Raw genomic sequence first — 127,306 nt, 5'->3', positions numbered from 1 at the left:
AACTTTCGATAATGGTCATATCGACATACAGAGAGAAAATTCAGAACGAAAAATCAACAGAAACACATCGAGATAAGGAGGATATCGAGATATGGAGAGTGAAAATGTATGCAGACTGAAGGGACTTATGAAACCATCGACATAGGGAGAGATATCGAGATGTGGAGAGTCGACTGTATGTTTAAATAAATGTTTTAGGTGATTTTTTGATTTAGCTGATAAGGGGTAACATTGATCACTCATGTGAAAAACGATTGGAAATATTGAATATGTCGTTACTTACTCAAACCATGGACCCCGAGGCCAAACTCTTACAAGTCATTTACTTTTTGAGTTATTTCAAAAATAAAAACATTTTGAACCACGGAATACGCCTAAAGGTAGGCAATTTCCTAAGGAAATTCTACATTCTTAATTGTAGTTCGTGAATGTTGCATAATTGAATAAACTTATGAAATGTTTGACAAAAGAATCGTTTTTAGCGATGCCATTTTTAGAAGCAAACGCATTTTCCTTGCTTAGACCATTTTCAGAACATGTGAGACGTGAATCTTCGGTAGTGTCATCCATAATGATAAAAGTCATTGATTCAACTAGTTGAAAAATTTCCACATGAACGAAACGCAATTTTTGCAAAAAATTCAATTTTTATTAGCTTATGAATGTAAAAAAGAGTGGCACCTTACATAATTTGAAAATTTTCCATCAATAAATGATGATTCGAACTATTTACAAGAAGGGTCATACCGATCAATGTGACCCGGCTGATCAATGTTACCCCGGATTACGGTACCTATATATGGGATTTACTATGGGAAAACTTACTTTTACAAAGAAAATTGCCAGAGATGACCTATTGACCTCTATAGAAAAATCTTTGCACAGACTACAATAGGAATGTTTACAATAAAGAACATTTCCGAAGAACACGAAGCAATCCGATGCTAGTGAAAAAAAAAAATAAATAAATAAAGGTTAGCTATCTGTAAATTTACGCAATTTCATTGTTACAGTAGGGAAGACTAGCGACACTTGATCCCCTTTTCTTAATGCGACTGTAACTCTGCAGGGAAATCTTAATTTGATGCTATTACTGCACAGGCTCTCAAGTAGACATGTTTTGCAAGATCATAACCAAATGGTTCTGAATGTGCTCAGAATTTCATACTTCCAACGACTTGTCTAACTAAGCGTTAATCCCTTTTGAGAACAAGGGGTAACTGAAATCGGAAAAAGTCTAATAAAATTTTGTGTTTATACCATTTATACCATTGAGAAATGGTTAACATTATTTTACGTAATTTATGGATGGCCCTAAATATGCTTTTAGATTCATTTACAAGTCAAACTTCGGAACAATAAAACAATTGTTGCCAAATTCGAATGGTTCAGTTGTGAAAATCGTACGGCAAAGTTGCCTAAATCGAACCGTGCCTAAATTGAACTGGTACTGTAGTAACTATCGATATTGTACTATCTATAAGTTTCATTCAGTAGACATACGTAAAGAAAGTTTAATTATAAGATTTCTAATTCAACGTAGCTACTGACAAACGAGATTGAACTTTTCGCATAAGCTAGAATCCAGCATTCAAAGTCGGTTTTTTCCAGTGGGCGATAAAAAGCTCAAGTTCAAACCCAAACGGTACAAAAACACAAAGTAATGTAAACAACCGAGCCGTCAGCACTTAGTGACGATATTAAGGTTTTTATTAGCACTAATTGAGTACGATGAATCCCATCCCATTCGGTAAATTTACCGGAGAGACCGAGTTGACAAACAAACGAACGATGGTCAGAGCTGTCGCAGCCTCCACCTGTTTTGTTACCTTAGCAGCTCCTGTGAGGTGTTGTGGGTATATATTTGCTCAAAGTGCCTTGATTGATTGCTGAATGTTCTGCCGAGGGGAAATTTGAGCTCAGCATTCACTGAAAGCCACAGATGTATTAGCAGGTTCATGCTAGTTCACAGCAAACAAATGGCGGTGCATTTAGTGAATCACTAGGTTGGACAATTAGTAGGTGGTTGCCTTTCACGGGTTGGAAGCTTTGTAGTGATCTATAGGTCTTACGAAGGTTAGCAGATCGTTTGTTTTATTGCTGATGGATCTGTTCTGAGAAATTCAGATGGAAATCCCTGTAGATTTTGACTCGAGGTGTCAAATGAGGGTTGTTCTTACTATATTGTTGAAGATTACAGTCAATTTACCATAACTCGAAATAGACAGCTGGCTGTTTTTTTTTTTCAAATACGGTTGATAAATTGGATTGTTCAGGGGTATATGGGGTAGAGCCGTATCTAGTTACCTACATATTCTGTATCTACGTTAAAACGGAACCAGAATCCAAATTTTCAAAATGTTTGGTACCCTGGAACAATTTTTAAAACTCGTTTGAAATTAATATGAATTTCATTTCGGCAAATTTCGGCGGAATGAGCTGTCAATTTCCATTCAATTTCATAGGTTTTGTTCATTCTGTAGGATATATAATTGAAGTTGAATATCCATTAAACGTAGACTCTTTAATTCAATCCGTTTAATCATTTACATGTTTTCATTCTCGATTAAAGCAAGCTATCAGTGTATCGTACAATTGTCTTAAAATGTTTGTACTAATATCAAATAGGATCGTAACTTGGAAAATTGCAGTTTTTGAATCCTAGAAGCAGGGAAGCATTACAATAGAAAGAGTATGGAGCGGTAATCGAATGCATACTACGGCGATTCATATTTTTAAAAATCAATCTCCCATAAAAATCGTAGTTTACATTGATTTGTATTAATTTTATTTGTTTGTGATTTTGACTCATATCGCTGCACATTTATAGTAATATTTGTGAATTTAAATTTTCATCACGGAAAATATTCATTCTTTTTCTAATCCGATTTTTTTTTGTCAAAAACGAGGAATATCTGTTGTGGTTCTACCACGAACTTTTCAGAATTAATTATGTGCTTTGAAGCGGCCTTAGATGACATCAATGTATTGAAGGTTTGATGAAACTCCTCAAAATGTTGATGTCGTTTGAGTGTGACATCAATATATTGGTGCAAATATTGAGGTGAAATCAGGAAAGTTTTATCTGCGTTTCAATATCCCCCCTTATCACCCCTCTTAGTTTGAGCAACCCAATATGGCTGACCCGACATGACTGCGGTGAAAATTATTGAAAAAATCATGTCAATATCGTGGTCGTCTAGGGGCCGCTTAAGAGATTCCTCTGAGAACACACACGGGGATTTCTTCATTAATTATTTCAGTACTTTTTCAGTGCTTTTGCCAAAACTACTTTACCAGTTTTCACTGAACTCCTCCTGGGATTCCTACGGAAAATCATTCCCGGATTTAGTAATTATTAGTCAACATATTTACTGAAGTATTTTTTGGCTTTTTGATTTTATATTTAATTTGTTTATCAGCATATCGGTCTATTTTGCTCGAAGTAAGAGAAAGCATGGAGAAGCAAACAATGAATACTAGATGGATAGGTACCGTAAGGATACGGCGAGAGAAATTGGCTGTCTTGGTAGTATTATTTGAACAACACGCCAAGCCGTTAGCCACAAGGAAGGACGTTTCAAGTAATACTGTTTCATATGGTATGCCCTCTTCAACATCTAATTAAATTTCTCTCGCCGTTTCCTTACGGTACCTATCCATCTAGTAATCATTGCTTTCTACTCCATCTCCCTCTTACTTTGAGCAAAATAGACCGATATGCCGGTAAACAAATTAAATATAATTCTCACGGTTGATACCTTTGTATGTTTCTGATTTTACAAGAAGATTTCTCGAATAATCTCTGATGAATTGCTTAACAAAATCTCTTGAAGAATTCCGCCAGATTATGCTTTAGAAAATCTTAAAACTTTTCTCTAGGAAAGTCTTATATACATTCCAATAGTAAGCTTATAACATCATACAGTTGTTCATTCATGATTTGTTTAGAACTCTTTTGTGGAAAACCCTCAAAAATTATCGAATAATTTGCTCAGGTATTTCTCCTAAGAATTATATTTTTTCCCTGGAATGTCACCCTAGAATTCTTTCGAAAAATTCAGTAGATATTAATCAAAGTATTTTCCAAAGATTTGTTTTTTTTTTTTAACAGCTCTAGCGATTCTTCTGGAGATTAAAAAAACAACAGTTTTAATAAAAGACTTTGCAGTTCTCGCTCTATATTCTCAAACAAATTCTCAAGAAATTCCATCAATTATTCTTCAAGGTTCTAGAAATTACTCCATGTTTTATCGAATGTTAATTCCGGGATTTTTCATAAATAACATTCAGAAATCTACTGACTCTTCATTTTTGTTTCAAGAACTACTCATATCCAATTTATATAAGAATTCTAGATTAACATATATGAAAAAAATGTGGAACAACTTTTAAGGAAATTTGATCGATAATTTCAGCTCAAAGTGAATTTGGAAAAATATACTGCATTCCTATTGCAAAATTTAAGAATTTTGCCGTAGAATTTCATATACATTTTGACGAAATTTCTGACGATATACCGCATAGAGAGCATGAGCATAGGTGACCGTACATTTCGTAGTTGCTACTCCATGATTGATCAGAACAATCAACATTGCACAAGGAACCAAAAGACGGAGCTTGGGAGTAGCTTACCGTCTTCAATGTACAACTTCGAGAATTCCAAACATTCCAAAGTCAATACCGGCGCCGGCCACGTCCTTACGTTTATGTAAAATATGATAAAGAATATGTCGACACTTACAGTGAAAAACTTATCAATGCTATTGTTTAATAACTGCGTAATCGTAACATTAAACCATTGTCACAAAATATGTGTACTCAAATGTATGACTTGTCTAAAATAGAAGCATGAAACGAGCTCACCAATTGATTCTCCATCGTCGATAGGGCAGTTGCTAATCACCTTCATTTTCGTCACCAGCCACTATGGGCGGTTTCCATACAGACTGGCGGCCAAAAATATTTTTTCCATTTCATGTCGTATTTATGAGTGTTATGATACAAATTTGATGTTTTATTTTCAAAAACAAGTTTTCGAGACTAACTTTTGAATAGGGCCTATAGCGAAATATTAAACTTTGTTACTTATAATTCATATAAGCCATTTATGCGATTAACGTTGTGCAAACCATTATATATATTAAAACTTACATAGAAATGATGATATGAATGATTTAGCGAAATTCAGTTATTTTCTGAATTAGTTTTTAGCTGTTTTTAATAGAAAATGGTTAAAAATATTGGAAAAATTCAAGAAGCCTTAAATTAAAAAAGTGCAAATTTGTGCAGCTAAGTTCTTCACGATCCTTTAGTTTACATCTCAAAGTACCCTTGGAACTGGATTTAAGCCTGGGACAACTTGGGACAAAAAAGTACTCGATGTGTTAACTATAAGCTTATTCGATTTTTCGAACCGCTTCATAAAAAAACATCATAAAAGCCACTATTTTGAAGCTGTTTTTTATTTTTTTTATTGTTTCTAGGAAGCCGTTTTTGTAAGCTTTCAAATGGTGTAAAAATATTTTACGTAAGTATTATAGAAAAAAAGTTATATTCATTTGAGTAAACCATAGTTTTTGTTAATAAAAACAAGTTTTTCTTCATAGGCTCAACTTTGGCACCTCATATCTGAGTGTGCAATGCAAATCATGCGCTAATATTTTGGGGATTTCTTAGCAGACATGTTTACAATGAAATGGCGAACAAGAAATAAAATTTGAGGCACATCACTTTTTTGATTATTGGCCACCTGATAAGCCATAGTGCCAGCACTGCCCAGCAAAACGCGAAAACCGAAAAAAACACTCCGGCAGTGATAACAACGACACCGCTTGCTTGATCTTCCGAAGCACACTGCCATGCAAAACGCGAAAACCGAAAAAATCACTCCGGCGGTGAAACAAAGGAACTGCTTGCATGGGCTTCTGAAGCGCACTGCCCAGCAAAACGCGAAAACCAAAAATATCACTCTGGCGATGAAACAAACAAACTGCTTGCATGGGCTTCCGAAGGGCACTCTGACGATATACCGCACAGAAAAGCTTAGGTAGGATTTATGGGGTTGTACATTTTTCTTCGTCATTTATAATGGACAATGATTGACGTTAAAACGGATGAAATTTTTACTGAAGGTTATTCTATCTAAAATCTAAAAACCTGACTTAATCCACCGATGGTGAGACTGAATCCTTCTTACATTTCCATACAGGTATGAGATAATTATTATTCATCATTCATTTGGAACCTTGTACCAGTACAGTGGGGATTCGCTCGCTGGGCTTCCGCTACATGGAATGACTCGATGGTTGGATGTTCGCTGGTTGGAAAATATTCCAACTAAAAGCACTCAAATGTCAACAGAAAATGTCAAACTGACTTTGACGTCTGAGTATCGTCGCTTTGAAGTCTCCATATATAGAACAAATGCGTATGTATATGTGCGTTTTGGGGCGATTTGCTGTCCAGATGCGTTCGTGTGGAGCATTTTCACCAGCTGTCAGTCTTTCCTACTAACGGGTCGGATTCGCTAGATGGAAGGCAGTCGTGTTCCAACCAGCGAATCCCCAGTGTATAACTAAACTTTAGGATGTTGTGACTATGTTCTATCTGCCCTAATAGTTTAATGGTTTGCGAAAAAGTCCAGGAAACTGCACGTCAAAAGGCGGATATCGAACTTTATTAGTTTTCATACGCTTATTATCATAGTTTAAGAGGGTCTATAAACCCATGCTGCCATCCTGTAAAATAATATCGAGAAATAAAAAATTGATGTCCTAAAATGATTTTGCCAGCGATTTTTTTTAAGATATATGTGCAAGTTTAAATTAAAAAAAGGGGAATTTTAGAGATTTTTGAAAATAATGATTTTTATCTCTGTAATTTATAATTCGATTGCAATATGATTGTGAATGATATCCGAGCTTTCAATCGAAGAAAAAAAAGCTGAAATTGGATTAAAAATAGCTGAGAAATTGATCAAAATGTAAAAAAAATAATATTTCAGAGAAATTTTTTTTCCAGTACTTTAGAAAATTCTTCCAATGATATCTCTGAAACTAGTAATCCGATTTCAATGAAAATTTGAAGGCTTATGATTGAATGTCAGAGCTTTCATTAGCCGATAAAAGAACTTAAATCGGTTCAAAAATGGCTGAGATATCGATCAAAATGCAGACAGTTGAAAATATTAGAATATGCTTTTTCTAGTACTTCACGATACTGTTTGAATCATAACTCTGTAACGAAATGTCCGATCGCAATGAAATTCAATAGCGTTCTATGAGAATGTTGTAGCTTTCTTTAAGAGCTAAAAGTGTTTAAATCGGTTGACAAACGGCTGAGATAATTGAGTGACATTTTTTGTAACACACACACATACACACACACATACACACACACATACGCACACACATACACACACACATACACACATATGGCCAGGAAGGTGAAGAAAGAGCAATCATTACCGATGAGGAGCTCATAGAGGCGGCCAAGAAAATGAAGCCGAAGAAAGCGCCTGGCCCTGATGGTATCCCCAACGTAGCGTTGAAAGCTGCTATCACGGCCAACCCAGATATGTTCCGGACATCACTCCAGATCTGCTTAGATGAGGGACATTTCCCAGCACAGTGGAAAAGGCAAAAACTGGTTCTGCTACCGAAACCGGGTAAGCCCCCCGGTGAACCAGGCTCGTTTCGGCCGATATGTTTGCTTGACACACTCGGAAAGCTGTTGGAGAGGATCATCCTCAATAGACTGATGGCGTTCACTGAGGGAGAGCGTGGACTGTCGGAGTGGCAGTATGGATTCCGGAAAGGAAAGTCAACGGTAGATGCCATCAAAACAGTGATTGACACAGCCGACAAAGCAAGGACAAAAAAACGTAGAGGTAACCGTTACTGTGCTGTCGTGACGATAGATGTGAGAAACGCCTTTAACAGTGCAAGCTGGGAAGCCATTGCTGTGGCGTTACATAAAATGAAGGTTCCGGATTATCTGTGCAAGATACTAGGAAGCTACTTTGAAAACCGGGTCTTGAGCTACAGCACTAGCGAAGGACAGAAGACGAGGTCGGTAAATGCGGGAGTTCCACAGGGCTCTATCCTGGGTCCAACGTTGTGGAATGCTATGTACGACGGAGTGCTGACGCTTAGGCTGCCAACAGGCGTCAAAATCGTTGGGTTTGCAGACGACATCACGCTTGTGGTCATTGGTGACTCACTGGAAAGGGTGGAGGTTCTCGCTACAGAAGCAGTGGACGCAGTCGAAAACTGGATGTACGAGAAGAAACTGGTGATAGCCCACCAAAAAACGGAGCTGTTGCTTATCAGCAATCGAAAAGTGGTGCAGAAGGCTGAGATTACAGTGGGAGAACACACCATAGCCTCAAAGCGGGAGCTAAAACACCTCGGCGTAATGATCGACGATCGGCTGAACTTCAACTGCCATGTCGATTACGCGTGCGAGAAAGCAGCAAGGGCAGTCACAGCGCTGTCCAGGATCATGCCGAATAACTCGGCGATTTGCAGCAGTAAGCGGAGGCTATTGTCTAGCGTGGCTACGTCGATCCTGAGGTACGCTAGCCCGGCGTGGGGAACCGCAATGAAGACGAAGAGGAACCGAGTCAAGCTTAGCAGCACGTATAGGCTGATGGCCATGCGGGTAGCGAGTGCCTACCGAACCATATCTTCGGAGGCAGTATGCGTGATTGCCGGAATGGTCCCTATCGGCTACGTTTTGGAAGAGGATAAGGAGTGCTACGAAGCTAGTAGTACTAGAGGAGCCCGGAAGATTGCCCGAGCCGACACGATGGTGAAATGGCAACGCGAGTGGGATACCGCTGAGAAGGGAAGGTGGACTTATCGCCTTATTCCAAATCTGGCGAAATGGGTGAGCAGATCCCATGGAGAAGTCAACTTCCACTTGACGCAGTTCTTGTCAGGTCACGGCTGCTTCAAGAAATATCTGCACAGGTTCGGCCACGCAGAGTCGCCGCTCTGCGCTGAGTGCCCAGTCGTAGAGGAGTCGCCGGAACACGTCATTTTCGAGTGTCCACGTTTTGCTGCGGAACGTAGCGAGATGACAGCGGTCTGCGGTGCTGACGTAACCGTAGACAACGTAGTGGATAGAATGTGTAGCGATGAGGTGATGTGGAACGCGGTGAACATGGCGGTGACGAAAATAATGTCATTGCTTCAGCGGAAGTGGAGGGAGGAACAAGCCGGTGAACCGGAAGTCAGTCTCCAACCGGAATCGCCGAACCGACCTCGGCACCCAACCGGTAGGTAAGCTTGATCCACCGTCGGGGACAAGACCGAGTAGATCGTGGAAAAGCCCCGGAAATTGTAGGCTTCGTGGCCGTGCGGTTAGCGGCGTCAGTCGTTTAGGCATATTGTGCCATGAAGTGTGGGTTCGATTCCCACTCCAGTCGGTGGAAACTTTTCGTCAAACGAAAAATTCATCATTGGGCTACTGGGTGTTTCGTGTTGTCCGTTGCCTAATGTTTGTGATTGTTCAGTCTGTGCAGCCTTGAGCTGAAGACGGTGTAAATTGTCTTGCCAAATTGGTCGTCAGGGCACCTGTGAACCGGAAGTCATCCACCAACCGGAATCGCAGGATCGACCTTGGCACCTATCCGGGCAGCATCGGTACCGGATGAACTTCCACCTCCGGGGAAGTCTTCGTCGGGGTAGGGTAGATTCACCGCCGGGGACTATCCGAATAGTGCGCGAGAACCTGGAGTGCTAAATGGCATGCGTCCAGCACCGAGAGAACTTCCTTCGTCAGGGAGTTTCTGGCACCCATGGTATCGGGAGCCGAATGGCTGAATATGGCATGTTTAGATCACAAACAAGGAATACTAACAAATTATTAATGGGAGCCGAAGGGCTCAGCATGGCATGGATTAGGAACTAACAAATTAATGATGGAGCCGAAGGGCTTAATGAAGGGTGCGCGTAGCATGTGTCGCCTCTTCTTCGAAGTAATACCGCAAGGTGGTGCCGGAGAAGAATTCTTTACGGTGACGGTGTACCTAGAGATGCATGAAAAAAAAAAAAAAAAAACACACACATACACACACACGGACATGTGCTCAGTTCGTCGAGCTCTATCGATTGGTATATGAGACTTGGCCCTCCGGGCCTCGGATCAAAAGTCGGTTTTTCAAGCGATCTTTATACCCTTCTTATGGTTGTAAGAAGGGTAAAAAGGGGAATTTTAGAGATTTTTGAAAATAATGATTTTTATCTCTGTAATTTATAATTCGATTGCAATATGATTGTGAATGATATCCGAGCTTTCAATCGACGAAAAAAGAGCTGAAATTGGATTAAAAATAGCTGAGAAATTGATCAAAATGTAAAAAAAATAATATTTCAGAGAAATTTTTTTTCCAGTACTTTAGAAAATTCTTCCAATGATATCTCTGAAACTAGTAATCCGATTTCAATGAAAATTTGAAGGCTTATGATTGAATGTCAGAGCTTTCATTAGCCGATAAAAGAACTTAAATCGGTTCAAAAATGGCTGAGATATCGATCAAAATGCAGACAGTTGAAAATATTAGAATATGCTTTTTCTAGTACTTCACGATACTGTTTGAATCATAACTCTGTAACGAAATGTCCGATCGCAATGAAATTCAATAGCGTTCTATGGGAATGTTGTAGCTTTCTTTAAGAGCTAAAAGTGTTTAAATCGGTTGACAAACGGCTGAGATAATTGAGTGACATTTTTTTTTTTTTTTTTTTTTTTTTTTTTTTTTTTTTTTTTTTTTTTTTTTTTTTTTTTTTGTAACACACACACACACACATACACACACATACGCACACACATACACACACACATACACACACACACACATACACAGGGTTGCAAAATGGTGAGTCGACAACCAGGAAGGAGCGTCCAACATAGCTCTGGTCCTCACAAGCCCCTACCTCACGCTTCCACGGGTCTAACGATGACAAAGACCGCCAGCAAAGGGTTGCGTACTTAGCTGGTAGTGCAACCTGGGCACTGTTGTCCTTCTGACATCAGCTAGAGTGAGGAGGTGCCAGGTGGGAGCTTGGGATTTTTACCCTTCCCAAGCGAAACTTGTACATACAGCCGTATGGAATACCACCTTTAGTACTTCCTTCGGGAGGTAGCCGAGCGTCTGGTCCATCTGACCGGGGGCTCAAGCACGGTCTACCTAGGATGTGGCGGGGGTTCATCAGTGGGCTCTGGTGAATCTCTACAAAAAACCACATATCTGCAAGTAACCCTGAACAAGCGACCTGGTACCGCTTTCAAAGTGCCTTAGCCCAACCATTGGAGTGCCAACCGGCACATTAGGATCGATGCCAGTAAGATCCTAATTACGGCATACTGGCTGCAAGGACAAGGACAAGGTCAAGGACTGTATCAACACGACGCTATAGAGCTGACAATCGCTCTATTCCACTTCCTTAGTAAGAATGGGTGACACTATTCTGAAACGGCAGGTGGGCTAATGGAACGGTTGTCCCCGTCCCGTTAAAACCGTGGCAGGCCTCCTAGTACGTTCAAAGCTCGCCACCTTAGCTGGTGGAAGTAGGCTCAGATGGATATTCCTGACTAGCGTCGATCTGGCTCTGAACCCGGTACCCCATGAAGGACCGTGTCAGCCCTCGCGTGGACCTCACTGCAAGCAAAGATACCCACGGGATCACAAGGACGACTACTTACGACGGGTGGAGATAGCGGCTTGGAGGGGGGACCCTTAAGCATGGAAGTGAATAACATCAACGTAGGTGAAGCAGCGAATCCGTTCGCAAAAAGTGGCTTGCCGAGGTCGCCACCGAAGCAAGGCCAACAGCAGGAGCTGGAACAGCAGCAGCTGGAACACCAGCATGGCGAAGATGAGCTGCACGAGCAGCGAACACGTGAACAGGAGCGGCGGGATAAGTCGCAAAGTGAGCAGGAGCAGCGTGAGAGACAGCAGCAACATCAGCTGCAAAGTGCGTGGAAGTTACCCCCGAGCCAATCGAAGGTGGAAGCGGCGAAAACCGTCGTAGATGAGCTTCGGGAATTCGTCGATAAGAGGCACAACGTGCACAAAGACATCAAGGACCTCGTGGCAAGGATTCAAGGAACCCTCGGATCCGCCGTGAAGGACTGGAGGAAAGTGATGCAGAGGATTGATGCTGTTGAAACCGAGTTAGCGGCGACCAAAAAGGCCCTGGCAGCTGCGGTAGTGCAGCCGGCAAAAACCGGCATAGCCCCTCGGAAAGATAGCAAGGGGAAAGAAAGGTCAGCGGGAATAGGAACTACGCCAAGTTTCACCCCTAAAAGACATAGGTCGTCACCAGGAGACGAAAGACAGGCTGTACCCAAGAAGCCGAAAAATGCAAATCCAAAACCGGCGGATGAAGTGCTCAGTGGGGGACCCGGCGATATCCCATGGCAAGAGGTCCGGAACAAGAAGAAGAGAGGCAAACAGGAGAATGCCAGAAAGCAAAGGCCAATCAGGAAGAAGGCAAAATGCGAAGCTGTTGTCGTCAAAACTAGCGAGGACACTTATGCTGAAGTCTTGCGGGCCATGAGGACGGACCCTCAACTAAAGGAGTTTGGTGCCGACGTTCAGAAGATCAGACGCACCCAGACGGGAGACATGCTCATCGAGCTAAAAAAAGACTCGGTGAACAAAAGCTCAACATACAAAGAGCTAACCGAGAGAGTCATGGGCGAAAAGGTGCAGGTGAAAGCCATGTGCCCTGAAGTGACACTCCAATTGCGGGATCTGGATTGGATCACCACCGAAGAGGAAGTGAGGACCGCCATAAAGGAACAGTGCGATCTGGAAACGGTGCAGATGACAGTACGGCTAAGAAGAGCACCGCTTGGTACACAGGCGGCGTCGATAAAGCTCCCAGTAGACGCAGCCAACAAAGCGCTGGAAGTCGGGAAAATTCGGGTCGGTTGTTCAGTATGTCCACTGAAGATCTCCCAGAGACCGGAGGGATGCTACAGGTGCCTGGAATACGGCCACCTGGCACGAAACTGCGAAGGACCAGACAGAAGTAAGCTCTGTAGATGGTGTGGCGACGAAGGTCACAAGGCGCAGGATTGCAACAATAAGCAAAGGTGCCTGATTTGCAAGGACAAAAGTCGCAACAGACACGCGACGGGAGGCCCTAAGTGCCCGGTTGAAGGCCGCAAGCGAGAAATTCTAAACCGCAGTGGAGGTAACTCAGCTAAACCTCAACCACTGTGACACAGCGCAACAGCTGCTGTGGAAGTCCGTATCGGAATCGAAGTGCGACGTAGCTATCCTTGCCGAGCCGTATCGAGTACCAGCTGGAAACGGTAACTGGATCGCTGATAAGGCGAAGACAGCGGCAATCTGGACGATGGGGAGGTATCCTATCCAGGAAATAGTGTTCCAGGCGGACGAAGGCTTCGTTATTGCAAAGCTTAACGATGTGTACGTGTGTAGCTGCTACGCACCCCCCCGCTGGACATTGGACCAGTTCAACGAGATGCTGGACGAGCTAACCGATAAGCTAGCCGACCGGAGACCAGTCGTCATCGCTGGCGACTTCAATGCTTGGGCAGTTGAGTGGGGCAGCCGTCTCACCAACCCAAGAGGGCGTAGTCTACTAGAAGCGCTGGCAAGGCTGGACGTAGACTTGGGTAACGAAGGAACAACCAGCACCTACCGTAGAGATGGCCGGGAATCAATAATCGACATCACTTTCTGTAGTCCTGTGTTGACGGGAGGCCTGAACTGGAGAGTCTGCGATGGGTACACTCATAGCGATCATCAGGAGGTCCGGTATAGAATTGGTGGAAGAACACAATGCTCACAGAGAGCGAGTACACCTCATGAGCAGATGTGGAAAACGAAACGTTTTAACGAAGAGCTTTTCGTGGAAGCCCTCAGAAGAGAAGAGCAGGTTCTGAACTTGAGATCGGAGGAGTTAACGGCTGCGATGGTACGAGCATGCGACATTGCCATGCCACGGAAGGTCGAGCCGAAATACAGACGTCGTCCGGTATACTGGTGGAATGAGACACTTGGCAACCTCCGCAAAAGATGTCTCCAAGCCAGGAGACGGATGCAAAGAGCCAAAACCGATGGTGAGAGGGAAGAGCGAAGAGTAACATTGAGGGCGGCGAAAGCCGATCTGAAAAGAGAAATTTCGCTGAGCAAGAGAACGTGCTTCAAGGAGTTGTGTCGCGATGCCAATGCAAATCCGTGGGGAGATGCATACAGGGTGGCGATGGCCAAGATCAGTGGTCCAGCCGTACCCGCTGAAACATGCCCAGAGAAGTTGCAGATTATCGTCGACGGGTTGTTCCCACAACACGCGCCAACGGTCTGGCCACCGACACCGTATGGCCAGGAAGGTGAAGAAAGAGCAATCATTACCAATGAGGAGCTCATAGAGGCGGCCAAGAAAATGAAGCCGAAGAAAGCGCCTGGCCCAGATGGTATTCCCAACGTAGCGTTGAAAGCAGCTATCACGGCCAACCCAGATATGTTCCGGACATCACTCCAGATCTGCTTAGATGAGGGACATTTCCCAGCACAGTGGAAAAGGCAAAAACTGGTTCTGTTACCGAAACCGGGTAAGCCCCCCGGTGATCCAGGCTCGTTTCGGCCGATATGTTTGCTCGACACACTCGGAAAGCTGTTGGAGAGGATCATCCTCAATAGACTGATGGCGTTCACTGAGGGAGAGCGTGGACTGTCGGAGTGGCAGTTTGGATTCCGGAAAGGAAGGTCAACGGTAGATGCTATCAAAACAGTGATTGACACAGCCGACAAAGCAAGGACAAAAAAAAGAAGAGGTAACCGTTACTGTGCTGTCGTGACGATAGATGTGAGAAACGCCTTTAACAGTGCAAGCTGGGAAGCCATTGCTGTGGCGTTACATAAAATGAAGGTTCCGGATTATCTGTGCAAGATACTTGGAAGCTACTTCGAAAACCGGGTCTTGAGCTACAGCACTAGCGAAGGACAGAAGTCGAGGTCGGTAAATGCGGGAGTTCCACAGGGCTCTATCCTGGGTCCAACGTTGTGGAATGCTATGTACGACGGAGTGCTGACGCTTAGGCTGCCAACAGGCGTCAAAATCGTTGGATTTGCAGACGACATCACGCTTGTGGTCATTGGTGACTCACTGGAAAGGGTGGAGGTTCTCGCTACAGAAGCAGTGGACGCAGTCGAAAACTGGATGTACGAGAAGAAACTGGTGATAGCCCACCAAAAAACGGAGCTGTTGCTTATCAGCAACCGAAAAGTGGTGCAAAAGGCTGAGATTACAGTGGGAGAACACACCATAGCCTCAAAGCGGGAGCTAAAACACCTCGGCGTAATGATCGACGATCGGCTGAACTTCAACTGCCATGTCGATTACGCGTGCGAGAAAGCAGCAAGGGCAGTCACGGCGCTGTCCAGGATCATGCCGAATAACTCGGCGATTTGCAGCAGTAAGCGGAGGCTATTGTCTAGCGTGGCTACGTCAATCCTGAGGTACGCTAGCCCGGCGTGGGGAACCGCAATGAAGACGAAGAGGAACCGAGTCAAGCTTAGTAGCACGTATAGGCTGATGGCCATGCGGGTAGCGAGTGCCTACCGAACCATATCTTCGGAGGCAGTATGCGTGATTGCCGGAATGGTCCCTATCGGCTACGTTTTGGAAGAGGATAAGGAGTGCTACGAAGCTAGTAGTACTAGAGGAGCCCGGAAGATTGCCCGAGCCGACACGATGGTGAAATGGCAACGCGAGTGGGATACCGCTGAGAAGGGAAGGTGGACTTATCGCCTTATTCCAAATCTGGCGAAATGGGTGAGCAGATCCCATGGAGAAGTCAACTTCCACTTGACGCAGTTCTTGTCAGGTCACGGCTGCTTCAAGAAATATCTGCACAGGTTCGGCCACGCAGAGTCGCCGCTCTGCGCTGAGTGCCCAGTCGTAGAGGAGTCGCCGGAACACGTCATTTTCGAGTGTCCACGTTTTGCTGCGGAACGTAGCGAGATGACAGCGGTCTGCGGTGCTGACGTAACCGTAGACAACGTAGTGGATAGAATGTGTAGCGATGAGGTGATGTGGAACGCGGTGAACATGGCGGTGACGAAAATAATGTCATTGCTTCAGCGGAAGTGGAGGGAGGAACAAGCCGGTGAACCGGAAGTCAGTCTCCAACCGGAATCGCCGAACCGACCTCGGCACCCAACCGGTAGGTAAGCTTGATCCACCGTCGGGGACAAGACCGAGTAGATCGTGGAAAAGCCCCGGAAATTGTAGGCTTCGTGGCCGTGCGGTTAGCGGCGTCAGTCGTTTAGGCATATTGTGCCATGAAGTGTGGGTTCGATTCCCACTCCAGTCGGTGGAAACTTTTCGTCAAACGAAAAGTTCATCATTGGGCTACTGGGTGTTTCGTGTTGTCCGTTGCCTAATGTTTGTGATTGTTCAGTCTGTGCAGCCTTGAGCTGAAGACGGTGTAAATTGTCTTGCCAAATTGGTCGTCAGGGCACCTGTGAACCGGAAGTCATCCACCAACCGGAATCGCAGGATCGACCTTGGCACCTATCCGGGCAGCATCGGTACCGGAAGAACTTCCACCTCCGGGGAAGTCTTCGTCGGGGTAGGGTAGATTCACCGCCGGGGACTATCCGAATAGTGCGCGAGAACCTGGAGTGCTAAATGGCATGCGTCCAGCACCGAGAGAACTTCCTTCGTCAGGGAGTTTCTGGCACCCATGGTATCGTGAGCCGAATGGCTGAATATGGCATGTTTAGATCACAAACTAGGAATACTAACAAATTATTAATGGGAGCCGAAGGGCTCAGCATGGCATGGATTAGGAACTAACAAATTAATGATGGAGCCGAAGGGCTTAATGAAGGGTGCGCGTAGCATGTGTCGCCTCTTCTTCGAAGTAATACCGCAAGGTGGTGCCGGAGAAGAAATCTTTACGGTGACGGTGTACCTAGGAGACTGTTTTTTAGTGGGTAGGCGCCCCATTGCGAATCCCACACAGTGCCAAACCATACACTGTGGCATGAGCATGAACAAATACAGGCCAGTCTTGAGAAGATTTTTTAACTCCTAGAGATGCATGAAAAAAAAAAAAAAAAAAAACACACATACACACACACGGACATGTGCTCAGTTCGTCGAGCTCTATCGATTGGTATATGAGACTTGGCCCTCCGGGCCTCGGATCAAAAATCGGTTTTTCAAGCGATCTTTATACCCTTCTTATGGTTGTAAGAAGGGTAAAAAGGGGAATTTTAGAGATTTTTGAAAATAATGATTTTTATCTCTGTAATTTATAATTCGATTGCAATATGATTGTGAATGATATCCGAGCTTTCAATCGACGAAAAAAGAGCTGAAATTGGATTAAAAATAGCTGAGAAATTGATCAAAATGTAAAAAAAATAATATTTCAGAGAAATTTTTTTTCCAGTACTTTAGAAAATTCTTCCAATGATATCTCTGAAACTAGTAATCCGATTTCAATGAAAATTTGAAGGCTTATGATTGAATGTCAGAGCTTTCATTAGCCGATAAAAGAACTTAAATCGGTTCAAAAATGGCTGAGATATCGATCAAAATGCAGACAGTTGAAAATATTAGAATATGCTTTTTCTAGTACTTCACGATACTGTTTGAATCATAACTCTGTAACGAAATGTCCGATCGCAATGAAATTCAATAGCGTTCTATGGGAATGTTGTAGCTTTCTTTAAGAGCTAAAAGTGTTTAAATCGGTTGACAAACGGCTGAGATAATTGAGTGACATTTTTTGTAACACACACACACACATACACACACACATACACACACACATACGCACACACATACACACACACATACACACACGGACATATACGAACATATACGAAGCGGGATATACGAAGCGAGATGATGTCAGAAACCGCAAGCGTTCTAAATCCGGACAACATCGTGCAGAACATGTGCCAGCATGAAAGCACCTGGAATGCGGTGAACAGGGGAATAACGGCGATTATGTCGTTGCTGCAAAGGAGATGGCGTGAAGACCAGAGAGCTCCGGGTCGCGATCGGAGTAGGCTAGATCCTCCGTCGGGGACTAGACCGAGTAGAGCGGGCGTAGCGTAGTATCGGTTAATAGTCGTCGGGGCGCCTGCAAACCGGAAGCCATCCTCCAACCGGAATTGCAGAACCGACCCTGGCACTTGGCCGACCAACGTCGAGTCGGAGTATGCTGAGTCCACCGCCGGGGTCCAGCTGAGTAATTCGCGAAATAGCACCGGCAAATGGTCGTCGGGGCGCCTGTGAACCGGAAGTTTCCCTCCACCGGAATCGCAGGGCCGACCTCGGCATCTGCCCGGCCAGCTTCGGAGTAGGCTAAGTCCACCGCCGGGGACTAGTTGAGTAGATCGCGTTGTTGCACCGGCAAATGATCGTCGGGGCGCCTGTGAACCGGAAGCTTCCCTCCACCGGAATCGCAGGACCGACCTCGGCATCTGCCCGGATAGCATCGGTTCGGGAGATCTTCCGCCGCCGGGGAAATCTTCGTCGGAGTAGGATAGATCCACCGCCGGGGACTACTCTGAGTAGTACGTAGCGTATCACCGGCTTGAGTCGTCGGAGCGCCAGCGAACCGGAAGCCATCCTCCAACCGGAATCGCTGGACCGACTTCGGCACTCCACCGGCCTGTATCGAATCATGAAGAAGCGCGTAGCCGGAGTAGGCTAGCTCCACCGTCGGGGACTAAGCCGAGTAGCATCGATCGTCACAAACCAGTTTTGGGTCGTCTGGGCGCCAGTGAACCGGAAGTCATCCTCCAACCGGAATCGCTGGACCGACCTCGGCATCCAACTGGTCAACAAGGAGAGCTCGAACAGCAGCAGCGGAGAACAAGTCGTCGTAGAGCAACGAAGTGCACATGAGCGTCCAGTAGAAGATCAACAGAGCTCTGACGCGAGGCCAGCCCAAGGGAAGTATGCGTCGTCGCACAGAAAGCTGTCCAAAGTCCTGGCGAGATGTTCAACCGCCAATTGGGCAAAACGCTCCAACAGCGAACTAGCAGAACAGTTAGAGGCTGAGATTGAAGAAGTGCATGAGCACAGAAGTGCATGAGCACAGCCCTCCCCCGATGAAGTTGCCTGATGTAGTTCCGGGGGAGATCGAGGCACAGGAGCAGTAGGGAAAGTTTTTTAGTGGTTAAGCACGCCTAACGTGAGTCCCACACCGTGCCAACACACAACAGGCCAGGCTTTTGAAGCTTTTTTGAACCCTACTATAAAAAAAAAAAAAAAAAAAAAAAAAAAAAACACACGGACATGTGCTCAGTGCGTCGAGCTCTATCGATTGGTATATGAGACTTGGCCCTCCGGGCCTCGGATCAAAAGTCGGTTTTTCAAGCGATCTTTATACCCTTCTTATGGTTGTAAGAAGGGTAAAAAATGGAATGAACAGCCATGATACTACGCCTAACAGATTGATGTAGAATCCATTTTTTTCCAACTTGCAGAAATCCCGAACAAACTTTTTTGGAGGGGCTATTTTCAATTAATGTGTTATAACTGCAGAAGTTTAACGTAAAAATATTAGCTATATGTTATAAGAACATTGCAAAAGATGTCTAATGCTAAAATTCGTAATAAAAGATTTAACTGAATTTAAATGGTTGAGAAAATTTTGACTTTGCTTTGAATGCTTGCTGTCCTGATGGATTACAGGAAATAATAATTCTGCATGTTTTCAAAACTCCTTAAATTTACCGTTTTCTACAGAAAACGAAGTTCTTCAAGAAAACGTCATGTGCAGGAAGAAGAAACAACAAAATGTTGAAGTAGGTAGAAACAACAGATGGACAACGGAACAACGTAAGATAAGAGCAGGGGCCCAGATAGCCGTAGCGGTAAACGCGCAGCTGTTCAGCAAGACCAAGCTGAGGGTCGTGGGTTCGAATCCCACCGGTCGAGGATCTTTTCGGGTTGGAAATTTTCTCGACTTCCCAGGGCATATAGTATCTTCGTACTTGCCACACGATAAACACATGCAAAAATGGTCATTGGCATAGTAATGTTGATATGGAATTATAATGACAATTTCCTCCAGTGTATATTGGTCTGTGGGAGAATGAGCGGGAGAATAATAAAGAGAGAGAGAGTGTGAGATTAGCAATCTTAGCAATCGTTCTAACATACGCATCACTAACGCTACAGGTAGGCTAGAGACTAGGACGATCAAATCAAACCACACATTTTATCTGTATTTGTATATCAATCAAAACGTGAATACATAATAGTGAAGTAAATCCGGTATTATATTTCATAGTGTATAGTTCCTTGTATTTTGGTGAGGTGTACTAGGAATGAGTTTTCACTGTAGTCACATTCCCATTCGTTGTTTCGAGTTGGAAGGGTAAGTTGGTAGTGTCTGAGAGGGATTTCCTCTAGACTTTAAACTACACTCTGCTCAATAGGTTATAGGCCCAGATTCCGCTGAAGCATGGAGAATCGCACTCGTCGATCGCTGGCACCGCTGTTTAGCGGAGAAGAAAAATCGTTCCCGTTCTGGAAGGTGCGCATGGAGCAACATCTTAAGCAGGACGATTTGCTACATACACTGGTAAACACGGTTGAGGAGGAAACTTTCTTCCAGCCGGTTGCAAACGCTACTGCGGCGGACGAAACAGCACGCAAGAAGCAGCTCCAGAATCGAATCAAGCAAGAAAATTTTGCGCTTAACGAATTCTGGAACGCATTGAATGACGAGACGATGAGCCACGTGATTAACTGCAAATCGGTGAAGGAGGTAATGGAAAAGCTGCAGCAGATTTATCAGCCAAAAGGGGAAGTCGCTATGGTCGGACTACGGTCCAAATTATATCTACTCAGCAACCGTCGATTCCAAAATCTGAAGGACCTGTTTGCTGCTCACCATGACATTGTGCGGCAGCTCGAGACCATGGGAGAGGCGGTGGAGCACATGGAGCAAATCCATACACTCCTGGTCGCTATCCCAGAGCAGTTTAAACATCTGCTGAGCGCACTGTCAGTGGTTCGCAAACAGGAACTGCAGCTGATGACACTGGAACAAATCAAGCGCATATTCTTGGATGCTGATGAAGCTATGCCAAAGCAGGTTGCGCTACCGCGGCAGACAGCGTTTATTGGTCAGAAAACTCGGAAAAACCACACACACAGCCGCAACACTCAGCATCGCATAGCAACAGGAAACAGGTGGTGTGCTTTGAATGTGGCAAGACTGGCCACAAGCGTCGTAATTGTTTCCAGCTGAAAAGGAAGATACGTCAAGAGCAGCAGAATTCAACCGAAGATCTAGCGGCGGCCGTTTCGAATGTGGCTTTGTGGCTCAATGCTCCCGAGATCGTCGCACCCCCGGTGCAAGAAGACTGCTCCCTGCCTTCCCCGCCGGAAGGTGATGGTGTAGATGCAGAATTAGTCGAGGTCGATCGTCAGAACGGTTTCAAGGTGAGGATTCCCTTGGAACGAATCAACATGGTGCGCGTGAACAAAATCATTGAGGACGATAAGCAGCGTGACATCAAGGTTCGTGAGATGGCGCTGCACGAGATGCCCGTTACCTTGCCCATGTATGTGGACTCGGGTGCTAGTGCACATATGCTTCGTGAGATGCGGTATTTCAGCCACTTGTGGGACATGGTAGGTGATGAACAATCCATTTCTATGGCCAACGGTGATAAGCTGAAATGTAAGCGAATGGGTAATGCGGTATTGAGAAGCAATGTCAACAATAAACGTTTCCGTTTGAACCTTTACAACTCCTATTTCATTCCTGAACTACACTGTAACTTAATATCGGTATCAAAAATCGAGGAAACTGGTAAGAAGGTTATTTTCTGCAAAGGGAAAGTTGAAATCGAGGATGAATCGGGGCAAGTGATAGCAACAGGCAGGAAAGTCAATGGACTTTATGCCCTGGATGTGAGCCTTGATGACACTTCAAGTGGTAACTGTGATTATGCAAATTTGGGAAAGATTTCAAGTAATGTTAATATCTGGCATAAACGGTTTGCTCACCTAGGAGAAACAAATATGAAACGGTTGCTTCAGCATCATATGGTGGATGGACTCGATATTAAACTTGAAAGTGAGGAGCTTGACCCTATCGTATGCAAAGGTTGCATAATAGGTAAGCAATCACGTGAAGCGTTTAATAAGGGAGGAAAGATTCGCTCAAAGAGGCCACTAGAGTTGATTCACACCGATGTGTGCGGACAGATGACTGAAGAAACTTACGACGGGTACAGATATTATGTCTCCTTCATTGATGATTTCACTCATTTCGTGATTGTTTACCTGATCAGAAATAAGAGTGATGTTTTCCAAAAGTTTGTAGAGTATGAAGCGTTTGTTACTGCTCAATTCAATTTGCGAATTTCAAAGTTGAGGTCGGATAATGGTGGCGAGTATTACGGTAAAGAATTCATGGCCTTTTGCGCTGACAAAGGAATCCAGATGATACCTACCGCACCATATACCCCTCAACAGAATGGGGTGAGCGAGCGTATGAATCGCACCCTGATGGAAAAGGCAGTAACTATTCTACAAGAAGGTGGAATGCCTCATAAGTTGTGGGGAGAGGCGGTTTATGTCTCGGCTTATCTAACAAACAGAAGTCCGACTAGAGCATTACCCACATCAAAGACACCTTATGAAATGTGGTTTAACTGTAAACCAGAAGTGGGAAAACTAAAAGTGTTTGGTTGTGTTGCTTATGCACATATCAACAAGGGACATCGTAGCAAACTTGATGGCAAGAGCAGAATGCTGGCCATGGTAGGCTATGCTCCGAATGGTTTTCGTCTATGGGATAGTGACGAGAACAAAATCGTCATCTCGAGGGACGTCATTTTCGACGAAGGTAATTTCTACTTCAAAAACAAGGATAAACCCTCTAACGAAGACTTGAATAAAAGGCTTGACAAACAAGACGATATCTTTGAGATAGCCTTACTGAAGCATCAAATGTGTCCTGAGGTTACAGAAACAGAGTCTGTGGATTCAGAGAATGGAGAGGAGGATGAAGAGGACAATCTCTAGCATTCCCTTCCTTCAGAGAATGATTCTGAGCATGACACTGAAAACAACGATGTTGACTTACAAATACGTCAAAGCCAAAGGTGTCGTAAAGCACCTGGTTGGCTTCAGGACTACGAAACTAATTTCGACAGTAGTTTCTTTATGACGCCCAATCAAGGGGAAGTTCCACAAAGCATTAAGCATCTCATGCAACGAGATGACTGGCCAAAATGGAAGGATGCAATCAACGAAGAAATGACCTTTTTATTGGAAAACCAGACTTGGACTTTGGTGAGTGCCGTTCCGAAAGGAAGACGACCTATCAATTCAATGTGGGTTTTCTCGATAAAAGATGATGAGTCAAATCGATATAAAGCGAGGCTAGTGGCAAAAGGTTGCTCGCAGCGTCCAGGCTTGGATTATGGTGAGACTTTTGCTCCAGTGGCCAAGATGTGCACGATACGAACAATGCTATCCATAGCTGTTAAAAGAAATTTACTCATACAACAAATGGATGTTAAAACAGCTTTCTTGAATGGACTGTTACAAGAAGAAGTCTACATGAGATTGCCTGCAGATATGGACGGCAACATAAAGACCTGCAGATTAAATAAAAGCATCTATGGTCTTAAGCAGTCCAGCAGAGCATGGAATTTGAGATTCAATGAAATTATCACTGAAATGGGATTTAAGAAACTTGATTCTGATACGTGTCTGTATGTATCTGAAAGACGAGGACTGTACATCATTCTATATTTAGATGATGTTCTCATCTTTGGAAAAGATATTAAAGAAATTACGTGGGTCAAAGACAATCTTTCCAAACGATTCAAAATGAAGGATTTAGGGGAAGTTCGTAACTTTCTTGGCCTAGATATCCGACGTGATCTGGAATCGGGATGGATGATATTGTCCCAAGAACGGTATATTTCAAAGATCCTAGATAAATTCAGGATGCCAGATTGCAATCCTGTTTCCACGCCGATCGATGCTGGAACGAAATGGAAGAAATCAAGTGGACAACAGACTAGCGCGCCTTTTAAGGCCTTGCTGGGTTGTCTTCTATATTTAACATTAATGAGCAGACCGGACATTACGTTTGCGGTCAGTCTTTTTAGTCGTTTTCAGAGTAGCCCTGATGACACCCACTGGACCGGACTTAAGCGAATTCTAAGATATTTGAAAGGAACCCGCAACCTATGCCTGGTTTATCGAAGGATGGACACCGAGGCACCACTGGCGGGATAAGCGGACGCCGACTTCGCCAATGACGAGGAGGACAGACGATCGGTATCTGGAAATGCCTTTACCGTGTACGGCAACCTCGTGTCGTGGAGCACAAAGCGACAACAACTGGTCAGTTTATCATCAACCGAAGCAGAGCTGGTGTCACTGTGCGCAGCATCCAAGGAAAGAATTTGGTTGTCCAAAATGTTGTGTGAGGTTGGAATTCTAGCAACTCCATTCTCAATGTTTGAAGACAATATACCGTGTATCAAAATTGCAGAAGAGCCCCGCGATCATCAACGCACTAAACATATCGATGTGAAATACCTGTTTATTCGTGAACAAATTCAAAACAAGAAGATTAATTTGAAATATGTTCCTTCGGATAATCAGTTAGCAGATGTTTTTACTAAATCTTTGGTTCGAACGAAATTTTCGAAAATGATTCAATTGTTAAGAATGGAAATTGAGGGGAAGTGTTGATATGGAATTATAATGACAATTTCCTCCAGTGTATATTGGTCTGTGGGAGAATGAGCGGGAGAATAATAAAGAGAGAGAGAGAGAGTGTGAGATTAGCAATCTTAGCAATCGTTCTAACATACGCATCACTAACGCTACAGGTAGGCTAGAGACTAGGACGATCAAATCAAACCACACATTTTATCTGTATTTGTATATCAATCAAAACGTGAATACATAATAGTGAAGTAAATCCGGTATTATATTTCATAGTGTATAGTTCCTTGTATTTTGGTGAGGTGTACTAGGAGTGAGTTTTCACTGTAGTCACATTCCCATTCGTTGTTTCGAGTTGGAAGTAGACCTGTGCGCCGCCGCGCCACGCCGCCGCCGCCGACCCATTTTACGTCACGCCGACGCCGACTGATACATCGGCGGCGCGCCATACGCCGATCAACGTCTCGCCGCCGATTTTGCGTTTTCACGCCGATAAATACATTAACTCAAATAATTTATAACAATAAAAAAATAACCCAGGTTATTTAGAAATTTTTTTTTCATTAAAAATCATGTTTTTGATGCATAACTAAGTCAAAACCCTTTTTAAGAGAAATGTTTTGTGTGAACAGTTTGAAAACACTAAATTTGCTTCAAAAACATGTAAAGATATTTGGAATCGACTGAGTATTTATGAAGTTATTCAGTTCAAGTTATGAAGTTTTGGTCAAACAAAGATGAACTTTTAAGTAAATGGGGGAAAATTTGGAGAAAACTATTTTTTGCTAAGACTAGTATAGATTGCAGACAATTTTGATGCTCTACGAAGTTTTCATAAATTTGATTTTTAAGATAATGATGCTAAAAGTTTCACTAAAGGCCATTTTTAATAACTTGAAAATTCGCCTTCAAGACGCTTGCGCCACCTTTAAATCTTAATGTTTTTAGCTCAAATTTTGAGATTTCTCTTTTAATGTGATTTGAATTCATTAGACTACACGAATATTTGGCTTTGAGAACTTTTTAAAACTAAGCCGCACCGTAGTGTATAAGCGTTGTTATCAGAAAAAAATCTCCATCAAATCGGTACTCACCAGTCGTTTTCTATAGCTAAGCTGCATGTCTGATCAAAATTTAAAAAAAATCGTAGGGCCCGTTTTGGAGTTACGCCCTTTTGAATGTTTAGGTCCACTAATTGGAAGAAAATCTGAGATTTACCATCAAAATTTGGTTCAAAGTTGGTTTGTTTTGTTATTTGGAATCTCTTTGTAGAGTTTTGAATGAGAAAATAGACGAAATTTGGTGTTACGCCCTTTTTGAGGTGTAACCAGGTCCGTCACACTCGGGCTCAATTGGGTACCACTTCTAGTACTGCATTTGGTCCCTCGGTAGTGCAAAAGGTACCCAAGTTTGACAGATCGCAGTACACTTTGAACGGCATTCTAGATTACCTTGTGAGCCATAAAATTTTGGGCAACTGCAAGGACATGGGGGTCTTTAATTTGTCTTTGGTGTAACCATTGAAAACACTTTTTTTAAATAGATTACTCAGGCATTCTCATACCGTTTAGCATGTTCAAATGCTTCCAATGATATATTACGCTTACAAGTCACCAAAGTCTTTCAAAATCAACTGTTTTCTCATAGGCTCAAGTGCTTTAAGGCATTATGGAGCTAATTTCATCTTATAACCAAAATAGTGCTTGTAGCACAATATTCTGGCATGGGGTCGCAATATAGGGTCAATTGGTATAATGCGCCCCAACCGGGCTACACGCCCACTTCATTTTCAAGGAATTGAGGCTTCTTTAACATGTAAATATGATAACATATCTTGAATATCCGCGAAAGAATGATGTTGCGCATATTAGATCTTTTAAAAGTATAAACAATCAATAGAAATACCAATAATAATGAAAAATAGCTTTTTGCCGTAAAATGTTGGGTCCGATAGTAGAGTTGGTCGGGTTTCACATTTTTCAAACCCGAACCCGACCCGTACCCGACTTATTTTATTTCTTCAAACCCGGACCCGACCCGAACCCGAGACCATAATTGAAAAGCAACCCCGCACCCGACCCGAACCCGAAAATCTTTCGCTGTCTAAACCCAAACCCGACGCGAAACCCGAAATTTTTTTGCAAGAAAAACCCGAGGTTGAAAAAATGGTAAATTCATCGTTTCTGATGCATGAGGAAGTTTTTAGGTTGTTACTCTGTTCACAATTCTCACCAAACCCGACTTAAACCCGACTCAAACCCGACTTTTTGTGAGCCCGAATCCGACCCGTACCCGATAATTTTGTAGCCTTCAAACCCGACCCGAACCCGAACCCGGAAAATTTCAAATTATCAAACCCGAACCCGACCCGAATCCGAAATTTATAAAGGAGTAAATGTAGTGATTATTTCCCAAGGAATTTCTCCACAAATTTTCCTCCAAGAATTTTGTTTATGGTACTTCAAAAGTTCAAGTAGAACCAATGGAATTTCTCCAAAGATTATTTCAGAAATCATCTGTATTCCTCCAAAAATTGTTTGAGAAACTTTCCAAGAAAGTTCTAACTTCAACAAGATTTCCCCAAGGACATCCTTCAAGACTCCCGATCAAAACATCTTCTTAAATTCAATTAATATCTTCTTCATTTCATTTCTAAGGGTTTCCTTAACAATTGTCTTTCAACTTGCATTTTTTCAAAGACACCATCATAAATTGCTCCAGATACTTTTTTAATATTGCTACAGGAATTCCTCGAGTAATTCTTTAAGATTTTCTCAAGTAAGTCTTGAAAGTTTGTTTTTTTTTTACAGAAATTCTAGTAGGAATGTCTCCACGGAAATGCCAAGGATTTTTTTTTTCTGAAAAATGAATCCGTGAGATATTTTTAGAGAAAATCCTAGAGTTACCTTTGATAAAAACTTGTGTTACTTTTAAAATCCCCCTAACGAACAAAGATCTCTGAAATAACTCCTGGAGCCTTGAGCAGGTTTTAGAAGATTCCCTATACTTTTAAAATAATCGGGATAGTATTCGGCGTTATCGGTTTTAAACCTGGGGTCAGAGCTAACCCAACCCGCAATAATGGAACGAAAACGGATTCAGGTTCGAGTCAAATCAACTGTGGCATTTCTACATTCGAAATGTCAGCCACACAGTTTCATCAAATTTAACTTCTTATAGTGCAAAAAGGCAAAATGAAGTCTCATTAGTAATGCAATGAATTATGCCGAATGCTTTCTTATACATCTCTTGTTACTAATATGTTTCTATAATAGTTAATTTTGATAATTACAAAAATGTGAACAATCCATTTTTGACAGTTGGACCCTGCTCAGGTTGGATCGCAAAAAAATCGGCAGAGCGAACCTCGTTGTGTTTGGGTCAGGGGGCCGATATGATGGCCATATTTTGTTGCCTCTTATCGAACGCAAGCAGCGCTCACCAATACAATTACGCTATAAGCAATGCAGCTGGTGTGAATGTGGGAAAATGAACCTAGGCACACAAAATCTACGCATTTGGTCGTTATTATTTCCATAGCGTAGCTCGCGGTTTAAAATAAAAGTAAGTTTCATATATATTATCATAAAAACCACAATGAAGTGTTGTTTCCTTCTCTCGATGTCGATTCTCATAATCAGAAGAACAATTATCACGATGATAACATTTCGCATCACAAGTTTCCAACCAATATCGATGCGCGGGATAGATGCCATTGCGAACGCAGATTAAACCACTGATAAGTAAACCGAAGACTTTCATTGCACATTGTCACATAGCAGCTTTGCGCAGTTTTTGTCTTGTTAGGCGCATTTTGTACCATTTCCACTCATACGGAAGGTAAACATTCAACAAATACATGAGTGTGCGTGAGAATTTCAACTGGAGTATAAATTTATGCTCCCGATAAGAAGGCACAACAAGATCTGTCAAATAGGGGGACTGGGGGTAGTTTGCCCACGTTAAGGAAAACAGCGATTTTAGATGTGAAAAACATTGTTTTATGCTCTTTTTTAGTTATGGTCGGATAAACAAACATGTTTTCTTTCAAATAGTAGAAACAGCTATCCATTTTAGCTTTTCTGGAATTTATAAATAAATTTTTAAAAAATGCTTGCTTAACTGCATATGTATTGTTTTGCGGGGTAAAATGCCTCGCTTCAGTCCGGCGTTAGCCGTTCTGTAAACGTACGCACACAATCATGCTTGTTTATAGGTTGCATACATCCGGGCGTTTGTTCAGATGTTAATGTTCAAAAATAGCATACATGCTGATGCGAAAAACGTACATTTGTAAGGTTCCAATTTGTGCGTAACTTCAACGTGGCATTACGTTTGGTAGAATTTGAATTCAAACGGCTGTTTTGGTGTTATGAAATAGGGTTGGGCGTTTTGCCCCCAGAGTTGATTAAAGTTTAGGTCCTTCGTAAAGCTTTCTTAGGACAAATTTAACATATTTTTTGCATGTAATACAAACTATGACAGTGCACAAGTTGGCTCTCGGCGATAGTTTTAAAAATTTGGTTATTTATCGACCTAAAAAATGAGCTTGAAAATCGCACAAAATTGCAACGAAAACAGCGAAAAACTTTTTTATACGTTTTTAACGATATTTTTGGGAAAAACACATAAAAATATATTAATAGAAGCATTTTTATCCGTTTTCTATGATCTAGGATAGAAAAAAAAACATTCTAAAACACATCGTTTGTCCAAATCGAGGGTGGCGCGTTTTGCCCCCTATGGGCTTATTACCCCCAGTTCCCCTACCATAGTGAAAAACTATGATGCCATCCCTCTGGTTTGGGTCGAACCTGTGGCGGATCTAGGTTCGACCCGACCCAATAAAAAAAAACGTTTTAACAGCTGTTAGTGCGAACCCAGTGCGAAACTAGGTTCGCCCCAGCAATAAACGAAAACGCCATTAGTGTAGGAATGATCGGAGGAACTATTGGAAAAATTGCTGTAGTATAAACTGGTGTAAAAACTTACAAAAACTTTTGAAGATTTCATAGGATTTTTTTAAAAACTGAAACTGCAGGATTAATACTTGGATGAAATACTGGAAAAATCCTAGAAAAATAAATAGAAGAAAAAGCTCTCAAGAACTTTTGGATTTCTGTAAGCAAACGTGGATGAATTCTTGATGGAATCAACATTAGCAGGGGGAGGAATTCTTGCAGGATTCCTTGAAAAACCCCTTGAACTATATTTTTCAAACATTTGAAAAAAACATTATGGATTTCCTCAGAAGTAAATCTGAAGAAATCTTCGAGAGATCCTAGAGTAACAACTGTGGAATTTGGTTGAAGGATGAAACATATCTGGAGGAAATTGTAGGATAGTTTTGGAAATAATTATACCTGTGGAAATTACTGGAAGTTTGGAGTTCTCAAGGATTTCCTGAAGCAAATTCTCGAGAAATTCATCTGAAAATCCTTCGAAAACCCGCTGGGAGAATTAGTAGAAACATTTCAAGGAGAATTTCTGGAGTGATCCCTGTAGAAGATGTTGAAAAGTATTCTAAATAAATCATCTAAGGATAAAAAAATCGTACATCAATGTTTCAAGGGTTTTTTTTTTAAAGTTGTCCCGAAAATCGCCCAGTGGATCCTTCAGATTTTTTTTCTGCGGATCCCATGGAGAATCTTTTCAAAGTTTCTTTTAAGAATACCTTCTGGAAGTGAATAATTCTTGAGATTCCCCCAGGATTTTATTTTTTAAGATTAAGTCTTTCGTGAAATTTTATTTAAATTAATCTATTGATTTTACCAAGATTTTCTTCGGCGTTTTTTTTTTCAAAAAAATGTTCTCCAAAAATTCCTTACTCTCCAAGAGCTCATGTATACATCGATAGATTTCCACCTTTTATCATGAATTCACCCTTATTCATGTAAAATCGTTCAAACATTGTCCAGTAATTTTGAATGGATTTCTCTATTATTTTTTTTTCGAAAAGAGTCGCTGAGACACCTAGTTCTTGAAATTCTCAAAGTAATTTCTTTATGATTTTTTTTAAAGAAATTTCTTCTGGAGTTTTTCTAAGAATTGCAAAATCAATTATTGTAGGAGTTGTTTCTAGCACTTCTTCAAAACTGTTCTAACGATGCGGCATAAATTTATTCAAAAATCTCAATCACCTTACCAGTGTGTGAGAAACATATCGCCTTAAAAAAAACTACAATGAACTAGAAGAATAAATAACTTACGGCACATTTATTCTGTCAAAAAGTCCTGTGAGATTTCCTCTAGAAATTTCTTTAAAATTTGTTCAACTATTCCTCGAAGTTGTTTTTTAAGGAATCCTACCATTGATTATTCTTGGAGTTTTTCTAATAAATCGTACAATAGTCACTTCAAGAATGCCAACAGTTATTCCGCATTGCATTTTCTCAGGAATTATTCAATATGTTTCTTTATTATTCCTGGAGTTTCTTCTGGGATTTCTCCGATGAATAGGGTCCTTAAATGTTTAATGAAATCTTGTTTTTATTCAATAACACGGAATAGCATGTTACTGCAACTTCTCTAGCAATTTTTCGAGCTCAAATAACGGCTATATCATATTTAAATTTTAATTTATAAATTAGGTCCATAAATGAACCTTGACATTTTTGATCATGTTTGACGTTCGCTTAGTCTATAAAAACAGCACAGGGGCTGTAGTTTTAACACTGAGGTTGTTTCTATCTGACATTTCGGAATGGACACGGAAAACAAAATACACCCAAAATTTGAGTTGAAGCCAAGAGATGTGACAAAATCTAAAAAAAACATAACAAATGTTTTTTGGACTTAAACAAACGAAAAACATTTAAAAATTTAGCAAACATTTGTTTTTAGCCTAAACTTAAGCGTTTGGCACTAGAATTGGGACAGGGCTTTAGGATCCTATTCTCCAGAAGTTCTTACACGGTAATCTTGAGATGTTTTCTTCATAAGTTTCGTGCAGAATTTTTCTAGATTATGCTTGAATTACTTCAGTGGTTCAGTCAGAATTTTGTTGAATATTCTTACACGAATTCCTGCAGAGCTTCATGCATTTATTTTCCAAAATTTCATTCTGAAAATTCTTTTAATATATCCTTACATTTTTTTTCACTAAATGCTCCACGAATGCTTGAAAAGATTTTTCTATATAATCCTTGAATTATTTCACCAAAGTCTTTTAAGTAACTATTTCTTGAGCATGTTCAGAGGTTTATGAAGAAAGTTTGCAAGAATTCCTCTAATAAAATTTGTAGATATTCCACCAGGGGATCTCGTAAGAAATTCAGTGTCTCTTTGATCTTTGAAGAATATTTCCATAAGTCAGTGAGTTGCTCTTCTCTCTTTAAAAAGGTGTCATGCCATCAATATTCATGAAAAGTCCTGTAAAAAAATATTTTACTATTAATTCTCAAAAATATTTTTCAGGGTTTGCTATAGTACCGTTAAGTCACCAGTCACCGTGCGGCCACCATTCACCGTGCACATATGCAAATTCCTACAAAATATTTATACAATATTCGCAAATTATTCTTTTGGCAGCAAAATAAGATAAAACTGATGAAATGAGGTAGTTCTTGCCATGAAACATTTTGAAAAACCTAATGTATGCAGTCAAAATCATGTGAATTCCGTTTAATAATGCGTTTTTTTAATACTCTTGGTAGAAACGCCAAAAATTAACATTTTTCATTTCAACGTTAGAGTATCACGTTTTTCATTATTTCAACAAGTTTTCGCTGCAGATACTTCTAGTAAGATGTATTTCATTGTATGAGGTGAGCCATGAGGTTTTATGCAAATCAGATTTTTTTCTTGCGATTCAGTCGAAACACAAATGCACGGTGAATGGACCCTTTTCAATATTTATGGTTCCTTTTACCGTGACTTAGTATAAAAGGCTTGAAATTATTGGGTAATATTGAATTTATTGTTATATCGCGATTTAACTACTTTATATTAAGTTTTTGAGCAAATATGAAATGGTTTGAACAAAACAATCAAACCTCCTATAACGATTTTGATGAAAAATTAGTGATTTAGTTTCTTTTCAACTTTCTATGATTTTTATTTTAATATAAGATTTGAATACCCTTAAAAGTGAGTGCGCATACTACCAGCAAAATATTTTCTCCACCAACAACGTTTCTTCAAGGTACAAAATTAAATCATGTCGAAAACTATACGCACGGTGAATGGTGATTTACAGTGATCCCTCCATGAGTCGATGTTCCATGACTCGATATCGACTCATGGAACCATACTGGAAACAAAATTTCATGGTTACTATGATGGTCCCTTCAAACAGCTTTCCAAAGGATTGCTGTTTCATGACTCGATATTTCCATGAGTCGATGGTCCCTTCAATATCGACTCATGGAGGTTTCACTGTAGAATGGTGCGAGGCGACCTTAACATGATATTTGTAAACATATTTTTTGAGTATTTTTTTTGTTATGCATCACTGATTTTTTATTTTTCCCTGAATTATGGTATAATTGCACGCTTTGTAGTGGTATTCTAGTTTGCTTATAATGATTTGTAAAAATATATAATTTATTGAAATGCATATATTTTTTAATGCACGGTGAATTGTAGCTGGACGGTAATTTATTCTGTCATTCTCATTGGAATCCTTGAAAAAATGGATGGACATTAGGCCGTCCCTTATTTTTCGAAAATGCAAAATGTTAAAAGTTCGTCATTGTAAAGTGCTCGTTTTGGTAAGAAAAAAATCAGGTAAAAATTTGACGTGGACGCTAAGTGGTCCCCCAACGACCCTAAAGGTATTAGGTAGAGATGAACCCTGTACGACAAATCGAGCTCGCTGATCTAGTGTACGCAACATGAGTACGAAAAGCCACTAGTAACAAATTGATAATCAGCATGGACTTTTAAGTAAAATAATATTTTATATTGTGGATATCTTCATAACACTGCACGCTTACATAAAATTCAAAACTACAAAGGGATCGTTCAAATATTACGTAACGCAACAAGGGGAGGGGGTTCTTCCGTAGTGTTACGGTCCTTACATTTTTTTTGTTATGTGGTAGAGGGAGGTGGTCTAAAATTGACAAATTTTGCGTTACGTAATTTTTAAATCATCCCAAAGAAAACAAACTTCTATGCTGATTATCAACGCGCGCAGAACAATTTGTTACTGGTGGTATTTCGTACTCATGCTGCGTGCCCTAGAGCAGCGAGCACGATTACGCTAAAGGGGTCATCTACACCTAATGAATTCAGGGCCGTTGGGGGACCACTTGGCGTCCACGTACGGTCTTCAAATTTTTACCTGATTTTTTTCTTACCAAAACGAGCACTATACAATGACGAACTTATAACATTTCGCATTTTCGAAAAATAAGGGACGGCCTAATGGACATGGATTTTTCTTCGAATAAGTGTCTTTGGTATCTTCCGTTAGTATGACAGGAACGAATACGGGATAACAATTTCAGACGCTTGAGTACGGTCGTCCCGCCGCTTTGGATCAATGTTTGATGAAGTACAGAATTATTCATCATATAATTTGGGAATACAGTACTAACCCGATTTTGTCAGTCCCTTTTTCAGAAATCTTGTTGTTCTCACTGTTTGATTATTGAATTTCAACCAAATATTGTTTAGTCATGTTAAAGCTACTATTAATATTCATAACAAGGCAAATATAGAATATTGATCAATTGTTTACATTTTGAAGGAGAGCTTCACAAAGTTTTTAAAAAGAGGCTGGCAAAATCTGGGCATCTAATGTAAACAACATTTTAACTACGTGAAATGATACCAGAATAAACATTAGTTATATTGGAAACTAATGTTGATACTGTGATGCCGCAGATTTTGATTACTCAGCTTCTTATCATTTTGATCATTTTAACAGTTAAACTATCAAAACTGAAAGCAGAAACCTGTTCCTAAGAAATCAAATTAAAAACGATTTTTGCCATAAGTGACAGTGATGTTAAATGTCATGAACATCACGTGACTCTGAAAATTGAATAATGCGAATATCTTCCATTCCCGCGGAAAAAGTCATTGGAAAATGTTTTTCTCTGGTGATCATATCTGAACTACTTGCAGTTGGCCATATATTGGCTTAGAAAAACGCTATAAGCACTTCAATGTTTCCGAAATTTTGACATTTAACAACTCTCAGTGAAAGCAATTTAAAAATTTGAAAACTTTTTCCGCATTAAGGACATTGAGAACTCATTGAGGTTACACATATTTTTGACTGGCAATGAAATGAAGTCATCAAAATAAAGACTTTATTTTTCATTAGTATGTAGCACTTTTGAGTTATGTAAAATTGTTACAATAATAAAAAAAATGTAGAAGAACAAAATATGATATCGAACTTAAGATAATAATAAATTGATACCAAACAAAGATATCATCTTACTGCTGAAAACAAGATATGTTTTCAACATGCTTTCTTCATGATGTTGAACTTTGCTCGAGTAATCTAAACAGCACGCAAGAAACTATGATAGAAATTTGTACATTTTTTCTGTTCCGAGAAAATAAAATACCGACAATATCCGAAGCTGTGATTATTTATTGTGGAATATTATGAAAGATTCTATAGACATGGATATCACATAATTTAATTCAAAAAGTAACGCGAAAAGTCCAGCAAACTTCTACAAAAATACAAACAAAATTTTGCTCAAAATTAAATTACTTTTCTTCAATTTTCTTAAATAATAAGTTCGAATAATCAGGTCAGATAATATATCCTAGTAGCAACAACGGGGATATAATAAATTATATGATAGTTTTACTAGTGTTGAAACTAGGATTTTTTATATAAACTTCCAAACTTTGAATTCTTACCAAAATGACTGAAAGTATTCCTGCACTCTATTTCAATCATAAGACTGTAAGACAGATATGGGAAATGGAATTTCAAGATCGGTTTCGATTGCATTTGTACGCATACGGTTTCATAAGTTATATGTTCGATTTTTTTTTAATGTTCAAATTTTGTCCACGCCGATGTACGCCGCCGCCGAAAATAGTCAACGGCGTGACGCCGATGACGCCGCCGCCGCCGGTACAAAAATGCTCTGACGCCGCCGCCGACCAAAAATATTTCGGCGCACAGGTCTAGTTGGAAGGGTAAGTTGGTAGTGTCTGAGAGGGATTTCCTCTAGACTTTAAACTACACTCTGCTCAATAAGTAAGCTCTCAGTTAATAACTGTGGAAGTGCTCATAAGAACACTAAGCTGAGAAGCAGGCTCTGTCCCAGTGGGGACGTAACGCCAGAAAGAAGAAGAAGAAGATAAGAGCAGAGTGCAGAGTGCAAGCATGGGAAAATTCACTCACTCACCCGAACGCTACCGATACAATATCTGCAAAGTATCTGCTGCCACCGAATGTTCAGTGACTGCTGAACCCTGAACGTTAGTAGGATGAGCGTAATTCTGACGAATCGCAAACGATTGAGATAAACCGAAAATCAAAAGATATACGGAGCGGAGAGAGCACCAATCCGCTCTTAAATGGGAGACACGAAAGAAAGCGTTCGCCATTCAATCATTGAATGCTTTCTGCGAAATGTACGGATTTTGCGTTCACTGCATCATTTCGCCTTGTGTATTCCCAGTCAGTGAACGCTCTTCAGCTCTCAAACACGAATGCCACTCGTGCGGAATCGGAATGTAAAGAATCATTCGCTACAGCAATCGGATGCCTTCAGCACACGGAATCGGTAGTGAATCATTCTGTTGCCGTTTTTGTCTAACTTGTCGCTCGGCGAACAAGATGAAAACGCGTTGGAAAATGAAACACTCAGCTTGGTTGGAGAAACCGCAATCTCGGGTGGGTGTACGGCTGTCAGCTACAAACAAAGCTCGCCTAACAATCATCTCTCACGCGGGCCGTCCCAAACAGCATCATTTCTCACGCGGGCCGGCCAAACAGCACAGGTCGAAAACGCGGGCCATGCCAGGCAGCAAATGCTGATGCTTTTCAACACTCAAACAGCGGGATGTCTAGCAGCGTTCTGAGCCACACGAACACACCCACAGAACATGAACGGTAGGCGCACCTCGTTGCGTTACCCCCCCTGCTCTTGACCGCTTGTGGAAGTGAGCGAGAGAAACGCATTATTCGAGTGAATGTTTCCCATGCTTGGCAGAGTGTTTATTCAGATACTTTATCGTATACACCAGGTTGCTATGACAGTGTTCTAGTGTTTACGTCAATTTATTCATATATCGTTGCAAACTCATCTATTAGGCGTTTGCAGATAATAAAAGTGAGAAATTATTCAAAAAGTCTCCCCCAGTCAACTTTTGAAAAAAAAAAAAAAATGGCACGTGTCACCGTGTGCAAGATAATTTCCTCTCTGCAGCGTTTTACCTTCATATTTAAGTTATAGTTGGCTATTTCTCCTCTTTAAATTCTGCTCGGATGACAATTTCAATTATGGAACATTATCTTAATGATCGTATCATTCGCCGCAGATTTGTTGTTTTGTAGTAAGTCGATCCAACTGGTTTCGACACGGGTTGACAATAGCTTGCACAGCATAAACAAATTAAGGAAACTACTCAAGTTGCTTGCATTGTAGATAGTGCTACCACAGACAAACAGACGTAACTCTGACGAAATTATCGACCACTCATTTAACGATCATTTCAAATTCGCTATGTTACAAATCTCGCATGATCTGTGATAACGCCCTAAAAGCCATTGGTAACCACGTGTGTAGATCGTTGTTTCTGAGCAAATGAATGCATCAGCATCCATAGCAACATCACTGGCGTGTAGAGAATGATCCTTTCTTCACCATACCGTTGTAAAATAACATGTAACTCCATTTAAATGGTCAGAAACAACGAGCTACACACATGGTTACCAATGGCTTTTAGGGCGAGATCAGAAGTTATGCGAGAAATCTCACAACCAGAGGCACGCGTATCGTTTTTCTTCACATTTGACGTTTCACACTACCGCCATCTGCAGGTCTTGTTGCACGAAACAGTATTTCGTGCAACATGCTCACCAGATGGTGATGGATTTTGAAGAAATTCGTTCTAAGTGTTACGTCTGTTTGTCTGTGGTGTAATGATAGTATCTGGAAACCCTAATGAGAAAACGTGATTGAGACTTGACTGTAAATGAAGTTGTGAAATAACACATTTGATAATCGGTGACTAGGTTATAAGCTTCTGGTAGATCTTTCGTGTCTTCAGCCAGATGGATAACTGCTCAAGTGTTCAAGAGTACAAATTTGAAGTACCAGACAACTGTTTAAGCCGAAAATTTAATCAATTGGTCACCGCTAGCAAGGGACCAATCGATCAACTCCAGATTTGTACTCTTGATGATTTGAGATTTGGCTTTGATTTATCTTCACCTTAAAGTCGTAGAAAATTTTCTTTAGTGTTACGTCTGTTTGCCTGTGGTTTTATGTTAACTACACCCAGAATCACTTACGTTATTACTAGGAAGTCTCCTTAAAAGAAATCTCATGGATATCATCCCTAGCTTTTCAAAGGGGAATTAGCTGGCGTTATCACCTGTGAAGAGCCATGCCGCAAACATTATCCGGTTTGCTTATTCTTGCGCTTGACATTGATTGGTGAAGCACGCAACAGGCAAAAAACCGACTGTGTACGTGTAGGCAGTCGTCGGGGATGCTTACATGTAGATCTGGAATGAACTTTTTTTCACCCAGGACCTGAGAACCTTCAGGTGCATGCAGATTAGGTATATGGGAAGAAACATCAAACACACGTGAGGATATCCGAAAAGCCGTATTTCAACATGTCATAAATACATCAGGAATATTTCAAAAACTGCGCGACATTCTTGTCCAAAGAAACGCATTATTTATATGCCAGTACTTTCTAGAGTCTACTTGGCTCTATTGATAACCTCATGAACAATGAAATCTTGCAATTGATTAGCATGCGACCTTGGAAAGGTTTTTTTGCGGCCCGCATCTCGATAACAGGGTATACATTTCTTCATTTTTGCAACCGATTATTAAAAGCTTATATAATTTATCTGCGTTTATTCATGGTAGTCAATCGATCTACTATCAATAATTACCAAGAAATCTTGTTATTCAGTTATCCGGGAGAAGACAGACGGAATAATTATTTTAGGTTCAATGTTATGCTCGAATATTCTTTGCTTCATCTGATTGTTCATTAGCAAAAACCCATCTTACCTAACTAAGCAAGAACTCAACTATAGTTGCTTATAAGCAATTAATACACGAAAATTTACGTTGTACTTGAAGCATTCCCGTTTAACAGCAATAAAAAAAGCAATAAAAAAGGTAAAGCAATAAAGGTCCACAAAAATGTTTAAAAAAATGTTTTAAATCAAAGTCTTCCACTCGGCTAGGTTAGAGTCCATGGCTACAAAGCAAAGCCATGCTGAAGGTGTCTGGGTTTGATTCCCGGTCGGTCCAGGATCTTTTCGTAATGGGAATTTCGTAATGGGAAACAGGCTCTGTCCCAGTGAGGCCTTAATGCCAAAAAAATATAACAAAAATCAGATGATTTCATCATGTGTTGTATGTTTCAAATACAAACATTTACATCTTCAAGTTACAATTAAAATCTTGAATTGTTTGTATAATTGCGTGAGGTAACTAATGGAAAACTTATGTCAATATTTCAGGAGTGTTTTCGAACTTAAAATGATCTGCCTCCATTTTGCAATGGCTCAGATAGCCATTGCGGAAGGCTCTCAGTAAGCAACAGTGGAAGTGCTCACAAGAACATTAAGTTGAGAAGTAGACTCTGTCCCAGCAGAGATATAAAGCTATAGAGAAAATCGCAAAGGCCGTGCCCCTCATATATCTCTTTCCTATTTACGCCTATAGACATGAACGTGGAAGAACTCACAGGATAACTCAGTTGAGCAGGCCCTGTCCTAGTGGGGACGTAATGCCAAATAATAAGAAGAATATGATATTCCTTAATGTATATATTTTGGGGTCCATTGGATTCTATGTATCCAAAACGGATAATCATTGAAGGTAGCCCATTGAGGGCCAAGTGCTTAGTGAGCGTTACTCATTTTTTATCCATTTAGTGCAAAACATCTCTCTCTATGCTCACACCTAAACCGAGACTTCAATTTCCCTATTAGTTCTACTGTACGTCATAAATAAAACAACACTAAAAGTCGGTAGCATTCAAGTCACGTGTGGAAGAGAGCGAGCAGCAGCGCGAGCATGGAACGCTATTCGCTATTTCAAGGGTCCCACACTTGAGCTTATCATCGAGAACCTTACACCGGACCGGCGGCCACCGCGTTGCGATCGCCACTACTCGAGTAAGCGAAACGCCTGTATGGGTAAAAAAGCAACACGAAGAAAAGCACCAAATAATGACGACGAAAGGGAAAAGTCTTCACCACGATGCACACAATCAACAGCCAGAAAAGCCCACCACCGCGCATGGATCTTCGTCCGACCGTCCGTCCGTTCGTCTTAGCCATAAGGTAATGGCTACACGGTGTTCTCTAGACCTTTAATATCAGAAAAAAATCTCTATCAAATCCGTGCTTTCTAATAGTTCTCTATGGCATGCCTGGATCAAATCGTCCCGCTACATGCCTGGGCTAAAAATAAAAACAAATGGGGCCCAGATAGCCGTAGCGGTAAACGCGCAGCTATTCAGCATGACCATTGACCATGCTGAGGGTCGTGGGTTCGATTCCCGCTGGTCGAGGATCTTTTCGTAAAGGGAATTTTCTCGATTCCCAGGGCATAGAGTATCTTCGTACCTGCCACACAATATACAAATGCAAAAATGGTCAGTTGGCAAAGAAAGCTCTTAGTTAATAACTGTGGAAGTGCTCATTAGAACTAGGGTTTTCAATCCCGGGAACATTTCCCGGGAAATGAGATTTCCCGGGATTCCCGTTTCCCGGGAAATGATTTTCTGTTTCCCGGGATTCCCGTATTTCCCGGGAAGCTCTGTTTCAATGAAGAATTGAGTATCTATTTTCAAGTAAACTAACGCACAATTTACATTTCATATCATACCAACAAATGTCCTCAGTAGATTACTAACTATATTTTGATGTTTATTGGTGTTTTTTCGTAATCGAATAGTTAATAATAAATGCATATATTTTTAACGATATGTTTTTCCAAGAAAGTACATATGCAATACAATAAATATAAAAGAACATTCGAGTGATTTATTCCATGATTTGAGTAGGTTCATAGACTTTTTATGATTTCTATATTTTTGTTGCATTATATACGAGCTCGGACCTCGTTGATCCATCTCGTTTACGGTTTCTATTAATGTAACAGTCACAATTTTTAACGAAAGACTCTGGTTGGTTTTTATTATAGTGTTCGAAATGATTGATTAAGGGGTCTATTTTATAAGTCGAGTCGATCAAAAACGACTGGACTGGAGTCACTGTCGACCAAAAATTTCGCTCGACGCGAATCTGTCACTCGAATTATTCAACAGTTGTCCACTCTATGTGGCAGGATTAATATGGTAGTCGATGGGTGACTTCTGAAATATGAATGCCTTTTGTGTTCGACAGTGACTGCAGACGAGTTGCATAAAATGGTTCGATTTAGAAAATAGACTCCTAAATGTTGGCAAGTATTATTTGAATTTACGATGATTTGTCTAGCATGACCTGATGAACTTCAACTATCAAAAAACGAAGCCAACAGATATTTTTGGAGAAACTCACAAATAAGAGAAATAATCGTGCCAATTTACTGTTCTAAAATATAATATACATGAAATATAAAAAAAAATTCGAAGAACTCCATCAAATTAGCTTAATTTACAGGTTTTTAAGGATTTCCCGGGATCCCGGGAATTCCCGGGAAATGACAATTTTATTTCCCGTTTCCCGGGAAGTCGAATCCCGGGAAAATTGAAAACTCTAATTAGAACACTAAGCTGAGAAGCAGGCTTTGTCCCAGTTGGGGCGTTACGCCAGAAAGAAGAAGGTCCGATTTTGAAGTTTCGTCTTTTGATGTACAAGTCCGCAAATTCGAAGGAAATCAGTGATATTTACACCGGATTTTCATTTATCGTGATTATCAAATCAAATTAAACTTGGTTTATTCAGATATTTGTAATCTCTGGGCGTAGTTTTTAATAAGAAGATCAATAAAATTTTGAGTCACACCTGTTTTGATTTGTATTGATTTTAAATGGTTACCTCTACCGGTAGCTTCATTTTTTACCGCAATAAAAATAACCAAACCTTGATAACTTTTTTGTTTCTCGATATTTTTGCACCATTTTTAAGAAACTCTAATTTAAGAATCTATGTCGATATCTGTCATTGATGATTTGGTTTTAAAGATATTCCGATGTTCCTTGGGGGACCGACAAACTCCATATTAAATGTGTTTGGCGACCATTTTGTTTTACGTTAGTTTATCAAAAAATAAAATGTGGGTTACATCAAGCTAGCTTTGAAAGTTTTTCACAACCAACTGATTTTTTTACAGGTTCAAGGGAAAGAAAAATTTTATCATGTAAATAAATTGATTTTTGTAGCACTGATAATTTTAATATATTTTACATGATATTTATGAGTACATACTGTATAATAAAGCACAAGTTTACCTCAGTGTAATACATAAAATGAAAGAAAAGTAACGACAGAATTAGATGTATAGAACGTCCCTCTTTATTTTGTTCTATGGAATTCAAAATCTGCACTAGCAGATCTTAATTTTAAATGTTTGCCTTGAGGGGACGGGCCTGGTGTTGTGGTTAAAGCACAGGCCTCTCACGCGGAGGATCTGGGATCGAATCTCATTCCCGAGATAGTCACTTATGATGTAAAGGTTAAGTCGTCACTTCCTTCGGAAGGAAAGTAAAGCCGTTGGTCCCGATATGAACTAGCCTAGGTCTAAAATTCTCGTTAATAAAAATAGAAAAAAAATGTTTGCCTTGAAAATAAAAACTCATCGTATAGTAACTTGCAACCCGAAAAAGATATTTATTATTTCGAATGGGATATTCGAAAAGAAGCAGAACACGGCTCATTAAAAGTCGGAGTTAAGAGTATGGAGCATTCTGGAGCTTTGCCAATTATCAACATAAATTTGATCATAAATGTAAAAAATCGTCTGTCCCAAATGGAATACAAATTAACGCATTAAGAAGTGTTCAATATTATACAGCTTGGAAAGACTCGTATAGCTTCCAACACAGTACGATTCATTTCGTTTGCCTCTACCGGTATAGTGGTTTGTGTGTCTTAGCTTACTAGGCACAGTATGCGAGGGACTAAGATGAAAGCTTACAAATAAATCTTGAGTTTGAGGATTGAGACTAGTTTATGGTAGATCAGCACAGCTATTTATAATTCACAATTTTCTAGGAACCAAAGCTGAATGTTGCATAGAATCCATGAAACAATCTGTTCTTACTTTCTTCTTTAGCTGTTGAATCCAGAAAATTCCTATTGTTAGCTATAATCTATGCTGAACTTGTAACTTTTATGTAAGTGATATGACTTTGAATTCACTGAACCAAACTATAACACTGCGGAACACGTTTTTGTCTCTAGCATCAAAATACCATTATTTACTTAATTCAGGGTTGCTGAATTCATCGCCGTTTTCAAAAATATCATAACACGTCTAGTTTTTGAGAAATTGATGGTAAATGGAAAAATCAACTATCTCAGCCAACTTGTATGCAAGTTTGCCAGCTTGTAAGGTAGTTTATTTGCTTAATTTGCCGCAGATTTCAAACTTTATGTTAGCACAGTTGCTGGCTAGTGTGGTGTGCTATTTCAATACCTAAAAAATAATGCGCTCTCGGGCTAGGCATTGGATATAAATAGAAAGCGTTGTGTTTGGATGGGCATCTAATTCTTCCGAAAGGAAAAGGGCCACGTGATTATTGAGCTGAAATCAAATTCAGGTTGACTTCTGCGTCCATGAGTCCTCTCATGTACGCCCCTACGCCCTCTAACTAAAGATCAGGGAGTCGTGAGTTCGATTCTCACTGAGAAGACGTGAAACTTTTTCGCAAAACTTCACATCAATTTAATCCAATTGCAAAGTATATGTAATCAGTGAATCAAATTGTCATCAAAACAGACGAAAAACAAACAACAAAGCAAGCGCGCTCACAACCGTTTGTCGCAACTTTTGCGGATTGGGACACAATCAAAAGCAAAATTGTCATGACAATCACAGGGCGCAACATTATTGCAACCTTTTCAACTCGCGATTTATCAATTATATTAAACACAAAACCGAATTTGTTTTATGGTTGCTGTTCGATAATATGCAACACAGAGAAAGTTCTTGAATATAGCAATGCGTAGCCCAGAAAATCGCTGCGCACGATGTGACCGATAATTGTCATATTATGTTCAAGTAGTAAACTGATGTTGAGGAACAAAATTGTTGCAACAAGAATAGGAGATGACAATGTCTTTGTTGCTGTGTGTTGGGTGACAATTGATTCACTGTATGTAATGTTTAGCTTTTCGGTAATTTAACAACTTCCACTCGGCTGGTTAGCCGTAAACCACGATTCATTATTAAAACAAGTAAACTTTATGTGTTTAACAATACTTATCAGCAAAGTTCATAATTCAATCGATGCTCGAAAGTTATTTTTTGATGTTTTAGAAAAGTATTGTATTGCGGCGCTCATTTTAAACCCACATCCAGCGGCGGCGGTAACGCGCAGAAGATATGCGCGCAATTCAAACGCAACGTCAATATTCAAGTAGGCTTGGATTTTTTTAATTTTCCATGGACACAAATGTTTCAAATTTGCTCAATCTGAAACATTTGGTGATTTTTATTATCACTGCGACAGTATATCGACATTTTCAGATAATCGCATTACTTGGATTTATCTTGTAGAGCACAATATTTTGCCATATAAGAGAAACGAAGAGTTTTGTATGAAAACGACAAGCATGTTGAAAAAATCGATTCAATCTAAATTTTCTTGTGCAATTTCAACCAAATATTATCTGGAATGAAAGTTGAAGTCCTTTTTAGCAAGCTTGCTGGATAGATCCGAACAAAGTTTGATAAATCATACTTTAAATTTCATATAAACATCAATGAAACAAGTGTTTTATACAACTTTGACGATCTGTACTAAAAATTGTGAAGTGCAGGGACATTTCTGAAAACGGCATTAGATTCAGCGACCCCAAATCTACTAGAGGCACACAATTTAATCCTTGATTGATTGATTGACTCTTTATTATGGGAAAATTCAACCCGAGGTCATTCATCTCGAATATTTTAATCCATCAGACACGCAAAAATGTATTTTTTGTTACGCTATATAATAGATTTTCCTTACTTTTTATGAGTATCTTTAAATTATAGCCTTGGCAGGCGATTTTTCTTTGGAATGTTCGTAGAATCATGCAAGGTACCTTTTTGAAAATCATAGAGATTTAAAATTTTACTGTCTTCTATTTTGGGAGTAGTCAGTCAAAAACCCGTGCAGGAGAAAAAAACGAGAATCTGTTTAGGAAAACTTTATGGATATCACGGTGAAATAAAATCGTATTCATATGTAAGACGTAATATATAAATTAAAAAAAAAAACTTTTAGATAAATTACAGATGATTGGACCCAAACCTAGACCGTCGGGGTTTCCTAACAAAAATTATTTATTTATTTTATTTTTATTTATTTATTTTATTTATTTACTTGTTCATATCAATGTAGCATAAGGAAAATTCCTTTTAAAGCGCTACAATTAGCTATTTTTGAAGGAATACATTTAACTTAATATTATGTTTCTGATACTCCGTAGTTATTAATTTTGTTGATTCCCCCTGTTGAACCATTTGACGCATTCTTGCTGGAAGCTTTTAAAAGTATTTAAGTTTTTGGTTTCATTTGGTAATTGATTCCAGAATACTATGCCTCTTACAAATAAGGTATTCGCAAAGTGTGCTGTATTATATCGCGGTATTATAAAGTTTCTAGTGCGATAGCTTTGGAAAGGGTTTAAGTTTTCGTACAAGTATGAAGGTGTTGCAAATCGAACAATCTTGAACAAAGTTAGACATGATCGCATTTTGAAAAAATCATAAAATGAACATCCAATCAACTTGAGATGAAAACGTGACACATGAGAAAATCTTGACAAATTATAAACATAACGTACACAACAATTTAATGCTATTCTGAGTCTGTCTATAGCTCTGGCAGAAGCATTTATAAGTAATACATCACCGTACATGAAATGCGGAAGCAGCAATGATTTGAAAAGTTGTAATTTTACTGAAGTTGGTAACATATTTGATGAAATTCTCAACAATCTCAATCCGCTATAAATTTTGCTGCACATATTATTGACGTGACTGTCCCATTCAAGATTATTTTGAATTATGAAACCTAGATTTGATGCCTTATTAACGTACTCCAAAAGATCATTGCCTAGACGAAACAATGGCAAGGAGTAGTTATGAGTGCTTCTTGAAATAAACATCACTTTTGTTTTAGAAGCGTTGATTTGCAAAAGATTTTCATCCGCCCAACGTAGTCATCATTAATTAGCTCATACATAAGTGACAAATCAACTTCTTCTAGAGCCAGATAGAGTTGCACATCATCGGCGAACATGTGGATCTTACAATGTTTTAGAACGTTAGGTAAATCATTGATGAAGCAAGAAAATAAAAGAGGCCCAAGGATTGAGCCTTGCGGTACTCCAGACAAAATAGAACAGGTCTTGGAAAAGGCTCCACCAGCAAAAACTGATTGACTTCGATTTGATAAATATGATTGCATAAGATTTACTGCTGGTCTAGAGAATAAAAAATCATAGGATAGTTTTTTTAAAAGCTTGGTATGTGAAACCCTATCGAATGCTTTAGAAAAGTCTAAAAGGAAAAGAAATGCTACACCTTTTCTATCGATAACTGAAAGAATGTCATTGTGTACTTTTAGAAAAGCGGATGTTGTACTGTGACCACGTCGAAACCCTGACTGGAAAGTATGCATGAGGTCAAAGTTTTCGATATGCTCTTGAATTTGATATTTCAAAATACGCTCAAAGACTTTTGATAAACCACATAAAATGTTAATTGGACGGAGATTTTCTAAGTTTAACGTTTTTGCCTTCTTTTTTATAGGAATTATTTTTGAATGTTTCCATGCTTGAGGAAATTTTGACGAAGATACAATTAAGTTGAAAATATAATGTATGATTGGACAAATGGAAGGAAACAAAAGTTTAATAAAACGTAGGGGAATTTCGTCCAAGCCTACTGCGTTAGATTTTATAGAATTGATAGAAATTATAATATCATTCTCAGAAATTTCGGAAAATCTGAAACCATATACATTTTCAGGTGGCACAGATGGTAAATCCTCATCGAAGGTGAAGTTTGAGCTGAAATAATCGTTGATTTCGTCAATGCTGTTATCGAATTTATCGTTACGTTCAGAAGTCTTGGAAATATTTAAATTTTTAATTCTCTTCCACAAATCTTTGCTTGTACTAGAAGCTGAAAGGTTATCTGACACATAATTTGCCTTAGCATTATTAATTAAAGTAGTAGTTCTGTTACGAAGACGTTTAAATTGGTTATGATTGAAAGTAGATCTATTAGCAATCCAAAGACGATAAGCGATATTGCGTTCGACTATTGCATTTGCAATTTCTTGATTGAACCACGGATTTTTCTTAGGCTTTGTTGTACGAACAGGTACAAATTCATTAAACAATCTTAGTAGTTGTAGGTTGAAGAAGTTTAAGGCTAAATCACTATCACTCATACTATAAAGAAGGTTCCAATTAATGCCATTAAACGCATTTATTAGGTGAGGCACGTTAATGCTACTATAATCACGATATGTACGAGTAGTTTCTTCATTAGATTTACTTATATTGATTGAGCAAAAAAGTACGTCGTGTTTCGAAAAAGCAGGTGCCGAAACTTGATTAAAGTTCAATACAAACTCTGGATTATTGGTCAAAACGAGATCTAATAAAGAACTACCATTATGATGGAAATGGGTGTTCATTGAATTTAAGCATTTTAAGCCGTAATTGTCTAAGCAACTTTTAAATCGTTCCGTTTTACTATCCGTTTTGTTCCAGTTAGTATTAAAATCACCTAATAATAAAACATTGCGGTACTGCAGAGAAAGATCACCCAATTTATCGAATAGGAGTTCCGAACAATCTGTTCCTGGAAGATTGTAGCATACGTATAGCAAAAAATTATCATAATTATGCATAATCTCTAAAAACATAAATTCAGTGCGGCTCATGTGATCATTTCCAACCATAGCTTCTGAAACAGAAAGAAGTTTACATTTTAAAAAACTTTTATAATATATACAAACACCCCCACCACGACTGTGAATTCGATCATTTCTAACAATGTTATACCCTTCTATTTCAATGAGTGAATCAGGAATGTTATCCGTGAGCCAGGTTTCACTTAAGCAGATTACATCAACTTTACTATTATGAAAACACAATTTGAATTCTTCAAACTTACTTAATTCACGTGCACAAATACTTTGAATGTTTGCATGACAAATATTGAGGTAGTCTGAATCCAGCGCGCAATTTATCACAACTCGTGGAATACACACATTTGTAGAGGCATTACTGAAATTTTCACCCGGCATCGTAGTAAAGTAACAATCGATCAAACCAGCATAAACACGTCGTGTAACCCAACCCTGAGGAATCAACAATCAAAAAGAGCAATGAGTAATCATTCATTTTACAATAATTCAATAGTTCAATCATCATATTCAACACATTCATAGTGAATCTACCGAAGATCAGCATCAAATTAATTTCTTAATGGCGATAGAAAAGCATCCAAGCAGCAATCAATAACGATATCTAACAGCAACAGCAGCAACAGTATCTTCAACAACAGCAGCAGCATTCATCCCGAGCAGGTCCCCCATTTCCAACAGCAGGTCAAGACTTTTAGGAAAGAAGATTGGAAGGAAAACTCAAGGATGGGAGCCACGGACTAGCTAGGCAGGATTATACAAAAGCTTAAAAGGAAAGGTTGTTTCAAATTTGACTTTCAGGCATGGATGGAGTCATGGAATAAAGGATAGAATACATGGATGAATGGGGAGGATAAGAAAAACTAAGCGGAAGGGTTATAAGCATCTAACTCATCCAATGAACGGATCAGAATAGCGGCATCCTCCGGAGTAGGCTTGATGAATACACAACCGTCCTTGGTGAAAACAGCGTACAATTTGCCTGTGCGTCTCAAATTGATTGCTTTTCCTTTGATACGACGTGTTTGGTCCGTCAAATTTTCATTCAGGAAGATTATTTCAAGTTGCGGGTTAAAGTTTTTTTTCTAGTTCGGATCGGGCCCGGATTTAGAAAAAATATTGTTTCGGGACCCAACCCGTTTTTGTAAAAATAGAATAAGTCGGGTACGGGTCGAGTTTCAGCAAGATCAAGCTGAGGGTCGTGGGATCCATTCCCACCGGTCGAGGATCTTCGAGCTGGAAAATTCCAAGGGCACAAAGTATCTTCGTATCAGCAACACGATATATGTACACATGCAAAAATGGTCAATTGGCAAAGAAAGCCCTTAGTTAATAACTGTTAATAGTTAACCTTTACGTCCCCGATCCCCAATAAATGAATTTGCAAATAGCTGACAATTCATCAATTAACTTTGAAGGAGTACCGTTTTGTTTCGAATTGTCGGACGCTTCGAAAGCCGGACACTCAAAAGGAATGGATCATTGAAGGCTCATTCGGCACTCATCGCATCAAAACAGCGGCACCACCGTTATTGGATTTAACAATGTGACAGCATTGCTTTTCTGTCAAACACACAAGACTACGATGGCGCTATCTATGCATTTCATAGCGGCCGTTTTGGTTATTTTAATGACCCATTATTAGATTTTAGTAGATTTAATGCACGTTTTACTATAACTTATCGATGTAGATCGATGGTTAAGTTTGTTGTGGTCATTTAGAAGATAACTGCACTTAAAAAGCCTGCAAATTTATAAATGAAAAAAAAAAACGAAAATAAATTGCTTGTTACCTGCAGTGCAAATTTTATTTGCTATAAGGGCCCATGCTAAGAACAACAGCTGAGGCAATATTTGTGCTTTTAATGAGTCGGAAGTGTGGCGGAGCTATTTTTGATGGTTCTAATATATAGTGTTGTGTTGATTGGTGCTCACGAACTGTTGTAGTGATGGAAATGTCAAAAGCCGGACATTTGTAAAAGATAAGCGACGTCAACCTCTCCCGTTAGTTCTTTTGTTTTAAATTTTTCGGTTTTATAACCTCCGGGGTAACTGTATAACTTTAGGCCTCATCAAATTTTTACGTTCATCCATGAATTTGTGATTGAAATCTTACTTTCAAGTTACCTTTTCCCGGATTTTGAGTCAGAACAGTGCAAGTTATTTGCCATAAATGGTCGGCGTTAAGTCAGAGTGGACCAAGTGACATTTTTCATATATTGAGAAAAATGGGTTTAAAGTCTAACGCTTTGTAATTTTTTAACTCGTTTAAATTTTGGTTCAATATTTCTACACATCTTTGTGTTACTCTCAAATAATATAATGTGAAGTGATAATCATAAAAAATCATAATCCAAACCTCTGATAGAACGATTTTTTAATGGAAAATGTGTACTTGGTCCACTCTGACTGAACTAAAGACCACCGTTCAGTGAGTTGGTTCACTCTGACTGAACAATTTTTAGGAAAATAACAATCATTTAATGCTTGAATGGTCAAACTGGGTGCATATCGCTAAGATAAGCAGATTAACAAGACCCTTCGACACCAGTGTCGTAAATTCTTCAATAATCCATTCGTCAATACCGAAATCAGTGGCATTACGATAGCTTGAAAATTAAAGTATTGCAGGGTCAGGGCATTGAAGACCAGAAATATTCAAATATGTGTTCAGTCAGAGTGGACCAAGTGAAAATCTTGAGTTCCGGCCAAAATATACTGGCCCAGTTAGCGGGTTCTAGCACATTCTATAGAACTACCATAACTTCTATCGGACTCTGAAATTGACTCAAAAATTGCAATAATCAATCATTTTATTGCTTTTCAACACTTGGTCCGCTCTGTCTGTACAGAAATTGTTGTAATTTCTGATCACCTATCCAAACATGGTAAATGCTCAAAAATCAAAATCAAATGCATCGAATTAGGTAATATTTATAAAATTCTATTGATGGATTAGTAGAATATTCATTCGATATCAAAAAATCAGACAAATCTCTTGAAATGTTTTTCATTTCCTCACACTCCTCAGCGCGCTGATCATTTATGCTATTATGGTAATAAGCACTTGGTCCACTCTGACTGCACACTTTCATCGATTTTTATTGATCATCCAAAGTAAATTTGTTACATATCTCTCGCAGTTTACAGCATTCGCCAAATCTGGTCAAAGTGAAACGGAGGTATGGTAATTTCGCATCTTATGAGAGAATAATCCAATATTCGCAAGTTTTGTATTTGGTCCCCTCTGACTTGGGATGCCGATACTCATCCTAAACCATGGAAATCAACTGCTAAGCACAGATTTGATGGAGATTATTTTTTTTTTTGATAAAACGGCCTGGGGAGCACCGTGAGCTTGTAACGATCATCAACAACCATGCGCACGCGGCTAGCCTGTTGCTGCCGTTGTTACGGTCGGTCGGGAAGCGAACCTTAGCCATCGCCCGCCGTCGCTGCTATTGTAGTTCATCGGGTAGGGGAGGGATCGCGAGCTCAGCTCAGTTTTGTGCGAGAAAAGCGAAAATTTTTATAAAGGTACCCGCTCGGTGCGGGACTCGTTTATTCCGGCTGGCGATTCCGTGGCGTTCGGGTTAAACCTCCTCTGATTTTTGCGAAGAGGGACGACAATTTTCCGTTCAAAGTTCAGTGGACATTTTCTGCCAATTGACGAGCAGGTCATTTCGGGTCGAGAGTGTTTGATAGTGATATAAGGCGGATTAAATATAATTCGGAAATTGGTGGAACCACCCACATACGCGGTTAGAATCGAGAGGAAAGTGAAAGTGTCTCCATCGATTCCTTAAGAACGATTCTAAGGGCGAAAAGTTTGTGAATTGTGACGATTTTTAGTGTGATATACCTGGATCGAGAGAAAAGAACATTCAAACGGACTTGGGACTTTTAAGTGATATAGCTCCCTAACTCAACACCTGCAACAGTGGATAATTGTAACCGATTCCAAAAAGCCGAACGTCTATAAAACTTTCCTCGTTAACGGTAAGTGTCATCACCATATAAATCTACCATCACCAAACCGACCATAGGAATTGCCAACAATTAGTCGGGCTGGCAGTTTACAGTGAATCAAATTAATATTCGTACAGGGCACTGTTTCCACATCAAGTTGGTGAAGAATCTATAAAATATTTCTATAATCTGTAAACTGTTTCAATTTATTTACATCTTTGGAATAATGGCAAAGTATTGAATTTGGTTCTTCATAAAATGATAAAAAATTAAAGGGCTTATTACTGTAAAAAGTATCCCAATGTTCTTTAATTATTCAAGAAAGTTCGTATTTCCATTACAAAATCAATAAGCTGCAACTTGGGGTCATGTTTTGCGTATAATTTTAATATAAATCCTGAGATTCATTGAGGTGACATCACAAACATAGAATTATGGGCAACATGGTGTAGGGTATTTTATTGTATAAATAAGTTGTTTTGACAGACAAATCAGAAATCAAACATTTCCTATTGTTTACAAATCCCTTTGTCGTGATTGGTATTGACATTTGAAAAGAGTTTTACAATTTATATAAACTGAATATGTATGAAATAGAAGTTACTCTAAGACTTACTGGATTTTATATGGAAAATAATTGGAAAATGCTTTTTTTCATAAACGCATTCAGTACTTCCGCTTATAAGTTGTCTAAAAGTACTCTGTTACATATGAACAACGTTATAAAGAATGTCTGTGATCAAAGGCATTACTGAATTCGCCCTCATTGGATTTTGAAGCATGATCTGAGGCTAGCGAAAACAAGCATCACATCTGTATCGGTCTATGGTCGGAAATGTTTCGCAAGTTGTAGCAAGCTTGATAAATAAGAGCAGCGAACGAGAGCCCCAAAAAGAAGAGAAAGCGATGATAAACAATCCTCGAACATACGATAGCAATACTATCCCCCAGGTTTGGAGCTTGTTTTGATAGGTTTTATCATGTACTGTGTGTGTGTTGTGATAGGTTTTATCATGTACTGTTGTGTCCCCGATTCAATCAGAGATTTAGCAGAAGATGATAAACAAGCTCTCACGATGTATTGCTGATCATGATTGTTACCGAGGGCGATAAGTGAGAGATACTCTCAATTTTCTCAGGAAACAATCCCTGATCATATTGATATCAGTATCAAATGTGAATTTTGATAAGTGTACGAATATGAACTTCGGCAAATTTTAAACGCATTTTCGATACTTTTCCATTATTCCAAAAATGAATCTGAATGGGAACATCTTATGATTGTCGAATAAAACACGACACCTATGATAAAGCATTCCAAATTCGATACATCATCTGGTAGATTTTCACCAACCTGCTGTAAAAACAGTGCCCCTGTACGAACACGGAATTGACTCGCTGTCTTTTGAATTTCAATCGATTTGTTTGAGTTCACCGGTAGAGGTTGTTCTACTTTGCGCGAACCGACTGCGGCTGGCCGGTCAAGACAATTTGGCCGCAGTCAGCAAATTTGTGACAATTTTTTTTGCGGGTCTCCTCGCGCCACCATTCTTCATTGCTTTGAATGTTTGGAGACTATGCAAGCGTCGTGTTGGTCGATTCTGGGCCACTGTCGGCGGCACTAGAATAGGTATATACAGGAAAAAGTTCTTTCTTGACGAATTTCGGTGCATGCGTTCGGAATGATGACGAATATTCGAGGCTTTGATTTTCTGTGGGTTGGTGTATGTAGTAGAATCATTGACCTCAATGACGGTGGTTTGTTATGAAATGGTAACCGATAAACAAGATTCGAATATAGGGCAACGTGAAACGAAAACTGTTGACTCAGCTGCGGTAACAGTGTTTATGTACCTACGTGTTACCGGTAGGCAAGTGATTTGGGAAGTGCAGTACACGTAGGGTTTTATTTGTTTTGTAGATTTTTTTCTATCAATTTGTCATCTGCGAAACATTCAACGAACATTTTTGTTTTTAGAGTGTTCGCTTCGTAGTTGCTACTCCGTTATTGACCAGAATAATCGACGTGACACAGAGATTCTGAGGCTTAAGATGTGCAAAAATCCAAAGCTCAAAACTGAAAAGTCTGCATCGGCCACGTCCTTACGGTCATCGGGAAAAGGAAGGAATGTTAGTTAGACAGTTGGCATGGGAAGAATGTGGGTTAGTGTGATGAGGTAATGATCTGGGTGTCTCCTTCAATTGGTGATCCATGATATAGTCATACTGAAAAAATAAGAAACTGCAATATATTGCTAAAATCTCAGATGGCATGCATGGGCGAAGTTATTACGGTGCAAGGTTGATGGAAAAGTCTAAATCAAAACTGCTTAGATACAACAATAAATATGCCAAAGCCCTGACCATAAATCATCATAATGGGTTCGTCAAGAACCTAAACTGGATTTTTTTTTTCCAGATTTCACGTGGTATTCCTGTATTATTTTTCTTCAGATTATTCAACAGGAGTTAAGGGTATCTGGGGTAATATGCACTCGGCAAAACGGTTTTTTGGGGTTTCTATGAACATTTTGGAAAAATTGAGAAATTTTCCGTGGATTTTTTCTTGTCAAATCGTATTTTGGGGATACTTAGTATCAGCCCAAACAACCAAAATGTACGTATAACGAAATCACCTGGAGGCTTTATATGTGCAAAATTTCACTTATAAGATGTCGCGAAAAAGCTCTCTACGTACAAAAGTGGAGGCGATATGCGTGCATATATTATGTGAGGAATAATAACATACAATGCGAGTGTATAAATATTCTACCGAACTAACCTATGATCTTATGCGACTAAACTCATGATAACAAATGTTGATTTGACAGCTGCTACGGATTGATTCAACTTACTTTGTACGAGTGTACGAGACGAAACAAAATGTACAAATGAACTCTGAAAAGAAGTGTTTTATGCGAGGAAACTCATTAATCTGACGATTTTATCAACCGTCTTTTGCGGGTTTGATGTAAGTTGCGTGAATAAACGAGTTATTGCATTAACATTTTTGCGACTTCTGGTTGTCTGGGAGGCCCTTATGAAAAATTGTTCCCAATCACTTCGCAAACACCGTGGGTCGTTTTGCCTCAAGGATGTGTATTATTACCCCAGATTCCCTTCCGGTAAGAATTACTCCAGCGTTCTTAGTCAGCAAGAATTACTTATGCGGTTCTTTCAGAAATTTATCTGAAAACTCCATCAGAAATTTATCTTGGAACTCCTTGAGAAATTGATCTAGAGATCAAGAATAGCTTAACAGATGGCTTCAGAAATTGTTGCAAATGTTTGAAATCATAGTAATATTTTAAGGAATCCTCTAAGTATTACTCTAGGCCAGGGCTGTGCAACGCGGCTTCATTTTGTACTGCCCACGAATGGTTTGAAGTGTCGTCATACGTCTGACTTGTTGATAGTTCTATCACCTTGAAGTTAGAACATATACTAAGTTCAATCATTTCATTTCAAGCTGAATATAAACTAAATTTTCAAATTTTTGAAATAAGTGAATGTTTGGTAGTCGAATACTAAGCACTCTTAAACAGAATTGAATAATCGTCAGAATTGTTCTTCATGTTTATTAACCTAGTTTGAAAAACAAAACCGCTTCGAGGTTCGTTATGTGAACATCCAGTATTTCTTTTCTAACTAGCTCGACGACCCCTCCCCATGATTTTTTTAACGACTTCTTAAGTCGAATTGGTCAAATAAAATCTCATTTATTTATGGGCTGAATTTTCTCAAAATGCTTGGCAGGATTATTTAAAAATATAGGAAGATTCTGCACAACATTTCGGGCATGATTCACACAGAACCATTGACAGGAATTTTATGGAAACCTTAAGCATGATTCTAATAAATGTCGAGCAAGATACTCAAAGCATCTATAACAGAATCCTCAGCGGGATAAATACCGAATTTGGGACATAATTCTGAACAATACATTTAATCTTATATAGGATTCTGAGAAAGATTCATAAAAAACCAGCAATTCCGCATATTCCAGGATATGTTCCCAAAATGAATTTTGGGCAACATTCTGACAGATTTTCAAGCCAAATTCTCACAGAATGCTGCGCATAGTTTTCATGTAATTCTAGGCAAGATTATCGCAACATTTAAGTTAGCATTTTTACAGAATGCTTTTGTCAGAATTGAAAGTGGGATGCTGACAAAATCCTATGCGTTTTTTTTGTGTAGGTTTTTTTTATAGATCTTGTGCTTCATTCTTGGTAATGTCAGGGAAATATTCTTAAGCAAAAATCTGGACTAGCTGATACAATCTTGTGCTAAATTTTCGAAAAAAATCTCGGCTGTATGTTCAGCAACATTTTTTTTGAATACCTATTTACAGGAGAACCTACTTTCGTTGACCGAATTGTGCTAGATTTTACGAAAAAAAAAAAATATTTGTAAACTGCAAAAAAAAAAGGTTCGACCCAAGTTTTTTTTTAATTTCTTTATAAGTATCATTTCTAACATTACTTTCATTTCTCATATCTAAGTGTTCTGTGTTGGGCAACACTATCATCCTAATTTTGTAAAACTTGGCTTACGGTTCAAAAAGGTAGGGTAGCCCTGTTCTTGACATTACCCCTTATAATTCAACAACTACTCAGCAATACTTAGCGACTCTGCTAGAGGTTTTCCCAGGAACTTCATCGCATAATTTATCTTGAAGTACTCCTAAGAATTTATCTAGAAATTCATGTCGGAATTTCAGGGAGCAATGTATTGTTCTTCTAGCTGCATCAGAAAACAATCCAGACGTTTGACCAGAAGTCTCGCTTTAGTTCCTAGTATTATTTGTTTAATTCCCCGGAGAACTATATCGTATTTCGCTCAACATTTGTGGCAGGGATTCCTTCAGGAATTAACTCAGTGATTTTCTTACGAAATTTACCAAGATTTTTTTTCCAGGCTTTCTCTAATAATTCAACCAGGAATTCCTCTAAGTAATAAACATTTCATCATGAAACTTCTTCTTCTTCTTTCTGGCGTTACGTCCCCACTGGGACAGAGCCTGCTTCTCAGCTTAGTGTTCTTATGAGCACTTCCACAGTTATTAACTGAGAGCTTACTATGCCAATGACCATTTTTGCATGCGTATATCGTGTGGCAGGTACGATGATACTTTATGCCCTGGGATGTCGAGAAAATTTCCAACCCGAAAAGATCCTCGACCGGTGGGATTCGAACCCACGACCCTCAGCTTGGTCTTGCTGAATAGCTGCGCGTTTACCGCTACGGCTATCTGGGCCCCTGAAACATATGTTAAGAAATTCCCCTCGGATTCACGCACCGATTATTCTAAGGGCGCAGCTTCAAATTCTCCTCAAGAAATATCTGCATTATCTATTTTCAGTCTGAATTTGTGGAATTCAAAACTATCATTTGAATTTATGTGGAATTTCTAGAAGACACTCATGGAGAAATTTCGGGATATATTTTTGAAGAGTTTTTGGAATATTTGTGCATCAATTCCTGATGAAACTCCAGAATTAATGTCCAAAAAACTATTGAAAAAAATCATGTAAAAATCACTGGATGATCTTCCGGCGGTATTTATATGTTTAAAGAAATTTCAAGAAGGGCTCTTGGAAAAGTTACTGCTTGTATTTTAAAAAGGTTCTTAAATATTTTTTTAAGAAATACTTTGATTATATTTGAAGAAATTTTGAGCGATCTAGAAGAAATATGCCGTCATTAAGTCATTAAGAAACTCTATGAAAATGAGAATTATCATCAGGAGTAATATTTTTAAAATATTGGAGGAATTTTTGAGGCAAATTCTAAAAAAAATCTTCAGGTGAATCTACTTGCTTGAAGAATATGTTTTAGAGGACATCTTACTTGAGTGCTTAGTGGAATCTTTCTCTGTTGAAGTGGAAAACTTATTAAGAAATTCTGGATGTAGTTTGAGATAGAACATTTGCAAAATTTATTTAAACTAATCATAAGATGAATCGTGTGACATTTGTTGAAGGAGCATTTAGAAATTCCTAAATAAAATCTTAATGAAAAGAAAAAGAAGTACCTGAAGGTACCTTGCAAGATTTTTTAAATAAATTACGAGTTGAATTTCAGGGGGAGTTCTTGCAGAACATCATTGATCCTTGAGACCTTCACCAATCATTCTTCAGACAAAGTCATTTTTCACGACCTTTAGAAAAAAAAGAAAGATATATAGTGATACGTTTTACGCAAACAATTTGAATGGTCACCCAATATCTGCGGAGGATTAAAGATGTAGTGTAACATTTGTGAATTAATAATCCACCCTCCATGATGTGAAACTTGGCTACGCTCTTGATGGCATGTTAATACCTTATTCCTTGTGTCCGTGGCATTAGTTCTACCCGATCTGAACAAATTGACCCACCGGAATAATCTTGGACCAGTGGACATTTCTAAAACTTCCTAGTAGTTCTTAAAATCGTAGACATTTATACGATTTGATTAAATATTTTCATTTTCATTGAAAATCACCAAAAGCATAAAAAAAACATTCGGTTTGAAAAATCCACAAAGTCTACTTTTCCTGATTTGAAACTGAGTATGTATTTCAAGAGTACATACCTGCAGAACCAATTGATTGTCACAACCAGCAAGCGGCCAATTGATCAGGTTTCATGCACTAACAAATTTATGGTCCTCTCAACTTATACTATTGAAAATTTGAGCAGTGATTCGTGTCATCTTTACCTTTAGGTGTGCAAAATTAATATTCAATGTTCTTCTCAAAGCTAACCAAATAACGATGAAATTGTTGAAAGTTTCTAGAATTTTCAACACCCTTAGTACATACGTTTCTCGCTTCCCAGTTTTAAATTTAGACCTTTTTGCACCCTTGATATGGAAATCATCCCCAGAATGTCGATTATCGGTGTAACCGTTTTTGAGTAATGACCCTTTATGGTTTTGGTATCACTCCGGCCATAACTCGATCTTGAAAACTTGATCTTGAGACATCTCAACCGATTTGTACGATTTTTTCAGAGTAGTTCCTTATTACCTGATATTGTATAGCCCACATTTTGTTTTTCTGATATATTAAATAAAAACAAAATGGCGACCAAAGTAATTTTATATCGGAAATGTCGGTCCCCCAAGGAATACCGGAATATCTTCAAAGCCAGATGATCATTGATCAATACCGACACATATTCCAAAAAAAGAAGAGTTGTTTGAGAACTTGTGAAAAATATTGAGAAACAAAGAAGTTCTCGTGATCCGAATATTTTTTGTGGTGAAAAAATGAAGCTACCGGTAGAGGGGTTAATAAAGAAATCTTACATCTAGTTTGATCGTTGCGGGAATCTATCATTTCTATGAGGAATTGTTGGGTTGTTCCCTGAGAGAATTCCTTGTGAAATCTATTGATAAGCTTAAGAAGGAGATTTTAATACTGCTAAAGGAGGAACTTTGGGAGTAATTCGTGGAGTTCCAAGAGTAATCCTAGAATTTGCATCTTGTGAAATTATAAGACAAAATATTTAGGACCTTCATGATATTGTTGAGGGTGAAAGGTACAAATCCTGATCCGGAAGAGGATCTTTTCTTATCAGATATTTTCTCGACTTCTAGAGAGTATCTTTGTGATTTTCACACGATATGGGAATGCAATATGGTCGAACGATAAACTCTATGGCAGTACCAATGGAACACTAAGCTGAGAAGCGGGCTTTGTCCCAGTGTGGAAGTGAAGAAGGAACAGAATGAATCTTTGTTGAGTTTGTTTTAATCTTTTCTTTATGTTTTCTTTCGAATGTTTGATGAAGTATCTGGATTATGTTTGTGTAGTTGAAATCTATTCTTAATTTACAATTTACATGGGCGTTGATGCATCGACATTGAATATAAATTGATTATTACAAATTATACAAGATATATGCTAGAAGCTAGAATATCCAGTCAAGAAGAAGTTTGCACTGTTTACTCATTGTCCGAGCAAACAGCATAAAACATGCTGTTAGCACGCGAGAAAAATATCGCACTTGCGTTTTTGCCCCGCAATTACCTTACCATCAGAGGCCGCATATGCCCGTACAACTAACTTTATTACCGTGATATCCATAAACATTGTCCTCCAAAAGTAAATCACCGGCCAAGAACAAACAGAGAGCTCTGCTCTGCTTGAAGAAAAATACGCACCTCCTCTGGAAGCGCCCGCGTCTAGACCTATCTAGAAAGATTTCAATTAGTCACTAGGCAGCGAACCTGACCTCCCGCTTAGAGCGTCTGCGTCATCACAAAGTGATGCATTGATTCATCGTTCCTCAAAACTAACCGTCTTCTAGATGACCCTTACAAAAAATTCCTCGCAGTTCTAAAACTCGGCATTATTTTAGCAGAGTTCCGTGTGACCGTGCACTTCATGTAGGTGCTAAAACCATTGCAATGGCGCTTCGGGACCAAAAACAATTTCACTGATTCATGCGTGCCCGTCTGCGAGATGGGCTCGAAGATAGGAGCTTTCTGCTCTCTCCAAGGACTCAAACCTGTTGTCGTTGTCGTCGCGGTCGATCCGTGTCCATCACATCGGCACGGCACATCGGGTCAGATCGGAACAGGTAGACCTTGCACCACCGGTCGGTGGTGGTGCCCTTAGAGGGAGCAACTTTTGCATGCTTCTCTTTCTTGCTTGCTTGCCCCGGTGCACTCTTTCTTCCCGCAATGGCCAAAGTGCACGACATCATCGCGGCGCAGACTAGGTATGTGCCATGCAATTTCAAAATTTCACTCTTTTTCTCAGAGGGATGGCGTCCTATTTTTTCACTATGGAATTTGACAGCTTGAGCTGTGCCCCTTATCGGGAGCATAATTTATACTCCAGAGTCAAATTCCACTCACACACCTATATTTTTCGGATGTTTACCTTTTCCTACGAGAGAAAACAGTACAAAATGCATGAAGCGCAACGAAATCAGCTAAAGCTGATGGTGGTAATGAGCTGCAGAAAAGCAAATGTTTCTTCGGATAATCAAACCATAGATAACAGACAAAAAAAAAAGGAAGTGTGAATCAATTTCGTTAGAATAAAACGCAAGTAATGCGTTAGATTTATGTGCCGTGGTTCATTTCTCCACATTCGCACCAGCTACTTTGTTGATGTGCACATTCGTATGGGTGAACTCCGCTATCGTTTTATAAGAGGCAACAGAAAACGAGCTTCTTAGCAATCCCTTGCTTTTTCTGCAGTTGATTTTACGCTTTGCTGTTGACGCCGCGGCAAGACTGGCTGCACGGTGGTCCTACTGAATGGAAAATTTTCAAGATTTCGTTGTCCTTACATTCGAAACTTTGTTAGTTCGACTCCAAATCCCAGACAGCTGAAGCTTAAAACATCTGGCCAAATCTTAAAAGGCTTTGAATTTGTTTTAATTAGTATACTTTCAAACATTACATTTATTTCTATATCTTAGTTGTTCTATGTTAGGCAACACTCATCATCCTAATTTGGTAAAGCTAAATTAACATTTTGTTTGCAAAATATTACATTTAATTTGCAGAAGCAATTCAGATATTTTATGGATGAGTTGAGTTCATCTGGTTATGCGAAAAGCTGCTTAGTAAACTTGACATAACTTAACTAGAGTATATAGAGCACTTATCGTAGAAATAGAAGATTGCAACGATTTTTGTCTAAAATGTTTCACGATTTTATACGACATTTGCTACAATGTTTCATCCATGTAATAAATTAGTACTATACCAGGAAGGATGCTTCAAAATCATCTAATAATATAATCGGATGAACATATAACATGGTTGTTTGAATTTTTTTTAGATCAAGCTTGTTTTTAAAATAAATTTTTGTTTCTTCTTGATTTATTGATCTAATAAGTGAATAGAAACATTTTATATATTTGTTGCATATGGCTTGAATGTCTTCATTGTGGCTATTTATCTAGCATAAGTTCACAATATTGAACACCACCTTCCAAGTTTTTGAACCCCTCTCTCAACGTGACGACATGTATAGCTTGAATTGACACCTTCAAGAAGAGCTTTTGGTTTATGTGGGAGTTTTGTTTTGGGAGCATTAGGAGAAATATCCGATTTTTATTTGCATACTCTAGCAAGTATGATGGAAAAATATCCAATCATTGAGCAACCAGCTATTAAGGTGAAGATAAATCGAAGCCAAACCTCAAATTTTCAAGAGCACGGATCTGGAGAACCGAGCACCTGTTTGAGCTGAAAACTTAATCGATTGGTCACCACCAGCGAGTGACCAATAGATTAAGTTTTTAGCTTAAACGGATGTTTGATATTCCGGATCCGTGCTCTTGAAAATATGAGGTTTGGCTTAGATTCATCTTCACCTTAAAGGAAGTCTTTCAAATTGGAAGTTATGGTAATTAGTGAAGTGTACGATTTGACAGATAACTCTGAGTTATTCTAACAATGTATGTTAGAAGATTGAAGTTTTTTTATCTTGCAATCAAACCTCCACACAGTGCGTTGAAGGTAGGGATGCGGGACAAAAATCAAAACTGGAAGATTAAGGCTACAGGTTTTCGGATTTTTTTTATTATCACAAACAACCCACTCATTACTTTGGGTTTTGTGCAACGTGAGAACTATATCACAATCACACGGATGCAGATCGTTAGGTCGAATGTCGTTAGGCCGAAGGCCATTAGGCCGAATGCCGTTAGGCCGAAAGGGTTGTTAGGTCGAAATAAAATTTGACATTCGTCAATTTTTCTTCCTTCTTTTAATCAAAGGCTGTTCTTTCTTGTTATTAAAGATGGTCGGGTTTCACATTTTTCAAACCCGAACCCGACCCGTACTCGACTTATTTTATTTTTTCAAACCCGGACCCGACCCGAAACCCGAAAAAGTTTTCTAAGAGGAACCCGAATAAAACCCGAGCTCGAAAAGACAATAAATTCATTGTTTCCGATGCATAGGAACGCTTTCAGGTTGCTACTCTGTTCACAATCCTCATCGAAACCGACCCAAACCCGACTTTTTTCAAGCCCGAACCCGACCCGTACCCGATTATTTTGTAGTCTTCAAACCCGACCCGATTCCAAAAAAAATTAAATTTTCAAACCCGAACCCGACCCGAACCCGTCGGGCTAAAATCGATTTTTTTGTTAATATTCACCATCATTCTGTTAAATATATTAAAAAAAAAAAAAAATATATATATTGATTGTACAATGTAAGCTGATTAGGGGCTGTCCTCCCCCCATGGTAAGATTTTTTGTATGAAAATTAAAAACAAATTAGGTATATGGCGCGTAAGAAATTTCAAACCCCATCCCCCTGTACGGAATTGCTGGACGGCCCCTTAGATGATATCTAGAAGCTTCGGCAGGATTTTTGTCTGCTGTTGAAATTTGTACAATTTGACAATTGGCTACTTGAAAGACCATTCAAGACAATATGCAAAAATTCAGTTTTGTTGTCATAAGTAAAAACAATGTTCCTCTTCTCTTAAAGATGCTTGAAAAGTAGTCCGTGATCTTTAAGGGTTTCCAATAAAACGCTGCAGCAGTGATTCAAAAACAAATCCCGATTCCCCTAATAGATCTCAAAATCTGCTTCCTGAATCCACAAAATTCGAAAAAATTGAACGATTAACGACACCCTTTGCTTGCTCACTTGAATTAAGAGTTTGAGGTAGATGCTGCTTCGATTTACTACTCGAAAATTATGTCTCAAGCATCGAACTGATAGCTGATTTTGATGCAATTTTCAGCAATAGATATCCATTTTACCTTTGGAAGAAAGTGCGAATTCTGGAGAAATGCCTTTTTGTTCCATTGTTGCTACATTTCCATTTGTTGTAAATGGAGAGATTCATACTCCCTTTTGTTCGTGGTAGCATTTATATTCAGGGAATGCTTGGACCTTCAAAGAGTTTTGTTTGCCGGTGTACAAGAAGGATTACCACCATCAGTCAAGGCACTGTTCCAAAATCAATTTCTTGTGACGTTATGTTTTGGTAATTATTTTAATTTATTGACGAATTCCATGTCAAATCGGTCAGTCACAGAACTCGACCATCTTCGATTTGCAGTATATTTTGCACATGTTTTTGGTATTAGACAATAAGTATTTTCCATAGAAAAATCGATCATTTTGACTCGAGAATAAATTTTGAAAATGGCCTATAATTTTTTGCATCGCGAATCTTCTATATAAATAAAAATAGAATGGTGTTTGTATGTCACGAAATGACTCGAGAACGAAGCAACCTTTTTACGTGATTCCTTCGCAGTTGTGTTCCTCAAGGGTTGCGACGTGTTTGTATGGAATAATATTTGCGAAAATCCCAACGAGAATGATGGAAAAATGGGCACACAAATCTGACATTTTGTATAGGGATTTTCCATGGCCTATTCCAAAGCCTACTGGGCAGAACGAAGTATGCCGGGACAACTCGTAACTAATAAAAATGGCCCATTTTAATGTTTAAATAATATTCTCTGCATTAAACTCGATATAATTTGAAAATGACTACTTCTAGAGAAATTATCCATATAGTCATTATGATTCAGAATAATTTCAAGATTCTTATTGTATCATCAGAACGTATTTATTTTGACAAAAAATCAAAATTTTGAAAATCGGCCAAAAGTTATTTTTAGAAAAGTTTGTTCATTAATAATTTCTCCATCATGAGACATTGTCCCAAACATCTGCTTACTAGCAAGATTCTATGGTAAAAATTTAAAAAATATTAAAATGGGGTTATTGTGTAACTTAACATTAAAATTTCATTTTTGATTTTTTTTTCTGAATCATCATTTTCGGAGTTAGATTTTTTCAAATAAGTCGCTTGTAAAAATTTATAGGCCATTTTCAAAAGTTATTCTTTAGTCAAAATGGTCAATTTTTCTATGCAAATATTCTACCAAACCAAAAACATGTGCAAAATTTAATCCTAATCGAAGAATATCGAGCACGATTGTTATTTTCGCCTATTGTTTTATTAAATTAAATTAAACCTTTTTGTTCGATAATTTACAATCTTATGACTTGTTTAATAAATTTAGCTATTAGTGTAAATATTATTTAGCCATAATTTGAATACTCTTTGGGCAAACATATTTAAATCATTTACAGAAAACTTTTCGTAACTTGGTATTCCGTATCTCGCTGTCGAGTTATAAAACCATAGCAAGACCATGATTACCATGATTTTCATGGCTACCTCTATAGTCCCGCAATTGCACTGATTATGGGCCCTATTTCATAAGTCGAGTAAAATAAATCGACTGAAGTCACTGTCGACCAGAAAAAATCGCTCGAATCCGTTCTGTCACTCGAGTTTTTTGACAGTTGTCACCCATGTGACGAGTTTTTTGACAGTTGTTGTCATGTGACTGGATTACTATAAGAGTCCTAATAGTCGACGGGGTATGGGCTTGCTTCGATTGACAGGTGACTACTGACGTGTCAAATGAATTTGCTTGATTTCCAAAATAGACACCCATATGTTCCAAAACTTGATACTTCCCTAACACGATTGTACCTTAAATATCAAGTTGGAGAGTTGGCTATACATGGTAAACGTTTTTTCTGTTATGCTTATTTAATATTTGTATGTTGATATTCAAAATGCATTAGGAGTTCAACACATTTTTCATATATTCTGACCAATTTTAGAAACTTTGGCTTTAGTGTAAATTCTTTCATGAAGCTTATTTATTGCCAAACGACGTATAATAATTATCGTAATTCAGACCTCTACGTGAATAACTGTCCAAGTAATATACCACTGTTGAATAAGGATTGTCAAACATTTGAGCCTCAAATAAACGAAATAGATAAAAAATAAAAAGGATTGTCAAAAACACTTATTCAGATCTTAATCGTGTTCATGATTAACATTTTCAATGGATTGAACTCAGGAGAAACTGAAACGTGAGTTAGACTTTCAAAAACTTTTTTAAATAAATACATTTGTCGATTCCACTCGACACTCGACACTCGACGTTAGCTCTTCAATAGAAGGAAGAATATCTTGTTTAGCACATTAGTAAAATATTTCTTACAAGTCGAATAAGAACCTTTAGAAACGTTTAATAGGTGTTGATTGAATTGTTACTCATTCCAATGCATGATGTTGAACATTGACTTTAATTGAAATCCAAAGAGCATCTTATCAGCTTCTAGTAGGGCAACATTTTTACTCAGCAACCAGTACTATAATTAAACTTTAATTAAAGATGCATGCTTAATTGTGGCTAAGAATTGTTAGTTGGGAAGTATTATTTCATTGCTTTAGGTAGTTTCAAAACTTTCGTCAGCAGTAAAAATTTGTGTAAGCACAGCACTAGAGTACGATGCTTACTGATCCCCTCTCATATCATCCGAGAAACTACTCCATGTATTCACATTAAAATAAAAATGCTTTATCATTATGGTCAGCAAATTGTCTAAGCAATTAATCCAATTTGTTAAGAACTTCATTTAAAATTTATCACTGTACTTCGCAATCATTTCCTGAGTTATTTCGAAATGTTTCAAGATAATACGAATATATGACATTAACCCAAGAATTTAACAAGAAGTATCTCATCCACCAGAAATTATGTAAAGGTTTATCTTAAACAACTGACTTTAATTTGTCCAGCATAATCCTGTGATTTGCCTAGGAAGTCATCTAACATTTTTGCCAGTGTTTCTCCAAATAGTTAACCTAGAGTTCTTCGAAGGACACAATTATTTTAAAGAATCTTTCAGGACTTCATCCAATGCTTTTGTCAGGTTTGAATAATTCAATTGATCAACTGCAGAATTCGAAACAAAACCCATTTTTTATTACGGAAATTCTAATGAAAAATCGTGGACATATTGTTTGACGACTTACTGAAAGAACTAGGAAGTATTTCTAGAACAGATTATTTAAAAATCTCCTGGATGAGCTTTCGAGGAATTCGGGAAAAATGTGGAAATCTCTGAGTAAATTTCTGTAGGAATTCTTTAAATTATGTTCAAGGGAACTCTAAATAGAGCTCTAGAGTAATTTATTGTTACGATTTTGGAAGCGTTTCTGAAGATCTTCTTCTTTTTTCTGGCATTACGTCCCCACTGGGACAGAGCCTGCCTCTCAGCTTCCACATTTATTAACTGAGAGCTTACTATGCCAATGACCATTTTTGCATGCGTATATCGTGTGGCAGGTACGAAGATACTCTATGCCCAGGGAAGTCGAGAAAATTTCCAACCCTTATAGATCCTCGACCGGTGGGATTCGAACCCACGACCCTCAGTTTGGTCTTGCTGAATAGCTGCGCGTTTACCGCTACGGCTATCTGGGTCCCTGAAGATCTGAAGATCTTATATTAATATCCGTACGATTTCGGTGTTCCGATAAATACTTAGATGAATGCAGTAGTAGATCATGGAGTAGTTATTGGTGTTAACCAGGGTTGGGAAAAAATCTGAAACTCACACTACAGTAGCCAAACAAAGCCAATCACAGTCAGCGAAGCCAGTGAAACTCACGCCCATCGCTGCTGTAGGCAAATGCCTTGAAAATTGCAAAACACCCGTTGCTAAGGGCAACCCGAAATTACTGTAGAAAAATGTTCTATTTCCCGCTGCATTTCCCGCATTTAGAGCCTTCAATGACACTCATGATTTAGTAAATTCGTGCACCCAACAGAGGCTACTTGATGAGATTCACGTTTTTGAACTACTGTACTGGGAGAGCCACGTGATTTTCGCGAAAAGTCAAGCCTACTACTATTACCATTCCCAGCACTGGTGTTAACGCTGGCATAATTCTAGAAGGTATATAAGAAAGAATTGCTAAAATACTTAAAAAGGAGAGATTTTCGGAAACAAATTATAGGAGGATGAGTACTTCGAAAAATTATTTCAAGGATTCTTGGAGAAATACAGGATCCATTCCTGGAAGAAAATCAGCTTGAATCTATCTTAGGGAATAGGATCTCTACCAATCGAATCTTTTTTCTAATCTTGGATTCTCCAGCTATCAAATTGAACCGAGACTTTGCTCTGTCTTGTGCATCCAAGATGAGTGTATAATGATCGTCTTTGCGTGATATTCGTGAATGAACTGTTAAGGTCGCTCGAATTAAAGTCTGTAAACATTTATTTAGGTTTTTTTATGTGTTAGAGCAGCATTAGTTTTCGAACATTGATATTTTTGGGACACTCTAATGTGCTTACTTCTAACCTTAACCAGTTCGACTCCAAGTTATAGATACTTCGAACATCTGCTCGAAACATTTAACAACCATAAAAGGTAACATCGCAGAATTTCCTACAGTTCTCTCTGCCGAAGAACCACCGTGAACCGGTTCAAGAGAGATTCTTTCTGACTCGAGCCAACTGCGGTCGGGTTACCTACCTGCAGCATGTGCGATTCATTCAAGCGTAGTTATTGGGCGGCACGCCCTTCCACACGGAGGTTCTACAAAACTTGATGAACAGGATTGTGCGCTGCTGATTGTTGGAACACCCGATGGCACCGAAGGTTTCCATGTAGAACATGACGATTTATAAGTCTCGTTGACCTACAAAAGAAAAGACCCTGACAGGGAGTCAGCAGCAGCATTGATCGCGCGGTGATGATGCAAAGAGCAGATGCGGAATCGCGTTTCGGTCGATGGGTTGGTTCTGGGAATGCAATTCTTAGCTACGCGCCCGTTTGACGTCGTCATGCCGAATGGGACAATAACTGGATGACGTCCGAAACGTTTCTGCAGTAAAAGTTTCGTGCCCGAAAAACAATGGCACCGATATGTAAATTTCACCCATTAAACCACATTCAATCAATTCCGCCCGGCGAATGTGCAATGTTGAGGGGGACAGGGCTGGTAGTGGATCACGTTTTAGCGACTTGGTCACTATTTGAATACAAGTCTCTAGAAAGTTTCTATTTTTACTGAAAGGTTTACAGTCTATATTTGAATCAAAATGGTCTCTTACTATATTTTTTTATACTGCTTGCAATCTTGGTGCAAATTTTTCGAGGTTCCAGAGAAACCTTCAGCGACTGTTTTACAAGGATCTTTCTGATTTCTATTTGGTCTATTTTTTCCGGCATGAGGTCTCTAAAGCTTCTAGTTTTCAAGACACTTAGTCGATACCAGCCCTGGCGATGGTGATAAGCATTGGCTACCGTACCGAGGCAACGTGTAGCTTTATGGCTAACTCTTTCCGGCACTTGACTCTTTCCTCCACCGGCCGATGTGTACGTGATCCTTGTGACGTATGTTTGGTTGGGTGCGTTGAGCGTTGTTCACAGTGCCATCGTCCTCTATGATGGTGGTTTGCGGTTTATTAAAAATTCCCCAAACCAATTCACTTCGTGGTGGTGATACTGTCTTGCTCGAAGAATGTTCTAGAAAGCACTACAGTGAACTAGGAGAGTCTCCTCCCATGTCTCGCCAGTAAATATGATGATGAGCATAATTTTCGGCAAAGGTGGTCACGCTGTCTATTGTTTGGATATTAAATTGTTTTGTTTTTCTTAATGGCATGCTCTAAGGTGATTGACGAAATGACGTGGGCAACCGCGAAGTGATTCATGGGGCGTATTGATTGGAGAATTACCCCTACCGGTAGAGATTGCGTGGCGTAAGTCACGTAGGTTCTAAGTGGGTCTGTTAGTACCGCGTAATCTTTTAGTAAACTGTATAATCATATGAAAGATCTTTTCAAATTTAGCTATTTAACATCTATAAGACAGCAGAATCTATGACAAAAGGTCGAAAGAACAGAAGGTCGAAAGACAAAAGGTCGAAAGGACATAAGGTCGAAGAACAAAAAAGCAGGGACAAAAGGTCGAAAACCTTTCAAAGAAGGAAACATTTTTCACCAAGCAAATCATTCTCGACCTTTTGTCCTTTCGACCTTTTGTCCATAAACCAAGACAGGAATGGATTGTACCATTATGGGAAACTGTTAACTATTAACTTCTGTTAATAGTTTTCTCAAACTTCGAATGGGAGCTTTCCAATGGTTGCTTGGAAGCTTTCGCGAGCATTTGCTAGAACTTTTTCAAGTTTTTGCTGATAAGTGTATGCTGGGAGGTTTCCCTAGCATCTGCTGTAAGCTTTCTCGAGCTTCTTCAGCTGGAAAATTTTCTTATTTTTTGAATACTTGGAAGATTTTTCAAGCATCTTTTTAAAGCAGGGGATCTAGCAGCATCTGATAGAAGCTTTTCCAAACTCCTGCTGTAAGATTTCTCTAGCTTCTGCTGATATTTTTCACAAACATGTGATGAGAGCTATCCCAAGCATTCGAAGGATTTTTTTCGTGCTTCTGCTTTAAACTTTCCCAAGCTTCTACTGACAGCTTTCCCAAGCTGCTGTTATAGGTATTCCAAGATACTGTGGATAGCTTTCTCAAGCTTTTGCTGATCGTTTTTCCAAGCATGTACTCAGTACATTGTACTGAAACCTCTTTCAAACTTCTGCTGTGAGCTTTCCCAATTGTCCATTAGAAGGGTTTCCTGGCTTTTGCTGGAAGATTTTCCAAGATTTTGCTGTGAGTTTTTGCAATTTTCTTTTCCTAGCTTTCAAAGCTCTCCGAAATTTCCAAGCTCTTCTAGCTTCATGATTTCCCAAGCTGATAGCTTTTCCAATTATCAATTATCATGCAATTAAGATGTTCAACTTTTTTAAGCATTCTGTAGCATCTTCTAGGAGTATTCTTAGGCTTCTACTGTAATTATTCCAAGCTTCTACTGAAAGCTTTCCTAAGCGTCTACTGAAAGCTTTAGCAAGCTTTTGCAAATAGCTTTCCCCACCTTGTGCCGGGATCTTGCTCAAGCATATGCTGGAAGCGGATGAGCTACTTCACCTCGAATGTCATTTCCCCGAACGCTAGGTCCCCGAATGCCAGTTCTCCGAATAACCCGTTTCCCCGAATAGCCCATTTTCCCGAAATGTGTTTGGTACTTACAACTGTTTTAACTACATGTATTTCAGGCTGGTGAATGTGATATGCACCCTTATTTATTTGATTGGCGGTTCTTTTGAGTTTTTCCGTCCTTGGCATCTTTAGCCGTATATGTTTGGTCGAGAATGATCAAATATCTCCTTCTTTTGATTGCTCAGCGTTCTTTATAGTTCACCACTCTGCCACTGTTGGCTATTCTTATAAGTTCTTGAGCTGCATCATTTTTCGGGGATACGGGTCATTCGGGGAAATGGCATTCGGGGAACTGGCGTTAGGGGTAATGACATTGGAGAAAACGACATTCGGGGAAAAGGTAGTACAATTGCTTGAAGCATTTTAAGTTTCTACGAAGCTTTCTTGAATTCTTCAGAGAGGTTCACTCATCTTCTGCTGATAGCTTTCCCAAGTTAACGACCTTCTCAAAATTGTGCCGAAAACTTTCACAACCATCTGCTCAAAGCATTCCAAAGGTTCTACTGAAAGGCTTTCAAAGCTTCTGCGGATAGCTTTCCCTGCTGGAATCATTCTCATTCGGTTATAAAGCTTCTATAGGGAGTTATTTTGAGCTCCTACTGGATTTTTTTTGTTAAGTTTATGCTCGAAGTTTTCTTAGCTTCTGATGGAAGTTTTCCCAGCTTTTGCTGGAAGGTTTTATAGGCACCCAGTCCACTGGAGGCTGTCTTAAGATTTTGCTTGAATATTTATATTTGTAGGCTGATAGCTTTCCTAGCTTTTACTAGACTTTCTTAAGCTTCTGCTGGGAGCCTATAGAATTCTTCAGCTGGAAAATATTCCTACGCTCATGCATTTGCATTTGCCGGAAGAGTTCTCGGGCTTTTACTGTGAACTTTGCCAAGGTCTTTGTTGTTAGCTTTTTTACAAGATATTTGAAAAAAAAATACATGTTCAAAACAAATAACTCGCGAAAAGATACCAACAAGTGAAAAATTTCACAAATCGACTTTTTAACTTAAAAGTAACAGCTCTTTGAAGTACTCTTGGATCATATTGATCCCAAAACACAGACATAGGGTTAATGTATGAAGAGTTGTCCCAAGTTTCTAAAGGTAAGCCGTGAAAAATTAGCTTATCATAAGTTATATCATATAGTAGTATCATAAGTTTATAATATTAATAGATTTTTTTTTCTAATTGTAGGGTAACTCGATGTTCCCTTAAATATATAGCAAGTAAATATCTCATATTAATCTTCCTTCGTTTGTTCACAGACGTGGAGCAGAGGGCGATTTGCTATGCCCATTAAATTCGATTTGACACTTCAAGTACTGTCACTATCGCTGTAACGCCATGGCAAACCAGATTTGGTCCACACGAACACCACTCGCGCCATTAGCATAACTGTGGCTAATGTTTCTATTATTATATGCGACTCCTGCACAAAATCGGATCAATGGGCAAGCACTATTAAAAAAAAAGATTCATTGATATTATATATATTGATATATATTGACATTTACTATGCTTGTTTCTAAAGCTTACAGTGAGATCAGATTTCAATGTCATTCTGAAGGTTTGAAGGTCGCAAGCATGTGCTAAGACAAGCTCCACACATTAGCGTAACTTGAACTCAAATCTAGAGGGGACTTGACCCATTTGTTAAAAAAATCTCTCAAATAAGGTGCATCCTTAGTTTGAGTTTTTAATATTCTAGGGAGGCTTGAACTTTTCTAGGGGGGCAAAGACCCCCTAGCACCCCCGTATTTACGCCAATGCCTCCACATTTGAATTCTTTTCCATCCTTCTTTCAGTGATATGATTCAACAGCTTCAATAATAGAGGTTTAGTAGTTAAATATAGACATGATCCTCCTCCGCTCATTAGTCGTATACCGCCTGAAATTGTCAATAAACGTGCTTTACCCATAATGCTACTGCATGACTATTATGACCTTCCCATGTATCACTCTCATATCCCGCCATCATCGATTGCTAGGCGAATTCTTATCTTCAATGGCAGCGACAATACTCATCCAATCAGTCGGCGAAACAGTTGAGCAGCACGCGAATGCCTCTCCCCTTGCTCATAATCATCATTCAACTGCAATTATAAACTCACTGGCACCCACCTCAACTCGCTCGTGGGCAAAACGTGACCGGTTACCTTCGACTTCCCTTACCCAGAGCAACTCCGCATACTGACCTGCCTTAGGGGAGCCAGAGAAAAAAAAATATAACCCTGCAACCCGGCCTAGTTAAATATTCGCAACAGTACGAACGATCGCAATCGGACTTCCCTTACCTACGTCTCGGTTCTAGTTCTACTGCATTCACCGATTCGCACACCTTCCTCGACAGTACGTTACAAGTTGTTAGTAGAAAGTGAAATTGAAATATGCAAATATATGAGCTGCAGCAGCGGTACAATGTCAAGTGCACATTACTTTTGCAAAGCCGCGGACCCGTAACCGGCAGTGTGCACACCATTTCTCACTGGAATCATAGCACAGATAATCAGACGCAACACTTGGAACAATTTCCTTTAAAATCCCTTACCCACTTCACACAATCATAATCTGGTGGTAAAACACGATTATATGCAAAAAGGCCTGAAGATGGCGCTAATGAGAATCGTCAACTACGAAGGAAAGCTGTGCGCGCGCCTCTGATTGTGAACATAAGGAAGTTTAAAATTATCGTTAAAAGCGTGATCGTTGAAAATTTCATCCATGCTACGTCTGTTTGTCTGTGCTCATAGCCTTATGGCGCAAAACATCTGTTTAACCGCCACTTTTTCGTCTTGATAGGTAGGTACACATGTTGGCACTAACCTGTGGGACACATCGACAGCCAGCAGGCTAGGCATTAGTGCTGGCTAGCACGATTTATCAATCACCTCCTAGACTAAGTACGGGCACCTCGCCTATTCGTCGAATAGCAAGTAGAAGCCTAGTGATTCGTAGGCGACTTAACCGTCAACCGATCGTAATAAATTTGTTGCTGCTGCATTACATTATTGTCAGGCATTCTATGAAAAGTCAAGTTCAAGTTCTCAATCGCTACTTAGTGTTGGGTTTTCATGTAGTATGTTGTTTTATTACACAGGCAAACGCACATGGAGTTTTTTTTTGTATTAACTTCATATACAGTTTTTTTTTCCTGATGAATAGAATAATTAATCTAGTTTAATAATTGTGGGGCTTATCCATTTCACATAAGGACATTTCGTATAAGCACGTTTGTCATGATTAAAGTTTTGCACAAAGCAGTTCATACAAATACAAGTAGCATTTTAATTCGCATAACGCAAATTAACATTATGCGAAACGTCCACGAATAAAATTATCCAAAACTTATTTATCCTGTGTATTCATTGCGGGATATTCCAGTTAAATCTGGTGACTCTTAGTGAACTCCTGGGATTCATGGCCAGATCCTGATGATTTAAAGTCGAATTTTAAGGATTACGAGCAGGGTCCAGGTGCCATTCATGAGCATATGAAACATGGTTAAAAACGATCCCGAGGAATTCTTCAGAAACTCCTTAAGGGATGCTACTAAAGATTTATCAGAAGTTGCTTAGAGGAATTTCTTCTGGATTAGGTCCAGAAAATTCTGGAATACTCTAACGCTACATCGAGTAATTTTCACAAAGATTACACGGGAGATATCACAGAAATGATCCCAAAATTTTCTCCATATGTTTTCTTTTACGTGGAAGAACGCCGTTTTTTCAGTTGTTACTTCTTGTAGATTTGTCACAGATCCTTCATGAAACATCCCCCAAAGGGATCCCAAAAAATATTTCAGAATAAATCAAAACCGTACATAATTCCTACGCTGATTGTTTTATTCATTCTAGGCATTTTCATGGAGATTATTTAAAAATTCATCTACGATTACTTCTTTAAGGTGAAGTTGAATCGAATACAAACCTAAAATTTTCAAGAGCACGATTCTGGAGAATCAGACATCCGATTGAGCTGAAAACTAAATAGATCGGTCACTAGCTGGTGGTGACTAACCAATTAAGTTTCCAGTTCAACTGGATGTACGGTTCTCCAGATTTGTACTCTTGAAAGTTTGAGTTTTGGCTTCGATTCATCTTCAACTTAAGATGGACGGCCAAAACATCGGGGTCCTTCAGAGTGTGGAGTTGGGCTTAAGGGTTGTGACAGGTTTGTGGTTTGCTAATTACCTGTTGCCCAATTCTGCACCACACACTTGGGCACTCTCTATATAGTACTTTTTCACCAGCTCTGCACTACGTGGTTTGAGCTCACTAAACCTTCATCGGTTGATGGTTGCTCGATTAGTGATCTTATTTTACATAGATCACTGTCCTCTCGGTATTGGTCGGTGACCCAGACCATTTTCGTGCCCGTTAACCCGACCATATTGATTACCGTATCGCTACCCAATGAAGGTTACCAACATATCTTGTCCATCCCTCTGGTGGTGGGTATTAGAAGCTCCTATAGTGTTGATGGTGGATGATGGTATAGTACGGTGGACTGTTCTATTATGGCCTGAAGTCGAACTAACTGACAGAGAAAACTGCATGAGGACACTACTTGCACTGTATTTTCACAAAACCACGATTCAAATTTAAACAAAATCTCAAAAATACTCCACACTGAACTACGTACACATACAAATTATACTGCTAGTAACTTTGCCGGGTAGCAACTCGAGTTCCAATAGTTGGCATGATCCACACGATGGAAGGAATAGATGCGCACCATAGCTAAACATCGCACTTTGGTTAACTCATTATTCAACGCGAAGCAGTAAGTATACAAAACGCTTTCTAGAGAAATTTTCTGCGTTTTTTTATCTTCCTGACATTACTTCCTCACTGGGACAGAGCCTGTTTCTCAGCTTAGTGTTCTTATGAGCATTTCCACAGTCATTATCTGAGAGCTTTCTTTGCCAACGTTTCCATATTCGCATTCGTATATCGTGTGACAGTTACTATAATGCCCTGGGAAGTCAAGGAAATTTCCATTACGAAAAGATCCTGGACCGACCGGGATTCGAGCTCACACACCTTCAGGCAAGGTAAATATAAATCAGAGTCAGGTGAATTACTCCAAGGAATTTTGCTGGTAATCTTCCAGGGATTGCCTCAGAATTTTTTTTTTCAGAGATTCGCCAGCTAAAAATTCCTCCGGGGATTCCTTCAACAATTCTTCTGGAACATCGTCCAAAGATTAACGATGGGACCATCCTCCAGGAATTTTATCAAAAAATGCTCTTAGATTTTCTCCAGGGATTACATTAGGAAAAGATCTACCTAGATTCCTCTAGGAAGATCCATTCATTCCTCCAGATATTTCCCAAGCGATTTCTTCGTGGATTCATCCAAGGATTATCTAGAGATTTCTCCAGAAACATTTTTACAGGGATTTCTCCAGGGATTCCTTCCGCATATTCGTCACACTGATTCTTCGAGGGATTCCTCCAAGGATTACTCCAGGAATTTCTCCAGGAATCCCTCCTGAGATACCTCCGGGGATTTTTTCGGCCATTTACCCAGATCCTTCAAAGATCCCTTGATCAATTAACCAAGGTAATCTTCCATTGATTCATTCAAAAAAGTACCCAGATAGTCCTTCAGAGATGCCAACAGGAATTTTTCCTGAGATTCCTCCAAGGATTCTTCCAGGAAAATCTCTACAGTGGTCCCTCCAGAGATATACCCAGAATTTTTTTTAGGAATTTCTTCAAAAATTACTCCACATGGGTTCCACTGAAAATTGTTCCGAAAAAGGAGTTCCTCGAGTAATGCCTGGAAAAAATCTTGGAGATCCCTGAAGGCACACTTTGGGTAATTTTTGAATAAATCTTTGAAGGAATTCATGAAACAATTTTTAGAAAAATTTGTACAGGAATTTTTGGAGGCCGATAACGAATCTCTGGGAATTCCAGGAGGATCACTTGGAAATTTTTTTGGAGTGATTCATGTGGTGATTTTTTTTGGAGATATCCCTGGGAGAATTGTTGAAGTTTTTATTTGTAAAACTCTTGTAGGAGTTCCTGGTGAAACATCTGGAGAAATTCCTGGTGGAATCGATAGAGGAAACCCTGAAGAAATCTCCGGAATGATTTTTGTGGGAATTTCGGGAAGTTTACCTGGGGAAATTTCTACAAGTATGCTTGAAGGAATTTCTATAAAAAATATTTGAGAAAAAACAGAAGTAATCACCAAGATCCCTGGAGGAATTCCTGGACAAACCAAAAACTTTTGTAAAGATTTTCCTGATGAAATCCTTGGAGGAGTTGCTGGAAATATTTCTGGCGGAAGCTCTATAGGAATATCAGGAGAAACGTTTGATGATTCCTCAAAGAAATCTCTGAAGGAATCGCTGGAGCAATCCCTGGAACATTTGCTTGCAAAGCGGAAAAATTCTTAGAGAAATCCCAGTAAAGATTATACTAAGAGGAAGCTATGGAAGAATTTGAGAAGAAACTCCTCGCAAAATCTCTAAAAGAATCCTTGTAGAGATTTTCCTGCAGAAATGCCTGGAATAATCTTCTGAGGAATCCGGTCTAAAAAATCTAGTAACAATCAAAAGTTTTCCATAAAAGAATTCCTAGAGGAATCCTCGAAGGAATAGTGGAATTCCTGGAGAAATCGCTGCAGGGATATTAGCAGAAATTATCTTGGAGGAATTTCTGGTACAATCACTGAACGAATTTTTAAAGGGAATCCTGGAGAAATCTCTGGAAGAGTGTCTGGAAAAATTTCTGGTGGAAACATTTGAGATGTTTCGGGAGAAATTCTTGATGGTCTCTCTGAAAGTTTTCCTGAAGGAATTCCTGGTGCAATATTAGAACTAATCTAAAAATTTCATTTGCGGTCAAAAGTTCTCATTCGTCAACGATAAAACGTCATTTTACTTAGAGGTTCAAAATTCAAAAATGTTTAAAAATCCAATCTCCCATATCTTTCTTACAATCCTTACCATAAAAATAGTGCCCTTTGTAATGTTCCGTTTTTTCGGTGGTCATTTAAAGGTGGCCCAAAGACAATGTAGGTTTATATGAAAATTACTATGGAGAAATTTTTAATTATGTTCCCAACATGTTAGAACTAGAATGTAAGTACAAACATATCATCTCATAGTAAAAACTGTGGCCAAAAATGAAGCTTGGGAAAACCTCCAGCACAATGTTAAAAAAATCTTCCATCGAAAGCTTTCCAGCTGATGAATTAGAAAAGCTACCTGCAAAGGCTTGGGACAGCCTCCAGCAAAACCTTGAATACCGCCATTGACCCTTCTTTGAAGAGTTGATATATTCAATGATTCCTTACCCATTTTGTTGCTTACATCAAGTTCAGTTTTAGCTAAGCTCCAAGTACTTTAATTTTGAACAAGATGATGTTACACTCCCGTGTAAAAGTTTGCCCAACTAACAATTTTAGCGCTATAAGCCAAGATTATTTGGTTTGTGCTGTATAACACTTGAATTCAAGCAGCAATCGCAGCAAAAAATGAAAGCTTTCAAAAAAGAACGATTAGCGTTAATACAGCTGTAACGCAAACGTTTTGCAGCTACAAATCATAGCTGAATAAATTTCGTCAGTTATCGCTTTTGCTGCTTTCACTAAGCTGTAACTCAACACCGTAAAAGATAGAAACCTAATGATGTGGAATAAAACTCGCCATCATCAATCCGGCTGCTTCTATACAATATGATTTGTTATGCTACTCAATATATATATATATATATATATATTTAAGAAGCGCTTTGTCGTTAGTTATACATCGAGCATACAGCAGTATGCTGTAAAACAACAACTTGTGGCGCATCTACTCAGCTTGTTGGATGTAAACATTGCGTTTGACGTTTCGCACCCTTTTACAGCCTGATGAAGTGGTGTAAGCGCGGCTATGGCATCTTTTACGATCATTATAAAATATTGTGTGAACCGTTTTCGATGTAGAACAAAACGGTGTGTTTTCTTTGCCTTTCGATATAGACTTTGGTGGTAACAAGGACAGCGTCGAGACTTGTGGATGCAGAGATCGTGAGTTCGATTCCAAGCGGTGGCAGGTAACGTTGGGAACATTAAATTCAGATACTTATGATATGAATTCCGGAAGCTGTGAAACAGCTTGAAATAATATTTAATCGATAATACAGCGAAGCTGTATAATAATTATTCAACAGTTGCGAAATGGATGAGAAAGCGCCTTCCGAAGATGTTACACAGCTACTTGTCGTATAACTGTAGAGATAGAGCAATGATCGGTTTGAATAAGAGCTGCCAACACAGCTTAAAAGTAGCTGAGTAGATTCGCCAGATTTGTTGGTAAAAGGATCGCATAGAAGCTTTCGTTCGTATGTACAGCGCCTTTACTCAGCATAAAGCCGTATAAAGAGGGCCTAGAGAATGGTTACATTTGCACTAAATTTTAATTGGGTGGTTTTACCCCCTCAAATACTAACGAAAGTGTTTTGTCCATTTCTCTATGATTAGAGAAATGTCAGAGCAATTCTTTGTCAAATTGTAGAGTAATTGAAAAAAATATACCTGGAGAACAGACGTTTCGCTATAAGTTGGAGACGTAAACAATTTAAGGATCCAAGATGGATACATGACAAAAATTTACGAGTGAGGAAAGTGTGCCCAAACGGTCATGTAGGATCCAAAAAACGTCGAAAATAATTGAACTATGAAGTATTGTTTTTTATTATTTTTGACACCCCAATACATTTTGGACCCTTAAAATATATCTTTTGGATCCCCAGCATTTTTTATCGTTTGGCGACAAAGTCCATGACACTGGTTGTATGATATGGTTGCCCATAGTCTAATCAATCGATTGATAATGGAAAACCGAAGAAATTCTACGCTTTTAGTTCAACAATTTGAAAAAAGTTTTTGTTTACACTTGAAAAATTTCTGACGGCTTCAATTTCTGTGTGTAACGTGTTTTAACGGTTGCATGGCTGAACCGATTAAATTAAATTAAGTTCAGATAATATAAACACATTTTCTTTTCATACAAAAGGTTGATGCAAGTGCGGAATAGTCCTATTTTCCAAAATGGCATATGAATTGAGTTGGTCTTTCGATTTAAACTGTGAAATTTTCAGGATTGTAATTGTTTGTCAGAATGCTTAGAGCAAGTCTTGAAGAAATTTATGGACAGATCTCAGGATAAATTCATAACGAAATCTACACAGTTATTCCAGAAGGAATCCGTAAGAAAAGATTTCTGGTCAATAATTTGAAAAAAAAAATAACTTTGACCGTGCAATGGATAATGAGCACTCCTAGAAATTCAATGATGTATTTTTGTCACATACCTGTTTCTGGTGAAATCCTTGGCAACAAAAATTAAATGAATAGTACGCAGTAAGAACAGTTTTTAAATACACTTCAAGCCATTTTGCCTCATTTGTTAATTTAATTACCCACTTTAGGTTTTCTACACCAAGATTTCAATTTCACACTTTCATTGTTTCGACCTGGAGAAAACTCATCGTCCGATTTAACCCGCTTATGGTAGTCCTTTTACAGCTTCCCTGTAAATAAACTCGATTACTTAACGCTCATCATAAGCGCGATCGTAAACCTGTCCAAAAGCGGGCCACTACTGCCATTGGCCACAAGTGCAATTGCAGCTGTCACGTCGTACCCTTATTGCATATTGAGTAACATAACGCCGACCGTTGACATGTCATCCGCGCATATCAGCGCTGTCGGAGAAAGTGAACATACAATACATTCGCGCAAATAGTTGAAGGAGCCAAGCAAGGGGTCGTGACCGACGACCGACGAGGATAAACCAGTTTGCAATTTCCCTTTTCGCCAAAAATCAAACAAAAGCCTGCTGCGCTTCGTCGGCTTCGCCCTGCCCACGTCCATGCAACAGATCAGGAAATTACAGTGCGGCAGATCGTATTTAACGCAAAACATTAAGTTTCACCTCGATTTCTTCTTAAAAGTTCGGGGGAAAATCAACGCAAAGGACGCGCAAGGAACTCAACGCACCGAAAGCGATGCGTTTCACGGAACGTGCGAATCGGCATGGAACGCAAGTTATTTGCGTTTCAGGGTGCGTATTGATTAAGAGATTAATTTATTGGTACACTGTATGGATCCGTCATCTCGGATCGCACATACGGGATGTGTTATTGACAGTTGGTCAGGTGAACTCTTTGTTTGCTGGCTCAAGGCGGGATCTTGATTGTTTACAAAATAGAAATCAATTGTACTCACGTACGGTGGCCGTCTTCGATCCGAACCATAAAGTAAGGTCCGGCTGGCCTTGCTTGGGCAGCGTCGAGTGCGTTGGACTTGTGTGTGAGAACGAACCGGTGCCCTTTTGGAGGGAAATTTGCGTTTTCTGATTCTTGGTGACGATTGTCATCAAAACGCGACAATGAAGACGTCCCGTCCCATCAGACATGGCTTAGCATGAGTTATGGCAAAGGCGTAGCTAGAGAATCTGGGTATCCTAGCTACGCTATGGCTTATGGTGCCATAAAAACCGATGCAAATTCGGTCGCTTCTGCAAGAAATTGTGGAATTCATTGGTATTCCATCGAGGCGGAATGAAATCTCTGCATCAGGAAGACTGTTGGATTTCCAAAGGAGGGTGTTTCGTTTATATTACTGGGAACTCCATTTACGAGGGATGGTGTTACATGAATATTTCATCAATCATCCAAATCACACCGTTCTATAATTAGAACCCGTTGACGATTCTGAAGCAATAAACGTTCGTATTTTAAGTTTGTGATTCCAACAAAAGATTCCCTCTTGTCCAACCCCCTCGAAAAATTCCAACCATGTCGTTAAAAAGCAATAATCGATACACGTGTTTCCTTCTCTCTCCCTCTCGACATCTTCATTTCAGAAGCCCCCGCTGCGCTCTGCCATTTTCAACGATGGCACCGAACGTCCTTGGGAATACACTGCTCCTGGCAGAGGCGTGCATACAACCGGAAGACCCCAACAACAACCAGATCAAAGCAAACAAATCGATTTTGAATGTGCGAACCACGACAGAGCCAACTACGATAGTGACAGCGAAGGCACGTGTACAGGTAGGTTATGCGAGGGGCAGGGAAATCTCCTCCGACAATTTATTGTTTTTCTTTTTTTAGTTTTTCCAATAGTTCTTAAATTTTGATTACACAAGGTAGCTTAACAATTTCAGAGCACAACAGTATTTTTTCAGATTTTTTACACCCCTAATTTGCATAAAATCTATAAAAATCACATCAATACAATTTCACTCATTGCAAGACAGATAATATAATGACAGCTTGCATTTTTACTACAAATTTGGGTGGTTTTGATTTACCGTTCGCTGTTGTTGGTTTAAACATATTTCTTTTTTTTTATTGAACCAGGTGGACGAACTCCAGAAGACTGATTCCAGCAGCAGCAGCAGTAGTAGTAGTACCAGCAGCTCCTATTTCCAGGCCGCTTTGGTGTGGCGTAACATAATCGCTTTCGTGTATCTGCACGGTGGATTCCTGTATGGGCTCTATCTGGCGTTTACCGTTGCCAAGGGTAGCACCATCCTACTAGGTAGGTGAATCATCCTATATCATAATGATTTTGTAGAACAGTTGTTGTCCAATGTTGAGTTGTGCAGAATTGACTGTATAACATAACATCCCCTGAAATCACTGTATTGATTTATAGCATTCCTATCTCACATAATTTACGACAACGTGTGCCATCAAAATACAGAGAGAAGGACACGACTAAACGACGTCTCGTGAGCGGCATTCTATTAGAGACGTGTAAGACCGAAGGTTCTTAGGTTCTTTTTTTTGTGAACATCATATCGCATGTACTTCATTATGATTCCAGAACGTTTAGGAATTCAAGTGGGTGTGCTAGTGGGTGATTTATAAGTGGAAATTCCAATCATTACAATAGGCTACAGCTTATGATATTGCTTCGATGATCTCAACCGTTTCTAGGAAATGACAGAATCGTTTTGATTTCATTTTCAAGATTTGAATTTGATAATTATGTAATACATTTTCAAATAAAAGACTCGAACATAACCTATGATTCAAATTTGGCAACAGAAATGTTACCAAAATAGAACGGGCACTGTAGTTAGTTGGTAATTTTAACGAACAGATGGCGCTGAATTCGATTTTTTCGTTTATTACTATAGCGATTTTGAGCCCTATGCTGGTTCATCCCGTCGTATATTTATTTCATTTCACGTTCTAGTCTAGAGCTTCAGTATCTTCAGACATGTTTTTGAAAGTGAAAATATACGACAAAATGTCGAAACACCAAAGTTCTATGACTTCAAACAACAAAGTTATAGTAAAAATTGTAAAAAACATCATAATTCTACGTTACTTGAACTGTTTTCGTTGAAATCATTAAATGTTTTGTTTCAAATGCCATAATTCAGTGATATTTGTGTTTGCTGTTGAGTTGTAAAAACAATCAATATTTTTAACATTGCTTCACCGTCAATCAGGGTAACTTAGATCAGCTTTTTTTTAAATATTTATTAAAAATTTCGTTTGAAAAGTACTGGCCCAGTGGTACCCATCGCTCGTGACCATATGTTATATTTTGTTTTACGAACGATAACTATTTGAAAAAAAAAGAAGGTATTTGGTCATTCTTGACTAAACATATATTGCCTGAGACGTCGAGGATGATGAAACTCACGAACTGCCAATGAAATTAAGAACGATGCATCAGATGATCGGTTAATTCGCCACCCTGAAATCAATGAAGTTATGACAATTATAAGTGCCAAACGTTTTGCGGGGAAATGAGCTATTCGGGGAACGTGGTATTGAAGGGCTTGTACAGTCTCAGTTGTCATCTAAATGAGGAGAAGACTCTGAATTTGATCTGGAATCGATTGAGCGGTGTGGAGAAACCATGATTTTTTGAATCAACTTGATAAATATTGTTGGGGAATAAGAGACTAATTTAAACCATACACATAAACATCATTGAAGTTTAAGTCATAAGTGCCCGACTTATTGAAGCAAGTAAAATGACGCAAATTTAAGTTACAATTGATGTAATTTTCCGTGACATTAAACTGAATATTATTTGTAACACAAACCATTTCAGTCAAACTGGACGTAATTTTACACAAATGGTGTAAATGGAGTTAAAATACCATTAAATTTACGTTATGTTATTTTTACATCGAGTCTTATGCTTATCAAAAAAAAATCTAAGCCAAACTTCAAATTTTCAAGAGCACAAATCTGGAGAATTGAACATCCGTTTGAGCTGAAAACTTAAGTTTTCAGCTTAAATGAATGTTTATTTTTCCAGATTTGTGCTCTTGAAAATTTGAGGATTGGCTTCGATTCATCTTCATTACATTACGCCAAATGGCACGAAGCGAGATCCGGCCAGACCAGCGTGGGACCACGGTGAGTGCGGAGAAAGGGCAGCTAGCGCTTTTGCAAGCATTCCTCTCGATAAATCTGCCCTTTTATTGTGCCGGTTGTAACGAACAACAACAGGTACTTTTTCGCGAATTTGTCCATCTTGCTCTTCCGGAACTTTCCCGGAACCCCCATGAGGGACGCACCGGCAAAAAAACTCGAGGCGGGAGTCCGCCTTGATTTATGTCTCGTCGTCCATGACGAGACAACCTGGCTTGTCCAGCCACTCACGGTACAGTTTCCGCGCACGCAATTTGGCCACCGTGTTTTGCTTGCCAGTCCGGTTTGGTGCCTTCCTGTCCTTAAAAACACGTAGCCCAGCCCGCTTCATGGTCTGCTGGACGAACCGCTTCGACGAATTGGCCACGTCTCGGGGGGAAAGGTTTGGGTTATTCTTAAAATACAGCCTTATCTTCCGCGCCTTCTCTGAGTATTCCGTTTTCGGTTTTCGGCCGCTTCCAGCGCGACGCTCGATGGTCTTCGTCTCCTGGAATATCTTCACAACGCGGAACAGGGTGTATGAGCCATTTTACGAAGCAGGTCAAATGACAGGAGACCTGGGATTTTTCAATCATCACCATCAGTTTTCGCGATGATGATGGTTGATGACTGTACGCATTTCTAGCGTAGCTTTTCATCCAGGCGAAAACATAAATGGAGACAAATTATTAAAATATTTCTTATCACAAAAGTGCCTTTTTATGTGCAATATAGGTAACAAAGAGGTAGCTGATACAATAACTATGTGTAATGTTGCAGTAACGAACATATTTGGATCTCTTTTCTGTCATTTTCTCCATGTCCCCGTTTGGTAAGATGAGGCATTGTTAAAATTCACGCTGTAATTTAATCCCAGGTCTCCTGTCAATTGACGCCGTCGCGGCGATCAGCTGTTCCGAAACGTCTCGTAAAATGGCTTATTGGTGGAATTCAAGCCTTTTGCCGATCCATCTACGCGACTGACAAGGATTTTCGATCACTGCGATTTGCTGGCGTAGCTCTTCTTGTTTCGAATGCATCTTGAAAAATACTTGACAGATCGCGATAAAATTTTGCACACTCTAAACTAGTATTAAAAAACATTCATTAATTTTTGCCCACGTGATGAAAAGATACACCCAAAACAAAGTGTCGCATTTTTTCCGAGTTTAATCTTTAGTGCTTATTTAATGCCTGTATGCATCAGGCATAGGAGCATTTATGATGTAGTAATAGGGGTTCTTTGCAGTAGAAGTGCTGTTATTAGACATGTAGGTATTCCTGGTGCTATTATAATACCAGTATGCATGTTTGATGCTGATTAAGAGCTTATTATTAGTGCTCATGGATACCTAGGTAGATTTATGAACCAATATTTAAGTGGAATTAAGGTACTTTCATCATAATTATTTAAAAAAGGTCCGAATCGTTGTTGCTACAACGATTGCTTGAAATTACGTCGTCCAATATTATTTTCCGTTTTACTATGTGTAGCAGAAATTTGTTTTAAAATTTTTATGCACCATTAACAAAACCTATTACTGTATATTGTTGGATATACAGAAAATGCAAGATTTAAATACAAATACTGCATAGGAACCTTATATTTTCAGTGTATGATACAATATTATTCAATATTTGAAAGGTTTTCACTCAGAATATTATTTAAATTTTGCGTTTCAGCTCACACATGCAATTCTATATGAATTTCAGAAAATGCAAACTCATTGTTCAATTCTCATCATGTTCAAATACTTGACAATGTTTTATTTATTTCATTTGATCAAACCTGAATTTTTGAAAGGCTTGATCTCTTATTATGATTATTTTTCCTTTTCTACTTTTACAGTATTGGACAATACATTTGCAACTTTTCGATTTTACATACCAAATGGTCAACTTTAGAGGGTTATATCTAAGATATTTATGAACTGATTCGAATGAAATTTCCACAGCTCTTCAGACAAAACTTGGAAATGAATATATATTTTTCAATGATTTTTCCAATCACAAGTTCAAGCACAGTCGGTTTGAATAAAGCGGAGGTTTGAATAGAATTAAAAAAAAGGAATAGTTGCATGGTATCTTCAGCAAAGCTGTACACACTTAAATTAGAATGCCGAATCTCGGCTAATTTTAACCGAGATCCGCACAGCCGAGAAGTCGGCAAACAAATTTCCTGGGATCTCAGTAAATAAAAGCCGAGTATCAGTAAATCGAGCTTCGTTGCTAAGCAACCGGACAAATTGTTAGCTGAGTCTCGGTTAAAATCGGGAAACCGAGATTCGCACAGCCGAGCTCGTGAAAAAAATCTAAGTGTATAGATTGGGAAAAGGTGAACAAGTTTGCCAAATACGGTTGATGTGTATGATTTTCAAAATTTCAGTTAAATCGTTTAAATTTTTGCTTCAAAAATTTCACCTCAATCAAATTGTTACTAATTTTGAACTCGTAATTAAAAAAAAATCTCAAAAATATATGTTAAAATTTTTGTTATGTTTGACGTGATGTGACAAATTGATAAATATCGCTCCATAAATATCTGAGATCTAGCCTACTGGCCATATTTGTAGGGAACATCGAAAAAAATGCGAATATATTGTCCAATACTGTATGCTTAGACAAACAGACATAACAGACTGTTATTATCCGTTAATAAAATCATCAATTTAAAACATAGTACCGCGAACATCAACGCCTTACGTAAACTAGGTGGCGGTAGTGCGCAAACGTCAAACTCGAACAAATTCAATAGGGTGACTGATCCAGTGGTAGTGTATGTCCTAATGATAGCGGTAGTGTGGTTTCAAGCGTGTTATTTTTATGTTTATTCTTCTAACATGACCCTTGTCAAAACGATATGAATTTGTATTTAAATTTAAATCTTGGAAATTAGTAAGGAAATAGCAGAAAACAATTTAATACCTTAGCTTTTTTGCTCCTTTGCGCTAGTAATAGTGTGGCTTTCCTATAATAGTGAGTCTGAATAGTCTGAATCAATGTAAACCTGAGTGAGAATAAACAGCTCACTGACAGCTGGCATGTTTTCTCGCCTTTTTTGACTTCTTTTTTCAATTCTTGGGAAGTGCACAGATGAATATATTTTGGTCAAAATCATATTTACTTCATGTTGTTCTCTATGAAATACAGAAAAATATCAATAGCAGTTAGCCAACACACAACTATATTTAGGTATTCTGCTTTTTAAAGTATGAAAGCATCGAAAAACCCCTAGAAATTTTAATTACGTTTTTGAATTTTGACGCTTTTTTTGCGTTCTGCCCTCCGAATGTGTTGATTTTCCAGTTGGTAACAGGTTCTCTTGACTTTTGGGAGCTCGCAATCTTAGCCAGCTGTCTCCTCTCTCTCTCTCAGATGTAAACTACTATGGGATGGTTCAAATATTACGTAACGCAAAATTTGCCAATGTTGGACCCTCTCCCTCCCCCACGTAACAGCTTTTGTATGGAAGATTTATTTTTTTTTGTATGGACCGTAACACTACGGAAGACCCCCTCCCTCCCCCTGTTGCGTTACATAATATTTGAACAATCCCTACCATAGGGTGTCCCAAACAGTATGGGCACGACTTTACCATCAGAAGGCCGGCTCCAAAGGCACTTTCCCCACCAGTTGGGAGATTTGTGCCGTTAAATGAATTACGTGCAATAAAAATCTGAAAAATATATTTATCTTTGCCGTTGCGATACATGATCAGACTATTACTCATTCTATTGGAAATTATAAACTTAAGTATATGAAATTTGAATATAAACTCAAAAATCCGATATCAGCTGTGGTCGATTTTAAGAAGGGTCAAAACCAAGCCTTTGTATATCCGTAAAATCATATAAAAATCATATAAATTTTTTTTTTGCCTATCGAAAACCATAGTTATTTGACATGAGATTAAATTTAAATTTAAAGTGAATAATTTTTATTCACATTGAAAATACCTGAAAATCATAGCTTCGTGAAGTTATCTCATGTGGAGAGAAACACTAGCGATTTTTTAATATTTTACCATTTTGTCCAATGTTTCCTAAGGAGTATATCGAAAAGTAGTCGCAAACATTCAAAACGGTATATCTCAGAGCATAGTTCATCTTTTCAAAAGCTTTTTTCACGCAAATCTTCATCATGTCATCAAATATTGAAGCAACTAAAAAAATATTGAATCATATGCAGTCTCAATATAAATACAACAAGGTTTATAAAGCATGGAAAATAAAATCTTGCACAAAATTACATTTTTGAAGTGTCTTCTGAAGATTCGACGATTTGTATTGAACAAAATGTATATCAAACAAAATAGGATGAAAAGCTTATCCTATCGGAAAATATGTTTACTTCACACAGCACGTAAAAATAAATTCAAAAAAAAAAAAATTATTGCTCTTAAAAAGTTCAATTATTGGAACAAGGTCGGTTTTAGAAAGTCACTTTTGTTTAATCAACTTTTAAAGCTCTGTCATTTACAGCGGTAATTATATAGAGTAACATTTTTTGCTTACGTTACTTCATAAATAGGGAAAGAAACTTTTCCAATAAAAAAAAAAAAATATTCGTTACAATCGTACGATATTACCATTAACGAGTTGAAAGAAAAAATCAAAAAACGAGGTCCTTAAAAATCGACTTTTTTCGATTTTTGTATTTGCTCTCAAATGCTTGTTAATGAATTTTTCAAAATATTTTTTACACTATGTCATGAGAGTTGTGGCACAGAATATATTAGCATAAACAAAAACCATTTTTTTTTAATTTAACACATTTATTAACATATCAATTTTTTCAGAGGTGTGCAAGATTTTCATCGACATCTGTTAGTAATTTGCAAAATTATCATGCAAGATACCGTTTTGATTCATATTACGGACACTTAAGGCCTCAGTGAAGTATAATCCAGCATAGAGCATACAAAATAAATCATTCTGTATGATTCCTTAGCGTTATTAAGCGTCGGAAGCCCTTAATTTTCGAATGGTGGATAAAGAATACGCTTCCGCAACTTGAATAATTTTAAATAAATCAAAATATGTGGCCTTTTAATGATTCTTATTCCGGACGCTTACTTACTTTTGCCCCTTATTCCGGACACTTTGATTCGAATTCCGAACAGCTCATGATAATCATAAATGGAACAGTCAAATCATCAATTGAAATCGTCGAATCACTAAAAAGACATCTAAGGTAGTTGGGCATTATAAATTTTCAAAGATATTTATGGAAAAAGTTTACTAAAACGAGCTTAGAAATTGAGAACTTTTGAGCGGCAAAAATTGAAACATTTCGTGTGAAATGTTTCCCATACAAAGTAGATTGTCCGGAATTTGAAGCTGTCCGTAATATGAATCAAAACGGTACCACTTTATTGAAACAATATCACCGCATCATAATTTTTAAATACATTGTAAAGCATTTCTGATCAAAAAGTTATTTGTAGGTTCAACCCATTATTTTTGAGACTGTTTTGAATGTTTGCGACTACTTTTCGATACACTCCTTACCAAAGCCAAATAAAATTTCAAACAAAAACTTAGTGGAACATCTTAGATACAATGTACCGTTTTGATTCATATTACGGACACTTAAGCTCAATTCGAAGTATGAGCCATCTAAAAGCATATAAATTAAAGCAATCTATAAGATATCTCTCCGTTATTATGCTATCAGGATACTTACCTCTCGAATGGTAGGAGAAGATTTGAATTCCACAACACCAATAAATTCAAATAAATGGAAATGTGTGTCCTCTTCATGATTCTTTTTCCGGACACCACATCACTTTTGCTTCTTATACCGGACGCATTGATTCGAATTCCGGACAGTTCGTGAAAAGCAAAGTTGTAAATTGTTAAATAAACACTAGCAGCCGTGAGAAAAATGTCAAAACTACTTGAGCATTGTAAATTTTCATGGTTTGCTATGTTAAAAGCTTGAGAAAACGAGTCTCTAAATTGTGAACTTTTGAACGGAAAATTTTGAAACATTTCAAATGAAACCTTTCCCATGCAAAGTTGAGTGTCCGGAATTTGAAGCTGTCCGGAATTTGAATCAGAACGGTACTTGAGCTCATTACTTCGAAAGATTTTGATAAAAACATTCATTACTAGTTAAATTCCAGAAAAACTCAAAAGTAGGATCAATGCTGGCTAGATAAGAATAGATTAATAAGAATAGAATAGCACTACAGGTCGGACTCGATTATCCGGGATTCGATTATCTGGAATTTTAGACTCGATTATCCGGAATATATTTTTTGATATTCTTGTTTTTCAGTTTTTATGTATAATTTGGAGATAATTTGGTATTGCAATACAAAATATGAATGTTTTAGCAGTTTTGGACGTAGGAAAGAAAAGGGGATTCGAAAAAGGGGTTTTTGTGTATATCACTTGCACAGACGCCATATGAGCGTCACGAGTGAGCATGTGGCAAGCTACCAAATATTAGGATTTAGCACAATTTTACTGTACGGTGAAATAAATCCGAGTGTTATGCCTGTTTGTCTGTGCTAACCGTATGTGTGCAAATGTTCGGCAATTTATACGTTAAATCTCAGTTTCACGGAAATAGTTTTTTTTTTACGGTTTTTGTATAAATATAAAAATGTTAATTAAATTTGAACTCACATCAATGCTCACTTATGATTGAACACTATAGGGGAAGGGGTGGTAAAATGAACACCTTAAGGAAATCGTCTTGTTTCTGATAGAAAAACGAGGAATTTGTATAGTTCTATCCCACAACATCAAAAACAGGGATGTTATCTATAGCAGCACCACGAATTCAGACTAAAATTGCTGAATTTTCACATATTTTTGTCGCTAGCAAAAAACGATGGAAATGTTCATTTTACCTGCACCAGTTGGTAAAATGAACAGCTGTTGGTGGTAAAATGAACATCATTCAAAAAACGCGAGCAGAACCAATATTTCTGAAAAATTTTATTGCCCTACAGAAAATATATTCATTAATGATTGTAACCCATTCAAAGAGAATTCTAAAGGTATCAGATTTTACCTCGTATCATAACGATAAGTAAGGTAAGTAAGGGGAATTACTGAAAAACCTCAAGTCTTCCGAGCTAAAAGTTAAGTCAGTTTCAATTTTCAAACGTGGTTTTCTTAATTCTTAGTTTCCGTTGATATTTTCACTTCAATCGACCTACGTATCAACTCGAACACTCTTATTTATGCTATAAATCGTCCGTGCGTGATAAAAATTTATCGAAATTTGTTTTTTCTCGACAAAAGGCAAGGTGTTCATTTTTCCACCCATGTTAATTTTACCACCACTTCCCCTACTTTCACACAATCTACAACGACTGTACTAACAAAAGACCATGTAGATGTACTTTTTTTCAACTTACGACCGAGGGAAATGCGTCACTTTTCGTTCGGTATTGTGGAATGTAACCGTGCAGATGGCATTTTCTACAGTTGGTAGTAGTAGCTAGCTCTTCCGAGACTTTCCACCAGCAAAATCTTTACCACCTGGGTGTAGACCAGAAAGCATGACATGATCAATAACGCGGATGCTTGGAAGGAGCATAAACCGTTTTTTCTGCTTTTAGACTTGACAGCCCCCTCAAGACGGTGTGGACGATCGTCCCAATGTCTTATGAAAACAGTTTGCATCTGCGCTGATGGACGTTATTACAATGGACCACGGTTGACCTATAGAAGGGCGCTCGTGGTGAAATCTCACCTTACCCACTGTATCTACGGTTGAAAGTGCAAGTGCAGATTAATCAAGCTGATGAGATTGAGTTTCGCACTGTGGAACAGCAGCTAAATGAAACTCGTTGTTATAACTTGAAGGTTGCTTCCGGTTAGTTAAGATTAGTCGGATGTTACGCAACTGTTGAGCGTTGAGTGTGATAAAAGTTTCACTACCCAGATAACCGATAAGCATTTAAATGACCCGCTTATCATTCTATAAGGGGCTGTCCATAAACCACGTGGTCATTTTCCTCGAAATTTAAGACCCATAAACAAGATGTTTTCGGCCGTTTCAGTCTTAGAGAGCAGCGAGAACAGTATTGCTTCACTATCCGACGGTTTCGTAATCGAAACTAATTTCAAAAAAAAAAAAAAATTTAGAATCCTTGAAAAAGGTAAAATAAATTACCGAAACCGTCGGATAGTGAAGCAATACTGTTCTCGCTGCTCTCTAAGACTGAAACGGCCGAAAACATCTTGTTTACCAGCTATAATATCCAGTCGTTAAGCAACTTTTCCGTTTAAGACCCATAGTTTGTCAAAAAAGTTGAAATTTTGCGTGACATAATTTGTGTACCATCCCTAATAATAAGATAATGCTCAATCAAGTAGATGGTAATGATCAACTTGATACTGACCCAGACAGTATTTAGCATTATCTAAATTGCAGTTTTCCTCATGTAAGCTTCGAGTAATGCAATTCTAAATCTCAGAAATAGAAAATAACCGTTCATTTGCCAGCATATTTGCATGCTCGAAATTATTCAAATTAGCACAGCTGAAACGTCCGCCGATATGACGTCCGCAGATTTCGAATTCATCCAGAAGCGCGAGTTCTTCGTAAGACAAGCTCCAATGCGTGCACAGGATTCTAATGAAGCGCACCGGCTGCCGCATGTGAAGATATTTCTAGCTGCAGGCAAAAATAGCCAGCCATCATGCGATCAATCGGATAAAAGTGGTCGTTTGACTGGGAAGTGAATGTCCCAAATTGGTGTTATTAACATGGACGTTTAGTCGAATGCGTGATAAGCGGTGATTTATGAAGTACAGTTCGGGCAATATAAATGGCATCATTATTCGGGGCTGATATGTTTTGGCAAGTCATGCTGGGTATCAAAGAAAATGGAATAAAAGTTTGGAAAAGTTTACTTCGGTGTTTGTTCAAGATTATGTCACTTTTGAAGACTAAATTGTTTCAAGTCCCAGGATTCGGTCTGTTCTATTGGAGTTGCATTCAAGGCATAGTTTATCCTTAAGGGGGCAGGATCTGTAATTGGAATTTTCAAAAGCAGTTTTTTCGTTCAAAATCAAGACAATTTACCGTTTTGATACACATTACGGACACTTAAGGCTTCTGTGAAGTATAACTCATCATAAAGCATATAAAATAAATCATTTTGTATGATTCCTCTACGTTATCGAGCCTTCGAAACACTTAACTTGCGAATGGTGGGTGAAAATTTTGATTCCGCAACATGAATAATTTTAAATAAATAGAAATCTGTGGACTTTTTATGATTCTTATTCCGGACGCCACTTCACTTTTGCCTTATATTCCGGACAATTTGATTCGAATTCCGGACAGCTCAAGTAAATCATAGGTAGAAAAGCCAAATGATAAATTGAACTCGTCAAACCAGTTAAAAGACGTCTAAAGCAGTAGGGCATTATAAATTTTAATAGATATCTTTTGAAACTACTTATTAAAACAAGCCTCAAAAGTGAGAACTTTTGAAGGGCAAAATATGAAACATTTCGTGTGAAATGTTTCCCATACAAACTAGAGTGTCCGGAATTTGAAGCTGTCCGTAATATGAATCAAAACGGTTCAAGAAAATGTGTTCGCTGTATCCTTTTTTTCAACCAAAACATAGTGAACATATTTTTATCGAATAGTTTTCAGTTTTAAACAGAAAAACTGCTTTTGAAGTTTTAATGATGACGATAATTACGATGACGGAGCGTTGAACGTTAAACATATACCATATACATAGCCATTCCATGAAAAAGCCAACTAGTGAATCATCTAATTTCGTGAAAATTTGCTATTTTGTTTGTTAGCTGAAATCAAGATACACGTGTTTTTGAATTTTTTGATTAGGGTGACCATTTCCGAAAAAGAGTGACCAGAAAAATCGCGACCTTGCAAAATTTTTATATATAAAATAACATAACTTTTGAACCGCTTAACCGATTTACAATTTTCTTGGACGAAATGAAAGCTAAAGTTTTTAGATTTTCAAGAAAAATATAAAATTTCGGAAAAAAATGTTTGTTTTACATAAAAAAAAATCAAAAAATTACGTTTATTTTGTGTTTTGAAGGCCTTGGGGTCAAAGGGGCTATTGTTGTTCTCATGTTTTCTTGAAAATTCAGAAAATTTCACGTTTACTGTCAAATTTTCAGCGATGTATGATTTCAGTCATTTTTCATCGGCACACACTGTTGGTCTCAGCGCAGTAGATTTTTTTATTTAAAAAAATCATAACTTTTGAACAGTTTAACCGATTTCCAATCATTTTATGGAATGAAAGCTTAAGATTTCTACTTTTCAGAAATAATATAAAACTGTCAAATTAAATAAAATATAAAAAAAACTAGAACTTTCTATAATTTTTTGCGTAAAAAAATTAAAATCGGTCAAGCGGTTCAAAAGTTATGATTAAAAAAACAAAAATTTTCCAAATTCGTGATTTTTTTTTCGACCACCCTTTTTTGGAAATGATCACCCTAATCAAAAAATCCAAAAACACGTGTATCCTTATTTTGGATAAGGAACAAAATATTCAATTTTCACGGAATTCGGTAACCCACTAGATCGGTTTTTCTTGGAATGGTTTATTAGCATTATAAGCACGCTCTTTGATTTCCCGCTATGATTATTATGATTATATCAGCCGACAAATACCTAAAAATAAGATGAAATGGGGATTTTTTTTTATTATCGTACAAATTGGGCCGAATGGTCTCAGATTTTCATGAAACTTTTTCCACAGGCAGGGCTCATGGATATATGAATAAAAAAATTGAGAAAAATTCAGGGTCGCCTATTTTTCCGGAAAACTCAGGTGGAAATTTTTTGTTTTCCCTTGACACTACTTACTTTGAAAAATCATAACTCAAGAACGAAGCATCGTAGAAACAAAGTTTTTATATGAAAATTTAAGCAAATTTTCTCAAAAATCCAAAAAAAAATATGAACTGGAAAAAGTTTTCCACAAAATTTTTCACCGTTGGGAAAATTCGTAAAGAAAAGCCGGAAAAACTATGCCCAAACTCGTGGAAAATTTTCAAAAAAAAATTTTCGAGAAGGTAATTTTATAAGCTTTAATCACTGAAATTTTTGGAATGCACTTTTTTTTCGTTTTTGAGTTATGGCCAATTTTGTGAAAAATGTCCAGATGTGCCATATAAGACTTTTCTTTGAAAAATCATAACTCAAGAACAAAACATTGTAGAAACAAAGTTTTTATATGAAAATTTAAGCAAATTTTCTCAGAAATCCAAAAAAAATATGATCTGGAAAAAGTTTTCCACAAAATTTTCCACCGTTGGGGAAATTCATAAAGAAAAGCTGAAAAATCTATGCCCGAACTCGCGGAAAATTTTTATTAAAATATTTTTGAAAAGGAAACTTTATAAACTTCAATTCTAGTAACTTTTAGGATGTACTTTTTTTTTGTTCCTGATCTATGGTCAATTTTGTGAAAAATGCCTTTTCTTTGAAAACCCATATTTCAATCGAAGCATCAGAAAAACAAGGTTTTTTATCAAAGCAATTGCAAATTTTCTAAAAGATCTGAAAGCAACGATATGGGATTGGTTTTAATGAAGTATAAATCGGATTGGATTATATTTTTCATGAAACATTACACCGTTAAGCAAAGCTGAAAAAACTGTTTTTTTTCCATTCCAAGGGATTCTTTCTTTTCTATGGAACAAATAAGATTCTTTGTATATTTTTCTTTAATTTTGTTTATTCAATTATTCAGAGCATAACTTACATTTTATCTTAAAACTATCTATTTTTTCAATCGGGAAGATTGCCTTTGGTTGCTACCACCAGAAGATTTTTGTTTCTTTGTAGTATTAAGAACAAAGCATGCTGTATTTTCTTGGTTTTCATGTGTATCTGAGAATTCACTCGCAAAAATGCTTCGTTCGTCTTTTGGAATAAATGAATGATATTTTTTGTTCCAGGAATTGGAACAAGGTTAGAAAATCTCTCCTGAAGTAATTTTTCAGCCTCTGAATAGTCATTTTCAGTTGCATAGATGAATTCCCAATATTTTTTAAATTGGTCTTTCACCTTTTGCGACACAGCCCAGTCAAAAAATTGTTTGGCGTTATTAATTTCCGCTGACTTTCTAATACTAGCATCTCTAGCCATTCGCTTAATATTGCCACTGATACCATCACATGGACCTTTCCCATGTGAGGTTGGGAAAAAGTGCCATTCTGCTCTAATTTTAAAATCATTTTCATGGTTGCATACATTGTTGAAATTTGATTTATTTTTGTACTGCTCTTCGCAACCATCAGAAAGATAAATGATTTTTTCAAGCTTAGGAAATTTATTTTTCAATCTTGAAATTAGTTTTGTTTGAAAAGCATAAACTGATGTCGTGTTATGCTTTTTTATGTCAGCAATTACAACAAAATTTAAGACTTTGATCGAAGATTTGTCTTTGTAATAAATTACAAATGGATGTATTGTTACTTGAGGTCGTACAAAGTAATGGCTTTGAATGGAATCTTGTATCACGCACGAATAATTTTCCGCGAAATCCATCTGGCACATTATTTCTGATTCCTTTTTAGCTCTTATAAATTTATTTTGTTCATCTACTTTGCATTGATGCACAAGAAACTTCTCTGTGAGATTTTTCAAGTTTTCTATAAAATCATTTACATTTTCCTCTTTGTTGATAATTTCACAACGAGGAGAAATAATCCAAAAACAATACTTAACTTCTTCAACGTTGTTTTCATCTAAGCGATTGGCAACAAAATCTAATTTCTTTAATTTACAATCCTCACAGGACCTCAAGTAACAATCATCTGTACTATCTGGACATATCATTTGACTAGTCAAAAAGGTGTTAAGTTTTTTTTTCTGTATTATGAACTTCAAAGCAATTAGTTTTTTTCAATGCATCAACCATGAATTTCATATTCTCATGTATCATGCAAACACAAACATTCATGGCCGATGAATCCTTTGCATAAACACAATGTTTTGGTTTAAGTTTCCAGAACGATGTGAATGAGACAGATTCCTGTTCATTCTTACAGGTTTCCAAATATTGTTTATATAAAGTATCCAAAGGGTCAAGCAAAAGGCGTTTTTGAACATTTTGGCGCACTCCATTGGGTAACTTAATAGATATGGTATCTTTGAAGCCAAGAAATGGCCGACTGATATCATCCCTTAGGTAAAAATTTGAAACTATGTCTTGGACATCTGATCCATAAATCCCTAAATTGTATTTTTTTGATTCAGTTATAACGTGTTGAGACACGTCAAAATGAGCTTTAACTTTGGCATATGACCAATTCCTAGGAAATAATTTTAGAAGTTCAATTTGCTTATCAGGTTCGGCTTTTGTAACAGCTGAGTTCAAATTTAATAAAACGGAATTAAAATCCTCTGTAACATCGACAATATTAGGCGGAAACCAAGTCTTTATTTTACTCAAAATTTGATTGAACATTTCGTCCATAGAAGCATTGCGATAGTCACTACTAGAAGCATCCAAACGTGAAGATTTTACTTGAAAAGAAATTTCCAAGAATTTTGCAAGCTCTTGTATTTTTTGTACATTATTTATAGAACCAACTGACTCACCCGAGGAAGGAGTTTCCTTTGGCGACGTCAACGAAGATAGTGGTGAAACTTGTTCCTCAAACGCCATTGCTTCTGGAAGATCCGTTACGAGAGCCTTCTGGTCACCGGTAATGGAGCACTTCACGCAAATTTTCATCTTTTCCGTAATCCACCGAACTCCATTCGAATGAAGCTTACTGATGAGGCCTTGGCTGATCGATCGTAGATTTGTCCTTACTGATTTGTGGCCGTCCAGTCCGAAGGGGTTACAGCATAAAGAATTGTATTCGTAATATTTAACTTTGTCCATTTCAACAGCTTCGGGAAAACTTTTTTCACTTTCCAAAAATTAATAACGGGGAATATACAGCTGATAGACAACACTTGCACTTTCTCACTGCTCTTTGTTAGTTTTTGCTAAACTTATGATTCTCAAGCCATTTCAACGCTTTAAACTTGAATTGGTAAATACCTATTTGTCATATTGTCTACCCATTTATTTAACTGTCAATTTTGTAGTTACCTAACAGGAAAAAATTGCCTACATTCTGATTGAAGAAAACTTTGTTTCTATGTAGTTTCGTTCTTAAGAAATTTTGTTTATGAACTTATAAATTTGTAAATATATGGTTCAAACAGCTCATCCTAGCAATATTTGATCATGTTTTAGGAAAGAAAAATGAGCGTATTGAAAAATATTGTAGGATTGGATCTTATTGATCGCTCTTTTCAAATATACTTTGTTTGAAAGCTTGAATAGCTAATCGGGTTTTCATTATTTGTTTTCATAAACAGTGAAAAATGTCCTGGGAAACTGATTCCATTTCAAAAATTTCATATTTTTGAGACAATTTGAATCCGGTTCGACAAGTCATGATGAGTCTTGAGTCATGATTTTTAAACGAAAAGGCATGTATGGCAAATCTTTGCATTTTTTACAAAATTGACCATAGATCAGGAACTTAAGAAAAGTACATCCTAAAAGTTACCAGAATTGAAGTTTATAAAGTTTCTTTCTCAAAAATATTTTATTAAAAAATTTCCGCGAGTTCGGGCATAGATTTTCCAGCTTTTCTTTATGAATTTCCCCAACGGTGGAAAATTTTGTGGAAAACTTTTTCCAGTTCATATTTTTTTTGGATTTCTGAGAAAATTTGCTTAAATTTTCATATAAAAACTTTGTTTCTACAATGTTTCGTTCTTGAGTTATGATTTTCAAAGAAAAGTCTTATATGGCACATCTGGACATTTTTCACAAAATTGGCCATAACTCAAAAACGAAAAAAAAGTGCATTCCAAAAATTTCAGTGATTAAAGCATATAAAATTACCTTCTCGAAAATATTTTTTTGAAAATTTTTCACGAGTTCGGGCATAGTTTTTCCGGCTATTCTTTACGAATTTTCCCAACGGTGGAAAATTTTGTGGAAAACTTTTTCCAGTTCATATTTTTTTGGATTTTTGAGAAAATTTGCTTAAATTTTCATATAAAAAACTTTGTTTCTACGGTGCTTCGTTCTTGAGTTATGATTTTTCAAAGTAAGTAGTGTCAAGGGAAAACAAAAAATTTCCACCTGAGTTTTCCGGAAAAATAGGCGACCCTGAATTTTTCTCAATTTTTTTTTATCCATATATCCAGGAGCCCTGTCTGTGGAAAAAGTTTCATGAAAATCTGAGACCCTTCGGCCCAAACCCGTACGGTAATAAAAAAAATCCCCAAATGTGAAAGTACAAAACCACAATAACTCAAATCTGAAGACCAACTTCAATCAACTGTTGTCTAGAGTTTCAGTTTTCCAACTCGCTAACCACCGTTTATCCCAACTTTGACGGATTAGGATACAATCAAAAGCAAAATTGTCATGACAATCACAAGACGAAACATTGTTGCAATTTTTTCAACTCGCGATTAATCAGTTATTTGAACACAAAACCAAATTTCTTTTATGGATGCTGTTCGATAATGTGCCAATGTTTACAAACACAGAGAAAGTTCTCGAAAATTGCCATGCGAATGCGAAGCCCAGAAAATCGCTACGGGCGTGGTGATCGATCATTGTCATATTTTGTTTAAGTGATGATAAACTGATGTTGCGGAATAAAATTGTTGCAACAAGAATAGGAGATGACAATGTCTTTGTTGCTTCGTGTTGGATGACAATTGATTCACTGTTCAAGATTATCTCAATTTTGATGACTAAATTAGTTCAGGTCCCTGGATTCGGTCTGTTCTATTGGAGTTGCATTCAAGGCATAGTTTATCCTAAAGTGGGCAGGATCTGTCATTGATTTCGGAATTTTCAAAAGCAGTTTTTTCGTTCAAAATCAAGAAAATGTGTTCACTGTATTCTTTTTTTCAACCGAAACACAGTGAACATATTTTCATCGAATAGTTTTCAGTTTTAAACAGAAAAACTGCTTTTGAAGTTTCGATGATGACGATGATTACGATGACGGAGCGTGGAACATTAAACATATACAGCCATTCCATGAAAAACCCAACTAGTGGGTCACCGAATTCCGTGGAAATTTGCTATTTTGTTCGTTATCTGAAATAAAAATTCACGAGTTTTTCGATTTTTTGATTAGGGTGACCATTTCCGAAATATGGTGACCAGAAAAATCGCGACCTTGCAAAATTTTTATATTTAAAATAACATAACTTTTGAACCGTTTGACCGATTTACAATTTTCTTGGACGAAATGGAAGCTAAACATTTTAGACTTTCAAGAAAAATATAATATTTCGGAAAAAAATGTTTGTTTTACATGAAAAAAAAAATCAAAAATATACGTTTTTTTTGTGTTTTGAAGGCCCTGGGACCAAAGGAGCTACTGCTGTTTTCATGTTTTTTTAAAGTTCGTAAAATTTTATGTTTCTGTCAAATTTTCAGCGATGTATGTTATCAGTCATTTTTCATCGGCACACACTGTAGGTCTCAGCGCATTAGATTTTTTTTATTTAAAAAAATCATAACTTTTGAACAGCTCAACCGATTTCCAATCTTTTTTATGGAATGAAATCTTAAGATTGCTACTTTCTTTTCAAAAATATTATAAAACTCTGAACAAAATTTAAATAAAATATAAAAAACTAGAAATTTCTATATTTTTTGCGTAAAAAAATGAAAATCGGTCAAGCGGTTCAAAAATTATGATTAAAAAATAAACAAAAATTTTGCAAAGTCGCGATTTTTTTTTCGACCGCCCTTTTTTGGAAATGGTCACCCTAATCAAAAAATCCAAAAACATGTGTATCCTTATTTTGGATAAGGAACAAAATATTCAATTTTCACGGAATTCGCGTAACCCACTAGATCGCTTTTTCATGGAATGGCTGTATATTAGCATTATAACCACGCTCTTTGATTTCCCGCTATGGTTGTCTAGAATTTCAGTTTTCCAAACGTACTATGATCGTATTTTTACCTGTTTTTGACATATTTTCAATAAATTTCTAAACGAGCCTGAATTAAAAAAAATAGGTTTTGTAGGAATTAAGATTAAAATACTGACCTAAAACAGAAAATTGGTGTATTGAATCCAAATGCAAAAAGTTGTAGGGATATCTGGGGTAATATGCACTCCTGAATTGAATTGAATTGAAACATATTTCTTGGAGTTTTTCTTGTAAAATCGTATGTTGAGTATCATTACTATCAGTCCTTGGCAAACAATTGTTCCCATTTATAACGCAAATAACCTAAAACAGCACGGTGAGATTTGGGGCCGTACATTGATTACGTAAGACAATTTTGGCGATTTTTCGACGCCCTCCCTATGGTATTTTTTTTTTGTATGAAACCTAAAAATATTTTGTATGGCTTTTATAGTTGTAGGTCGAGGTAAGGTCGAGCAAGACCGAACATTTTTCCCTGATATTCGAATGTTTTAGCAGAACCCTGATCTATTGATCTCTCGATTCGCTTAAGTCTTTCTCTACTATCCTTGGACTCCTTTTCGATTCAATCTTGAACCATTACTTCTCAGTTTAGTAAATGATAAGCACTTCTTCTGTTATTAACTTATATCTTGCTTTACCAATTAATATTATTTAGAATTTTTGTATCGTAAGGTAAGATTCTCTTCCATTCAAATTTCACTTTTTTAATTCGATTCACTTTAGATGCACTATAAAATCACTCTCAACTAGCTTGTTTTCGACTCATTTTTGTTTTTAGTTACTCTTGATTATGTTTTGAATAACTTTTAACCCACTTTGGACTCAAACGCATTTTGAGTTCATATTCAATTATCTTCTAAGTCATTGTTTGAATACTCACTCACATTATTCAATCTTTCCTGATTCTCACTGGCTAGGTCTTTAGTCAGATTTTCGACTCATTTTTGACTTATTTTTGATTTGATCGTTTTTCACCACCTTTTTTGCTTTAAATTTTCCTTTGCTTTAAATTTTCCTGAGTTCCTGGTTCAAGAAATATATCGATGTTTTTTAGGGCCATCAGCGTTTGAACCACAAACATTTGTAGGGCTATATTTATTTCAGAACCTTACTTTCTTCGACAAATTGATAGGCACATTCCAAATTATAATTCGCTGTTGTGAGCCAAAACAGCAATAGTGCAAATGGACCCAAATTATTCGATTATCCACTCCTATGTAGCATACAGCGTCTGGTATAGAGAAGTATTTCTTAAAAAAATACTAATTTGTTTAAATTTTCACAAAAAATAATTGTCCTCAATCCAGATTTTTACAAGCGCTAATGCAGGGTTACTCCGTGACGACTTTTCAGGGAGCCTGCGAAGCTATTGTGAACAAGTTTCGTTTTTCTTGTTTGATCAATAAATGTTAGATATCTCATACTATCATTTTTGACGTTAACTACGTCTTACGGCAATATACTGGATGTCAATTGAAAATCTAAAATGTTGCGACCGTCACGAAATTATGTAAGATTTTAAATACTAATAACTCAGCCATTTATCGGTAGATTTTCAATATTTTCTCACCAATCGGTCGGAAATTTATACAACATTTTACTCAAATGGAGAAAACTTTTGATTTTTGACGATAGACTGTCGAAAATTGGGAAAATGTCGACCCCTTTCTTACGCAACCAAACTCGTTCATATTGTCTTCCACGATTCCTTTAGGTTGGCTAGTGCACTATAAAAGCAGATCAATTTCTGCTTCTTCGCGCATTCTTCTTTTGACGTTAACTACGTCTTACGGCAATCTAATGGGTGTTAATTGAAAATCTAAAATATTGCGACCGTCACGAAATTATGTAAGATTTTAAATACTACTAACTCAGCCATTTATCGGTAGATTTTCAATATTTTCTCACCAATCGGTCGGAAATTTATACAACATTTTATTCAAATGGAGAAAAATTTTGATTTTTGACGATAGACTGACGAAAATTGGGAAAATGTCGACCCCTTTCTTACGCAACCAAACTTTTTTTTTTTTTTTTTTTTTTTTAAATCTTTATTTGAGTGTATTTTAACACACGAGGGCTAGTTCTACACTTACAACCAAACTTGTTCATATTGTCTTCCACGATTCTTTTGGGTTGGGAAGCACAGGGTTGGGAAAAAATCTGAAATTCACTCTACAGTAGCCAAACAAAGCCAATCACAGTCAGCGAAGCCAGTGAAACTCACGCCCATCGCTGCTGTAGGCAAAAAGCCTTGAAAATTGCATAACGCCCGTTGCTAAGGGCAACCCAAAATTACTGTAGAAAAATGTTCTATTTCCCGCTGCATTTCCCGCATTTAGAGTCTTCAATGACACTAACGATTTAGAAAACTCATGCACCCAACATAGGCTACTTGATGAGATTCAACGTTTTTGAACTACTGTAATCAGAGAGCCACGTGACTTTCTTGAAATTCAAGCCTACTACTATTACCATTCCCAGCACTGGGGAAGCACACAATAAAAGCAGACCATTTTCAGCTTCTTCGCGCATTCTTCTTTTTATGTTAACTACATCTTACGGAAATATACTGGGCGTCAATTAAAAATCTAAAATGTTGGGACCGTCACGATATTATGTTAGAGTTTGAAATAAAGGAAGGCTGCAACTATGAAAATCGACTAAAATTCAAATGCAAAAAATCACTTGGCGTAGTTAACGTCATGCGGTCGTGTCTTGTACACAACCCCCTCTGATTTTTATTTTTCATTAGAGATAGAGCGACAAACTTTCGCCTACAATACTTTCTCAGACAGTTTTCAATTTTGACAATAAATAAAAAAGTTAATTATTTTTCTCAGTGTATATCACTTAAAGTGAAATTTTCGTGAACCCAATAGTTTCAGCACAAACACACATGTCCCCCTTTTTTTGATTTCGTCCCACTGTGCGGTGGGGTAAGAGTTCAAAACTTATGCGAGGCAAAAGTTCGCTGATCCAAACACAAAATTTCGACACTTTTGTAGCAGACATAGTTTACACCTGCCATAAACTTATGTTTACAGAAAAATACACACTAAATTTTCATCAAAAAATAGCTCAAAACATGGTAAATTGTAATATACCCAAAAATAGCAGTCAAGTTTCGCTAAATTTGCAGGCAATATGTAGATTTTAGGCAATTTACATTTTTTTCCGCGAGTTTATATATGGATCGAACTTTTGCCCCACTATGGGCCAAAAATTATTTCCAAGCATTTATGCAAAAACTGATACTCCTCAAAGCATCCTTATGATAGACCTAGAAACACCCGAACTGAAATTTCGGCCAAAAGTAACATTTTTCTCGTCAAAAAACAACGAATAGCAATAACTTTTTCAAATCTCAATCGATGTTTATGATATTCATATTTAAAGTCTCTTACTTGAATAACATTCGAACCATCATGACATTTATAATTTTTGTTTAGAATTGAGTTAGAAATTTTAAAATATACTTCTGCCCACTCGAACTTTTGCCCCACTTTACTCTACGGTTGTAAGATCTCCCATGTCAAAAACGTTCCCATGGATTCAATTACTCGCTTCAATGGTAGGGTTTCGTTCTACTTCGTCGTAAGCGCTATTATTCGCTGTATCAAAATTAAAATGTTCCACTACGGCGGATATTCAAACTTACCTGCAACATAGATTCATTTTTCAAGCGTAATTTTGTAAAAGCTGTTATGGTTCGTACACCAAAAATGCAATAAAACTACTGTATTTCGATGAATAACTTCAGTTCAATTGTCAACTTTGCACTTTTTCACCGAAATCGCATGGACGAACACGATTTGAGAGAAATGCTTAGCGATTGACTTAGGCACACCACTTTACGAAACAAGTTTCTACCCGCTCCCATGTGTGGCTTACTTCGCCGGGCACTTATTTTCACTATGGAAAACATTCGTACTTCTTTACTGAAGGATTTCATTACAATCACACGCCATAAAACTTCTATACAGTCATCTCTCCCTTACTCGATATTGAAGGGACCATCGAGTTAAGGAGGTATCGAGTTACAGAACACAAAAGCAGTGCAACTGCGTTCCAAGGGACCATCGAGTTAGCCATGAAAACCAACTTTTACTATGATTCTCTAACTCGATATCGAGATACGGAATATCGAGTAAGGGAGAGTCAGAGGCGCGTCCACGTTCGCAACCATGGGTAGGACAAGTGTTGGCAAATATTTTTGCACAGTGAGCAAAGACAAATTTTAACTCTGGACTGGAAAATGAAAGTTTCTATATTTGAGGGACTCGCAAAGGATGTAAGTGACATTTTGGTCGGTTTTGAGTTGAGTGGAGGAAGTTGTTCTGTTTTCAAGCGTTCTAACGATATTTTCAGGTGTTTTTTTCGCTCAATAAAAAAAGCAATAACATTCTTAGAAGACCAGCTACTTTTTTTTCAAACGAAACCTAATAGGAGTCAGGAGACATGAGTTAGATTCTTCATAGTATCAGAGCAGGCATTTGTCGCAGCTATTCAGCATGACCAAGCTGAGGGTCGTGGGTTCGAATCCCACCGGTCGAGGATCTTTTCGGGTTGAAAATTTTCTCGACTTCCCAGGGCATAGAGTATCTTCGTACCTGCCACACGATATACACATGCAAAAATGGTCATCGGCATAGTAAGCTCTCAGTTAATAACTGTGGAAGTGCTCATAAGAACACTAAGCTGAGAAGCAGGCTCTGTCCCAGTGGGGACGTAAACACCAGAAAGGAGGAGGAGCATTTGTCTTAGATTAAATATTATTTTAGAATCCCTAGTGACATTACGACAAGTATTACTGTATGTGTTTTCTCATGATATTCACTAGAAATGTATTCAGGTATTTGCCCAAATTTAATTTCTGGGGGTGTGCTAACGTAAGAACTTCCACCACGATCACATAAGGCGCGACGCGAGACGGAACACAACACTTATTGTTCTTAGAAATAAAAAGGATTACATTACCTTTTTATATCGACCGGTTTCGGGCTCGATGTTGCCCATCTACGGGACGATGTCCGACCCGAGAACAATAAGTGTTGTGTTCCGTCTCGCGTCGCGTCTTATGTGATCGTATTTGCCCAAATGTTCAGCTATTACTCCGGAAATTTCTAACGAAATTTATTTTGTGAACATTTTCCAATGAATTTCTCCACTAATTTTGCTAGGGAATTTCATCAAGAATTTTATTTGGAATATCTCAAGAATTCAATATGGATTTCCCAATGGGAACCGCAGAAATGGAAATTCTTCAAAGATTTTTTCAAAAATCATCTGAATTCCTCCAAAATTTCTTTGAGAAATTTTTCAAGAAAGTCCTAATTCCTCCAAGACTTTATCCATCGATTTCCCTGAGACATGCTCTAATATTCCGGTCAAAACATCTTCTAAAATTCAATCAATAACTTCACCATAATTTATAAAAGTCAGGGATTTCCGTAAAGATACCTTTAGCAATTGCTCCAGAGATTCCATCTAAGATTTCTAAAGACATTCCCCCCCGTAATTATTTGAGATTTTCCCAAGTAAATGCTGGTTTGCTGATGACAAGAAAAGTAACCGCTTACCTCGATTTGCTTCCAAATATGTTCAAGAGAATCACATTTCTTCGATCGCTGTACGCAGTTTAGAAGAAATTTCATTTCAAATAGGCCTCTCTGTAAGAAATTTCTTGACCCGTTCAGTCAGCATACTTAGCATAAACATTGAAAGTTTTTTTTTTTCAAGAATTCTTCGAGGAATGTCTCCAGGGAAATCCCTAGGGATTCTTTCTGGAAAATAAAACCATGTGGTATTTTAAAAGTAAATCCAAGGCTAACCTCTGGTAAAGCAGGGGTAATTTTAACTTACCTTCATCATCCTTAATAAACAAGGTTCTTTGAAATAGCTTTTGGGCTCTTGAGGAAGTTGAGGAAGGTTTCCTTGATAACTTGTCAAGATAGTCGAAAAACATTGGACAGACTCTATAGAAATTTGTGAAGAAATAATCGGAGGAAAAATTTGAAAAATTGCTGTAGTATAAACTGGTGGGAAAACTGAGACAAACTTTTGAAGATTGCCTTTTTGCGATTTCTGAGAGAAAACGTGGATGAATTCTTGAAGGAATCTACATGAACAGGCGGAGGAATTCTTGCAAGGTTTCTTAGAAAAAAATATCCTTGAGCTATTGTTTTCTAACACTCTGGACTAAAGATTTATGAATTTCCTCGAAAGTAATTTTGTAGAAATCCTAGAGTAACAACTAGTGAATTCGGTTGAAGGATTAGTGTAAAAATATCTACAGAAAATTCTAGAAAAGTTTAGGAAAAAAATCAAGGTTATACCTGACGAAATTACTGATTACTTTTGAGTTCTAATGATCCTTGATCAAATTCTAGAGAAATTCTTCTTACCATTCTTTGATAAATCACTGGAAGAATTTCTGGGAGAATCGATAGAGGAATTTCTGGAGAGATCACTGTAGAATATCCTAAAAGTATACTAAATAGAATTTTCAGCAGACTTTAATGTATAATTAAGTTAGTTTTCAAACTTTCTGATGATCGTTTTTTTAGTTGAATCGTGGTCCTACCCACACACCCATCCTTTGACTGTCCTACCCAGGTTTTTCCGTGCGTAGTACATGTCCTACTTGTCCTACCCACTTCCCGCGCCACTGGGGAGAGTTAACTGTAGTTCATGAAATTTTAAGAAATTTCCTCAACGACCACGTATAATTGAGAATGTAAACAAAGTTCAATTCGTCGTACTGAGAAAAAGAAGCTTGTGTGCATCAATGTGTGCACGTTGCTCGGCGTAGAGAACGGTTCCTATGATTGTGTTGTTTTCGCTGCACTGTGAGCAGTTGTCATGATTGTTCGGTCAAAAGAAATTGTGTTTATATGTTTGGGCAGAATCCTGATGGCAAACAATGAATTTTAAAGGAAATTTATATATTTCATCGTGCTGAAGGAATGGAGGAAAATGCCCGTAGATCTATAGATTCTAGTAAAACATTTTATCATAGCGTTGATATGTTGTGTTTTGACCACTCTCTATATCACAGTAAGTCGTTAGTTGTGAGACGAATCCGGAAACTGATTGCGACAGAAATGAAAATACTACGAATTTCATTGCATTAGTTTTAATCAGGGCTGTTAAATGTCATGAATTTCACGTGACTTTGACATTTGGATATTGCTAATATCATCGCTCCTTGTGGAAAAAGTCATCGGAAAATGTTTTTCCCGGTGACCTTTTCCGAATTACTATCGGTTGCTAATATTTGCTGATGCGATATTTTGCATTCGAGGTAGCTATAAGCATTTTCATTTTTCCAAAATTTGGCATTTAACAGCACTGGTTTTAATAAACGATCAAGGTTTATCAAAATCTTTTTGCACAATTCGATAGACGTTTTGTTAATGAATTATTGGGCAATGGTTTGTATCAGCATCATTCACTGCAATACTGTGAAAATTTCAGGTTCTCACTGATCGAAGATTAATACGATGGATAAGGGCACATCACCTAAACACAGTTCAGCTTTTTAGGCCACTTTGGCAGCTTATTTTGTTCTACGACCTAAGCTGAATTTTAGGAAATTTTCGTTCAAAAAATTGTACATGCAAGCAACGGCCATTGATTAAACTTCCATACGTACCATATTCAAAGAATATGATAATATCATAAAACAAAAACGGATAATAGCAGTGACGCAAAACTTTCGTTAAATTTAGAACACATTAACCGTTTGACGTCAGTTACTCACTGACTCAAGTTTTTTACCTACCTCGCATGTTGAGAAAAGTCGAAATATCCCAGAATATGAGCCCGTAACCCAAAATACCAAACTGCACATCCAACAATATTATTCACAATCCCGAAATCCTGTCGCACTGAAAGACAAAACAATTGGCTTCGAACGTGGATCGATTCGATTAATTTGTCATTCAATACAACCGCACGTTATAATGCATCCTCTTTCCATTGTACCACAGTGGCACATGGCAGAATAAAACCTTAAACATTGAAGTTCTTATAGTTGCCTGTTATTTTTTATGGATGCTTTACTCGTGAATGATATTTTGCGAACTGTTAAGATTGATTGGTTTTGTTTATGATGTTTGGTGGCAGCTCCTATGTATACAAGTAAGCGAAATTTTATTCCTATTGAAGTTAATGTCACCAACTGCTCGTCATGCTTACTTCAAACAGCACATAGCATCAATGAAATCTCAACCAATTCGATCCCAACAGGCCTCATTCTAAAAAAAACATCTCAATCTCTCAGTTTGACGATCGGTATTTTGAGAAATTTTCAAGACCCTAATCTGTGACGTGGTTCGGAAAAACGAGTTTTTTGCTACTGGGCAACAAGTCATCCACTTGAATTTTCAAATGAGCAATTTAGCTTGATCCTTTTTGCCTAAAGTGATAAAATCCATGTAAATAGAAGTATTTTTAGTTGAACTGCCAATCAAAAGTTGATCTTGTATCCTTGCTCCCAAACCCCATATAATTTTTTGTATTGTATCTAAATTTTATGTAAAAACAATCTTTTTATCTGAATTGGACAGAAATGTTATCTGTACAAGCTACACCGGAAATTTAAATGTTTAGTTTTTGTTTTTTTTTTTTCATAAAGGTCACTTCGAGTATCAAATTGGTATATTATTGTTTCTATCATTTTGGGAAACTTTTGAGGTTTTCTCCCACCTTTGTATGAATGCGCGCCACTCTGCGTTCCCCATAGTGTCCATACGGGTAAGTAAAGTGTCCGCGCCGGGCTAACCGAACGGTCGGGTTGCGATGCAGCGTCCTGAATAGAAATGGCTTAATTTCGGGCCGAATTGAATGGATCACAGGTGAAATCCTCACCGCCATGCCGCCGGCCGGCTTTTCGGGAACATGTGTTCCAGCTCGGGGATCGATTGTCTGGACAATTTCTTTGAGAATTTCGCCCTCGCCAGACGTCATTGTGGGGCAGGGTGGATCGGACGATCGACCGATCCAATGAAGAGATACAATCACGAGTCACTTGTTGCCAAGCGAGGTGGAAAACGTGAGCGCAGTTAGAAGTTACCTAATTGTTATGCCGAATGACATATTTTGTCCCATGAATAAACGATGGGATGTGTCATTAATCGCTGTTTTTTTGTAGGTGTAGGGAATTTGACCTTCAAGTAGCGCGAAACTGCCTCAAATGGAAGTCTTAATTAGAACATGAAGCTGAAATGTGTTTATTACAAGGTTAAATGGCGAAAAAAGCTTGCAGTTCATCATGTGAAGTACACCTCCGTCATCAGGCGGTTGATGGTTGTCGCAAACCATTAAATCGCACTTACCCTAATGACTAAGCCCCTTTGATGCAGTCTGTTTTGGACGTTATGAACTGTAGTGAATTGTAAACAAATTTTCGCCAAATATGAGGATTAGAACTACGCCGATACTAAAAGATACATTCGTTAGCTACAACTTTGTCGCAGACCGTTATCAAATCGGATGTTTCATTAATTAGTTACGAAGATACTTTTTGAAATCGTTGTTTTATAATTTAAAATAAACGAGAAGATGATTTAAAACCGTTCCCGTTTCTTCTCTTCTTCTCGTTCTTGGCATTAACGTCCCCACTGGGACAGAGCCGGCTACTCAGCTTAATGATCTTATGAGCACTTCCACAGTTATTAACTGAGAGCTTTCTTTGCCAAAATTGCCATTTTCGCATTCGTATATCGTGTGGCAGGTACGATGATACTCTATATGCCCAGGCAAGTCAAGGAAATTTCCATTACGAAAAGATCCTGAACCGACCGGGAATCGAACCCAGACACCTGGTGCCTAATGGCCCCTTTGATAATTTTTAAGTGTAAAGTGTAAAGTTTAGAAACTGATTTCCTAACTCACTTGTTTTTCCCCATTCTCAATTTCAGCATTCATCTTGGGGCTGTTCGGTGCGTTTGGCATCACTGCTGGAGCACATCGTCTGTGGTCACACCGTTCGTACAAGGCCAAATGGCCGCTCCGGCTAATATTGATGATTTCGCAGACGCTTGCCTTCCAGAACAGCATCTACGAGTGGGTGCGGGATCACCGGGTCCATCACAAGTTCACCGATACGGATGCCGATCCGCACAACGCCAAGCGGGGATTCTTCTTCTCGCACATCGGCTGGCTGATGATGAAGAAGCACCCGGACGTGCGGCAGAAGGGCAAAACGGTGGACATGGCCGACCTGGAGACCGATCCCATTGTGATGTTCCAGAAAAAGTGAGTACCTATCGATGGGTCTGAATGGTAGATTGGTGAACTTCCTTAACCTAGTGATAATGTCTGCGACTACAAAACCATGCTACAGATTAAAAAGTATTTTTCTAGATATTTTTCAAGAATTCCACAAAGTTGATTTCTGATACTTCCACAAATGATACATGGATTTCTTAACAGATTCCTTTAAATACTTTTTTTGAGTTCAAATTTTTTCAGGAACATATATTTGAAAAATTCCTTTCATCTGTTTTCTTGAAATGTTGTTTTCTCAAGATCTTCTTTTTGATAGGGTAGAAGTACCAATTACGGCTACAGCACCAATTATGGCAATAGTGGGAACAAAAAGAGATTTTTATTAATGTTTCACTATAATATAACGGCTAATATTCACAGAAATGATAAAACTATTTGTTTTTGATGGTAACTAAACCTTGAAAAGAACATTCGTGCAATAAGCTTCGAAAAATGAATATTTGAAAATTTTACCTCACATGTATGTCACCTTCTTAGCAGTTTGCTAAGGGACATCCGTTACGAAATGTATGTTTTTATCCGGAAAAACTGCTTCAACCGATGAATGTATGATGCCTAGTGAGAACAAATGAATAAATGTAGCTGGTGTGCAAACAAATCTTCTGTTTTAAGTTGGAAATCGTGTTATTTCCACTATGTCGATAAATGGTACAAAGAGTGTATGAGAGCCCAATTATGGCAATACTCTGGAGGCGGTTTGTTTACATTTTTTGATCAGTGAAATAAAAAAAGTAAAGCTATTTCACGGGTTACTTCCACGACGGGACGGTTTGGTAAGGCATTATCTGCGTGTTTTGTACCCAATTACTAAGATTTTTCAATCACACGTTCGAAAACGTTCGCAAGCGGAAGATGCTAATTTCATGGTATAGAAGGGTTTTCAGCGACACTCGATTTTTGAATTTTCCCTCTTTTTTTCGTTAAAATTAGGCACTGGAAAGGTAATGTGAGATCATTAATGCTGTTTTGTATCATAATTTGCATTTACACTACATTTCGACTCCTGGGTTCCCATGAACCCATTGCAATAAATTGATTTAAAATCTATTTAACACAAAATTTTTGGAAAGTTTTATGAGCAATCACTTCATTACATATTAGCGTTGCATTATCATTCGCTCTGGATGGCGTTTGAATTCATTTCGTGCAAATATTCGATAGTCCATAATTGGTACACTTTTATGTCGAATGCTAGGAACGCTATTGCCATAATTGGTACAAAGACAACGCTTTTTAAAATCAATTTTTAGCAGATCAAAGTCAATTTAGTACTAAAACTTTTTAAATCAACAGATTCGCAAGGTTTTAAACTAGTAATTGACACCAACAAGTCATGCTTACGTTATAGAAACGCGGTGAAAACTTGATTTTTATCACTACTGTTGACATATTGCATCCATAATTGGTACACGTACCCTAGTACTCGTGATAATTACTCTGAAATTTTGGCATAAACTATTCCATAAATTTCATCAAGAATTGTTCTATGGATATCTTGTCTGAGGAATTTCTCTGTTAATTTTCACAACCATTTTCCCCAATGTTTTTCCAATGATGTCTCTGAGTACCTTCAATTAGAATTTCCACGTGAAATTCTTCCTGGCACACCTACGCCATAAACTACTCCATTCATCAAAGATTTTTTTTCCAAATGCTCAAAATTATTTAAGGATCATTTAAGAATTTTATCGCGAAATTCTTCTGAAACTCCTGAATTAACTCAAGAGCACATTTTGGAATTCCTTTGTGCATAACATGAATAATAGACTGGCCCTAAAACAAAAAAGTTGTAAAACTCAACGGGGTACCCCCAAGATATGAGCCTTAGAGTAAGAAAAAAGCCCTATTAAAATTTATACCATCAAGCTATGCTGAAGAAATACAAAGCAGTATTGCATGAATTACTTCAGATGGTTAAAACACCAACTTTGTCAATTTTAATCATGATACAACCGTTTACAATATTGTTCGCTAAAATATCGAGTAGTGTTTTTAACATACTGGGTTCAATTGAACGCGATCAACAATTTTCCTGAACCAAACAGTAGATGATGTGCTATTTTCCATATGTTTAAGCTGCAAATCCCATATTAACTTCAATTAGAATGCGCCAGCTCACGACCAAATGAGCTGAAATTTTCAGGAAGTCTTCCTCTAACCCTAAGGACTAATCATGAGGGGTGCTCCATGGAATCATACAACTTTATTTTTCTCCCATTCTGAGCTGGGCCAGTCTAATGAATAATGTATCTAGAATTCATTCAGAGTTTACAACATTATTTGTTCCCAAGAATTCCTTGAACTCCTCCTTCTGGAGGGAGGGATTCTCCAGAACTATTTTTGAGGTTTTGTGCAGGAAGTTTTCGTGCAGTAAGATGTACAACCGAAATGTAATATTTTGAGAAATTTCTTTAGGATTCCGTAGATTGATTCTTGAAGTTGGTTTTAGAGGTATTTATGAAAAAATCCCGGTAAAAACACCTGTATGACGTACTGGATGAACTCCAGTTTCGAGGAACTAGTTTAGGAATCCAATAAAGAATCCTATATTAAAGAAATTCGCTGTAGGAAATTTTAATAAAGACCTTAAAAAATAAGAATTGGATCAACTTGGCAAGGCATGAAAGAAAAAAAAATGATTCCCCAAGATGAACTCGAGGTGTAATTTCCGGCATAATCAAAAATAATAAAAATATGCATACGAAATATGTAGAACAATATATGAAAAAAATCCTGGGAGAAAGCGAGGTGGATTCCAGGATAAATTCATTGATGAATTCGTCGAAGAATTTCGGAATGCACTTATTTAAAGGAAGCTGATAGTTGTACTGGCTAGATGCTTGGCTGAGTTTTATAACAGATTCCTTGCAAGGTCAGTTGAGAACTGTTGATAAAACCTCCAAATGATTTGTGGTAATATACTTGAAAAAAAAACAGAAAAAATAAAGGCTTCAAGCAGAGCAGTAGAGCAGTAATATTATTTTTTTACAGCTATCAGGAGGAGGGGAGGGGGTTAACAAACTCCTTGTGCCTTGATTATCACGTAACGAATTCAGCAAAGATGGATTCTGCAAGAATAACGTAACGCTAGAAAAAAAAAAAGAAGAACAACAAGAAGAAGAGGAAGCGTAACGGTAGCCTCAAAGCTCAATATGTTTAGTGCTAAAACGGTGAAAAACTCGTTTTACTACTTAAAATCAAAATGGCGTCAAAATCCAAGATGGATGCCAGATTTTTTAACTCAAAGTGATACTCCTAGTCTTTACTTGACTAGGAACTCGAAAAAAATACCAAGTTGTTTTGTCACATTGGTAATTGTAACCGCATAACAGTCACATTGCTATTATAACTGAGCCTCGTAATATAATAGCAATGAAATTACTATCAAAACTATTTTCTGACTATTCACCTAGCATTCTATATGAGTTGTACAAAACATCAACCTCAAATAAGCACTTTCCTGGGTTCCTGGTATTTTTTATAAATTTTAATTTCCTCCCATACTGATATAAAATGCATACTTGGTATTCCATTTACTCAATGCCTACTTTTATCGAATGTTACAAATATGGGCAGTTAAGACACATGTAGTTTAGCAAAATATGTGGATTTGGCTTGTATTTTTTACAAAATTGATTTCATTTTACTTGAATAGTAGAGTAAAGTGGGGTAAAAGTTCGAGTGGGGCAAGAGTTTCTTTTTAAGTTTCTAGCTCAATTCAAATCAAAACTTAGGAATGTCATGGTGGTTCGAATGCTATTCAAGTAAGAGACTTTCACTCCAAATATCATAAAAATCGATTGAGATTTGGAAAAGTTATGGTAATTTGTTGTTTTTCGACGTAAATATTGTAATATTTGGTCAAACTTTCGATGCATGGAACCAAATGAAGGTAAAATCTTTTCCAATATTTTATGTAAGGGCGTTTCTAGGCCTATCATAAGGATGCTTTAGTTATACAGTACTGACCCGATTTTGTCAGCCCCCGATTTTGTCTGCCCCCGATTTTGTCTACCCCCGATTTTGTTAGCTTTTTGACCCGATTTTGTCAGCCTATTTTAAATTTGTCAAAAAGTTGTAATCGTCATGTTTTACCTCGTTCACATTAAAGTTTATGATGATGTTTGATGTCATGCACGCATGGGCGTAGCCAGAGGAGGCATAGCAATGCCTTTTATTAAAAGTGTAAAAAATCGATATGACCAATATAAGGGAGAAGGGAGCCCCTGACAAGAAAAAACTGGCTACGGCCATGTCCATTGCCCTCTTAAAAGTCCATGTAAGCATGTAACACGTCAAAATTTGAAAAACAGGAACAAAATGAAATGACCCGATTTTGTCAGGTTCCCCATTTTGTCAGCCTAAAATTCATCGAGGGGCTGACAAAATCGGGTCCTTACTGTATTAGTTTTTCCATAAATAGTTGGAATCAATTTTTGGCCCATAGCGGGGCAAAAGTTCGAATCTGCGGGGCAAAAGTTCGACCCATTTATAAACCCATGGAAATTTTTTCAAATTTCCTGAAACTACATATTATCTTCAAATTTAGCGAAATTTGCCTGATCGTGCGAAAAATGTCACAAAAATTTTACATTTTCACTTAGTTTTGCGAAAAACTGCAATTTTTTGGGTGTATTACAATTAATCCTGTTTTGGGTATTTTTTGATGAAAATTTAGTGTGTATTTTTCGGCAAACATAAGTTTACGGCTGGTATAAAGTATGCCTGGCATAAAAGTATTGATATTTTGTGTTTTAGCCAACGAACTATTGCCTCACACTAGATTCGAACTTTTGCCCCAACGGTGGGGCAAAAGTTCGTTTAAGACAATAAATTTTGAAACTGTTATAACTAAAAATGGGTAAATATTTTGACACAAGTTTGTTCAGCAAAGTTATAGCAAATATGTTGAAGGTTCGCTGTATGGTGTTTGTTTTGTTTCATCTGCTATTATTTTCCTGGAAACTTTGATTATACCACTAAAGTCGAACTTTTGCCCCACCTTACTCTAATGTACAACGTAGTTGCAACTGATTATCATGTAACGAATTCAGCAAAGATGGATTCTGCAGTGATGATTGACATCTCCCACGAATTCATTACGGATTGCCCCAGGAGGATAACAATTTTACGAAATGCTTATCAAGTATTTCTATGTTCTTTTTTCGTAAACTCAACCAAGATTAAAAGAAATTTTCATAAGGCCTTGCCAAGGATCTCTTAAGAGTTCACCAAGAGCCTCGATAGTAATTTAAGAAGAACATTTGCAGATTGCTACTATCAGGCTATCAGGAGAAGAAACTTTGAAAAAAAAATCACCAATAGGGTGATCAAAGAATTTTGGACAGACCGTTACGCGTATATAATTTGGCCATTTACGGCTAAATCAAATAAAGCTGACCAAATTATATACGCATAACGCATAACTCTAGGAATTAGTCAAGAAACTTAAACCCCCTAATAATCTTTCAAAGATAAAAAGCCATCAAGAGTCACGTTAAGAATCCACAATACATGTCTCTGAGCATCTATGAACGTTCATCAATCAAGTTTCAATAATGGAATGTCCATAGAACTTCACCGTGAATATTTCTAGAAATTTTTCGTAAAGTATAAAATAAAGAAATTCTGAAAAGTAATCGATGCATGACGGAGAGTTGATGATGTGATGCGAGATAGAAGACTTTATCCTTAGCACTGTGGTGGCACCAGATGTAGTAGATCAAAAATTCCGTACCACTAATTAATTCTATTGCTTCACAATCCATCCACAGATACTACGCCGTGTTGATGCCATTATTCTGCTTCGTCATTCCCACGTACTTGGCTTACTATTTCCTGGATGAAACCTTCTCCAACTCGTGGTACATCGTGGCTATCTTCCGCTACGTTCTGTCGCTCAACGGAACCTGGCTGGTGAACAGCGCAGCGCACATCTGGGGAACCAAACCGTACGACCGGTTAGTATTTCCCGTCTCAACTCTATCCAAACATCATCTAATTTCTATTATTCTTACTTTTAGGAAAATTTCCCCAACGAACAACACCTTCGTGGCGATCGCAGCCGTTGGCGAGGGCTGGCACAACTACCACCACGTGTTCCCCTGGGACTACAAGACATCTGAGCTGGGCAAGTACAGCACCAACTTCACGACGGCGGTGATCGATTTCTTCGCCAAGATCGGCTGGGCGTACGATCTGAAGTCGGTGTCGGACGATATGATCAAGAAGCGAGTGCTGAGGACGGGAGACGGAACACACACATACAGTGAGGAACACCTCCGCGAAAAGATGGTCGATTACATCAACAATCTGGATCACGATAACGAGAACGTCGTGTGGGGCTGGGACGATCACGATATGGCCGAGGACGATCGGAGGGACGCCACGGTTAGCAACAAGAAGGATTAACTATCGCTTTCTTCGTGGGGGATCTTCAAAGGAAACGGCCAGGTGCGGTTTTCTCCGACTGCTGGAGGTTATTAAGTATACTACTGGGTCAATGTTGATGTACTTGCTTTGATCGATGATGGATTTCTCTTGTGTAGGCTAGCGGGGAGAGTCCTCCTGATTCTTTCTGGGGGGACTTGCTAGTGCTTAGGACAACGAGGAAGCAACTGTAGCTCAAGTGAATTGTTTAATTTATTCTTTAGTTCTTTTTCTTGCGTGATGCAAGGACACCCTAGCACTAAGTGAATATCATACGGATACAGTAGTTGTAGTGTTTCGTACGATCTAGGATCAATAAATACAACTTCTTTTAACAATAGGTGGGACAGTTGTAGTGATTTATGAAGATATCACCATAGTGAAGCCGATCAGAGAAAATGGAATGTTCAAGGGTTGATCTAAAACATTTGACTGGGAGTGTATGCGCCAATAAAACAACTTGTTCAGAAACACAGCAGAACACAAAATAACGATTTCATTATTGTGTCCCCACTAAATTTAGGGTTGCTGAATCCATTGCCACTTTCAGAAATGCTCCAACATGTGACTTTTTTTTTCCTACGGGTTATCAAAGTTGTATAAAATACTGATTTTGTTCAGAATTAAAAAAAAAAATCAAACTATGATTTATTGAATCGTTTGATAATCATAAATCTGCTTACAAAATGGTAAACTTCCATGCAAGTTGACTGTGATATATAAATAATGCATTTTCAACAGTCAAACGCTCAATAACTAGACGTGCTCTACCTTGTTCCGTAATGTAATAGATATCACTATCCGTAATGTAATAGATATCACTACTTTTGCTGCTGGTTTTGCTTCGTAACATGTTTAATTCGACCTAGGTTCCATAAACCGGAGGGGTCTTGAAATTCAGAAAAACGATGGACGTCATATTTGACTGTCACACCTTCATTGACCCTTTCCTCCCACAAATTATCAATGTCATTTTTGGATGACCTCTAGCACCAATGTTTCTAATATCTTATGTTAAAAATCGTAGAGATATTTTTTACAATTTAAATACATCACAGCGAGCGTAGATCGCAATAGCTCCATTATTTGAGCGCAAATTGCACCAGCGCGATAAGAAATGTTTTACAAAATCGCACAAAATATTTGATCTTAAAGGCTGATTTGCTACTGACAAGAAAAGAAATCGCCTATCTCGATGCGTGAAAAATTTCTGCCGAGCAATGGTCCCAAAAATCACATTTTTTTCTGATCGCAGTACGCAGTTGAAAAGAGATGTTATTTCAAAGGAGGCTCTCTGTAGGAAATTTCTTGACCCATTCAGTCAAGGAATTTCTTTACTTTTCTTGAGCGAAACAGCATGCTTAGCTCAAAAACAAAAACTATCAAAATCAGTTGCGAACACCATGAAAAATCAGTTTTTCCGATAAAATCCAATATGGCGGCCAAATTCAATATGATCCTAAATATTTTTATTTTTACAAATGAATCTCCTATGTTTTCTGTTTCCAAAACCATGTTATTGTGGAGGGTTTTTTTTTCTCTCCCTTATTGTGGCACTGACCTATTGGTCCATATCGATTGTGGAGGGGTTGTTGAAGAAATTTCTGAGTTATGACAGTTTGAGTGAGCCAAGAGTTGTCAGAAATCTAGGGGTCTACAAAAACTGTTTTACCGAGGGGTCCATCAATTTGAACAACCGAATGCAGTTCCTTTACTTACTTGACAGAAGGCTTTTGAAAAGGCATATTTTATTTTTTATCTTTATTAACTAGATTTTTAGCCTAGCCTAGGGCTATCTCGGGACCAATGGCTTTACTTCCCTTCCGAAGGAAGTCGTCACTACAACTTTTTTATCAGTGACTATCTCGGGGATGGGATTCGATTCCAGGTCCTCGGCGTGAGAGGCGTGTGTTCTAACCACTACACCAGGTCCGCCCCCATGAATAGGCATAAATTTGAACATTTTGGAAATAGAGGGCCGGATTTCTTCTTTGTTGTTGTTTGGGAGTGACTTTAACCCGAAGGTCATTCGTTCCTTGAATTACTTCGTGTCAATCAGGTGTTAGCTGCTTCCAACTTTCAATCACCTCACGACCATCCGTCAAGATGCTTCCATCCTATTACCTATAGAGAAATAGTAAATTTACAATATAATTGTCTCCTTTTGATGTTCTGATTAAATCAGTGTTTCTAGTTTGCGAATATTCAAGCAGTTATGCTCCTTTCGTTATGCAACTATCGTTACCAATGGTTAGCTGTGTGTTTTTGTTAGCATTGATAATGCTGTCACTGCTTTAAATGGATGATATGATAAGCTTCCCTGGGATGCGAAAAAAGCTTAATAATTGGGCAAACGTTCCCTTAGTGGAGGTAGCTCCAATAGTGGAGGTAGTGTGTTTTGACATTTTTGGCCCAAAAACATGTCTAACTGAAATTTTTCTAGGGTGCACGATGCGAAAGTGATACATGCAATCAAATACAAATAGCTCTCCCTTACTCGATATTCGGTATCTCTATATCGAGTTAGAGAACCATAGTAAAAGTTGGTTTTCATGGCTAACTCGATGGTCCCTTGGATAGCAATTGGCTTGTTTAGGGGTTACCTGTTTTTTACATATTCTGATTCTACGTTAAAAACTGAGCCAGAATCCAAAGTTTCATAATTTTCCGTACCTTGGAACTATTTTTAAAACACGTTTGAATTTAGTATGGAAATAGCGTTTGAATCACCCCTCGGCAAATTTTACTTCGGACGAACTGTCATTATGTAAACTGAAATGTCATTGAGTTGACGGAATGAAATCTTTTTTAATTATTTATTATATTAAAATTAAGATATTAGAGGGCAATAAAATCGTGTTACACTTAGAAAAATGTGCTCTTTCGATCAAACTACAAAAAACTGTGAATTTTGTATCACTAAACAACCCAATTCCACTGATATTGTACTCTGTAACTCGATACCTCCCTAACTCGATGGTCCCTTCAATATCGAGTAAGGGAGAGTTAACTGAAATATATAAAACAAAATAAAATAACCATAAAACCATTTACAACAATTTATTTGCTTAAAAATTTTGCTCCTTTGCATTTATAGTGGTGCATCAGTACCCATAGTGGAGGGTCCCATAAGAAATCAATGGTTTGCGCCACTAAAGAAACCATTCTTAAAACATACCTCCACTAAAGGAACAGTGTTTCTATTATTGGTGCAAGATTTGTTTGCAGGGAAATTTCAAATAAAACCTATTTTTAATACATTTAAAAGACAATTTACACCGTCTTCAGCTCAAGGCTGCACAGACTGAACGATCACAAACATAAGGCAACGGACAACACGAAACACCCAGTAGCCCAATGATGAATTTTTCGTTTGACGAAAAGTTTCCACCGACTGGAGCGGGAATCGAACCCACACTTCATGGCACAATACGCCTGAACGACTGACGCCGCTAACCGCACGGCCACGAAGCCTAATAGAATGGTGAAATCTATCGACTAAGGGATCATTCAAAAATTTTATAACGCCGAAAATGACCATTCTTGACACCTACCCAAATTTCGTATGAGCTGGAACATCTTGAGGACGCTATCTCACCCCTTTCAGCGTTATGAAATTTGTGAATGAGCCATAAGCATTAAGAGATCTGAAAATTCTGACTAACATTTACTCATAGTAGGTATACCAAGGGCTGTAGCCATTGGCGTTGCTAGGATTTTTTCTGGAGGGGCCTAGGGATGTAAATGTTGGAATAGAGGTAGGAGAATCGTCGGTTGAGAAGCATGTGTTGTCGTAGGTGTGGAAGATTTATCGAGAGGTTTGATATTTGGTTTGAATAAAGAGAGTTGCAGCTGCTGACACGGTGCCCCGACAGACCGTTATTATGTAAAAAAATTGTCCATCAAATCTGAGCACAGGGCTCGATTCCTGAGGTCATTCTGCACCTCTGGGCCAATTTTTAAAAAAATCCCTAGGAGGAATCTCGAGAAATCTTGATTTGAAGTTTTTTACTTAAAAATTCAATATAATCCATATTAAAACTTTGCAATAGCACTGAAAAATCCGACAAAAACGCTCAAAAAGTTGGCCAAACTGTTCTCAACTAGTATACAATTGTTAACGTTGTTACAATTAGAAATATTTACAACTGGCTTAACCTACCAGAGTGACTTAATTATATTTTTACATGGCTCAAACCAGTAAGTTTAGTTTAATAGAATGATATCTAAGAAATAAATGTCGATATACAATTGATGTCACGTTCGATAAAGGTGAAACATTCAATGCAGAATATTATTAATTCACAGCTTATTTTACAACTTTCATACTAAGTAACCAGCCCACCAAAGTCTTACGTATTTATTTTGCTTAATAAAAAATTGCTTTTTGTACATCTGGTACTCTGCCCATAACTGCAAAACAGTCACATTCGACATTTTTGACAAAATGGAGTTAATACCATTGAAAGTCATTAAATGATAAATACTTTCGATCAACTTACTGAAATCTGTAAAATTATTCTATAAAATTCGAAAAAAATACCAAGTTGTTTTGTCACATTGCTAATAATAACCGCATAACAGTCACATTGAGATTATAAGTGAGCCTCGTAATGTGATAACAATGAAATTTTTATCAGAATTATTTTCTGACAATTCACCTTGTATGCGATATGAGTTGTAAAAAATATCAGCCTCAAATAAGTATTTTTGAGTTCCTGGTAATTTTTAGATATTTTAGTTTCCTCCCATACTGCCATTTACTCAATGCCTACTTTTGTCGAATGTTACAAATATGCAGTTATGGGCAGTTACTACTCATGATGTTTACATCAAGTTTTCCGCTGAGTATTGCCCTCAGCACTTTACATAAAAATGATTTGATCAACATGCTCAGCCACAACAGGTTTATAACTACACGAGAAACATATGACAATATGGTCGGTGTTCAGACAGACTGGACTAAGTGTTTTTTAATGGTTTCAGGAAAACGTACCCCAAGCATTCGGTATAAGTATAATAAAATATGTGCATTATTTGCTATAAGAATGGAACTATATATTTGAAGAAACATCAATAGAATTGTAAATATTGTAATTGATGGAGTCCTAGACTTATCTTTGCAAGGCCAAAATGTCATCTAAACAGATCTGTTTGAACACCGACCATATGTAGCAAGTGTTTGACGATTAACAACTTCAAACAAATTCCCAATAAGTACTATTAACCCTAGTAGCACACATGTTATAATTGAGGTATTATAACTCCTATATAACCAGATCTGGTCGGGTAAGTATCAGCTTCACTAGGACTTTCACTCTATATGCCAGCAACCTTCCACCTCGTTTTATTTTTTTCAGGATTCATCGTCAATCTGTTTATTGACTTCTAAGTCGCGTTCGACTCAATAACAAAAAATTGGTGTTGCAGGTAATATCAAAGACTTAAAAATAAGACTTTAAGCTGATTAAGCTGACAAATACAATCAGGTGTAAGAATTATAGACGAGGAGCTTTTTTTTGGAAAATTACATGGAATAAGAAGAGATGAGTTTCTGAATTTATTGTTCAATATTGCGTTTTGTCGCATATACTCCTTGATTTTGCAGACCACTTCATTGGAATCGATCGCAGTTCAGTAAAGAAGGGTTTCACTTTTTCAAAGGCAACTAGAATAAGCTTGTAATGCCATTTACTCTACCCAAACGTATATGGTTGCATGTAGAGAAAGAAGCAGGTTCAGATGTGTTGGTGCTGAAGCAGTGCTTCATTGAGATGTGGATGAATCCCAGTGAACACACGATCGTACATAATAAAATATAAGATTACAAATGTGGAGGCTATATACGTACATATTGCATGCAGTCTAATGACGCATGTATGTATATCGCCTCCACATCTGAACTCTTATGCGCTATCGTATACGAGTTTGTGTTTACTGGGAATTTGTTGAAGAGTCATATAAAAATTGTGACGTATGATAATAATGTTTCCCTTGGAGTAAAAACACGCTACGTTACGGATTACGTAACCAGCTTAGGGTAAACTTGCAAAAGAAAAGACATATCTACACTGTTGCTTGATAAAGGCTTATCTGACTTCATAGATCCATTATTTCATTGACAACTTCGCCAAAACACCTCGCGATCCTTTATTGTACAACACTGAAAAGTGTTTCGAAAACCAAATCAGTTTTCAATAATATCGATAACAATAATAACAACGATGAATGCTAGCATGCCTAAAAGAAACATCACTGTTAATTTGTCATGTATAAAACGCTTGGCTCCCTTAGCACATTTAATTGAGGACAGGAGCGAAAACTATTAAGTGAATAAAATAGGCAAACTTCAGTGAGCTGGTCATTTAGTGAGAATGCCGGAAGAAAAAGTTGCATCAATCAGGTGAAGCTCAGCGACCCCGTGGAAGACATCGGCGTATTATCATTCTGTTTTTGACTTGAGTGTACCAGAGCAACCAAATCATTCAAAATTTGAATCAACCGGTAATACTAGCTCTAGTTGACTATAAAAGTATTCACATGACTTATGTGCTAACTATTATTGTGCAACATGTATTCTCAGATCCTTTTTTTAATAACAACATTGTTAATTATTGATTTATTTGGTTTACTTTTTAATCGGTTTAATATGGAAAACAACAATCAATGAAATATAAACCAATAAACTATTAAAAACAAGTTAAATCGAAGCCAAACATTGAATTTTCAAGATCACGAATCTGGAAAACCAAACATCCGTTTAAACTGAAAACCTAATCGACTGGTCACTAGCTGGTCGTGACCAATCGTTTAAATCCTCAGTCAAAACGGGTATTCGGTTCTCCAGATTTGAGCTCTTGAAAATTTGAAGTTTGGCTTCGATTTAACTTATTTTATCATTCATCTTCACCTTAAGGAGTGGATTAAGTTAAGCCAGTTGTAAATATTTCTAATTTTAACAACGGTAACAATTGTATACTAGTTGAGAACAGTTTGGCCAACTTTTTGAGCGTTTTTGTCGGTTTTTTCAGTGTTATTGCAAAATTTTAATATGGATTATATTGAATTTTTAAGTAAAAAACTTCAAATCAAGATTTCTCGAGATTCCTCCTAGGGATTTTTTTAAAAATTGGCCCAGAGGTGCAGAATGACCTCAGGAATCGAGCCCTGTGCTCAGATTTGATGGACCATTTTTTTACATAATAACGGTCTGTCGGGGCACCGTGGCTGATTGAGTCGTTGCGGCGAGCCCAAACAGTTATTTTTCAACCAATTTTTCCTGCAGTTTCTTAGACTTTATGATCTCAGCAAATATATCTAACTGATTAAAAAATGTCTAGAAAAATTTCGCCAGAGAATGTTTTAGAAAATCGTTTTAAAACTTTTCTACAGGAAGGCCCTCTATGTACTTATAACATCTAAATTCCAATTGTTAGTTTCAGATATCCAGTTGTTCCTTAATAATTTGTTTAGGATTTTTTAGAAGAAGATTTCTCCAATACATAGTACAAAAAAGTGGTTCTTCCAGGTGTTACTTTAAGGATGCCTTTTAATATTTCACAAAGAGTTTCAAAAGTAATTAATCATGATTCAATTGGGAAAACGTTCTATAAATTTCTCAGAGGAGTTCTCTGTAGTTCTTCCCGCATACCTTCAAAATTCTCTGGAAAATAATATTTTACAATTTCTTCAAATATGCCTGCCTAAAAAAAATTAAAAAAAAAACTAATATTTCTACGTTTAATGTTCCTGGCGGAAAACGTTGAACTATTCTGTAGAAAATATTTCCGCAAAAACGTTCAAAAATTTATCAAGCATCCTCTGTGATGTCGTCCAAGGATTTTTGCTAACAATTTACCGGAGATTCATCCAGAGAGTTTTTGTTTTTTTAACAGTATTTAAAAAAAATCAAAAGCTTCATGGAAAAAAGCTAAGGATTTTGCAATTCATTTTAGAACTTCTTAAAAATATCAGGCATTTATTTAAGTTCTAGATTTTTCTCCAGGAATATATCATATTTTTCTTATAAATTTCTTTACAAATTTCTCTACAAATCACTCCGTATCTATATCCAATTTATATCAGATTTCTAGAGTAACATATGCAAACAAATGAGAGAACTTTCTAAGAATTTTGACAGATAATTAAAGCTTAAATTAAATTTGGAAAAATACTAAACTGCTGTCGGAAGATTTAAGAATTCACCGTAGAAGTTCTGAAACTACAAAATTCCTTACGATATACTTGACAGAAAGACTTAAGTGGTTTACTACAAAAAATCTTGTTCTTTTCCCTTAGTTTTTTGTAATGGATAATCATTGGCATTAAAAAGGGTGGAAATTAGGATTTTATTGATGTATTTGTATCTAACATCTCAGAACATCTTCGCATGAACTCCAAAGTAACACGATACTATGGCGAACAGATATATGTAGAAACATTTTTTCTCCGACTTGCAGAAGTTCCAAACAAACTTATTTGGAGGGACTTTTTTATCATTGTTGTAGGAACTGTAGAAAATAAATGCGAAAATATTGGTACTTTTATTGAATTTTGCCAAAGATGTCTTATGGTAAAACTCTCAATGTAAGACTTTACTGAACCTTGAAGGAAATTTTTGTATCACTTTGAAAATTTGTTGAAGAATTTCTGATGGAATTTCAGATATCAGGAACCATACGTGAAACAAAATTGCAATTTTTAAAATTTCCTGGTATTTACTTGTTTTCTTTTGATTTGAAGTGTTTTTTTGTAGTATGAACAGATTTTTTAATTAAGTTCTTCAAGAAACTGTCGAAACAACGAAAGGTGTATGATATATTTTTATATTTTTACTAGAGATGAATAAATTTTACCTCTTATAAAAAAAAACAATATTTTTTCAAGAAGTACCTTAAAATTATTTTTAAGAAATATTTCTGGATTCCCCTGAACGAACTCTATCAGATAACCTCTAGGAAATACACCCTGGACTTGCAGTCGAATTCAATCCCAGAATATGGATTCTGTCGATAATTGATAGAACTATAATAACGATAATAAGATATTTCAAGGAAGATTCGATAGCAAGAGACATTTCAAAATCACTTCATTGATAATTTATATAGTTTGTAATAAATTATATGGGAAAACTATTTGAAGGAATTTACAAAGGATTTTTAGTAGATCTTTTAGCGAAATATCTCAGTATAATATTGGAAAGAATCAATATTTCTTTGCGCTTCTGCAAGGTTAAGTATTTTTTTTAGTTGAATCCGATATCATATTCCGCAATTTATTTGTGGATTAAAATTAGGCATAAAAGAAATGGTTTGGGAATTCACGTTGAAAGCATGAACAAATATTACAATATGAGTTGACTAGTTTCCAATACATTCGTAGATTTTTTTTTGCAAATTTGCAGCAAATCTGATGAAAATAAGTTGAAAATTTTCTTGATTT

The 127,306-nt window shown here is 37.8% G+C and overlaps 1 protein-coding gene across 3 annotated transcripts; it reads left to right on the top strand.

Moving 5' to 3' along the window:
• Window positions 1-51,507: 51,507 nt before the first annotated feature.
• LOC5568897 (acyl-CoA Delta(11) desaturase) lies at window positions 51,508-118,205 on the top strand. Of its 3 annotated transcripts, none has more exons than XM_021837742.1 (6): window positions 51,508-51,953; window positions 81,661-81,850; window positions 82,160-82,340; window positions 111,067-111,403; window positions 117,211-117,393; window positions 117,457-118,205. In XM_021837742.1, the coding sequence occupies exons 2-6, from the start codon at window positions 81,692-81,694 to the stop codon at window positions 117,845-117,847; spliced, it is 1,251 nt and encodes a 416-aa protein (XP_021693434.1). In that variant the 5' UTR covers window positions 51,508-51,953; window positions 81,661-81,691; the 3' UTR covers window positions 117,848-118,205. The 3 variants fall into 3 exon arrangements, with proteins under 3 accessions (XP_021693434.1, XP_021693433.1, XP_021693435.1); XM_021837741.1 differs by having other exon boundaries at window positions 117,211-117,396; window positions 117,460-118,205; XM_021837743.1 differs by lacking the exon at window positions 51,508-51,953 and adding an exon at window positions 80,956-81,052 and having other exon boundaries at window positions 117,211-117,396; window positions 117,460-118,205.
• Window positions 118,206-127,306: the final 9,101 nt, after the last annotated feature.

This window comes from Aedes aegypti, chromosome 1, assembly GCF_002204515.2.
Source record: "Aedes aegypti strain LVP_AGWG chromosome 1, AaegL5.0 Primary Assembly, whole genome shotgun sequence".
NCBI lineage: Eukaryota > Metazoa > Arthropoda > Insecta > Diptera > Culicidae > Aedes > Aedes aegypti.
This window is presented reverse-complemented; position numbering and strand designations above follow the sequence as displayed.

What these genes read in the sequence shown, in the direction of transcription:
- LOC5568897 (XM_021837742.1), top strand. Translation starts at nt 81,692, where the DNA reads ATGGCACCGAACGTCCTTGGGAATACACTGCTCCTGGCAGAGGCGTGC. An exon ending in GGGTAGCACCATCCTACTAG is followed by an intron (nt 82,341 to 111,066) that starts GTAGGTGAATCA and finishes TCTCAATTTCAG; the next exon opens with CATTCATCTTGGGGCTGTTC. An exon ending in TGGGGAACCAAACCGTACGA is followed by an intron (nt 117,394 to 117,456) that starts CCGGTTAGTATT and finishes TATTCTTACTTT; the next exon opens with TAGGAAAATTTCCCCAACGA.